General features: G+C 46.7%; 5 protein-coding genes and 1 long non-coding RNA gene across 14 annotated transcripts; 4 read left to right on the plus strand and 2 right to left on the minus strand.

The window, feature by feature from the left end:
• Nucleotides 1-2,229: 2,229 nt before the first annotated feature.
• On the plus strand, nt 2,230-10,535 carry htr5ab (5-hydroxytryptamine (serotonin) receptor 5A, genome duplicate b). The gene is made up of 3 exons (XM_003968032.3): nt 2,230-2,481; nt 4,904-5,682; nt 8,602-10,535. The coding sequence occupies exons 2-3, from the start codon at nt 4,975-4,977 to the stop codon at nt 8,929-8,931; spliced, it is 1,038 nt and encodes a 345-aa protein (XP_003968081.1). The 5' UTR covers nt 2,230-2,481; nt 4,904-4,974; the 3' UTR covers nt 8,932-10,535.
• Nucleotides 10,536-26,327: 15,792 nt separating this feature from the next.
• insig1 (insulin induced gene 1) lies at nt 26,328-31,744 on the plus strand. The gene is made up of 6 exons (XM_003968043.3): nt 26,328-26,647; nt 26,725-27,072; nt 28,003-28,127; nt 28,298-28,464; nt 29,007-29,106; nt 30,111-31,744. Exons 1-6 carry the CDS (start codon nt 26,599-26,601, stop codon nt 30,138-30,140), a joined length of 819 nt encoding a protein of 272 aa, XP_003968092.2. The 5' UTR covers nt 26,328-26,598; the 3' UTR covers nt 30,141-31,744.
• A 7,332-nt stretch (nt 31,745-39,076) lies between these two features.
• en2a (engrailed homeobox 2a) lies at nt 39,077-43,042 on the plus strand. The gene is made up of 2 exons (XM_003968033.2): nt 39,077-41,187; nt 42,688-43,042. Exons 1-2 carry the CDS (start codon nt 40,701-40,703, stop codon nt 43,005-43,007), a joined length of 807 nt encoding a protein of 268 aa, XP_003968082.1. The 5' UTR covers nt 39,077-40,700; the 3' UTR covers nt 43,008-43,042.
• Nucleotides 43,043-43,454: 412 nt separating this feature from the next.
• Nucleotides 43,455-59,924, minus strand: LOC105416999 (uncharacterized). Of its 8 annotated transcripts, XR_003889747.1 has the most exons (6): nt 59,485-59,916; nt 58,915-58,975; nt 57,260-57,324; nt 48,040-48,188; nt 46,476-46,583; nt 43,455-45,921 (listed from the first exon to the last, which is right to left on the minus strand). It is a non-coding gene; the product is annotated as an uncharacterized lncRNA (long non-coding RNA). The 8 variants fall into 8 exon arrangements; XR_003889748.1 differs by having other exon boundaries at nt 43,455-45,827; nt 46,476-48,188; nt 59,485-59,924; XR_003889743.1 differs by having other exon boundaries at nt 46,476-48,188; nt 59,485-59,924.
• A 1,462-nt stretch (nt 59,925-61,386) lies between these two features.
• On the plus strand, nt 61,387-80,011 carry rbm33a (RNA binding motif protein 33a). 2 transcript variants are annotated; one of them, XM_011607971.2, is made up of 19 exons: nt 61,387-61,564; nt 63,248-63,326; nt 64,119-64,167; nt 64,501-64,574; nt 64,673-64,949; nt 66,791-66,958; nt 67,113-67,278; nt 67,379-67,593; nt 67,695-68,010; nt 68,613-68,674; nt 70,786-70,915; nt 71,289-71,647; nt 72,085-72,339; nt 72,446-72,709; nt 72,968-73,666; nt 75,210-75,386; nt 75,867-76,052; nt 76,173-76,261; nt 76,351-80,011. In XM_011607971.2, exons 1-19 carry the CDS (start codon nt 61,546-61,548, stop codon nt 76,397-76,399), a joined length of 3,633 nt encoding a protein of 1,210 aa, XP_011606273.2. In that variant the 5' UTR covers nt 61,387-61,545; the 3' UTR covers nt 76,400-80,011. The 2 variants fall into 2 exon arrangements, with proteins under 2 accessions (XP_011606273.2, XP_011606274.2); XM_011607972.2 differs by having other exon boundaries at nt 71,289-71,635.
• A 1,518-nt stretch (nt 80,012-81,529) lies between these two features.
• shha (sonic hedgehog signaling molecule a) lies at nt 81,530-88,568 on the minus strand. Its single transcript, XM_003968034.3, has 3 exons — nt 87,980-88,568; nt 84,489-84,750; nt 81,530-83,112 (listed from the first exon to the last, which is right to left on the minus strand). The coding sequence occupies exons 1-3, from the start codon at nt 88,277-88,279 to the stop codon at nt 82,433-82,435; spliced, it is 1,242 nt and encodes a 413-aa protein (XP_003968083.1). The 5' UTR covers nt 88,280-88,568; the 3' UTR covers nt 81,530-82,432.
• Between the last annotated feature and the right edge of the window lie 25,631 nt (nt 88,569-114,199).

A 114,199-nucleotide genomic window follows, 5' to 3' on the forward strand; every position in this document is an offset into this window, starting at 1 on the left:
ATCCTCTGCCTGCAGGTCACTGTCAAATTCTGTCGACCTTGAAAGAATTTTTCGCCACCTTTTTTTTTTCCCTTATTATTCCGTTGTTCGAGAATTATTCATACGGGAACTTCAGCTTCCTGTCCAGCCAGCCGGCAGATCTGCAGAAGAGAGGACCTCCACACCTCCGCCAGCTATTTACTGGATGGCTTCCCCTCCTCCTTCATCTGCGGGCCCGCCCGGGCACGTCGGGGCTGTCGCCGCCGCCCCTCACACACGCCCGTGCTGTAAATATGTATGTGGGTGTCGGCGGATCATTGACTTTGTGAGACAGATGCCAGCGAACTCTGACAGTGTCGATGCTGGCTGCAGAAGAGAGGAAGGACCTGCCGTCCAAGCTTTGTGCCGTCAAATTTCCTCTTGCGCTTTAATCTTCTTGTAAAGGGAGAGAAAAGCGCGTAAAGAATGACTTTGAAAGAATTATATGGGCTTAAAAATGTTCACATGCATTTTTTTGGGCCATGTTCTTGTGTTTTTAAGGCCAAATGTGTCCTTTGGGGCAAGAGCAACAAAGGACAAAAGAAAAAAGGGGAAATTAGGCATAAAATGTTCGAAAGAATGCTGAATTCCTGCTGCAGTGTAGACTTTGAAATACTCAGGACAAACTCAAAACTCCAGGACCCCCATGGATTCTCCGTGGGTCGACCTATTTTTGTCACAGGCTTAATTACCTGATTAATCAGGAAAGCTATTGTCAGCTTCCACTGGAAACCAGAGCAGCCAAAGACTTCACATATTTAGTGTTGATGTTTTGACATGACGTCCTTCTGGGATCCATGAGGGACAAAAACGCTGGAAACGTCCCAATTTCCCAGTATCGAATTCCTCTGGAAACGGGAACAAATGAACGACTTTTTAATATTTACGGGCAGGACAAGGGCAGGGATGTGGTGTCTGGAGACGGAGGGAGATAAACGGGTCCTCTCTGCCTCGGAGGTGCGACACATCATTCCGGCAAAGGAGTTCAGCCTTAGTCTTGATGAGACTCTTCCCCACCCTACGTGACAGGAGCCGGTGGGGGGGCTGCTGCAGCGCGTTTCAATCAGCCCTCAAGTCGAAAGTAACCGTCGTCCCCGTGTAATCCGTTTCAGTGGACCGGCACCGGCGCCTCGCACCTCTATAAATAGCGCGGAGCTCTATTTTCACGTCGCAGGTTGCTGCGCATCGGCTGCGCAAGCGACCGTCAAGCCGATTTTATGTTGTTGCTGCGCATCGGCATCAGCTGCGCGGCGGGGATGGGGGCTGCTGAGAGGAGGGGGGACGGTGGCTTCGCTTGATGTGGTAAAAACCAGCACACTTGCAGCTGGTTCCAGAGGCCCCGTGGGAGAAGGGGTGGCCGAGGTGATCCTAAAACTCTCCCGGTCTTGCTGAATGGGAGCGGGTGGAAGGTGATGTTTACACGGCAGCCGCAGCTGTGGAGTGGGAGTTTCATTATGAGAGCTGCGGAGAAGAAAAGGGCTTTTTACTCGCCTTATTTTGGTGATATTGAATAATTGACACAGTCTGTTGCCTGAAGCCTGAAGACCTGAAGTGACTCACGATGCTGAGATGGTGATTAAATCATATTAAAATCATTTACAAGGACGGAGCCACCGATTTAGACTCTGTAATCCATAGCCTTAATCTCAACTGGGGAGTCCTTATTCAGCCTTAAACGGGCTCTGGGATCCACCAATAATGAACGAACCTTGCCTGGGTCAACGAGATGCCTCTTGTCTGCAGCTGGAGCTTTCTGACCCTGTCGAGATCTGACCTTTCTGACATCCAAAGAGAGATTCCAGGAGGTGGAAGAGCTTTCTTTTTAGAAGACGATGAACAAGAATAAAGTACGGTTTTAGTGCCGTGTGTTTCAAGTGACCACACAAGGAATGAGATTGGATAGCTATTTTTTTTTTGTCCCGTTCAGATTAATGACGTCTGCGGGAGACGTGGGGAAATATCCGGGGAGTGGAAAGGATGGTCGTCCGGAAGTATCATAAATCAGAAAGCAGCGGGGTCGGTGCTTTCTGGAGCACCAGGGGACCCTGACGGCCATGGATAATGAGAAGGAGGAAGCTCTCTCCTCCCTCTGAGCAGCAACAGTGCGACACAATCCTCATCCTCCACGCTGCATGCGCCTGAAAAGAAGGCGGCAGCGCGCGCAAACTGCGCGTAAAACACACACACACGTCCCCGTCATGTGCAGGAAACGCAGTGTTTGTTGTCTGAATTGCCCTCAGCCTCTCTCCACTCCACTTCGCTCCCCCCGCCTCCCCCCTTTCGCCCAGTGCGTGGTTCATTCCGCCGGCTCGGTCTCCTCGCTGCGCGGTGAGATTCTGCCGTCGCTCGAGCCAGAAGGCGCTTCGGCCGCCGTGCTGAGACCAGCAGAGCGCGTCTGGATGGGGAGACCTGAACCTAGACCCAGGCGTGCGGGACGGCTCAGCCTCCTGAAGTGTTGACGCGGTGAGTTGTTGTTGTTTTGTTTGGGGTTATTTTTGCGCATATTATCGACGCGGGGGCAGAAAACTGCAGTAAAACTAGTGCATAAGTCAAGTCAAGCGCGGGGAGAAAAACCTCGCCTTCTAAACGGATTCCTGCCCATTTTCAACCCCCAAAAGTTGCTTTTCGTTGAGTTTTATCAGCAACATTGAATAAGTGAAGACTCTCCGAACCCCGCGCTGAAACCAGTGTGTTAATTCTGCACAGGTGCGTCGCTGCACATGCTTAATAACGCATGTGTTATTACTGTCTCTGATATTGTGGAACAAACGCTTGGACGCCACTTGCTTGCATCTCAGCAGGTTGCTGCAACAAGACGTTCAGCGGATCCTTGGATCAGCCAGGATTCGTTTAAAGGTGTAAATTGCACAAACAGCAGCTGATTCGTTCGCACTTTCTCCCCAAAGTGTGCTCAGCTGGAAACGTCTCCCCTCAGCAGCTTTGTTAGTATGCCCCCCCCCCCCCCCCCCCAACCCACCCCCCCACAATCCACAATCCTTCAGCCCTGGTCAGGTGCTGCTTTTGCATTTCAAAGTAGAGCCGGCAGATAGATGACGGGGTTAATCACTGTTCCCTTCCTCGTGCTGGAGTCCAGGAGCAACCGTTTCCCCCTGGCCAACCTGAGCTGCCACCTAACCCTCACAGCCACCTGGAGACACTCATTTGTTGCCCTCTGACGACAGTGCTTTTGCACCGTCGTCGCTCTTCTCACTTATGCATATTTGCCATGTGTGACAGCTGCCGTGTGACGGAGGGAACCTGTCTGATAGGCGTTCTCAGCTCAATCTCATGGCCATTAGGTCGGTTAAAAGGAGGGGAGAACCGTGGCTGAGGGACGGTCTTTATTGGGCTCTTTGAAGCGGGCGGGCGTGGATTGTGACACTAACAGACAGCGTCACTTGTCACACTAACGCACCGGCTCAGAGCGACACGGCTGACGCGTATCAATCATCCCATCATTGATCGTTCCACGACCCAACGGGCTCAGAAGACAAATATGAACAGAAGATTCCCCCTTTCCGCGGGATTTGGCGTCCAAATTTTGATGGATTCGCAGATGTTCTGTGATGTCACGGGGGGGCAAACTGCCACGGGGAGGGTACACGATGGGCGAAGGCAGGGTTCAGCCCCAGGATGAGTCGCCAGTTCATCGCAGAGCCCTATACAGTGGGACCTCTACTTACGAACGCCTCTACTGTACATGCGAAATTTTTCAGGTTACGAAACGTCTCAACGGGAAAATATTTCCTCTTGTTACGAAAGAAATTTCAGGATTCGAAAGGCAAAAATACGCTACCGCTGCTACTCGCAGCTCGCAGAGTTTAGCAAACGTAAACATGCTTGTAGCTGCTCTGCCATTGGCTATCGCCTAGCATCTTCCTGTCATCCCATTGGCTAAGAGGGACATCAGTATGTACAAGTTTGTGTGTATCCCAGCGTCGTCTTCGTTTCACTTTTATTTATTGTGGGTGTTCGTATGTTTGTCCATTAGATGGCGGTGTTACCACAAGTGTTAACGTCCGTTGCTAGTAATGACGGCTAATGTAAGATTAGCCTGTAATAAAGTTAATTTTGTTCCTGGAGAAGCCTTGCACTGAATTCCTACATTTATTGTGCGGTAATCTAATTGTAACATGTATTTGTTACATGTTTTGATGCATTTTTATGATTTATTAAAAAAAATGTGTCCGAATTTTTGGGGGCTTGGAACGGATTAGGGCATTTACATGGAAAATGCGTCTCTACTTACGTAATTTTCAGGTCACGAAACAACTTCCAGAACCAGTTAATTTCGTAAGTAGAGGCCCCACTGTATGAGCATTTAATGGTTCAGTACCTTGCTCAATAGTACTGGGACCTACTACCAGAACATCTTCCATGTTTTGTTTGCATTGGGGCTCGAACCGAGAACCCTCTTCTTAGCCTAGTTTCCCCCACACACTAAGATACCACCACACCAGAAAGAGGAACATATTTAACATCTTTGAGAATCCTTCATGCTCTGCTGGACTGAGGCTCTTCTGAATGTATTTACACCGTTTTCTTCTGTGACTCTGAAGTAGAGACTCTGAAGTATAGATTCTCGCCAGGCAGCCACTTACAGTGGTCCGCAGGTGAGAAAGGGATGTCTCTACCGGTTACGAAACTCCTGGAAGGTCGTCACGGATCTGTGTGTCGCGAGGTGAATGGCAGGATGGCCGTGGAATGATAAAGCTGAGTATTCACGGGGGCCAAAGGCGGGCCGGATGGTTTTGAGCCTTTTTGGCAGCATATGTAATTACACTTACACCACGTTACTCGATGAAAGCGAGCCACTCGAGTGATTCAGCATCGGTTAAAACCACAGATTTTGTAAATGCCGCTCCTTTTCTACCTTCTGTTACAGAATCTCCAGCCCAGAGAAGCCGTCTCCTAGTCCTTGAGGCCCTTGCAGCTGCGGGGGAGAGAGCAGCGACCATGGCGTACCCCAACACCAGCGTCCTGACGGCCAACGTCAGCAGCACCACGGACGCCTTTGACTCCGGCGGAAACATTTACCGACCCTTTTCCGTCTTCAGCGTGCTAACTCTGACCTTGCTGGCCATGTTGGTGGTGGCCACCTTTGTGTGGAACCTGCTGGTGCTGGTGACCATCCTGAGGGTGAGGACGTTCCACCGGGTGCCCCACAACCTGGTAGCTTCCATGGCCATCTCCGACGTCATGGTGGCTGCCCTGGTCATGCCGCTGAGCCTGGTCCACGAGCTGAACGGGAGGCTGTGGAAGCTGGGCCGCGTCCTGTGCCAGGTCTGGATCTCCTTCGACGTGCTCTGCTGCACTGCCAGCATCTGGAACGTGACGGCCATCGCGCTGGACCGCTACTGGTCCATCACCAGGCACCTGCAGTACACGCTGAAGACGCGCAAGAAGATCTCCAACGTGATGATCGCCCTGACGTGGCTGCTGTCCTCCATCATCTCCCTGTCGCCTCTCTTCGGCTGGGGCAGGACGTACTCGGAGGGAATGAAGTGCCAGATGAGCCAGGAGCCGTCCTACACCATCTTCTCCACCTTCGGGGCGTTTTACCTGCCGCTGTGTGTGGTGCTGTTCGTCTACTGGAAGATCTACAAGGCAGCCAAGTTTCGGATCGGCTCCAGGAAAACCAACACGATAACACCCATGGCTGAGGTGATCGTTGCTTTTTTTCTTTCATAAATCCTTTCTCCTATAAATAGCTCTTTATTATTAGAATATCTTACAAACAGCTATGGGGGTCGGTTGGCAGCCAAGTGTGCCCTGAAATGCAAAGACTCGATGTGTGCAGAGGCCAGGGGGAAAAACTCATCTCAGCATATGGGAGACAGGCGTGTTGTTGTCATGAAAGCCCACAAACGGGAACCCGCGGTGAGCTGCCGTCACAACCAGAGGGTGTATCCGCAGCGGTGCCACCGATATACTCGTCCAGGATTTACTGCGCAGGAGGCGAGACTTGGGCGACCGTCAAAGCCAGGTGGAAGTCAGCCAAGTTAGCAATGCCAGAAAGAGAGGCAGGAAGCCGTGGATCGAACAGCACCTTCAGAGGAGGAGAGGGAAAAGGGCCTCCCAGGAGGAGTTTCAGCGAGATGTTCAGCATGATCGAACCGAGCAGAAGAACTTCCGAATGAGACCGTTCCAAGGACGCGCTCTTTCTGAGCGACTGCGGGAGAAATGCATTTGGATCTGCGCAGCCTTTAATCCCATTTAAGCTATTGTGACGCTGCCCAGGTGCACGCTACACCTCAGCTGTTCATAAGAAATGCAACAAAAGCGTGTTGAAGACAGCCAAACGTGCTCAGAGACGGGAAAAAAGGGGGGGTGGGGGGAGGAGAAAGTGTTCGGATTGTGCTGAAAATCCCCAAAATCTGTCGGACTATCTATCTATCTGTCCGTCTCTCTGTCTGTCCGTCCGTCCGTATATCTTGCTACCAAGCATCTGCTGGAGCGGATTAATTGAATCATCGCCCACTAACAAGTCTCCTGTGCGATGTGCTACAGAGACATGTAGTGATTCCAAGGAATGAATCATTTCAAATCCCTTCTGCTGATATTAATCATCTGGCTGAAAATGCAGGCACAGACATTAATAAGGTCTGGGTCAGTTTGTCAATGGACTGAGAGCAATTTAGTATCCGGCTAATGGGCTGAATGTGATGTGCTTCAGCCACCATTGAGGCAAAGGTTAACAGCACATATACATACGTATTATAACCATGAGCTTGGCTAGTGCTCTAGTCAGACACAATTCTCTATGATCAACTATTTTCCTTGACTTGCACCTGGATGATAATGGATATTTTAGTAATGGCGTCCTTGTACCCTGATAGCAACAGCATCTTTTGCTAAAGAAAATTTGTTCTTATTTTTCAACGCTCGACTGACCTGAGTCCCATTCGATTTTCCCACGAGTGGAAGTCAGCCAGGCACAGTCTTAAAGTCTTAGCTGGACGACCTCTTGTTCTCTTCACTCTCTTCCTGGGGTGATCCAGCTGTTAAGGCTGAGCCGTCAGATTGGACGCCAAATCCATCAATTCCACTGCAGAGCCAAACACCCTTGCAACATTATCAAGCGGTACTGCAGTACTTATTACCTCCAAATGATGACCCTGCTGTCCTCAAAGAAAATAAGAAAAAAAACTCGCATGTGCTTCCTCCCTATTGCCCCCCACCAATTAGCAAACGCAAAAATCTCCATTATGCATGCTAATGCTAATTCTTAATCCTTTTTCCTGCTAAGTGGCTGCACCCGCCTGCCCTTGCTTTGAGAAAGGCGACATCATCCCCGCAGCCAGAACACTTTGACGACAGTAAATACACCACTTCTGAAAAGACACCCCCTTTCTCCAGCCTAAATGGTTTAGTATGAAAATTGCCCCAAGTGGTGGACCGTTACCAGAAATTGGCTAACATCCTCCGAAATGTGAAAATCATCACTGAAAGGGTAACGCAAATGCACTTTCTTTTCTGTAATATATTTTCCAATTTGTGGCAAAAAAAAATAATCCGTGGGACGGTAGTCAGGCGCACGCGACCTGTGTTTGAGGAGGACCAATCATCACGCAAATTAGTCCGTCTTCTGTTGCTTTGGTAGACCGATTTAAATGTCAAGTTTCATCAAACAGACAATCACTCTTGCCGTTGGCTTAATTAAAGCGTGTGTGTTTTTCTCGATTTCCCTCCAGCAGACATTTACAGTGGCATATGGTTGTGCTACCTGTCGTTATGCTGCCTTTTCCCCATATTTCCCAGCATGCACTTAGTGGCTGCACATCGTACAACATGGCAAAGTCCCCGACAGCCTCAACGCCCACTCAAAGGCATTGAGACACATTAACTATCGGAGAAGGAGTGTATCATTTATTCACAAGTTTGATTAAATGAGAGATCAAAAAATGACTTGTCTGAAAAAAGTAGCACATTTTCTCCACTGCGCGACCTCCAAGCGCATTGTTCTTTCTAGCTTTTCCCCTTTTGAAGTGCAGCAACTTAAGTAGGTAATCCCCAGAGGAGTAGCACCAGGGAGGAAAAAAGTGCTTTTTCCTCATTTCGTTTTCAAAGTTAGCCTTGGGAAAAAAAAAAAACGGTTTGCAGTGTGCCGGGTCACTGTTGCGACAAGTTTACGCTGAGCCAAACAAACCACAGCAGTCGTTATTATGTGCTCATTTCATCTGCTGTGCTTTTAACCTCTGTCCCCGGCCGCGCCTGGATTTTCTCCATCCGTTTTATCATTTTGGAGAGACGCTGGCCCGCCTCGATTCAGCCAATTTCACTCTTGAAAGAGAAAGTTCGACATTAACGTGACGTCACTTGGTTAAAAGAAATCCGTCAACAGGGGTTTTTTTTGGGAGTGAAGGTTGGAATGCAGCGCTGGTTTTATCATCCCTGGGTTGGAAATAAAAAGGATGCGCTCAGGGTTGTTAATCCACCTGTTGACTCGCGCCGCTCAGCATTCTATAATCCATCTTTTGTCGCACGGCTTCAAATTATTCACTTCAGCAGCTGCTGAATGCTTAAACCCATTTCCTTTCTCATGCCAAATGGGGTCGCCAAATTAACTGGTTCTGCTTTCAGGTGAAGGAGGAAACGCGGCCCCAGATGGTGTTCACCGTACGACACGCCACCGTGACCTTTCAGACGGACGGGGACACGTGGCGCGAGCAGAAGGAGAAGAAGGCGGCGCTAATGGTGGGCATCCTGATCGGCGTGTTCGTGCTTTGCTGGATCCCCTTCTTCATCACCGAGCTCATCGTTCCGCTGTGCTCCTGCGACATCCCGCCCATCTGGAAGAGCATCTTCCTGTGGCTGGGGTACTCCAACTCCTTCTTCAACCCGCTCATCTACACCGCGTTCAATAAGAACTACAACAACGCTCTGAGGAACCTGTTCTCCCGGCAACGCTGAGCCAGACAAGGACTCGCCTCGACACCCACCGCTCCATTACCTTTCCAATGGACGAGGAACACGGACTACGTCTTAAAATAACCCCCGTTTATTTATCTGTTTACCTCTATCGTACAGTAACCTCACAGCTGGTCTGGGGTTGTAGCTACAAAGAGAGGAATAAATTGGACACGTACAGGCAGCAGCTGATGTAGTGATGTCGACAGGTCCGCCGTCTCGGCCTTATTAGGGAGAAATGCATCTTAGCGGTTAATCGTCAAATGCGGGGCTTATGGGAATACTCCGAAAACAAAGCTGGGGGAAATTTTCAAGAGGGAGCACTCGGATCCGAACGCAACAACCTCATAAACAAACAAACGCTGCTTTGTTTTTAACTAGCCTACATGGTTGGAGAGAACAGCCAGGCGAAGCTATTTTCTATTCAAGGTCGACGTAAGAACACCCTCGAAGCGTCGAGCAGAATCCCCCGCGCACGTGCAAACTTCCATAATCTGAGGTCTGCTGCAGGTCGGCGACACATGGTCAAACAAATCCAGTCCTGGAAGAGTTTTTGGAATACCAAGCAGCAGTGTCAGTGCTCGGAATGTGTACGTTTCAGCACCATGGAGAGCGCCATGGCAACCATGTCGCTCAGAATGGATTGATATCAGCGTTTGACCTCCACAAAAGGTGCTTTTTAAGTAAATTAACATCTTCATTTCAGCATCTGAAACAAAGGCAGCACATTTGGGAGCAAAAATCGGCCCGATTAATGTTTTTATTTACTTTCTTCCCGAGCTGTAACTTCACGTACGAGCTGATCGGCTTCTGTTCGTTGTTTTTTCTTAAGTCATTAAGTCATGGAAATAAAACCTCCGCAATAAATAGCTAGGTCACAAATCATCTGGAGAGCAGCTACTTTATGTCAACACTCTGAATTGGACTTTATAGTGAAAATCAAGGACGTGTCACTTGTAAATGCTGCGGAATAAAGCACTGATTCTCTTTCCACACAGGCGCCATCACTTCCTGTTTAAACTGGCAGTTGTGTGTTCAACACCACTGTAAATCAGTTGGATGGCTCAATTAGCATGCTAAGGTACTAACAGATGATGCTAAAATAGTCACGCAGGGATTATGTTTATGTTCCTAACTAGTCATTAATCACAAAAAAAAAAACATGTTAAAGGCAGCATGTACCATTTTGGGGCAAATAACGTTCCATGGAGGATTCAGGAGATCGTTTCAGCCATTTTAGCACCACGGGCGACTATCTCAGACTTTATGTTAAACACCAGACACTGATGCCGTGTGTCTACAAGCAATTTCCAGAATTCTGTGATCAGCCTTGAGATGTGCAGAACAGAAACAGATAAAGGAACCGCCGCCGTTTCCTCTCTTTTTAGCTCTTCTCTTGTGTGTTCAATCGCCAGCGTTGCGCTTCTAAGTGACTTAACGAGGCTCTTCAAAAGGCTTCAGGATTTTTGATTAGTCACTTCACCCGGGCCTTCCAGGCCAGCCTACAGCGTGTGTGGCTTTGCACCCCCTGCTTCCGTTGCTACTTTTAATTCCACAGCAAATGTCAGTCGTACTTCTGCAGAATAAACATCATTGACTGTTTAATGGTCCTGAAGATTGTGTCTGCGTTTTATTTTTGACCTATAGCCCAGTTTTAGACTAACAAAAACAACAAAAGAAAAAAAACAAAAAAAAACGTCTGACCTTTTCTGATGTTGATTAAATGCCACCGCTGTTATCCAATAATTCCATTTTCTGGATTGCTTTGTTAAACCATACAAGGTCAGATAACACAAGTATAGATGTGCCTTCTCAGAGTGCATCCATTTCTATGGAAACCTCCTGGAACGTACCATTGCAGGTGTCACCAAGTTCAGAATCAAAGAGAATTCTTCAGCAGCCCATAGTAACCAGCCTTCCGCGGAGCGCCGGTGCTTGCCTCTGGTGACAAATGTGGCACAACAGCTGGTCAGGTGACGCATTAAATGGCCGGCACCCACTCACTCCCATCTTAGGTAGAAGTAATCGGTTCGGTCTCTCTCCTCAGACTGTGCCACACTTGTTATTCCTCCGTAACAGAGCTCATCCCGATAGGAACGGCGCAGCAGGACCGTGCCGGGAGGCGCACGTATGTGATCTGACTGAGCGCGACGCCATCATCCTGGCCGCACTTTTAAATCAGGTTCTCGGGGTGAAGAGCAGTGATTTCAGGAGAAAGGAAAATTGGACATTTTAAAATACAGGAGATACAAGCTGATAAATCTTTCTTAGCCTTGGGACAGAGCTGGGATGGACGGCCGGATTTTTAATATTCCTTCTTTCATATTTTATTGCGCGATGAACCCCCATACGTGCTTGTCAATGCGCAAGAAAAGCTGGTTTTCCACTTTCTTTTTAAGCACCAGAACCTTTTTAAAGTTGTATATGCGGCATGATAATGAATCACATGATCCCCATCGGAAACTTCATGGTTTTCCGAATTTGATGAATGACAGATTACCTGAGAGGGAAACAGGAATTTCCTTTAAGTTTTGAGCATTTCCTGACTTTGGGGTGGGGGGGGTGGAGGGCGGAATCTAAAATTAAAAACCAGGCGAACTTTGCTAACATGCAGGTCTGGAGATGGTGGTTGGCATGACAGCGGGGCAGGTGAGGGCGTGGGGGCTGGGATGGAGGGGTCTGTTTTCACCTGACCAGCCCCACCTCGGTCCGCTGGTCGTATCCAGCTGCTTCTTACCTGCGCTCTTTTCTGACTCCCTCATCATCATGCGTCGTAATAATTCTCCCTCCCCAGGGCTATGAATCGTTGATACCATCGACGGGGCAGCGTCTTGATCAGATTCCACCGCCGTTGTGCCACGAACCATCTGATGAATTACAAGGAGCCTGAAACATTCCAAACGGAATAACTCCAGTGGTTAGAGTTAGGGTTAGGGTTAGCTTAATGCGCTGCAAGTAGGACTCACACCCTCTGACACGACGACGGTGCTCCTGCAGCGTCGTCAAAGCATAAATTATTCTTATTATTTGGAGGCACGAGAGTGGAACGAACAAAGGACCTGCCCTCCGTATTCAATTTAACACCTCAGTGAGGCTCATTCGATGAGGGAAGCCGCTGATTGATTGAGAGATGAGAGAAACCGTCGCGAGAAGATGTTGGAACGGCTTCATTACCCTAACAGGACCTTGTTTACGTGATGGTGCAAAACAGCCGCCTCCCGATGAGGTTAGGCACATGATTATGTCCTTTGGAGAGCACCGGAAATTACCCTAAAAGCTGATCCCGGAGACGGGTGATTGCAAATGGCGAGCGGCGGGAAGCATCGCGTTCATCAAGGAGACTGAGGTGCAGCTGAGACGGAAACAAAGTTGTTCTGAAGTCATCCCGGGTGAAGCCTGCGCTGCTCTGCTTTCCAGCAGTACTGTAACGATGGGGCAGTCCGGGCTGAGGGCGCTGTTGCTATGGCACTGGGCCAGCGAAGGAAAGCTCGTCTACAAAGCTCCTCAGTCACAGAGGGTCGTGCTCGCGCAGCCCCGAACCAAACGCCTCCATTCTTTATGCTCTTTTCCCCACCTTGGACTGACAGGGGACACGACCCCCAGATCCATAGCAGAGCCACCTGGGAAACATCTGGACATCAATACCAGCAATAGTACCTGTGTCCTTTTGTGGGAGAATTTGTGTCTTCTTTCATTCTTTCAGATGCAGAACGGCACCGTCCCAACCTCAGTCAGAGGCCTCATCAAGGTTTTTTTTTTTTTAAATTCTTTTCTTTCATTGTGAACCGCTGGCGCTAATCTCCGGATTCCCCTGAATAAACATTACAATATGAATGAGAGCTAATTCGCAGACGCGACAGTGCGGCTGATCGCCCGCACGTTGAAGCGATGCCTCTCTGACAAAGGTTTACAGTTTCCTTTCACTGCGCGTTGACCCAAGTTCTGCTGCCGGCGCCAGAGTCGGTGGTAGCAGGGACTCCCAGATGGGGGGGAAAGTGCATTGTTTTGCTCCCCATTGTTCCCCATTCATATTCAGGGGGTGCAGGAAGACCCCATTAATTAGTTTTCACGGCGAGAAGATGGCACTTTTTGTAATTTCTCTCTGAGATTTGGGCGGAAATGGACGAAATGTGGGAACAGAAGAGACGGAGCAGCACCCAACAGCCGGGGTTTCTTCGTCTGGTTTGTTTCCAAGGTGTCTTTTGACTTTTTCGGAGGGATTGGTGATAAATAGTTGAACTTGTCAGGTGCAACCGGCCCTAAACATCAACCGTCTTCATCAGGCGCACACGTTCCCACTCTGGAAGTCCACAAACTGCAGGTGCACAAACATCTATTTGTGATGGCGTTTTCATTACACGTGAAGGCAAATCCGGGGAGACGCCCGCAGTGGTAACCTTTACAGGCCGACTGATTGCCTGTTAGCTTTCCTCCTGTTTGTGAGAGAGTTACTGCAGCAGGAAGTGGAGACTAATCGCTTGAGTGCTGCCAGGGGAGGCGCACATACGTGCACAACCGCTTCGTTTTGAGCTCTTTTTTCTCTTCTTTACATGACAAACCTGATTGAGATGCACAAATATCATAAAGTAAAGGAAGGATGGGCTGTATTTTTGGCTGTAGCTGCACCAAACCGGCGTCTTTTCTTTTTAAAACAGCCTGTGAAGCATCAATAACACCTTAATAATTGTATCTATAGGCGCAGTACTTAAAAGTGGCCACGTGGTGATTAGCCCTTTCTCCCTTGATAGTTTCAGCAGCGGCGTGCGGGTCAAACCGATGTGACCTAATGTTTTAGCGGGCTCTGTACAGCACGCGGCGTTCATTCGATAACCCGTCCTCCAGTTAGGTGGCTTTAAAAATGCTGAGCTGGGAAATTGAAGCTGAGTGCTGCGTCCCCATCAGAAGTGTGTGTGGGCGAGGACGGCTCCAATCAGTGAAAAGCGGAGTGCCAAGCAGGGAAAAAAGTGCATCAGGCGGAGATAAAATCAATTCCACTAATGATATTAACATTCTGCCGGACCAACGGTTCGTTTTCAGCTCCAGCTGTGGCCGGCTGTGATGGAAACGAAACTATAAATATTATATAAACAGCAGATCTCTCATCTCATGCGGAGCATCAATCTCCGCTGAAGTGCCACTGAGGCGCTGTTCAATCAACACTTTTAAAGACAGACAGAAAACTATTTATATTAAAAGGAAAAAAGCTGCATTTTCGCTGCCCCTGCTGAGGCTGGTGCGTTTCTCTGCTGCCATCACCTCCGAACGCTCGCCTCGCTTTTCTAATTCACTTAGATGTCAGACCAGTCGGGACCGGATGTTCCTACTCTCAGCAGAGGTCTGGTGGTGTCCTAAAAGGAGGGTCAAAGCTGCGGATGTTGCCTAGACGATCCACAGCAAAACATGGGAAAGGATGAATGTTGCTGTGTTGTTGGGCGTAAATAAAAAGAACTAGCGCCTAAGAGGCTAACAACACGGTCATGTCCCAATGGAGCAGCTGAAGGACTCCATAGGTGCAGCAGGGAGTCATTTTAGGCATTTTCTATTATTATTTTCTGTATGTGTTGAACACAGGCTCAAAAACATCAACAGCCTCTTCAACAATACATTAGCGGGACGATAATGAAATGTGAAACACCCTCTAAGTGGCACCGACTCTATTATCTGGACGCAGCGCGGATCTGACACCATTTTTCACGACTTGAAGTCCATCCAATCAGCAGACTCCATCTTCCTCCTCGGTCAAGTGTCCAGTCCATCACCAGTGTCTCCTTCCTGTTATGTCCACCCCCAGATCTCAAAAGCACGAGGCCGGGTCTGCCGAAGCAGCTCGATAATGACCAAAAACGATGTCCTCGAGTCAAAGCAGTTCTGAGTTCCAGTTTAAAGCCTCATGATGACGATGGTGCATGTGGACTGTATCAACAGGTATTTGGGGGTTTGTCAGCCATAAACCTGCTCTCTGTGTAGAGAACCCCCCCCCCCAAAAAAGTAATAATGACAACTTTAAAGGACTGGTTATAAGGTGGACTTAAGGCAGGGTTAGGATGGGGGGGTGAGTTGGGATGGTTGGGTGAGGAGCTGGATAATGCATTATGCCTATGAAAGTCCCCACAAAGATAGAAGAAGAAAGGTGTGTGCGCATGTATATGAGAAACTAGTCATCATCAAGACAGGAAGGAGCCACCAGACGAGGTCACTCAACTTCCACCGCCACCCGCAGGAAACGTTACCGTTAAGATCTCCTCCAAACGGCGCCAGCTTTACCGCCAGAGAGTCGCGCAGGAGTTGAGGGCCGTAGATCTTCTGATGGGAATTATTACGATTGCTTCAGCCCTTATCGGCCTGGAGAGGAAGCGCTGGCGATATCGTTCTCACACGCTGAACTGCATGCAGACGCATGACGTTTATGATCAGCTCTTAAAAACGCTTGGAAGAACCCCTTTGGGGAAATTACACGCTCGGCGTTTATTAGCGAAACATTCCAGCCTGCATCCCAGGAAACGTCCCTTTTCATCCCTCCGCCACAAAGGGAGGCGTCTTCAAGGCCTAATTAAGATGCATGATGTCATCTATAGCTCCGTATGTGGAGTCCTGCGGCGCCATCAGTCAGAGTCGTCCGTATTCATCCGCAGGTCCGTTTCTGTGAGACGGGTGGATAATAGACGTATGGATTTCGCTGCTCCGGGGTGAAATATCGACCTCCTGGAATTGAACAGTGATGCAAGCTTGATAAAGGCCACCTTACAGTTGAGCCACGCGTGCCGGAGGAGGGCAGGGTGTCAGCGGGGTTGGGGGGGGGGGGGGAATTTCACGTCAAAATTTGCGGTTCCTCGCTAAGACTTCCACTTTTGGTATATTCTTTTGGATGCTAACCTGCCTAATTAAACCTCGCTGATGACAAATGCCCCAAATGTCCAGTGTCCCTCACACAGACGGGCAGCATGTCTCAAGAGAGAGAGAGGAATAAACAAGAGAGAGAGGAATAAACAAGAGAGAGGAATAAATATATAATAATGGCAGATGGGTTTTGGGGGTGGGGGTTGGGGGGTCTGGTGTACATTTTTAAGCCTTCTTCTCGCTCTTCTCGAAACCCAAACCCAGTTAAAAAGCAGCCATTTATTATACATGGGGGGGTAAAATCAAAAGATCAATTATTTACAACACCTTATTGGACGCAGCAGATTTATTCTGCTATTACTATTTTTTGGATGTTTCTGCGGATGGAAACAGAACGACCCATTGAAGAGGACAGTGCTCCAGCAGCGATGCTTCCACAGATGAGAAGAGGTTCCCTCAGAAGCAAAACACGATATCTGCCTCGGCCCTAATGAGCACGTTTGATGAGATGAACTGCAGGCAATGATTGACGGGGGAGGGGGGGTCCCAGATATAGGAAATAATAGGGACATGAGAGAGTCTACATGGTTATATCTTGTTTATTAGTTCTTCTTCTTCTTCAGTCTTTGTGAGCTGCGTTCGGATGTGATTTGAGGTTCAAAGAAACCAACAGAACATTTTATTTCTTGGCAACGAGGCGAATGCAGACGGATTCCGTCTCTCTCTGCCTTTTTGTCTTCCACCTGCTTTTTCAGCCTCAATGGCACCTTCAGCGCCCGTGTCAGGGACTCAACCCCCCCCCCCCCCCCCCCACGCCGTCCAAATGCTCACTTCTGATCTCATGCTGGTAACAATTTGGCTGGACCCTACCAATTACTGTCTAATTTCTGGTATGATTTCAGCTCCCTCGTTAGCACGGCTGACGCTAAGCTCCTCAGCGTCGCCAAGGGTAACCAGACAAGAAATTCGATCGCTTTTCTTCCAACACGAGGAGAAAAATGTTCTCAAGCTCCTAAACATCTATATGTTGGGATCGGTCTGCTGATCCCAATTGTCTCATCTTTGTCCCTGTCCTGTCCTCCCTCCTCCGCCTGTCTGGACCCTAATCACCCTCATGTGTCCCACCTCTGTCTAATTGTCTCCAGGCATATTTAAGCCCTCTGCGCCTTCCCCCCAGTGCTAGACTGTCCATCCTAAGCGCGTCGGTTTGGTTTATTCTTCGGTCTTCTGACCTGATTCTCAGTCTGCTGAAATGACTGAACTGGCGTCGGGGTTTGGGTATGAAGAAGTCCTAATTAAGCATCAAGATTCTGCTGGCTGACACTCCTGGGAGCTTTTCTGACTCGTTAGCATCTCACCTCGCCGCCTTTCTTAGAAATGAGGAGGAATAAATGCACGCGTCAATGCCGCCATGTTGCTTCAATAAGAACGCCGCGGCGGGCAGAGCGACTGTCGCCTTGAAGACCTGCTAAGAGACAGTGAAATACTGCTCACTCTGAGATCGCAAATAAAAGTCAGCCGCGCTCTCTGTCAGGCGTGTGAATGCAACGCAACATTTTCCGCCGTGAAAAGCGGCATTCACGCGGCACAAACCGGTGATTACCAGAAGTTCTCTCCAACATCGTCCCTGTGTTTCCCCAAATGAAGCGCCCCATCGACCCCAGGAGCCTCCATGAATGGCTCTTTTTTCTTCTTCTTCTATCCTGACATCTGAAAGCGCGCCGTGCTTAACGGCAGAGTACATTTCCTGTCTGCTCGCTGCCACGGTCATCTGGAATCACAGGGAAAATAACGCGGGGAGAGTTTCACCATCGACCGGCGAATGAATCAAAGGCCCCCGAGCTTGAAATAATCATAGCGGGGGCACTCGGCGGAGAGATCAAAAGTAGGACGTTTCTGCACCTGCTCGCGTTTGTTTAGCGCCGGGGATTGGCCACCTCACTGACGCCGGGGGGACAACACCTTCTGTCCTGCGGGGACCCCTCCACAAACAGCAGATGACGCACACTTCTGTGCACAAGACTGTTCCTGAGCGATGTGAGAGACAGACAGCGACAGATGGGAATTAAAAGGAAAACAACACGGCGGCGCCTTCCACACTGATCGCACACTTTGTGTGGACTGTAACCATGTGAACTCCGACCTTTTGACCCAGGTTGTTCCTATATGGGAAGTATTGACGCCTTCTTGTTCCCAGCTGCGTCCGTATTTAAAGCAAAATCGGATTTATGTTGGCAACATCAGAGTTTAGGTCACTCAAATATGAGCCCCGGGCCTTCGTCTGAGCTGTCTGATGGCGGAAAATTAGGGAAAAGGTAACAGTGTCCTGCACAAGTGCTCACCACCGCGTTGACAACATGCTAAAACTAATGTTAAGTTGTAAAATCTGCCGTTTCTGCTGCCAGCGGCGGGCGGTTGGAGCTCCTTCCGAATGGCGCCGAAAGTGGTCGGAGTGGTTAATCACACGTTACCTGTGACACGTTGGTCGTGAATAAAGCGCTAGCGGAGGTCACGATAAATGCAGACGCGTCGTCCGAGCAGCAACTGAATCCCGCTCCCTCCTGTCATCAGTGGGCGCGTGTGGCGTTCAGGGACTGTAAATTCCCCCATTTACGGGAAATACAACACACGGCGCTGCAGGATGGAGAGCAGGGCAATAACTTATTCTAAAATCGGAGGAGGTAATGGCCCACTCAAGACAAAAGGATTGCAAAATGCATATTAAAACGTGCAGCCAAAACTGGCGAAATGGCAGCATCGCCGCATGCTTGGCTCAAAGGCTGTTTTGAAATGATTAAAATATTGGGACGCAACCACTGAACCCGCTGATTAAAGGATTTATGAGACAATTCAAACCCCCTCACCTTTATGTGCAGCCATAAACCAGGAAAGTAGAAGAACTCAGTGTTTACTCAGAGGTTTATTATAGAAACACAACATGTGGGTGGACCCTTAGTGCAGGAGCGCGTGCAGCTTAAGGGCACCCAGAGCGTTTGTTTCTTCGCCGTTCTACGATTTTGTTGACGCCTGTTTTGTCTGCGCGTTTGTCAAGTACAGCAGGGAGAGTTTTACTCGTCTGCGTCGAGAATGCGACGGAGCAAGGCCATTGTGATGCAGCAGCAGCCCCGCGACCGACTGTTGCTAAACAACCGACTGAGCCTGATCCTGCACACGGGCTCAGTCAGCAGCCTTGACAGAGGACGGAGCAACGTAGTAAAATCATCAGTTCTTACACAGGAGTGAAAGAGCCCTGTGAGAGAGCCTGGGTCATCTGGTCCTGGACCCCCCCCCCTCTTTTCTTCTGTTAGCCGTTAGCTTCCCGACTGCTTACTGCATTAAATACCATATAATTCCATCATGTTCCGGGGGGTGAGGGACTACTCTGGAAGCTGTCGGACACGTTTCAACCTGCACTAACGTGTCAGCTGGGGACGGCAACGGAGGTACAAATGGCCTCCTCCTCTCCGTCCCGCCAGAGCTGACCCGTTTGGCGCCGATGCGTCAGATCAGGGCTCCGATTTTAAATTAGAAACGATAAAAATAATCGGTTCTGTTCGAGCAGGCAGACACGTGGAGCCCTGGTTCATCTCTGTCGAACCCAAACACATCTGGGCTTCTATTCGACTGGCTGAATCAACTCTCCACCTCCAGGCACTGAGAGAGATTCTTTTCAGCTCCCAGGCACTCAGGCGTTGATGAAAGCCACGCTCCTCTCAGAGCCGCCGCCGCTCGCTCGCCCGCTCACTCCCTCGCTCGCTCTGACTTATCAGGAGTAAGAAAGATGTGAAGGTCTCGGTCATGCAACGATTCTCACGGGGCATAAAATGCAAATAGATGTCAGGTGAGGATTTATTTTGAGCAGAAAATGCCTCAATCGGGGAACGTTCACCCCATCGGGGCTGCACGGGGTCACGGGCCGCTCTCGGCGCCACCTAATGACGTCAAGCAGGCTCACTCGAGCGGGTTTTTGATATGTATATTCGCTGGAATTATCATCCCTGTTTCATGATTTCATTATCCGCAATTACAGAAGAGGAGAATGTTGCCGGTAATTGCGGACAATTACCGGCTGGCTGCCGTCCATTAGCATTTCGCTTGTTTCACGATTTAAAAGTGCCCGCCGAGACATCCACTGCGATCCGGGTCGGAGAAGAATCTGCTGTGAAGGGATGTAATGGTGAGCTAAGTGGAAATGAATTTGGCCAAATAATGGGGATAAAATTACATAAAGTTGCGCAATGTGGGGAGAGGAGGTGCGGCTAATTTGGGAGGCAAACTGCAAAGATTAAATTGGAAGGACGTTTTAGAGGAGTGATGATTTTTCTTGGCGTCCTGACCCTTCAGCCATATAAAGGTCGGCGTTCGTCTGCGTCTGGGATGTCGTGGGTGTGTTGAAGCGCTCCAGATGCCACTAGAGATGGATGGATGGATGTTTTTGAGAAAGCTTCTGAGGTCACTGAAGGTCGGCTGCCTTTTTAAATCCTCAGCAGAGCGGCTCAGGCGCGGTCACGGAGAAGACGGAAGGGGTTTCCTGCTACGGCCTCTTTCTGCGCCCAGGGCGGCGGGAATCGGGTGAAGGAACGCGTGCACTCTGCGGCTGTCATGGGGTCCAGAGCAAAGAGCGCTTTGGTTTCTGTGTCAGGCCGTTTCTGGCCCATCCCACGCGGGAGTGCAAGACACCATTACACAAAACAGCCTTCATAAAATGGAGCAAAACGAGACGAGGCGCACGGCGTCACAAACAGTTGAAACATGTCCAATTCTAATGAGCTGCAGTGAGATAAAAATGCAAATATTCCTCCAGCGTTTTAGCATCACCCCTATTTTCTCGCTTTTAAAAATAACAACGCCGAAATGTGTCTTTCAGAGAGCAGACAAGGTGCATTTCAGTGGCAAATGGGAAATAAGATCATATAGCAACTATTTGCTGCATCAATTCCCTGAAGAATTCAATAGTAATCTGTTCCGTGTGCGCACATTTCCTTGATATTTCCTGACAAGGTGTGATGGATTTCATAAAAGAATGATATTGATCTTTCCAAAGATCCTCGAAAAAGCAGGACAGAGCACAGAATTGGGTTTTAATGACAGTGTAAGTGTGTTTTGTGAAGCACCAGTGTGACGTTTTCACAGGTAGGGATGAAGAGTCCCTTTTCTCTGACCCCTCCGGCTTTCAAAGATGAGCTGATGGAGACCCAAGCTAGAGAACGAAAATATATCTGCTTCCACCAGCTCTTGAACCGACACATTTGAGGCAACAAAAATTATGTTGGGTTTTTTTTGTTTGTTTTTTAATTACTTTGACTTCTCAGCTGCGGTAGCATGCATTCAAATTCTCGGGCTTCTGATTTCTGCAAATACCTCGCAGTCTGCAGCAGCAAAGCTGAGGGATGTGCGGCTTTTTTTTTCCCCTCTTGGTGCTATAGCAACAGCCGTTACCTTTGTTGTGGATGAAAAGCATCCGTTAATTCGCCTTACCTGATTCTTTGAGTGTAAAATTCAAAATAAGAAAAAAGGATATTTGTGTAACATGATGTATTGATATCGTGTCAAAACAAGTAAACGGATGATGTGTTTGAAAGAAAATGCAAAAGGTGAAAGAGGTCAGAAAACAGTTATTTCTTGTCGTGGTGGCGCCATCTGCTGGTGAGTCTATGTATTTAACAAACATGTTGTTCCTAATACTACCAGTAGGGGGCTACACCGCACCGCTGTCTGACAGGAGCCCTAAACGTTGTGAACAGAAACGAGTACAATAATATTGTCCTGAGTTTAAAGTCCTCCTGTAATGAAATCCAGCTTTTCTCTTTTCAGACAAAGTCACTCCAGCACTATCTGGTGATAATCGAGCCACAGAGGGCATTGACCTCTATGCAAATGACCTCAGGGTAACTTCTGTCATTCGTCCGATGACCCACAATAACAACAGGGGAACAAATACAGTCGAACTGAACACACTTGTTCTATCTATTAGTGTTTTCAGTTTATCCTGCAGTGACAATAGCGCTCAGTCAGCATCTGTTCGGAGCACGTTCACTGTATTTATTAACTGAAAGCCGCCGGACACCAAACACTCCACTCAAAAGTAAATATCCTCCCTAAAAAGAGTCTGATTCTATTAGAGAATATCTTTTCACGCTCCGGCGCCGTTATGATGCAAGGCTGAAGAAAAGACTAAACACAAAGGAAAATCACATGATTATGAGGCGTGGAGGCCTCATCTGTGACAGGTTGTGAAGGACGATGGTGCGAGTCAGGCATGAGGAGCACTCTTCACATTCTTCCAGTGTTCACAAGCATAGAAATAGCCCAAATTAGCACACAAGGAACCCAGAGCGAACAGCTAATCGTGCCTTTCTTTTCTCTGTTGACCCCGTTCTTTTTTATTGTTATATTTTAGGGTTTTTTGTTGCTGTGGAAAAGCCAGTTTCACCTGGAAACATTTCCTCTTTCCCATGTGAATCCTCCACAATGAGGCAACAGCGTTAAAACATACGGCCGACATCCGTTAGGAGGTGCCTCACGTGGTGCCATCACAACCCACCAAAGTTGACATGAGGACTTTGATTCAGATGAGTTATAATTTGTTATTTAACGATATTAGACCGTTAAAGATGTTTCAATCCTTGTATATTTAAACTGCCTGTCAGTTATCTTAGCACACATGAGCTAATCTAAGAGAGGAGTAACAGAATTACCAGTAAGGAAAGCTGAACTGTGGCCAATATTTAAAAATGAAACCACATAAATAAAATATAGAAGAAATCAACTTTTCAGATGTTATCCAAGGACATGTATTTATTTATTTATTATAAGGCTATAACTGAAGAATATAGCATTAGCATGAGCGGTATGGCTGAAATTTTACTTTCAGTTTATCTGACCACTCCTGTATTTGGCTAAGATAGTAGTGGACGTCATTTAAACTGAGGTTTGAACTGAACAAATATTTTTCTTCCTGCATCCAGCTCCTTTTTTGTCAAATGCTGGACTGACTGTACCACGTCGTGACATTTGTGAGAGACCCAGACCCCAGCAAAGTCACTGTTAGCTCAACCAGTTCGCTTATTAATCATCCTTTTTCCTTACGACACCATCAACCCCGCTGTCCTCGTTCAGTCATCTGTTCAAATTTACAAAACTGCCCACGCTGCACCAGTTACACATGTGACCGCTGTTGTTTTCCCTCGGGCCCCACGCACGCATGCACGGAGCCGCCAAGGGCCGTGTGATTGGCCCAGAATAACACCTGAGAGGACGGGGCGGCTGATTGGCTGAAAACCAGGCTGTTCAGAGAGTGCTACTGACTGCAAAAAAAGCTTTGTATGTGAAGTACAGGCTGACAGAACCAATAAAACCAATTCTGTGGCTGCTCAGTACTGGTGCAGTGCAAATCAAAAGCCTTCTAGAACAACCCGGCCTGTTTGTGGAGCCAGACGTGCTGTAGTCCAGCGATTAGTGGACAGAGAAAAACCTGAGTGCCACACAGCTCACTGTTCAGCTGGAGCTGGCATTAAATGTTAGCATTTCCAGCAGCTAACACAGCTGCAGCTGTGGGATGAAGCGTGCTCGGCCTGTTAGCATAGAGAACATACACCGTATATCTGGGGGAGGGGCGACACTGGAGCCTTCCTCATTACTTTGGTGGGTCTCGGGCCAAACTGACGACTCAAAACTGATGCTAATTGTTGCATTGTAAATCAGCTGTGCTGTTTGGACGGTTGATGAAGGAAGTCCAACAGGATGAGGCTGCTGTGGAGAGGTAAAGGTGAGCTGTGTGGCTGGGGACAAAGCGGGGCCACGCCCTTGGGCTGTTTCGGGAACTCTTTGTTAAGGCGCGTGACACTCTGCATCCCAGGGAGTACCCAGAATGCATCAGAACAGCAGTACAGAGGGGAAAAGGGAGGAGATAAGGTGGAGTAATGTGGCGCAGACGGGATTATTAACCACGTGATAAAAAAGGGCAGCCGCTGTAATGACCTGTGCATAAATTCTCTATTAATCTGCGCCGAAAACGCAGCGATTGTGACACCTGAACAAAGGAGAATAAACAGAATGAAGCTGCCACCATCGGCCAATCAGAGGAGGCGGATTAGGACGGGTCCCTTCATAATTCCGCCTCGGATTCAGGAGTGAAATTGTCAAGCTCGGGTTTGATGGATCAATTTGCCGCCTGTTTCCAGCAGGCTCTAATTCAATCCCTCCCAGTCTAACAGCCTAATCTACGACACGCTTGATGTGCTATTCATTTAGAGAGTGGCAGAATCCTACTTTATCTTCCTCAGCGGCTGAGACCTCCTCAATGTGCCAGCTTTACCGGTTGCTAGGAGCTATATGCTATATGTAATTGTCACGGTTATTACGGCCTCGCATTAGCCTGACAGCACCAAACCTGCAGGATCTCTTTATTTACCAGGCAGATTAGTGTTTCCTCGTTCGTTACTGCGCGATATTTCAGCGACGCCGCTGCGGGAGTTTTCCTCTTCCGCCACATCAGCTGCAACAAACCACGTTAAAACCAGAAGATTTGGCAACCATTTCCACAGCAAGACCAGCTTTTATATGCATTTAGTCCTGAGGTGAGGGGGACTATTACTGGGAGAATTCTGGAGGTGAGGGTGAAGACTGTGAGCTTCAGGTCCACCGTCTGACCCCCCTCCCACCCCACCCTCGCCTTCTGGGTTTGAAAGTACGACGCTCTGGGTTTTATCTGTGCTAGCCACATGGCCGGCTGAGATTACGCAAGAGTAAATAAGACTGATGTCATTATCCACGGAGCGCGCTGAACATGAGTCCGGGGCTGTGACAACACGTTTGTAAAGAGGTCACCGATGAGGCCACACACAAGAAAACAGCCCAGTTCAGGCGGCTCCGAAGTGGAATTTCCTCTGCTCCTCATCCAATAAGACATGCTGTCTTTGTAAAATCCCCCTCTGAATGCTCGGAAACACGGAGCGGCACCAATGCCAAGCTTCAACCCCCCGACATGTTTTCACGCTCTTGTTTGTTAATAATAATTTATTTTTTTAAAAATGCACCTCCGGTAGAGTCACCGCTTGGCTGCCACTGCCGGGTTAGAGTCGGTGTGACTGGAAATAATTCACAATCAGATGTTTTATTATGTGCACGCTGGAAGCTGCGGGAGAAATAGGGCCACGTTTGCGTCCGTGTGCGATGTCAACATTCAAAACTGCGCCACTCGCGTGGGACTCGATGAGCTCCTCTACGCCGCCACTGGCACGTCGACCTGGTTTGCAGCAATTTTTTCTTCAACTTAAACTTGAGAAGAGGCGAAGAACAAAATACCTTCATCTCCACCACTGTTTCCTGCGGCTGTCGCCGTGGCAACCATATGACTCTTTAGGCTGAACTGGAACGTGATGGTTCCCCTCCCCCACGTGTGCTCAAATCTTCCTTTTTTGGTGGAAAAGAACTTGCTCCGAGTAGCATCACGCTTTAGGTTCACGGATATCGGCCAGCAGCTCATGATTAATGCTAATATAGCGAAAAAGAACCTCGTATTTTTGTACAAACGTGTGGAAATTCAGTCCAAACTTTAGCCAGCATGAAGGGTTTCGCCACAATCCAAAAACAGGAGTGACAAAATGACTCTCCGGCTCCTGCGGACGCCCTGCCGGCAGCTTCTGGAGCGCTCACCATATTTCCATATTGATTTCCATGAATGTAGTAACTGACTATTGTTTTCATTATGATTATTTTACAAGTAATTTGGAGCATTTGTTTTCCCTCCAACCTCAAATCAGCCATAAAGAAGAATAATTGAGCAGCTGGTTTTCGGCTTTGGAGCCGAACATTGCAGCTTCATTTGGCGCAAAACTAATTTAATGGTTTTTGCTATTTTGCAGCCAGATAATTAAAAAATAAATGAGCACAATAGCCCGAAACGCCGGCGCCCACATATGATTATGCCAAAGCTCTGGCTATCTGATTTGCTTTCTGTTCTTGTCACCAAATTTCCTGTTGGCATCAATTTTCATTTGGGGTTTGCATGAAGCGAGTCGATCACGGTCCCACTTCAAACAGCCAATTACTGTAGTTCTTTAAATCTGAGGAGGTTATTGCTCATGAACATGTGTAACATCCCATTATTTGCTGGATGATCATTTTTCCTCACATTTTAGGGTTAGGCTAACCCTAACCCTAGGGTTAGGTGTGCTTGTTCTCATGCTCAGTGCTGCACGTATGCAGCCAAAAAAACCACATGCTTATCATCAGACTGTCCTACATACACCTGGTGGGGGCACACGGCATCTTGCACAACATGTTTCCATGTTTTCGTCGGTCTCTGAAAGTGTGTGGTGACCCTTATCCGTTTGCATTATCTGTGACAGATATAGGGGGCCTGCACACTCCCCTGTCTAGGTCCCACCTCCTCTGACCTGAAATGGAGGTCAAGAAACCTTGTAAAAACCCACCCAGACAGAGGAGAAAAGCGCTACTTTTCTCCTGACATAAGCTCTCGACGGTAAAGTTATTCTTTTAATCCTCCCGATGACTTGCGACCACTTAAAGTAGTCCTCTATTTCCACTTCCGCCTCCCGGTTTAGCGCGACTGTTCCGGATGAGGGGGCGGAGTTTGGGCGCGACGTCATATCATCCGCCGCGCTGTGATTGGTGGAGGCGTCTCACCCGACACAGCTGTGAATGTTTTGTGCGGAGGAAGCTCCGCTCCGGTAGAGAGCTCTGCGCCGAAGAATGGAGCCGCACTGTTAGCTGTGTTGCTACTGCGTATGATATGAATAAAACTTGCTGAGCGTAGTTATCGTTGTTAGGAACAGGTTAAAGCAAGGTTGGCCCGGGTCGTCTTGGCGAATGACGAGGCGGGAAGGTGTCATTTCGGAGCAGACATCAGGGGATCAAGGTAAGGGTCTTTTCCCTCGACGTGTTAAGCCCACCCCGCTACTCCGAATTAACGCATGCTATTTTAACACCACGCAGTCCCAAAGTGCCAAATGTCCAGCCTGGAGGATCGCTGCTGGAGCTGCTCCTGTGCGTCAAAGGTCGAAGCGAAGCATTCCTCCAGAGCCAACTGGTTAGCATCCAAAGCCGGAGAGATGATGTCCATCATATCCTCGGTGCTCAGATCCGCGTACGGCTCCTTGCACAGCGTCCGGGCGGCCAACCTCCTCCGCCGGGGTCTCGTCCTCTTCACGGTCGGGGTGTTCCTTGCTCTGGTGCTCAACCTGCTGCAGATACAAAGGAAAGTCACCCTGTTCCCCGAGGAGGTGATGGCAACTTTGTTCTCGTCCACCTGGTGGATCCCACCGTGCTGCGGCACAGGGGCAGGTGAGGAGATGCGGGTCCAGTCGCCTATTAGCGAGTTATCAATAGTTGCAAAGAGTTTGACTATAGTTTCCATTTATTTGTTGCTCGGGATTTAGAAAAGGAACGTAAACATCTGGGACACTTGGCTTAAAGTATTGGGATATATTGTTCACATTTAGCCGCTCGTGAATTGTTGGTCTGAGATTGACGTACATCACACACACACGTCTCAATAAGCTGTAAAACATAGAAACTATTAGTAAATTCTAACCGTTCTTGGTACCGTTTGGATAGTTACGTATTACTCATTGTTGCGCTTTGTTTGTGTAATATTTTATATAACCCTTGTTTTAAAACCGCACACACTCATTGGGTTTTTTGGCATCGAGTTATGTTTAACATAAAAAGGCTTGTAGGACTCGTAGGCTCTGCCGAGCTCTGATTGGCTGCAACAGCCGGACACGAGGTGATCTGTGCGCTGATTGGTCCGTGTAATAACGGGTGAGCTGAGAGGGCGGTCCTTATGGGCAAGGAACCAGGAAATACGAAGGAGTTTCTTTTTTGTTTTTTTTAAAAAGCCCCTTTCCTCTCTGACTCCTCCTTTATTGCCCTGCTGGAGGGCAGAAACGTAACTGAAAGTGTGGCGACGGGTCCTGCTGTTTAAACACGCGTCTCCTTGGGCGTTTATTGTTTGAACAAGGCACCTTTACCTGTCAGTTCTTGATTGTCATGAACTCATTTAGCCTTTTATTACTTCCTGCTGCTCATGAATGCTAAGTTTCTTTCACAGAAACTACCTTCAAATATCTCACAGTGTCATGAAAGCCCCCTGCACAGATAGCACCTTGTTCATCCAGTTTATGCACTTTTCAAGCCCGTACTCCTGTTTCGGAACTGATGCGGGAATATCTCTGGCTAACTTGAACGTTTTGGCGTCTGTTTGCTCCACAGCTGTCGTCGGTCTGCTGTACCCCTGCCTGGACAGTCATTTGGGGGAGCCGCATAAATTCAAGAGGGAGTGGGCCAGCGTGATGAGGTGCATCGCTGTGTTCGTTGGCATTAACCACGCAAGTGTCGTATCCTTTCGTGAAAGACTCGCCGTCGTAGTCAAAAACGTGGTAAACGTACTGTTGAGCCTCATTCAACAGGATGTTCAAGGATAGATTAATCACAGACAAATATTTAATCACGTAATTTATTGCCAGTGGTGTGCCGTTCAGGTTTTGCCTTAACTCTGATGTAACAGAAACTAAACATTGACAACAACGTGCAGCTCTCGCTAACACTCGCAGCTTTGTCCCTGGGCCTGTGGTGGACGTTCGATCGGTCCAGGAGCGGCTTGGGTTTGGGCATCACCACCGCCTTCCTCGCTACCGTCTTCACACAGCTGCTGGTCTACAACGGAGTCTACCAGTGAGTTAACCTTCAGCGAACCTTCTGTGCGACAACAGTGTTTTCGAGTGCAGGTGCAGGAACTTTTGTCATAGTTTTCATAGTTTGGGAAATTGCTGCCACCTCGCGCAACAACAGGTTCCTGGTTTCTTGTGCCAACGACAACAAAACTATGTAGTTTTGCTATTCATTATGTACCTAGCACTGGCATAAATTAACTATGTCGCCAAATTCCCCGCCTTTTATATTTCTGTTAAAAAAAATAGACACAACAATGATCCCCTTGTGTCTCAGAGCCCAATTAAGTCGCTCCCCCGCTGACTTCAGTGGGACGTCATCAGATCAGCAGCCCTCTGCTGAGCACAGGTTCAAAAGGCAGCTGCATTCTGTGATGACTTTAGGGTGAAAGTAGCGAGGAATGTGAAGAATGAGGAAAGATAATGTAGGTTCGAAGGGTTTGAAGTTCTGTTTTCTTCTAATTTTGTCCTCGTTAGAGGTGCCTTTTCTACTTTTCTACGGTTTTCTAGGTCGGCGTGTGTTTAAAAGGGATTTCTGTTTTCCAGGCATACGTCTCCAGACTTCCTGTATGTACGCTCCTGGCTCCCGTGCATATTCTTCTCCGGTGGTGTGACTGTGGGCAACATTGGACGACAACTTGCGATGGTAATTTTTATTTACCTTAATTAAATGAATCACAGTGGTGAGTCTAGAATTGAAATTGGTGATACAACCCCAACTGCCAGTTGAGTATTTTCAACAATTGTAGGCTGTATTTATGCTAATTGTCTCCCACATTTAAATCTTTACGCTCATGAGTCTGTGTAACACTTGACAATAAAACTTCGCATTTAGCTTTTGGGTTAGCTGTTTAATTAGCTGCTAAACTCCATCCCTTTTTGTCGTACGATTTGCTAAGATTAAAATTTAGCTCTAAGCGGCTGCAATCCTTTGAATGTTTTAGCTAATTCATGTTGACGTGCCACATCGCTACACTCTTAACTGTACCTACATAACAGAAAACATGTCTTTATTTGCAATAACTCCATTGAGCAGCAGTTGCAGATACTGTCAAATGGTTAAAACGGTACTGGAAGCCCCCCCACTCCTGTTCTCCCTTATAATTATCCCATCAAGTCAGCTTTGATGTCTCCATTAAGCCTTTTACCCTGAAGCCTCACCTCATTCTGTCTGTAAAGTAAGACTCCCGTCACTCCCTCAGTTTGACTCAGTGAAAGCGTGAAAGCAGATTAAGGCCTGTTGTTTTTCTCAGTCGCGGGCACAAACAGAGCCAGTCGGGACTCGGCTGGCCAGAGGGTCATTTGCTACTTGTCGTTTTTGTGTTTGTGGCAAGGCGCGAGGAATGTTGGCACAAGTCCGCACCCGCAATTGTGCTTTTTTACACCCATTTGCGTCAGTAAACGATTGATTTACGCACAGGACCGGCGCTAACGTCAAGCTCTTCTTGAAAATCACAGCTGAATCCGGCGAAACAATCTGTTTCCCTTAAATCAAACTATAGAGGAACAATTTACTAACTCTTTTGGGGGAGGGGGTATTTGAGCAAACCTATCAAACGGGAGACGAGTCAGCCTCCACTTTTGTCTCCGTGGTGATTTTGGAATCTGCAGGTTCCTGTTTTATCTGACTGGATTCTGTTTCCTCCTCAGGGCGGCGTTGAGAAATCTCACGTGGACTGAAGCTGCAGAAAGTAAAACCGGATGCAGAAATGAACTCGGAGAACATAAAGGACAGGAAACGAACTGCTCATTGTTCCGACATGATCCCGAATGCCCCTCATCCGTCGTGCCACGTCCTCTGCACCTCCTCACGGCCAAACAACCGTTGTCGTATTCAAGATCCTGATTTCATTCACGCCAGGCAGAAGGACGGCGTTTGCTGTTGCGTTTAAGTGCTGACTAGTTTTATTTCCACACAAGAAGAAATGTCTGTCATGGAACCTGAAGACGGAAGGCGTGACCGTAACTGGGCTCCAGCAGGGACGATGTGAGGGTGGTTTCAATGTCTTGTTCTTTTCTGTAACACCATTATGAAAGGGAAACCTGAGTGGGTAAAAAATGTCTCGACCCTCCTATAGAAACTGTAGAATCACCCCGGAAGATGTCCCCACCTGAACCAAATTAAGTTTTCATTGTCCCCAAGACCAAATGTGATGCTCGATGCATCCCAGCTTCGAGAGAAACAGTCCCACACTCCCGCCCTGCGTACGTGGTCTAACGTCGGTCCGCTCGGAGTGGAGACGGAAAGGTTTCATTTCAGTCGACTGGTTTTAACGCCAACCTGAGACGCTGACGGTGAGCGACTGTGGTCATCTTAGCGGCGTCCAGGTGCCAACCGGTGAACCTTCACCTTGAATCGCCATTAGGGCACATTATAGGCGTATTTCAGTCCCTCCTGGGGGAGGGGGGACAACCGTTTTCCCTGTAAAACCGGCTCAGATGTTTCCAAGTATGAGGCGAAAGGCATCGGATTTGAGAGAATGTACCGGGAGAGCGCCGCCACAACTCCTGCCGGCGTTTTCACGTTAGGTCAAACCAGAGTGGACCTGGTCACGGGCAGGTATTAAGCATCGCGTAGGAAAGGCATCTTGCTGTGTGATTCCGCGTGAATATATTTTAAATCTAGTCTTTGGAGGAGTCGGACATTATGAAGAGTTGCAATCTGTGATTGCCTGTGTATTATAGAAAGTGGTGTTGATGACACTATAACTTTTTTTTATAACAGTCGCTCATACGTATAACGGCTCTCCTACGTAATCACACAGGTATTATTTCCGTATTAGACCCCCGGCGTGATTGAGTCTGGGGTCTAGAGGATAAGTGCAATCAGAGTATACATCAGCAGATTATACTTCCTTATTTATTATTATTTTCAGACTCATTGGTATATGCAGTGTGGAGACTTCATCAGAAAAGCAATAATATCCTTCTTTGTGATTCTTATTTCTGTCAGAGATTACTTGCCTTTCCAATACCTCTCATCAGACAAAGAGACATAAGAAGCTCTATTGTGTTAAACTGTTGTGAAAAGACAAAAAAGAAAATCATTTCGTAGCATTTTTTTTTTTTTTTTTGTTTTTTTGGTGGCAGATGATTTTGGGTTGATCTGCTCATATTCAGGTGTGATAACTGAATTGGAAGCTTTATTTTTTTTTTGTTTTTGAGGTGCCGAAGCACCTTTTTTTTGTGTCTCATATATACGCTGTGTATCAATTTTGCTACTTTGGATTTAAGTCATAATAAAAACACCTTACTGGGACGTCTGCCTGGTTTAAGTCCACACATCTGAAGGGTCTAATTACTATAACTGTTGGGTTTTTCAGGGGGTGGGGGGGTTAAGGGGCGTCGGAAGCATCCGTGTTGGACCAGACCGACCTTTCTGGGGTGTTGATGGTGGCGTTTCGTTGTGTCTGCTGTCGGAGCCCAGCTGAATAGACGAAGACGCTCTTTTGTCCGAGGTTTCTGTCAGTCTCCAGAGCCATTATGTCTCCGGCTGCATCTTCCTTCTATCTCCAAGACCCCCTCCTCTTCCTATACCCCCTTCACCCCCCCTCGTGCGTCGGCGAGGAACTGCCCCCTCCTCTTCAGTCTACCCCCTCTATCCGAACACGCCTTTCTGCAGGGCAGCCTTCTATTTATACCTAGCGGGGGACTGACAGTTAACCTTTTGCACTGGGGGAAATTTCTGGGAACGGGGCCAGTGTCAGTGGGTATCCTGCATCAGCCCCTCGTTCTGGGACCCCCTCTATACATTTATGTATCTCTCCTCTTATCTGTTTATCCCAACAACCATCCAGCGCCACACGCCACCTCTCCTCTCAGCCTTCTCTTCCAGTCTGCTCCTCTTCTCAGGGATGAATAATTGGCCAGGCTTCAACTTCCTTTCATTTCCTGCTACAGCAAACTGAAAGACTCCATTAAAGTGCCGTGGTATTGCCAAAAAAGACCACCCCCTCTCTCTCCCTCTCTCTCTGTGCCCTTCTTTCAAGGCGAAAAGGCAGTCACGGGTCCATCTGACAGGCTGGCTTCAACCATCTGTAGACTGGACTGTTTAGTGTCAGCATCTCTGGGTGCTGTCTGCTCACACAATAATTGGCAGGTAATAATATGTGTAGTGGGAAGTTGTTTTTCAGTGCCACAAAGTCACATTTTTGGAAAAAGATGCGGATTTAAGTTGACTTTCACCATCTTTCCTCCAGGGCGGTGAATGCATTTATGCCTTTATAGGCAAATAAGTCCTCTTTCAGATGTAGATCACAGTTCGTTTCAAGAATAATCTTGGAGTGATAATAGCTTACATTTTCAGGACAGGGCTCATGATAAACTTTACAGGAAAACATTAAAGTACAGCTTAGAGACACTTGTTCTGCTCAGGAAACAGGCCTGCGCTGCTTAATAGTGATTGCTATTGTCACCACCAGATGACACTGTTTATCCTCTCAGGTTGTCTCAATGTTATTACCGTGACGACTCAGCGCCTCTAGCGGGAGGATGAGGTACAACAACGAAGGCTCTGGTATTCCCAAGAAAAGCTTGATATTTGTAGTTACTTTTAATAAAGTTTATCCCTCTGATACTGTAAGAAAACAAATACAGTAATCTATTGATCCCACACACATTATAAATGCATTTGGATGCACGCTGAACATAGTATTTAAGCATAGATTTCGCCCCCTCAAAGCCCTCCACAAACAATGATGCACACAGAAATTCAGATTCAGAGAGATCATTTATTAAATAGTTCCAGGGATATTATTCCAGGAATATTTATTTCACACTGCAGTGAGCTGCAGAGTCACATGCATGATAGAAAAGGTCAATGAAATGGATTGAGTGTGGAGGAAAACCATCGCACGCACTTATTTCTCTGCCAAAAGGTCTTCAGTGGCATTAATGTCCTGCTCTCCATGATATATAATGAAACGATGTGTGTGTGTGTGTGTGTGGGTCGTTTAGGTCTGCTGAGCCTTCATTACACCAGAGCTGGGTCCACTCCTGTCCTCTGCCCTCGATCATTGCCTCTCCCAGCCCTGACCTGGAATAATGAATTACAGCGGATGCCATGGGGGTTGAGTGGGCTTAGCTCAGGAGTGGACTCCATTTTAGCTCAAATTACCTCTCAGATCGCATTCAAATGGCAGTTTCTCTGGCTGTTTCTTGCCTGAACTGAAATGATCTGCTCTTTTTTAATGTATTCAGTCCCGCTCTGGCATTTTTCTGTGGTCACATCTACATCTGCTTAAAAACATCAGCATCGTTGTTAAGAGCAGGGTTGCTCGGCACCGCCTCGTGCGCCCTTCCTGGTGATTCCTCCTCTTCCTCGGTGGTACAGATGACAGGCCAAACCTCGGGTGATGCCACATTATGCACGCCATCCAAACAAATCTGCCCCAGTGTAAATTAGAGAGTGCATCATGGCCCGGATCAGAATGTAAAATCAAGGTGGGTATTAGGAATAACTGAATAAAAGCTAATGGAATAAATCAGGGCGAGGTTTTTCCTTTGCATGATTCATCCAGAGAGGCAAAAAATGCAGTTAGTGGAGACTCAGAGGCGGAGAGGTGAGCACATATTCAAGGAAATACGTCAAAAGATCTTCATGCCTGCTTTGGAGATAGAATGAAACATTATCAAGGTTAGAATAATGTGAATCCGGGACATTCTAAAGGTTCATGTTTGTCATGTTTTAATTAGTCTTCATTAGTAGGCTAAGAGGCATTTCTGGGGAGCAACAGGCATGCGGCCTATTCATCTCACTGCTGAGAGATGCACAAAGTTGGCAGGCTAAATCCATCTGGGAAAGTTTTTATGCGCCTGAAATGGCCCCTGACAGCACGCCCCTCACGAGATAGTGACAAATTCACAACATGTCCGCGGCTGGGAGGGGGTAAAAACAACTCAGGTGCACACGGGGGTGAAAGGGAGGCCGGCGCACATGGCGCTTTCAGGGGAGTCCAGCTCTATTTTGGCGAGGTGAGCCGCGCAGGGTTCGATGCCACACAGGGAGAGAGGTCGAGTGGCCGCTTATGAGTGACCCCCTCCCACTAGGAGACATGGCAAAAATGTCTGCTCACGTTTGGAATGAAACAGAAATACCCCCGGGGAAATGGGGTGTGTTTTTACTTTTAAAGGCAGGTTCTGCGGGACTTTAGGTACATTTTTATGCGCGCTGGAGATGTGATATGTATCAGGGGTCTTTAAACTTTTAACTGGGGATTTAATTCTGTTCCGAAGAACCAACACGAGCTTCTTCTGCAGCAAGTGTTTTCCACCTGTCTCCCCCCCACTTGTTCCTCCTCGGCACAGGTGGATGAGGACTCCCAAACACGTGACCCGTCTTGGGGGTTCCGCGTAAACTTTGGGAGAGCGCGAATGCGCCGCGTCAGGTACTGCGGAGGACCTTGGGAACAACTTTCCTGTGGCCCGTTTTCATTTAACACCCCCCCTCCCTCCTCCTACTTCCCCCCAGACGTGTTGGACAGCCTGTTTGTTTTGTGTGACTGACAACGTCGACCCATTAACCTGACAGGAATAGTAACCACGTCTGGTTTCAGCTTTGCAGACAGATTAACACGTCCTGAAGCTCCAGTGAAGCTCTGGGAACGGAGGACAACGTGAGCCTAACACGGAAATGTCTAGGGGAGCAACTCCTGGGGGGTTCATGCTATTTATGAGAAAAATGTAGCAGGTTCTTTTCTCCTGATCTTAAAACGCAGCCAGGAAATAGTACATTTGAATGAAGGCAGCCATTTAATTCAATGGCTGCGCTTTATTAATAACATTTCCGTCTTTATACCTTTAAGTTTGAGGTTTTAGAAACAAAACTGACTCGAGTCCTAAACGACGACAGTGATGTTCCATTTAAAACAAATCATCTTTAGAGGAACTCAAAAAACACCTCTTAAAGCTATACTTTAAAAGATAACCATTTTATTTAACTTGTGCTGTATTTCACTGACGAGAATATTCTTTAATTTGACTGCAACATTGTTTTCAAGATTATTCACACAATCAACTGTTTCCTGAAGCAAACCAGATTTTTCGTATCCTTTTTTTTTGGATTTTCATAACTTTTTTTTTTAAGAGACATAAAAGCAGCCAGTGGGTCGTCTCGTTTTCAAACTTGTCCTTTTAAATCACGGAAAAACGCCGCCTTTCCACTTCAGTGTTCTTCCAAAAGCGTTTTAGTGATGGCCGATGGGATCTTATGCATGGATTCAATTAGCTTCCATCTAATTTAGCCGGGGCCATAATTGCGCACAGGGTGGTGCGGCTGCCTGCGCTTTGTTTGGGACTTCTGTGGAGGAATACGAGGCGCTCCTTTAGAACAATTCCAATTCAAATGAGACTTATCTACGCCAGAGCGATCAGAAGGATTAAGAGTTATTAAAACCAATAAAAGGCTAAAACCACAAAGACTCGGGAGCCCGAAAAGTCTCGCTGTATGGCGACTCCTGTGGATTCCTCCAAACACTTTAACTCCACGGGAGAAAAAAAACATATAGACATCAGAAAGGTGCATGGTGGGGCACAGTTGAAAACACCCACATCTTTCTGTTGAATTCAAAGTTTTAAAGCTAATTGGGTTCAGCCTACTTTAGCTCTTGTGCGCTTAAATCGTGTTTGGTGTCTTTTCAGCACGGTTTTATGCAAAAAGTGGCCAAAATACACTAATGTGATCAATTACATTTGCTTTGAACTCGCCTTTCCCTAAGAATACCCTCATTGTTTCACCATTTGCCTCATATTTAACAGACAGTATCGGGAATCAACGCGGCCAACAGACAGACACAAATCCAAAACTATATTTTCCAGACTATATTTCTGAAATTGTTGACTTTTGCGGGGAAAGACTGTGAGCACAATTAGTTCCGTTTCTAATCTTGTCTAATTCGGCGGCCGTGCTCTCGGCTGACCCGGGCTGAAAAACAGGGGGCAGCGAGCTTCCAGGCTCACAAAAGCGCGCACACAAAAAAAATCATACAGGATCATCAAATAGGAGAGACGTGCTTTCAGGTCGTGAAAGGCACAGGAAGCTGGAGGATTTGGTGCGACCCCTGCATGGTGACAGAACTGATATCTTGAGACCCCCATTCATCTGGAGGGAGAGGCATGGTGACCGGGGGAGGGAGAGGTGGTGCCGGGATATGTGGGGTGAAGCGAAGGAGGGGGCGCCCGGGGGTGCATCTGCAGAGGTCCCCACCGCCCTCTGATCTGTGAGCTGGCACACATCACGGCGTCCATTCACAAATCCTCTTTCTGCGCGTCACCTTTTGTAGTACTCCGCGGCGCTGAGCGCCGCTGACGTGGAAGACAATCCTACCAAGCAAAATACAGGCGGAAAAATGGGTTATAGGAACTCTGGGACAGGGCACATGCGCACAATGCATACGATTTGATCACAAGAGTAATAGTAGTAGGAGGGGTGCGTATACGTGTGCGGGAGGAGAAGGAGGAGGTGGGGTCCGGAGAAATGAGTGAATATAAAATAGACCCAAGCTGAAGTCTGCTTGGAAACAAAATAACTGCACTGGTGTCACCCAAAACCCGGTGGTGTGGGTGTAAAAACACACCTTCTGGATCAAACAACCATAAACTAAAACAAAGATGAACTTATATGAACCAATAATCGGTGAACTAGAGAGGCATTGGCTGAATTATTTGAAAATAATATAAATAAATAGAATATTGAAAGAAGAAGGAGTCACAGAGCGGACAAAGGGCTGCTGGAGGCTGTACCTGAACTTTACGTTATATGCTGCAAATATAGGCGTCATCTATGCGTAACGAAGGTATCTGAGCTTTTATTTTAAACGCAGTTCTTTCTTTCTTTTTTTAAACAAAAGCACACAAAGTTAACCAGAACCAACCAAGTCGTGTTTAGATGCTGGTGTCTGGATTTTCTTATTATTCATTTGCATCTGTCTCCTGCCACTTGTCAACATTCTCCTGCAAGAATCAGGATTTTCATCAACAACAAACATACTATTGTCTGGTTTCAATTGGACACAATTTCAATCAACCTCGCCAATGAAGAGAAAAGAAACAAAATCGTTAAATTAGAAGACGGGCTAATTTACAGATTAATTTATAGCTGAATGAGCCAATTAATGGCTCATTTTACGTGGAAATAAGAACAAATCAGGACACTATCATAATATTTAAATGAGGCAAATGCTAGAGCCCAATTAACCCTTAATCAACCAGGGGATATACGTTCATCCAAAGTCTTTGGATGCAGCAAGGGTAAAAAAGAAATCCTGAGTTAGAAACGAAGAGATGGAAAAGAAATAGTTTCTGTTACACCCTGACTCCGTTTGTCTTTAACCAGAAGCCGAAACCTGCCAATCAAGACGCAACGGTGGATTTTTATGTTTGTATTTTTCAGGCAACACTGCAAAAACAGCTTGTTTTCCAACTTAACTATGACTTCTGCGTACTGGTGTTGGAACAGGGAGTAAACCTCCCTGTCCCTGCAACCTCGGTCGCTCAACTAATATTTCTACGCTTGCAAATACATGGTTTGGACGCATGGCAACAAATGTCCTGCGTCAGTGCTAATGATAAACAAGACGTTAGTCCCGAACGCCAGTCTGTTGTGGCGTGGCCCATTAAAATGTGCGCACTTTGCAGCGCACACAGACCCTTATTATGATTCAGAAACGGTGTCATTTCCTCCAGACATCCCCCGTTTTGCTGTGAGGTTAGAGGCCAAGCCCAGGCGGTAGCGGCCTGTCTGTGCCTCCATTGTCTGCTGCTTATTTAGCGCTCAACTTTAATCTGCGCTTCCCCTCACAAGTGAGAAACAATCGCAGCATGAGAGTGGCCTGTCTAATTACATCTTTCACTCCCAACTTTGACTTTTACAGCCCGACGTGAGAGCTATGATGAGCCCTTTGTGCTGCAGACGTGTGAGAAAATGAGCAGTGGGCTTTGTTCAGGAAGATCTTTTAAAAAAATTGATTTTAAAAATCAGAGATGCAGCAAAGCTAAAAATTTAAAAAAAATAAAAATGCACATGTGCACAGGAGCAGCATCAACACGTAGCCCATCTTAAATGATATAATTTAGTTAATGGTTCTTGATGAAGTCTCATTCTGTAGTAAAAATCAAAGTTAGGGTGTTTTACGCATGGCAACGCCTCGAAACTTGGCTTTAAAATACAGATCCGAAAGCACGAGCACATATAGTGTTTGTTAATCTATTAGGGATTGGTTGCTAATTTAATTTGTGTTATTGATAATGTCTTCACGGTTAAAACAAAAGTGAAAACATTTTCACATCGCAACTGTTAGCCCTGCGGTGCAATAATCACAGCAAAGTAGCAAAGCTGCGCGTCATGTCAAATTTTGGATATTAGCCAAGTTACTCCTATCTGGAAAAAAACAAAAGAACAGACAATGCATGCTTGTTACAGCCTAATGAAAAGACAGCAGCTGACTGACTTTGTAGCCGGGTGGCTCAGAGCTCCTCACGCAGCCTCCGTCTTGCTCCTTCACTGGTTCCTGCGGGATGACCTCGTTATTTTACGCGCAGCTCCGGTTCAGACGCCGGCGGAGAAGCGGCTGTGTCGACCCCTGCACACCCCCGTGGCGGTCTGGGAGGAGGGATCCAAACTTAATGCCGGTCCGTAAAGTTACACAAAGTTTTGTCTTTGGCGCGGCTCGGTACCCTGCGCCGTGCACCAAACTGTTTGCATCAGTGATTTCCTTTAAAGGGATACGGACCCAGTTCTCGGTCAACCGCAGCGTCGCAACAGGCGAACTGTGGGACATATGGAGCCTGGTTACAACCCGTACGAGTCTGGAATCAGACACTCAGACTTTGGGGTTTTAATGCGTTTTATTGCTCATTAATGAGACGGTTGAAACGTGTCAACATGTCGTGTTAGACCCACCCTAAATCCAGAGTGGCTGCAGGGCTGATGCCAGAAATATTTTGCTGTAGTTTGAGTTTTATTTAAAAAAAAATGAAGTGAAATATTTTAGATTCAATCCACCCTTTAATTACTTACCCAGTCCTCGGAGTGTGATGCAGACGCACGCTGCAGTCACGTTTGGCGCGTTTAACCTTGTCCAGGACAAACTTGACTGTAAAATACTTTCAGCCTATAGCAGTCTAACAAACTTTAACCCATAAAACGCGACACATTTAATCAGATATCTATTTTTTGTCTTATTTAAAATCCTATTTTCTGTCAGCCAATAGAAGTTACAAATTTGACAAACATTTGAATGCCACAAAATGTAGAAACAAGTTATTTCGGTTATTTTTTCAGCAAATGTCTCCATATTTTCCTTAAATTAATCCACTATAATCTGATTATCTGAATGTATTGAACGGTGCCTAGAGTCGTAGTTGCCTTCCTCTTTGTTTTAAGGAAAATTATAAATATATGATACTCCTAATTTATGTCCACCTAGCATGCTTTTATAAACAATACTTCTTCCTAAAAAAAATTTTTTTTTCTTCAAGACACTAATCTTAACATACAACAACAATAATAATACTAATGATAATAATGATACAAATAATAATAGCAACAACAATGATATTAGTAATATTAATAACAGACATTGAAGGTGATAAAAATATAATTCTAGGGAATATCTGGAAACATGAACTGGATTTAAATGAGGTTTTTCCTCCGACAGACCAGGACTCTTTCCCTTTACGCAGCCGAGGATGGGCGTTGTGGACTGCGCTTGAGTCTGTACCACGTGGTCTGGTTTCTGCCATCCGATTGGTGCAAGGCACGTGTCTGGGAGGACGGTGGGAAAACGTCACTCGGGGGGCTCGTATTGAAAATAAGAACAAAACTCCAGAGTGAGAGTATTAGAGCATCAGTTTAGGAGCCTCTTTATTTACCCTTAGTTTAGTTTAGGCGTAGGCACGACTGGGCAACCTGACGCGGATAACATTAAACTGGACGGTGCGCAAATGGCACAGGTTTCAGCGCCCCGATATCAACTGTAACCCGATATTGGGGGGGTTTATTATGAAAACTATGCTTTTCTCCGAGGACGCTACCGCAAGGCTTTGCATGGTGTCCAAACCACCAAGTAAAATCTAAGTTTTTTATTTATTTATTTTACGCGTGCGGGGTTTTTTTTATTTTACATATTTTTTTTTAAATTTTATTTTGCGAGCGCAATCCCCGAAGTTCTTTACGATTTTTTGATCGACGCGGAGAGAGCGACAAAGGGGTTAAAGAGAGTAAAGCGGGTAAAGTAAATCAGTATGGAAGAAAATGATCACGGCAACAGAGACGTGGTGGAGCGGCAGGAGTCGGCGGACGAATCCAACAGAGCCATCCTCCCGCTTCTCCAGGCTCCGGGGAACCTGCAAATCCCTCACCGGGTCACCAATTTCTTCATCGACAACATCCTGCGGCCGGACTTCGGACGGAAAAAGGATGGGGGCACAAACCGCGACGAGAGTAGCCTGGCGTCGCGGGAGAGCCACAACAGTCCCGCAGCCCCGCAGACCGAGTCGGAGGGGAGCACAGTACCGGCGGAGGGGACCTCCACTCCGCACACGGTCACCGGGACTAAGAAGCCAGCTATAGCCGCCGAGGAGTCCCTGAAGCCCCGCAGGGAGAACGGAGACCAGTGCCTAAGCTCAGACTCAGACAGTTCCCAAGCCAGCTCGAACCCTTCCATGTCTAAGCCAATGCTGTGGCCAGCCTGGGTCTACTGCACCAGATACTCGGACAGGCCTTCTTCAGGTTGGTGGCACCGTGCATGCAAATCACTATACACCCATCGTACCTCGGTAACCTGAAATACCCCGTAACACTGACCCAGGATGCCTTGACCGACTTCTGCCGAGCTCAGAGCAGAGCGGAGACCAACGGCGCAGCGCCGATAGAAAACTTAACCAAATATAAACACAATAATATTAGAATAATGTTCATGGCAGGAAAAAACACGATTACACGAACGCGCGTCTTGTTAGGATAGAGTGAATGGTAGATTACTAACACGCAAACACGCCATAGCGTTCCGAGGCCTCATCGATTGTATACTTATTAAATGCGCGTAATTTCTTCCAGTTTTCAGATTTTTGCACGCACTTTCTTGCACGCAGACCTTTGATAGGCGCCTCTTTCTGGGGCCATTACGCACAGTTTGATGGCTGTTATAAAATCTGCCCATATGGAGGCTTCTTGCACATTTCCTCGGGGTCGCGATCTGACAATCGTGGGGGTCCTGTCGCCTAAAAGATCTCAGAGGGCATCGTCGCGCCGTGTGTTTAAACCTGCACCAGCCACATATTTTGGTTTAATTTTAGGGAAAACACGTGCATCAACCTCTCTGCCCAGCCTGATTTTTTTCCATGGTGTCCATCAAAAGTGCAGTACGGGTTGTTCTCATGCATTATGTAACGCCGTGGAGTGGGGTAGAGAACTACTACGAGTTGTAGAAGCGGTTGGAATATACACACGCGCGCACGGGCTGCTTCATCAGTGTAAAAACGGTTTCATTATTTATCTTTGGCACTCCGTTGGGAGGGAGGGGTGGAGGTAGCGAACAACTCTGCAACAAACAGGCCTCCATCCTGATGGAAAATTAATGGCAGTGCGATGCGCGCTGCCCGGATTCTGCTCACGTTTGCCCACCGAGGAGCTTCTCTGGTGTCCCCACATGAGAGAAAATAAAGGGAAGCCAAGCGGCGGTTAGAAATTCAGGTGGTGTTTTGGATCGACTGCAAAACGGTGGCTTAAAAACGTAGGAGTAGTGCTTCCTATAGATAGATCTCTGTCACAGCAGCCCCTCTCTCTCTCGCTCTGTGTGTGTGTGTGTGTGTGTGTGTGTGTGTGTGTGTGTGTGTGTGTGTGTGTTAGCAAAGAGAGGGAGGGCACGGTTAGTTTTAAGTTTGTTTGTTAAAATGATCAGCTCTACTCTTTTTCATTTATTATGCACAATTTGCCAAAGGGGAATTTGGGGTTTAATCCTTTTTTTTTTTTTTTAATCACTAAATAGCTGTTTTTTATTGGCAAAGTATGTTCCAATGTCTCCAGTTATTGTATGTGTTATTTTACTGTTAATCTGGGTTTACGCACGCGTAAAGTAGCGGATTGCAGTCGCTACGAACAGAACGGGAGTTTTAAAGAGGAACACATTTCTTTTTGAGTATTTTTCACTTGCAACAATATTCCCGACCGCGTTTTGACAATGTGTGTCCGTGACCAATGTCCCCCTCCCTCCTATCACCCGCACTCCAGGGCCAAGATCCCGCAAACCAAAGAAGAAATCGACCAGCAAAGAGGACAAGCGACCACGGACGGCCTTCACAGCGGAGCAGCTGCAAAGACTCAAATCGGAGTTCCAGACAAATCGCTATCTGACCGAGCAGAGGCGGCAGAACCTGGCGCAGGAACTGGGCCTGAACGAGTCCCAGATCAAGATCTGGTTTCAGAACAAGCGGGCCAAAATCAAAAAGGCCACCGGCAACAAGAACAGTCTGGCCTTACACCTGATGGCGCAGGGACTGTACAATCACAGCACCGTCACGTCGAAAGACGAAAAATCAGACAGCGACTGATCTCCAGCGAAGAACGCCTCCTGACGAAAAAGAGCCTATAGTAATCCTATCCTAGAGTTTTCCTTTTTTCCCCACAGATATCACCGCAAAACCCCGCCTATGGGAATATTTAATGACACCACAGCAGAGAAATGTAGGTCTACCACAAAGTTCTATCAGTACACCGGGGCCCAGAACACGACTACAAATATTAAAATAACATAATTCAGTTGCAGTATAGGTCTATTTAACGGCATTATAGGTTCTTGTAGGAATATTATAGTGATTTTTCGTTATTTGGGAGGTTTTCCTGAGCCTATAATGCAATAATTTCAAATAAAAGGGCCAGAGTGGAGTATACCAGCATAAATTGTTTAAAAAATAGAAATATTTCTGCAATATCACGTCTATAAATGATGTTGTATAAAGGTATGTTTTCACTGTTTGTCGCCCCCCGAGAGCTACGAATGCCTCCACCCTTCCATTTTCTAACACAAACCTATGATTGTCATCCTTTTCCACTGGTATCTGGCACTTGATATCTGCCGGCGATATGAACAAACTGAAGTCCAAAGATGAAATCTATTTTTTGTTTTCTGCTGCAGCCAGGCTACTGTGAATTTAAATAAACGACAACACCATTTTTATTATTATTATTTCCGCGCTTTGTTGATTTCCTATTTTGATGTTGCAAAAATGGACGGAGGAAGAGGCGGTGTGCGTTATTGTCGAATCCAGCTGGACAGGTTCTGCATTTTGGATTATAAAAAGAAAGAAAAACACAAGACCAGTTTGTTGTAAGGACCGAGAGAGGCGGTGACTTTTCCCCCTCTAACCCACCAATTAAAAAAATAATAAAAAATGCTAAGCTAGGCCTTGCTCACCCATGATTGTTTCATAGCCTTTATATTACGCGCTTATTACCTTCTTTACAGTACATCAGTGCAGCTATTATAGGTTTTAAATAGCAATATGAATCATTTTTGTAGCTGAATGCATTAAAGGCTATAATGCTGCCTGTAAAGTCACAGAAACAACTCTGTAGCATAAGGACAATGATGACAACCATTTTTACGCACTATAGTATCGAAGCAGGATACTGATGTTATTGTTAAATCCTTCTCTATATACAATTTTATTACATATCCATATATCATAAAAAGGCAAATCCGTCAGTGACTGTATTAAATCTTATTGTTGTTGAAAGGACTTCATATGTGTATTTATATAGATTATATTGATTAAAAAACTATCCAATGACCAGTGTTGCTTTAGAGTAGATATCTGAGGTGTTTACACTGCTTGTTTTTTCTTGCAATAACTTCATTTTTTCCCCTGTTTTTGTGAATGGAAAATAGGTTTTCGGGGCCTTTTGCATGAAAGCTGCAATTTGTTTCCTTGGGCAAATAACTGTGTCTATAAACTTTGGTCCTTATCGAAGTATGATCGAGCTCTGTTTTTCGACTGTATCCATGCCAAATTGTGGGATTTTCTGCCTTTTTCAAAGTGTTTTTTCTTTGTTGTGTATCTGCAAAAAGTGTGTGTGAATTAAAATCCACCAAACAGAAACACACTTTGCCTTAAAGTTCACGTTAAGAACTTTCTATGAAACAGAACTGTGCCGAATCAGACGAGCAGTATGACTTCAAATGCAGACTATTCAAGTTTAATGCCTTTATGAAAACTGCTGGTACGACATTATGAATTTACTCATCAGCGTATATCTATCTATATATGAACATGTTTAAATGAGATGACAACACAGAGTTGTAGAATACGATGCTATTTTTTATTTTGAGTTGAAGTATTCTTTGGTATAAATGTACATAATTTGTATCATGTATTAATTGTGTAATTAACTTCCTCCTGAAACCTGCAAAAGAGTAAATAAACCCTGAAGATTATACATAAAAAGAAGGTTGCGGGCTCTTTATTTACAGCAGAATGTTCATTTATTTCCTCAACCACTGCAGAAGAAGCACCAAATATGACCTCTGTGCTTCTTCTGCAGACACAAATTCGCCCAAAAACATGTTATTAGAGAAAATTTTCCAGTGCTGTCCAGTTGTTTATCACAATTTTTTAAATAAATGAAGCCCAGATGTCAAATATTAACATGGAAACAATGTGCATTGCATGAAAATCCTCCCCATGTGAACACCCACTCCTGCAGGAGCACATTCACGGAGGATCAAATTCATGGGTTTTGAGATTAAACCATTTTTCAAAAAGCACCCCAAACATTATGCGAGGGAAAGCCTTGAACAATTCCCAGGCATGTTTCCTTAACAATGCCTTATCTGCATTTCCATACTTGCACCGCTAGTCTTTGAACGCCACGTCTAACGGCCGGTGACCAGCATTGACGTGGATAAGGCTGCTCTCTGCTCTGTCCTCGCGATGGTCGGACCTCTTCGCCGCTTCGGGAAGCAGCCTGCGCCTCTATCATGGGGCAGGGATTGGAGTTGAAAGAGGAGGGCGGGAGGGAAGGAGGGAGGGGGAGGGAGTCAGGGAGAGATGCTGGTGAGAGAGAGAGAGAGAGAGGGAGGGAGAGCGAGAGCAATGAAGGTCAAAGCTCGCCATGGCTGCAGGTGGCTGGTTCCCCCCTCCCACCCCTCAGTAACCCATTCTCCACACACAGCTCTTCTCACTCATCTCCCCCATGCATGCACATACACACACACCTTACTTTCTGTTTTTTACTTCCCCCCACACACACGCGCGCAGACACACACCCTCCTGTTTTGTAGCTGTGAACCTTCATCAGGAACCTTCATCTAACCAGCCGCTGCCTCAAGTTCACACAGGGACACCAGTACGTGAAGCGAGCTGCAAACACCTCTGGAACAAAGAGGACAGTCGCTCGTGAGGAGAGGGGTGAGGTTCAGGTGGCCGAGCGACCGGGAGTGGCCTCGGCTCTGACATCAGGAGTCATCTGAGGAGACCGAAGTGGATAAGAAATAAATGAAATGAAAAAAAAAAAAAATGGCTGGAATATCGCATCAGGTTGGTGACAAAAAGTGGAAACGAGCCCAAGATCCATCAGGAAAGTATCCTCTTAACACAAAAGAGCCTCATCCCGCGTTGACCTCTCCCTACAACCCTCCCCCTCCCCTACTGAGTCATTTACCCACAGTTTCTAAATGCTTCCTATGGCCAGAGTGGAATCTGCTCAGAGGTGCCCGGGCTTTGTGGCGGAAACATAATTAAAGTGGTGAAAGATGTAAAAGGTGAAGAATGGGGATGACATCAGGCCAATTTCACACTTGGCACTCGAATGGCTCGGTCCAAGCCAGGACTCTTGCCTCGCAACACAGATCAAAGGCCACTGTCATCGCACCAGCGCAGGAAAAAAAGAGGCAAAAGGACACCTAACTATGCTAATCCCCAGGACGAATATATTTTAATCTTGTTAGAATACAAGTTAATGCCGTGGCTCAGTGGCTGAACTTTTGGGCAAGAAAGAGAGGTGGACAGAATTACTTTTACCTTTTCTGCATGAGGTGACTCTGGATAAACAGCCGCAGTCGGAACAAACTTTCTTTGCGGACAAACTTATTATGGAGCTGAATACTGTCGGATGGTGCTCACAGGCCCCTGGAAAAGGCAACAGATTCCATTAAGAACAAATGGGGGGTGGCCTGTGTCACTGACCCCATCTGAAACCCCACTAGGGCACCTAACACGCAAAGGAAATGAGTATTTTGTGGACCGGGTTGTCCCGTCTCACATTGAGCCCTTCTTTCTCCAGAGCACCTTGGTAACCCTTGATCTCTCATGTATGGAGTCAGGGTGCTGGGGCCTGCAGAAGTTGACTGGGAGACAATAGCCAGCGGATGCTTTCTGGAGAAGTCACACCCAGGCAACTCTCATTTCACACACCGTGTTTGAGCGGCACTTTTCAATAAAGATTCTTTTTGTTCACTTGACCAAATTCAGGGGGAAAAGAAGGAAATCTCCAAGAACCGTTCTCCCACGATACTGCTACCGTTCCAGAAAGAACCTTTTCCCGCTGTGATGCGAATAAAACTGTTCATTTGCCTTGTATTTCTTCTTAAAAAGCTGTTTTAAACACGGTTTAAGTATCAATACTTGTGATCAGCAACTAAAACCAAACTAAAGCATCAGTTCTTCACTTTTGTTTCAGATTTATCCTCCTTTAATTGCATATTTTTCTAATATTGGAATACCCATTAGACTTAGTAAGATTAATGTTGAGTGTTTTGTATTTCCAGCGAGTATTTTTGTCATTTAACTGATCTTATTTTTGTTACACTGCAATGTTGAAAGGTTTGTTTTAAAAAGTGCTTAAAAAATACAGGTTATAATTATTAATATGGCACATGAAGTGTTGAAACCATTAAATGCTTTCAGCTTGGACTTATTTATAACTTGTTTGTTCTTGTTCCCAACCTTTTAGGCATTTCATGAGTTTATAAAAATGAGCCAGACACATGGACAGAAAATGATAAAAGTACTCTGTAAATATTGTTTAGTGCTCAAACCCAAAAGCAGGAACTTCTTAAAGGCTGTTAAAGTTTGTGCTTTGCATGCAAAATTAAAAATCTCTCTAAATACTCACACGGTAAAGGCTGATTCATAAAGGCAGTTTAAACAACCAACCTCAGAGCAGCTAGTACACAAAGAAATGTGCCCGTATGGAGTCGAGAGTAAAGACACACTCAGATCTGCAGCAGTAACTCTGAATGCACTGAAACTTCCTATGTGAGCTAAAACAGGCGGGAAAAAGAAGCTTCCAGCAGATGAAGAACTGTGAACGTGGGTGTGACTCTGTAAACCACGTCGAGCCTTCACAACAATCAGCTCCGTGCTCATTTGGAGACAGAAATGTGAGAACATGGTGGAAATGCACACAGATCCTGGACCTGCACAGGAGCCCCATCAGTTAGACAAATCAAGCTTCCAGCTTGTCTTCTTCCTTTGTTTTCTATACGCTGAATTAAGATGTACGGTGAACGGTCACGCCGTTTCAGGGTTTGGTTACCAAGCTGGTCTTGCTGGTCAGACAGGGTCAAGGATGCGTCTGACTCACCTCAGACCTCTGGCTCTCCCTCCGAGGAGCAGCCTGTCACTCACGCTGTGGTTACGCATCATAGCTGACAGAGGCGGAGAGTGAGAGCTCGACACTGCGGCGGCAACATCATCACTAAAACCATCCTGGGCTGACATCTTCCTCCTCCGCTGTGAAGGAAAATGGGAGAAAACAAACATTCACAACCAGAGAAACAATAAACTGTCACTCGGTGCGTGCGGGAAAGGGAATATCCAGATTTTTACCTTAAGATTCTTCACACTGCAGATGAATGAGGTGTTGTAGAGGTCTAAAACAGCTTCATTTTAAATGCTGCCTCCACATATTTAGCCTCTCAACATCACTGGAGCAGCAACAAATGGATTTAGTAAACACCGACCGCAGCCTTTTGTTTGTCTGAATTATGAATAGCCACAGAAACGTTTCATTTCAGAATATTACATCCAAATTCAACCTAATGCAAAACATAGCATTTCCATCAGGGCTTTGGGACAGATGATTCCCTGCCAGGCTGAAAACGATATTTCTGGCATGTAAAATGGCAGCTCGCCAAGACCTGGGTCAAGAGTTTTAAAAATATTCCATTAAACTGTATCAAGAGGCCATATTAGCTACTACAAAAATGTATTTAGCGTGAATGCTATCAGTTTAGCTGCAGGGAAACATATATGGTTTGATCCTTCCTGAATTTCTGTGCAGAATACGCCAAAAGCTGTGGCAAACTGCTTATTTCCGGGGAACCGGCGAAGAAAAAGGGGCGACCGCTGACCGATTTCAGCATCTACCTGTCCAGACGTCCTTACATTGGACACCATTCTCATTCTCTTGAACACACCAAAAATAATCTTTTTTTTTGGAGCCGGCAGCCCAGCTCCCGCTAGGTCGACCGTGCCTCGGCTCGCTGAGGTGGGCGTCCCTCCCTCCCTTCTTCGCTCATTTTGCTGCACGCTGCCATTTTAACTGTGCTTGAGTGGCAGGCGAGAGGGTGGGGTGGGCGGCGACGGCAGCCATGATGGTGGAATCGCTACACCTAGTCAGCCTCAACGCCAAGGTCAAACACTGGCCCCCGTTGCAGGCCAGCCCAGAACCTCGATTACCAGTGAAGAGCGCGTAAAGATGGCACAGGTTAATGAGAAATGAATCCCAGAATGTATGGTAGTGGCATCAGACCGCCTAAAACAGGACAGAACAACGGATAACAAGATTACTTACTGAGCACAGGAAAATTCAACGTCCCAAAAGCCTATCAGACCCTCGAGCAACAAAAACCCCGAGTAGTTAACTCTGTAGTCCATGGCGACCTTCCTCTTCCCACCATTATCTAAATAAACGTATAGATCTGCCAGTGAGTTCATATATGTGGCTCCTGAAAACCGGACTGGCCACTGTGGTCATAACCACGACCCCACCTCTGTACAGCCCCCACACACACCAAAACAGAAAAAAAAACCTCTTCCTTGTCGGACCAGAGTGGCTCCTAACCAACTACGTTTGAGGTCGAAGTTCATGGCGTCCCCTTGGCAACACCGGGGTAACACGCAACAGTGTCTAGACAGGTCATGGTATCTCCCCAATGCCCAAAACAGCCCACCGCCCCCTGGCTCTTTCCGGAAGGAGGTGTCAGCGGCAGCCAAGTGCATGGTAAAAAGAGCAGGGTGGGGGTGGCCTTTGGCCCCCGCAAGGTCGGATCAGCACCTCCACCCTCCGATGATCAAAGACGAGGATCCTCCATGCCAGGGCCTTGGTCAAAGGGGGCAGGCTCGGGAGATGAACTCTGAGTGTTCTATAATCTAGATGTGTCCAGACCCAATTGTCTTCTTTCACAACCCAAAATGGACCCTTCCGGTGCCGCTGATTACATTAGGGAGGACAGCCTCTTTTCACAGAGGCGCCCGGACAAAAGAGGCGCTTCCGTGCCCCTCGCCATCTGGTCCCAAAATAACAGAAAAGGTCCCAGGAAAGGAAAAAAAAGAAGAACCCAGCCCAGCCAGCACAGAGCCATGAAAGAAAGGAGCAGTGTTTGAATAGATGGGATGGCTGAACAGATAAGCAAACATACAGTAAAGCCCCGCACGTTCACGCTGATTGGAAGCCAATCTAAATCAGCAAACAGGGCGGCGTGATGTGACGAGCAGGTCCGCAAACTGTTGATGGATTTAAGCGGATTGGAAATTCTGTCCCGCACCACTCGAGACGTGTGGCGCACGGCTTATTTTTTTATTTTATTCCTGTCGCGTGAGCGTGCAAAGGGTTTTTGAAACATTCTAAAAACCGATATTAAAGAATCGCTCATGCCTAAATATGCAAACATCGGGGAGGATCCGTCTCTGCTGCCCGCGTCACATCTCTTTTCTGTTACACTCCACTGTCATTTTTGATATGATCGATGCAGCTACAGCAGGGGGACGATTCATTTGTATTATTTCGTCTGCTGCTGCTTCCAAGAACCCTAAAGCGGACACATCGCTGCCCTCCTAAAATGAGATTCCGGACATTAGCATTTGCAATATTGCAGCATTGTGACGAGTTTATGAGTTTGGGCTCAATTTAAATCAGTCATACGCAAGAATGTAGCATGAAGCTAGCCAACATTATTACAAAGATAGCATACGTATAAAGTTTTGCAGAAGGAGCATGACTTTGCTCAGGTCACAGCGTCGTGGACCTTTAGGAGCGTCGATTAAATGCACGGCTATGCATGGTTTGTTTCTGTCGAGCGGTCCGCGAGGAAATTTGTCAAATAAACAACCTCATTAGTAGCAGAGGTGATCCTGCCCTTCATCCTAAATGGTTTTGTCAAGAGAAAGGTGAACGTGCAGAAGTGTGGATGAAGTGACGGCAGCCTGCACAGGACAATCAGCTTTGTCAAGCTAATGAATGGAAGCAATCCTGAATTCAGCTTCCTCGAGCTAAAGAAACAATTCAAGGAAGGGTTGTGGTTAAAAATATATTCATATGAATATTAAGAAGGAAATTAAAATCGGCCGCTCTGGCCACCGATTCTGAGAGGGAGGCTTGAACGAGCTGAGAGTATTTCTATTCAAACCTGTTCAGATTTAAAGAAAAGGTAAAGGTATAAACAAAAAAGAGCTTCCTGCATTAACTGCAGACTTCTTATGGAATTCTAGATATTTATACAGGAGTGACAGGAAAAGGTGCAAAAGATAAAAAATGGTCTTTAAGTTCAACTTTCCCCCCTTTTGCTGTTTGTTTCTTCAATAAATCATCACACTGTGGATGAAATTACAGTTTTCTGTTTCAATTACTATTTAAATGCACTGAAATAAAGATGAAGCGTGTCAGGCTGAAAGATTTGCATCGAGGATGATAGAACAGCGCAGATAAATATCCTGAAAGCGTCTGACACCGCTGCTATGGTTCCTGACAGCTATATATGAGGAGAAATTACCACAGCCTGCGTTAAAAAAAAAAAGTTCTTCAAACATGACAACGAGCTCTTTTTATCCCTGCTGTGATTCAGCGAGGAGTTAGCATCTGATGTTTTCATCTGTCGTCTCTACAAGAAGTTGTAATTTGAAGAAAAAATGTAGGGAGAAGAAACAGCCGCGGATGTGCTGGTAAAACAGAAACAAACAGAAACACCAGTTTGACACTTAAATAGTGTTGACTTGCAGATGTGTGTTGACTTTGCTGGTGAAGGTGGGGCCAGATATGAGGGCCGTGCAGCAAATCCATAAAATTAGCCTGGGAAGCCAAATCTCAAAGCATCACCTGCAGATAAGACACATCCAAGGCCAAAGTTGGGTTGAAAGATCATTTACAGACAATATTCATCACAGAACTGTTCTTGCAAGCGTTCATGCACAGTAACAAAATGAAATAAAGCAGTTTTTATAGAATCCATGACTGGCGATGTAGCAATTAATGCTGCCTCAAAATCTAATTTTGCCATTAAAACCTCCAGTAACTAATGAATAAAAACAATCACACACTGGAAATTCTAGTTTAACACTAACATAGGTGTTATAAACATTAATGTTATATAATATAACATCAACGTCTAAACCACAACACTTTTTATATCGCCCAGCTCCACTCAATATGTCACTTTTTGTATGAAAAATGTCTAAAAATCCCATGCAATCTGGCATAAACCTCAAAGAATGGCAGCTACCTGGCCAGCTAGCCTGCTTAAAGTTGTTTAAAACTTATTTCACGGGTTGTTTTTCTTTGCGATTATTGAATTCCACCAGATTTTTGGGGTGTTGTTGGAGAAAACTACATTGCAGATACCGGATGCGCTCACTTGCTCGCTTCCTAGCATCCCGACATGCTAAACTTTAGAAACGCTCACTTTCAAACAGAAGCTTCAGAAAACAGGAAACTGTTTTATATTCATGTATGACTCCCCCCCCCCCTTCCGTTTTGAAGCAGGTAGTGTGGAGGGAAAAACACTGGCAGAGCAGCGATGATCACAGCCAGGACTGAAGCTAACTCCTCATACATCCATGCATTATGATGTCCCTGCACTGCTAAATATCTGCTCCCGCAAATATTTTATTCACAACATATATTTTTAAAATGCAACAAAACAAAGCTTCCGACAGAAGGTCAGCCCAGAATCCGGGACTTATTGATGAACGACACCGTTTCCAGACCGTTCCAAACTTTCACAATAAAATTAGCCATTTGGAAGCGAGCTCTCAGTCCTCCACATCATTAGCTTCAAGAGCGTCTTCAATGTAAATAGAATCAGTCTAAGAGCAGCAGCGGCAGCTTATGATCCATTGTTGGTGCATCTGCTGGGGTTTCCGTGGAAGTGGCAGACACCAGATCCGCGTTGCCGCTGTGGAATGAGTGAAGTGAACGTGACAAACTGCACAGAGGGCAGGTGGTGCCACTCAAGTGAAGTACACAAGAGGAGGCCCAATCTGTATTTTGCGGCTCTGTAATTAGCTCTTTTCCTATAGCGCTCTCTAAATTATGACATCAGGCCTTACGCGTTCCTCATTATTCACTGCAGAAAACAGGCTGGAAATAGCTCCCAATCCTACTGAGACCTGGGAGCTGTGTTCAAGGGAGGGACGAGTCGCTGTGTGGAACCAACGAGAACCAACGCGACACCTGGTATTTTCCCAGTAAACTGGGCTGTTGCACACTGCTGAGCACGACGGCGAGGTCTTTAATTGTGGATGCGGTTTGTCCACGTGAAGTTGACGCGCCTGTGAAATACAAGTGGAGCTTTAGGAGTGGTTCTATGTGTTGATTTACTCGGCGTTCTCGTTTCTTTCTGTAAGATAGCCTCAAATGGCAGAAATGTGAGGAACAACTGATGCAACACTTTTATGAATTAACTTAACACAACTTAAAAGGCTCGTGTTTGTGCAAATCCCCGAGCTCACTCTCTGACTCTTCATCTTCTTCTTATGTCACGTTATTCCATCACTCATTCCCCGGAAAAAAGGTGGAACGGGTGTGTCGATAAAGCCAATAGGAATGGAAACAACTGATTTTAAAGTCTTCCCAGTGGGGAGAACATCACAACAGCTGTCATATTATTTGCTTACGGGGACTTTGGCCCCTGACTTAAAGTCAGTGCAAACTCTTTCAAGAGGGTAATTAGTTGGAGGCGGTAATCAGTGAGCGATGGAGATAAAAGGACTCAAAGGAAAACAGGCAGAAATGAGGTGGGACCGTTCACGCTGCCGTCGGATTCCAAAGGTCAGGTGCTAAGTCCTGTTAAGAGCCTCAAAGGGCACATTCTGGAGGCCGAGCGCTCGAGTGGCTGTTTGGGAACGCCGGGCAGATTTTAAGCACACAAACATGAAAAATATCAATTTCACATTCGGTTTAACGCTTTCACACTCGGCGTCACTTACACCCGGAGAGGAGGGCCGCGGAAGACAAAACACAGCTCCTGGATAAGGATCATGTTAATGCCTATCAATTAGGATCAAAAAGGGATTAACTGGCATGGGTGCGGCGGTGGGACGGGGGTCTGCGCAAAGTCACTGAATACCCGGGGTCGCACCCCCGACTTCATTAGGCCTGACCTTTCCCCGCCATTGTGTGATGGGGAAGAGACCCGGCGGTCTGCATTTCCCCCTTTTACCCACCTCAAAAGGCTTATGGGAAGTCAAATATGAGAAGCTGCCAGAGATCAGTAAAATATGAAATATTCAATCTCAAAGTCCGGGGAGACTTATTAGGTTACCCCAACTTGGTACAGGTGGGTATTTACTCCCCCCCCCCCTTCTCGCCCCAAATGAACTCATTCTTTTTCTGCCTTTGAGAGAAAAGTCGGGGTAACTAATTAGTCGTGTCGCAGCCTCCCCACACTTGACGAGCTCAAACTTTGGCTGACTTAATTCGCCAAAGGTCAAGTGGTGGAGCTGGAGCAGGTATTCCAGGTGAGTTAGAATGAGCCCCAATTAAGGAAAAATGCAAACACACCCTTGAGTCTCGCAGATCCGACTTGGAAGGAAACTTTCGGGAAAGCTTGTGAAAATGAGGAATTTTAATGCCACGTTGTTTTCACCTGGCAACGCTATTTCATTTGACTTTTCCTGCTACAGGTTGGGACTTTGCTGCGCTAATTTGCAACTCTTGACTCACCTAAGAGTGACTATTTGACAAAAAATGGGGGGAAAGAGACAAAAGGAAACTCTGGAGGGAGTCTTTGGACAACACAGCATTAAGATTTGGTGATTTTAGTGTAGATGCAGGCCCCACTCCGGTCTCCCTGAAATGTGCAGAGTGGTAAAATGCTAACTTTCAACCATTTTGGCTGCAGGGTTGAGAGGTGATACTTTAGAGAGCACGGTGTCAGACCTCTGTGGAAGTCAGAGCATCGCCTCGTCCTCCCAGAAAGTTATTTGTTTGAGGCGTGCAGCCTCAAACAGGGTTAATCTGCACCAGGCAGGGCTGCAGCCCTCTCTGGACTGTTTAAAAAGCCAGACCAGTGAGCTGGAATACAAGAGGACTGCTGGAAGATGTTGGAGTTGCACAGCTGAGCAACGTGCACGTGCAAAAAAACAAACATATTCTTTGACATTAACAGCTGTTTACTTACCTGCACAACGGGCATGTAATCAAAGTTTCACCATCAATATTATCACCAAAGTCAGAGGAAAGATCAATTTCATAGCTCAGGAATAGTTCCAATATCATTTGCACATTCTGATTACCATATTATGCTAATACCAGGTGAACAAAAGCACAGTCAAATAGAAATTACCAACAGAACCACTGAGTCTAAACAACAAGAACCAAAATTGTTTGTGATGAACTGATGTGAAAAGCTACTCATTACAATCAGAAAACGTTTTTATCATGACTGGAAACAACTAGTGGAATTCACTTAGCATCTACGAACGCCACTAAATATGTGCAAAGAAGAAAAACAATGCGTTTTAATTCCTTCCTCTAGCGGCTAATGAACCAACAACAAAGCACGACAACAGAAACAGGAAAATGCATCTCTTGCTGCCAGTCTGAGGGCAAAAGAACTGAGGAGCAGCTAAATTTGTCAGTGAGTGTTGTGGCTTTGGAACTCAGACTCAGTGGATAAAAACAAATAATGAAGAGGTCAGAGGTCACCTACAGCCTCCAATCATATGGATTCCAAAAACCCAACCTGAATTCTTTAAAACGATAATCTACAAATAACAAATCGAAGGCTAAAAAAATATTTAATGCAGCGTCGTTTGTGCTCCGTGTCATTTAAATGATCCGCAAAATACACAAAAATCAAGAGAGAAATATCTCGGTAATATATTTACATTTAAGGACCTAAATAAATATAAACAACGTTGGCCCCAAAGCAACTTTGGCGTTCACAACGCAAATGCAACTCCAAATAATAATAGCTGCAAAGATATTTGGTGTCATAAATTGCTGAATATAAACTGGTAAATAATGCTGGTTAAACTGGCTTCACTTTTTTTGTGAAATTTAAAAAGTGACGCGGCGGTTAAAAAATTTCAAATGCAATCAAATCAGAAGACATCGCAAAATAAAATTGATAATTGCTTTATTGGAGCACAGGGCGTGCTAATTTAATGCTTGTGTTTAACCTGCTCATATTGTTTTAGCAATTAAAAATAATTTTTTTTTAAAAACAGAAACAATGTCGCTCACGTCGATTTCATAAAATAATATTCTAAAAAAATCCAAGCACGCAATTAAATATAATCGAGCAATAAACCTTAATGATACAACCACAAATTCAAATAATCATCTAGCATTTAACAGTACGGTAAATAATTATATTTGTCACAATAGTGGAAATGTTAAAAACGTTGACAAAAGTTTAAAGAATCATACGGAAATAAAATGCGTATAAATTCTGCTAAATTCTGCGAAAATAAAAACCAAACACGCGCAAATCTTTTTCAAATTTGAAATCGGCGGTGAGTGTTTTCCCAAAAAAAAAAAAAGAAAAGCTGCAACACAGTTGCTGGTGCACCATCAGATTTCATTTTGTGGAAGCTTCTGTGGAAATTCTCTCATGTGCCACTGCCTAAACCTAAAATGGACGCTGCTGGCCTGGAGTTATCGATAGCTAGGACAAGCTAAGGATCACAGCTGTGCAGCGGTGCTCTGAGAGGGGAACTGGGAAACGGATCCATGTCTGGAAAGTTGCCAGGAGGCGTCTGAACAAACCAGTGAAAGGCTTGATTTAAAATAAGCCACACCAGTGTCAAAGGAAACTGCGTCATTACAGGCTGGGAGGGGGGGCAGCCCAGTGCTGTGGGAGACAATGGCAGGTGCTGCTGTTCTACACAACAAATGACGATGCTCTCCGTGTGCACAAAAATAACTGGAAAAAACATCTTTCCTGCACGGCTGGGGCAGAGTTACAAGCGCAAACGAAAGCCTGTTTGGTCCTGACATCGTGGTGATGTTGGACCTCGTGACCGTGGTGAGGGTGGAGACAGGCAGCCAATGGGGGAGCAGCATTCTGAGCCTCTCCTTGCATCAGCATTTCCAAGATAAAACCCACAAGATCCATATCAGTGGTGAGTTTGTCACGAATGTGGGCTCATAAAGGCAGATTTTCCACAGACGACTGAATGATTTGATTAGTCCTTCCATAACGTCATCAGGAACCAAAGCTGAACCAGTAAACACTGGCCCGCAGCCCCCTCGGGCCGGCCCATCCAGTCCCAGCAGCACCTTAAAGCATTCCTGGGATATCTGGCCTCCACTTTCAACTTGCCTCCGTGTGTTTTAATGAACAGGTCAACACAGATCTTACCATTTGGGTGGACACGCTCCAGTGTCAGACACGACGGCGTGACAGGCGGCGAAGAAGCAGATCTGCTGTGACAGAGCAGAGGAAATAATAAACAAGGGTTCCAAAGGGTTAAAACAGACGCAATTCCCCTGATAATTTTAAAGACATTTCTAGGATCACTTTAAATGTTTTAAATAAATAAAAAATCAAAGCAGCATTTGCTCAAAATTAGCATTATCCATTCAGTTTGTTTTTTAATGATCCTCATAAATAGCATTTAAATTGAATTTAACTGCAAATTGTACACTGAACGCCCCACGCTTGATGGGACTCATGTCATGTTGTTGCCTTTTAGGAGCTGCAAATGCAACAAACAGGCCTGCAGAACAAATGCTGCAACACGTTTCGCAGCATTTCCAAATAAGAAACATCACCAGCAGCTGCCTGGAAGCAGACAAGTATGCAGTAATGAAGAGATCTGTCCAGGCTGGTCACTGATATGGCCCACAGATAAACATCACACACTCGCTCAGTGAAGGCAACACGCAGCGCCAGACTGGTGCTCACAGCACTTTAAACTGCACGAGTTTATCCTCCCGGACTGGCAACATCGACACATGCGCTCCTACGCTTTTTATGGCTTCTTAAAGCACTAAAATAAGTAGTTAAATCCACTAAACGGCGTGCTGAAATATCAGGTTTATCTATCGCTGCATGATTGAAATACAGTAATTTATTCCTGCGGCCATAAAAGCAACAGATAAATGATATAAAGTCACCTTTATTCACCTGATAGTCACCTAATATTTAAAAAAAACTGTGAAACATTTTTATTTTGGCTTGCAGGACGCTGCAGTTGCCTCATCTGGCACACACAAAACAGACAAAACGGTTCCTCCGGGCCTCCCAAAAACAGGCAGATCGTTCCAGAAACAGCCAGACACGTAGGTTTTCACGACAACACAACACCAACGGGTAACAACGGAGCAACGCCACAGAGGTGAAGGCATTAGTGTAACATTCATCCCTCCGTGACACACAACATATACGGTGCTGTGTCCGGGTCACTGTGGATGCATCACCATGCTTCCAATGTGTCTCCTGCCTCCTCACATTGATTCATATGCACCATGGGTACCAACAACAACGCTACAGCCGCCATCTTGCCCCAAAAACGGCTGGGAGGAGGGAGGAGGGACGCGCCCCCCCCCCCCCCCCCCCCCCCCCCCTTCTGCAGTCATATGACTGAACCGTCTGCAGACAACTGCAGTGACCGAGCAAAAGCGTCTAGACGAGTCTGAGCCAGCAGCAGTGGTGTGAATGCACGCGCACGAGCCCGCCACATTGATTTTGGGCGGATCGATTTGGGTTCAGACTCTTTTCATTTAGGCACAAATGAGATGGCGAAGCTCATCGATCTGGGTAGGAAATTGTACTTTAATTAACATCTTCGAAAGAAGAGGCATGGAGGCTTGTTTCAGCTGGGAAATGATGAAACATTTCAAAATATACATCTAAAGGCAGAATTCAATGGGATTAATGTGGAATTAAGCCTTAAATGTCTGTCCGAAAGGTTTCTTATGAAGAGAAACTAATAAAACAGTTTCACTGCTGTTGTTTCATGCAAGAAATGAAACTATTCAACTGTCTGGGTGAGTTCTGTGCACAAAACCAACCTTTCTGGTGCACTTCTGGATGGTGCATTCCTCTTTATCTTCAGGGCGGCTGGATAAAAACCTGCAGAAAGAATAGCAGCACAATAAACAGGAGAAAAACAATATGAAACATTACATATTACCTCCTTTCTGGGTCACACAGGTGAGTTTGGAATGCAGTAATTACGGTTTTGCAGCTTGTAATTACACCGTAATTGAAAGAAATAGGTCATACTGTGAAGGGAAATGACCACGTGACGCCAGCGTTAGCTGCTACGTAACAGGTAGCTTGCGCGCACGTGGGGTTAATCAACAACGTCACGTCAGCAAAGGTGCGTCACCTGCGCATTCTTCTGAAGTCGCGTTAAGGAGGTCAAACCTTCAAAACAATGCGGTTCACTTCGCGACACGAAACACGTTTTCACGTCGCACGCAGCTGGATGCAGCGTAATCTGAATTATGCGCGAGGACATCAAATTAAAAAATATATTTTAAAAAAAGCCGCGCGGCGTTCGGAAACACGCATTTTATTCGGGTAATATGCATGACTGCAAAAAACAGACGCAACTTAAACTCCAGCGTTTGTCTTACCTGCCTGCGCATTCAGAGCTGTTAGACTGCAGAAGGGAAAACTTTCACGGCGTTTATCTCAAAGATATTTGTTTTGGCTGGACGTAGGAAGCGGCGGACGTAGGCGTTGGACGCAGGCGGCATTTTCTTTTCTGTTTTTTTAAGTCCCAATCTTCGTCCGTGCAGCTAAATGCCGCGAAGAGGTGTAAAAACTCCATCTCCTATTTTATCAATTTCAGACAGACTCCAGACAGTGGGTGACGTGCCTGCCTGCCCCGCGCGTGCACGTCGAATGGCGCGGGAAGCGGCGGCAACACCTCCTGAGTGACGGGGCCGCCAGCCAATAGCGACTATGACTTGAGTCCGACAGCCAATCAGAGGAAGCGATGAGCATGTAGACCCGCCCCCTCCTCACCCTCTGTTGACAGTGCACTGAATTAAAGAAGAGTCTGAGATAAGCAGTTTATTTCTCTGAAATGTGGGTCACTGACTGGAGCCTGTTCAGTCTGATATTCCTTTTAATCAGAATATGAACAATTATTATTTCCCAAACACTAATTATCATTATTAACACAGGTCTGTAGGCTTATTGTTTCAGACTGTAGATAGATAGATAGATAGATAGATAGATAGATAGATAGATAGATAGATAGATAGATAGATAGATAGATAGATAGATAGATAGATAGAGAGCACATACTCTCATACAAAACAACTTCCATGTTCGTTTTGTATTTTTGACAAAAGAAAAAAACACAAGGCCTGCAGACGAGGTTGTCGTAAAGAACCTCTGTCTGGGAAAGAAAATAACAGGTCTTGTCTCCTTCGCCTTTACACCCTTTTAATTTGCATTGTTATGGAAAACCGCTGGATTTGGATAGGGCACTGAATCCTTGAGTTCACTATAATGGAGTGTGACAGCTCCCCTTTTCACATCTATTTGGAAGTAAAATCAAAAATTCCTGGGAAAGTGAATCCAGGCAGCATAGAAATATCTTTCACAACTTTGGAAACAGTTGTTAAGTGTGAATATTTAATCAGATGGGACATGCACAGATCTGAATTGCACCTGCAGGGAGAATAATTGGAGAAGGGATACATTTTTTGAGGGCCATATTTTAGAAAAATCTACAACCCAATCAAGACAGCTGTTGTGGTTTCCATTTTTACCAACCACACCAAATAAAAGGAAGTTGGTATGACTGCAGTTCATATTGGAGATGTGGAAACCATTTGCAGTCTCAACATCACCATCATTCTCTCTCTCTTTCTATCGGAAAGCTCCTTTACTCTTTGTCAAATTAAAAATCCAAGCACTGATCCCCTCCATTGCTCTGGCTTTGAGACATTGACCTTGTGATGGTACAAAATGGCTTGTTCCTCACTGCAGGACCCCATAATGAGCCAACACAATGAAGCTCCACTTCACTGCTCACCTCTCTTTGGTGTCCCTTCAGATCTTTGTCCGTAATTGTCAGCCCAGGAGGACGCTGGCTGCTAGAATTCTGCCATCAGGCAGCGATGACTCCCAGAGTTTAAAGTGTGGATCGGAATTCAACATTAGCCTTCACACTGCAGACTGAACGACAATATTCTATTTAGTCAAAAGGACTTTAAGAATACCACATTATCCATACATTTGCCTTCCTCATGGTCTAATACAACAAACACTAGTTCTCCGAACAACAGCAACAACAATACTACTACTACTACTACTAATAATAATTATAATATACTACTACTACTACTAATAATAATTATTATAATATACTACTACTACTACTACTAATAATAATAATTATTATTATAATATACTACTACTACTACTACTACTACTACTACTACTACTAATAATAATAATAATAATTTCTCTTATTTTGTGCCGCAGCAGACCGATCGGGGGAGCTGATGCTTTTCTCCCACAATGCATCAGGGCTGGCATATTTGTGGCTCGCGGTAATAGCCACCGCCGCATAGAAGGCGTCTCTGTACCACCTTAAACGTATATATCGTTTAAAATGCTTGGGTTTTAAGGAGTAAATGTTCAGTGCCGTTTTTTGGTGAGACGTCAAGTCTTGCATCATGTCCGCCAACTCCCATGGTAAGTAAAATAATTAGTTTCTGTCGATGAATTCGTGTTAGCCATGTAGCTTTGCAGCTAAGGGGGCTATCATACGGCTACATTGACAAGGCCGCATACGACGTCAGATATAAGTAATCAAAGTGGGTAGTGGATATGTGCATGCTTATTTTTAAAATTAATTTGTGAGATTCGAGCGGCAGCCATTTTTCCCGTCTTAAAATGAGATTTTATTTTTTTTTTGCGCAAAAGAAAGATGAAATTAATATGGGCTAGCTAGCTAATTAGCCGAATTGTTCAGTAATGACCATCTTATTATTAAATGATTCACAGTAACGGTCACGCCTATTTCATATATTATGCATGTGAGTGGCGTTAACACTTTTTTATTTCCATTTGCAGTGTTTATTAGCATCATCCAACTTATGTAAATGTTCAAACGCCGTGTTTCTGTTGAAAACCTAACCGTGGGGTTGTTTATGTTAGCTAACCCTGTTGCTGCAGTCGGCGAGAAAGACCTCGCCTTATTTTCACACTTACCTCGGTGCAGAGCTACAGATTATTAGCTTTATTGCATTCCTACCCACATTTGACATCACCATGTCTGGTTTAAGATGTGTATGGATGAAGCTGTTGGTAAAAGACAAATTGGTTCTACATTATACAGTATACCATTTTGAGTCTGCATGCCCCAATATTGAGCAATCGATTATCAGAATCATTTAACGTTTCCAGAGGCTGAAAAAATTTAAAAAAAACAAAAGATTGACAGGCATTTTTATGGCCAGGAGGATCATTGTCCCTCAGTTATTTAATCTTTAATCTAACAGGAAACATTTGGACCTGGGGATTGTTAAGGTTGGTCTATGACTGAAACAGGCAGAAGTATCTGCTTAAATTGTGAGTGATTTAATGCCTCGGAGTGTCTCATGCACATAAATCATGCACAGTTTATCCCTTTCCTAGTCCTATGTTTTATACGGGTTGTCTCAATCCAGTCGTCTGAGGCCTCCATCCAGCCAGGTTTTCTGGGATGGGATCTGTCGAGAAAGACTTTGTTCCAAAGCACTTTTTATTTTAAAGTGGAAAACCCCCCACAAAACACTGATTGGGAAGACAGGTGTACATCAGAGAAGTGCTTCAATGGAGGGAAAGTTTGGACAGAATATATACCACATGGAGCCCTTCTGCAACGGTGAAATTCCCAGCCTGACTGGGGAACTATTTCCTGTCAAGTTGCCAAGCCTGCAGCATCTTCAAGCATCTTCAGATGCCTTAACGGGCTCCAGACTCTTACTGACCATTGCATCTATCCCACCAACTGAGCCTGGTGACTTCAAGCATCTTTCCAAAATAGCCAGGCACCTGTTGTTGTCCATATGATAAACTCAAAATTCTGAAATTCTGAATTAGAACAGAAAAGCTGACTGGATTGAGGGAACCCAATAAAATTGTGTCCAGGATGCTTCTGCAGAAATATCTTCCACAGAGTAACTGATTGCTAATAGAGGTCTGCAGCCAAATCAACTTAGTTGGTACTCTACCTATTTATCCTGACTAATTTCTAATTGTCTACATCTTATACTACATTTTATGTTGCTTTTTTAAAATTTGTGCCAAGCACGTTGATGTAACTAGCAGTTTAACATCATTGATTGCTCTGCTGGGACTGCATTTGCAAAGAAATCTGCCTCTCTGTTGCAGATTATGAGTTTGATGAGTTTGACAAGCCCGGAGCTGAGAGGTCACGCCGAAGGAGAGGCGAAGATGACGATCTGGACAGGTACCTCCTCGTGCAGTCATCTCACGACAAAAAGACCGCTGACCGCTGTGTAATTTTCAAACAGCTCTGATAGTTTATTTTCATCCTTTTGTTTGATAGTTTTAGATTTAAAAGTCCAAAAATATTGACAGAAATTATATTTTAATTTTCCAAGCCCAATTGCACTCAGAAAATTGACTCATATTTCAACGACTCAATCATTTCAGTAAATATCCAGACTTTGGCAGCTTGCCACAACCTAGATGAATAAAAACTTTGGTTTGGGCTAGTTTAATTGGACTTCTGTCCTTGTTAATATGGCAGAATGGTGCTTTATTTATCATTTCACCTGCCAGTAGAATTATTTTCTGATCTCACTTTGTGTTGCATGCCTGAAACGACACCATTGTTATGCTTTGTTACAGATGCTGATTCATTTTTTAACCTAATACATTTCACGGTGGTTCCTGCATAGTTAATGCCGTGACAGCTACCTTCAGGCTTTAACACATAATTAAACAGATTTTGACAATCATTGACAGGAAATCAGTTTTGCTTCAAAGAAATTTGGGAACGGAACTCGAGGCTTAATGCAGAAATAAAGTGAAAACACTTTCATTCCGTGTTCACATAGGATGTGAGAGTCTCTAAGAAGACGTTACAGTTGAGACGTAGCCTTAAAGAGACACTGTATGTCCTTTTACAATATTCAAGGGGACATTCCCTTGAGCTGTCGAGTTGTGACAGTTGTGTCTAGGAAATGGATATTAGCACCCTAGTCTGACAGAGAGCATGCTGTCTTTTCTCTTTAAGCGACCTGGAGGAAGATTTGTTGGAGGAGGATTGGCCAACAGGAAAAAAGGTGAGATAGAAGAAGCTCGGCTTCACCTTTGTGTCTCAATTGCTCTCCCCCCAGCCCCCCTACCAACAAGGTTTTCTGCTTACAAGGAGAATGCGGAAGGATAATAACTCAGTTATTCAATATAGGAATAAGGAAAGCAAGTGAGCTGTTGACTTGTAGCAGGTGGCTCCTCCACAGGGGCAAGTAGGAGGAAGTAAAAGAGCAGGGCTGACCTGCCCAGATTGCCTTCACCACATGGGTTTCAAGCATCCTTTGGTGTTACAGGGGGCACTTGCCCCTCCCCCTTGTAGGCACAATAAAAATGTTTTAAGTTAAATGTTTTTTTTGTTCCAGAATGCCTCAGAAGTGTCGGATGAAGAGCTGAATGATGACCTCCTTCAAAGCGATGAGGAAGATATAGACATGAGGTTTGTCGTTTAGCTTTTTTTAATCCAGTAAACTTGATAAATTGAAGCGCTGTTTCCGTCACTTCCTTTAACCTCTCGAGTGCTTTCTTTGTTCTCAGTGGTCAGGATGTGAGCCTCAACGCCACGTACAACTTGGACACATCCTATGACCAGCAGGACAACTCGCAGGAAGCTGAATACACGGATGATGTCATGAACTCGGCTGCACAAGGCTTGGAGGAAGGGTACCAGCACGAGGGGGAAGAGGAGTACGCTGAGGAGTACGGCCAGGACAACGTAGAAATGTGTGAAGATCAAATAGACGATGGTGGCGACGGCTACCCAGATGAAGTGCTAGACATCCATATCAATGAGCCTCTCGATGGTGAATTTCAAGTGAGTTCTCAAGTTCGCTTACTCACATAAAAATCACCCCCTTCCAAGCATGCGCGCGCACACACACACACACACACACACACACACACACACACACACACAGGTCTTGGCCATTCTTCCTCGCTCTTTTGTATTTCAGAGATAGTGTCAGTTTGCCCTGCTGAGAGGACAGGCTGAATCGAAATCTATTGAGGGGACAGAAATGTCAGTCGGCATTTTGGGGCAGGGGGAGGATTAGATTCATTATCACTTCCTGCCACTTAATTTCTTCATCGTGCTGACCAGGTTTGTGTTGACAGCTTGTTTGGCAAGGGGCAATGCGCTGCTGTCGTCTCTAAACCGCCTTGCCTTTGTGACCTTGGGCTTGTATCTTTGGGAGAGTAAGGGGCTCCTTTGTGTCAGGAAGATGTGCTGCCAATTGGCAGAGGCTAATGCGGGAGGCTTTTATTTTGGGATTTCGACTGAATCTGATAAAGTCTGATGCAGGTGAAAAGATTATTGACCTTCCCCAGGACACCCCATCCAGTTTTCTAATGATTGATGCGAGTTTGCCTTTTATTCACTCCCCTACCCTCTTAGTGGGGCCTAAGAGGATCAGAGATAAGAACAGATCCATGTGCAAATGTCTGTTATGGTCCATTTACCAAGGTGTGATGGTGTTTGGCACCTGACAGAGATGCATTACCCTTCCACCTTTCTCCAGACAAAGATAAGACGTCAGCCCTGTTATCAAGGCCGCACTGTGCACGTGGAAGCCTTTCCTTTATTTTAGGGCTAAGAATGCAGGTATTGTTGAAATAATTTAAGAAGTCATCATGTGCTGATGTGTACTTACAACAAGGTCAATACGCCACCTACCCTTGACATTTGGCTCACCGTGGTGTCCATTGAGTACTGTGTGGAACCGTTTAAAGGATTAAGCTGTCCTGGTCCCCTGGGGCAGCCTGTCCATCCATTTGGTTTGATGAGTGGTTTTTTTCCCAGCCTTTTCTGCATGAATATATGCTGTTGTTTGGCAGGTTAATGGAGCACAACAGCAAACACCCTGTTGTGACCTACAGTCTGACCTTATTTTTGCTGGTGGCTGCTATACTGATTGAATATTTGGTTGGGTATTTGCAATTCTCCCTCTAAATTGGTGGCTGTGGACATACGATACTGTGTGTCTCATTTCAAATGATTCCATCACAAGGTGATTTTCTTCCTCTATAGAATTGCTACAACTGACTCGTCATGGTGCCGAATGTTTACATGTGCAATTTTTTTTGGCAGCGAATCACGTACAGCACGAGCGATAACGGAGTGATTTGCGAGGAGTCAGTCAATGATATTTTCACCATCAGTGAACTGGGGAGGAGTGTTTTTATCTCTGCCTGCATTTCTGTATGTCATGTCAAACATTTACATCTCATTGAATTTCAAATGCTGTCAGGAATAGTAATGAAGCCTAGCCCCCACTGTTATGGTAATTCAAGTGGGCGGGTGGTGGTGGTGGGGTAATATGGTGTCTCCCCGAAATCCCCTCCATGACATTTTAATGTTTCCCTTCCTGCTCCGAGTGATTTTTGTCTCTTTCTATTACAGCATGATTTTTCTATCTCAAATGCGAATATTCAAGTGTTGCATAATTGGACCAAAGTTCATTTATTCCAACTACTCAGATAAAAGAAGGATTTCTTTGTGTCATAAAAATTGACCTAAATGTCCTTTTCTGTTGCTGTAGTTACATGAATACTTCTCTGCTGAGCAAACATGTTTTTAGCTGCGACACCAACCAGGAAACGACTCTATTGCTGTTCCTTCAACTATGATGATGTAACCATTATTATGTGATCTTTAAGGATGATGAATATCAAACCTATGATGATCAGCCTTTGGATGAACTTGGAGAGCAGCAGGAGGCCCCGGAGGAGGAGGTGGAGGAGGTGCCGGTAGTTGGGGGAGACGAGCAGCAGGAAGAGGACAATGACACCACAGCTCAGGACTCGCAGGAATTTGAGACAGAAATGGTATTTTGCTTCTTGGTGTGCCAGTGTTTGTCTTTGCATTAGGTTTCATTTAAGCCTTATTAAGTTTTAGGTTTCTCGTCAAAGAATGACAGATGAACGCGGGGGCTCCACAATTTGTCCAAAGTTTGATCTTCAACTGTTAAAATGTCCTCAGGTTGAAAGTGAAACCCTGCCCAAAGAAGAAACAAAGGAGGAAACGGATGATGAGGATGAGGAAGACGAAGAGTCTGGCCGTATGAGATTCAGATCAGAAAGAAAAGAAGGTGTTGTTGTTCGATTGGCTGATGCAAGCAAAAGGAGAAATATCCCCGAAACTTTAGGTACAGTTTGTTCCTGCCCAGGATAATATCTTCTCAGAGGCAGGAGTTGATCATCCACTCAACATTATTTGGGATTCTAAGGTGTTTTTGTCTGTTATAGAATTGTCTGAGAAGGCTAAAAAAGATCTGATGGCGTTTGAGGAACAAGAACGGCAAAAACGGCTGCACCGACACAGTGGGCGAGGCAGAGGAGACGGGAGGGGAGGCCGGGGCAGAGGGGGCTGTCTATCATTTGGACTGATGGGCTTCAGAGGAGGAAACAGAGGAAGAATGAATGATCAGAGGCCCCCACTAATGGGAACAATGGGGAAGCTGGTAGGCTACTGTGCACTCATCCACCTGAACGGTTTTAGCTACATGGAGTAAAGACTTGCTCACCTTTGCTGTGTTTTTGATTTTGTTCCGTCTCTATCCAGCCATCCCGAATGCCTCCATCTCATCAGCTTCATCATCAGCACGTGCAGTCCCAGCAGCACCACCCTCCCCACCCCAGAGGACCTCCTCCATTCCAAGAGCACGGGCGCCCTCTTACCCAGCAGCCCCTGCAGCCCCTCATCCCCCCACACATGACGCACCGTTCCCCGCCGCTGCGGCCACAGATGGAGCCTTCGCCGCGGATTATGAGCTCCCCACCACCCAACTTCCCACAACACCACCAAGAGCACCCTCCACAGCCCAAAAACATCCATATTAACCCCCATTTCAGAGGGCACCCTACATCATCTGTACGAGGTAGGCCTGTTCAATTCCGTTTAATTTACACAGTAGAATTCTTTGTTTGAATATTCCATGTCAGAAACGACACCTTCCTGTTTAAGAAGCTTCTCCTTGGAGTTGTTAGAGGCAGTATGTCTGGCAGTTATTCTAATCCAGACACCTTTTTGGGCACTGTCAGGGTGTCATTTTGTTGTTTGGATGAGTGGCAGGTGAAGGGCCCTCTCTGCCAGTAATGGGTTTATCCAGCCTTTTTCCCCCCCTGGCAGCGCCGCCATCCCATTCCCCGTGATCGGTTTATCAGGCCTGTGTCTGGGCCAAGATTGAATTCTTTAATGTAAAGCATGTGTCCGCTGTTTTTTTTGTTTGTTTTTTTTCTAGCCAGCACCGATTAACTCATCTCAGAAATGTTATATTGAATGCTCATAAGTAGGATAATTTAACATCTTGTATCTTATTAACATTTGTATGTTATGTTTTGGTCAATATGGGAAATCTCACATGTCTCAGGGCCTTCGCTCTTCAACATCACTAACCTCTGTCTACTGGCCCTCGATTTCCTTGTCCTCCCCTTCCACGCCCCCCCGCCCCCCCCCCCCCCCCTATCTATCTCATTGCAGTGCCCTTGATGCCTCCTGCTCAGAGCCAGCCCAGACATGCTGTGAGTCCTCAGAGGTTCCCTGTGAGTAGCAGCTGCTCCTCTCTCCCTTTCACCTCACTTTCTCTTCCTCTCCAACACGGTTTGCCTGCCCTTTTTTTTTTTTTTTTTGCAAAGGCAATATCATTACAGCAATTAGACCACTGGCCCTGTCCAAATACCGTTAAAGCATATCTGTAAACACTGATGCGAGTCGGCTGCACAACTGGAAATGTATGATAGGGCTTCGAGGCGGTGCAATTTTGGAGGGTGGTGCTGTGAGCAGCGGGACTTGGGTAGCCACTCTTCATGGTTTGGTTTAGGCTTTGAATGGCTATCTTTGTGCATAATGGACTTGTAAAACCAGGATAAACTGCCAGTTAAAATTCACTTTTCACAAGTTTGGGTCCCAAAGGCACAGTTTTTATAACGTATTTAAGTGATTGGAACACTGTGCTGTGCTGGTATGATGTGACTGGGTTTAGCCTCTCGAACTATATATTTCTAATGCCCAATTTCACATCAGAGAAAGAGTCTGAAGTTTTCTTTTTTCGAAACGGTGCTTTTTCTAAACATATTTATTTGTTTAACAAAGGCACAGTCTCAGAGTTGTCTGCAATATGTTTACAGTAATAGACATATTCTGGGATATTTTTCAAGGTTACTCTGGCTTCAAGATATCATTTTATATGGATTAATGCAAATGAATCCACATAGATAGGGTTTTTCAAGTACACCACGATTGGAGCCAGGTAACACAGAGGCTGTTTTAAATTTAAAAAAATCAGTATCTCAGTAATGGATCCCTGAGATCATAAGGGATATTGATCACGGCAGCACTAATATCTCAGTTGTGTGTGTGTGTGGGGTTGGAAGGGTTGCCAGACAGCTGATGAACAGCCCAGTGTTGGATTCCCCAGCTGTCAATCGTATTTAAGTGTCAGTTGCCAAGGACACAATTTGAGATGCAGGTGACACGCGGACGAGCAACACTCCATTTAGGAGCACACACCTGATTACTCATTATCACCAATCATCGACCCATCAAATGTAATCACCCGAGTTCCTGTCAAAGGGAAGGTGTCATTTGGAAATTACAGTAATGTTTCAGTTTGAATCAATATCGATATTTTTGTGGTGCACAAGTCTCCTTTTCTGCATCATCCGTGATAACAAATGCTGATGTGAAGCCCAGACACACAACTATTTCTATGCTCTAATTCCCCTTTTTTATAGTATGTGACATTTGGCCTTGTTCCTTTATAAATATATTTGCTATTCCGTCACTGCTTACACTGTGTTTGCATCTTTTACACATGGAGCAGCTTGCAGCCTGCTTTATCAAGGATTAAAAGTGAGAGGATGAGCTGTCATTGGAGTGGTATTATGCAGACACCAGAGTCCTCATTGTGCAAACCTACCTGTTTGACCTTTTAAAACAGTCTGATTGTAATGCCCATGTCTCCATAAGCCTCTTTGATTAACTTTCTGTTCAGCAAGTTTTGGGGTCCCTGGCCTTCTAGATTTCTTACACTACTCCCTTCTAAATACCTCTACGCAGCAGTGGAATAAAGATGGATTAAAAACCCTGATAGCATCTTAAGTAATTTATAATGGGCTTGGAGGAGGCCAATTGTTGGAGTGCCATGCATTGAAGGGCTGGTTAATTTTTCAACAGAGGTTGATGTTTCAAGGAATAAAAGAGACACCTATGAGGTGGATTCAAATTCTGAGGAGGGATTAAAGGGTTATTATCTAGTTTTCCTTGTAATATGGCTTGGGAGTAATGTCAGTAGTGTCTTAAAGTCTGAACACACAAAGTGGTTTAAACAAAGGTGAGGACACTTATCCTCTCCTGAGTTACCCTTAGCTTATTGCAGGGAGGATTTTGGATGCTTTATTCACAGAGCCCCAAGTAGCATTAATGCAGGTTTACTCAAACATTCAGGCTGAAGGGTTTCTTTAATATTGGCATCCATATTGATGCTGACAACTAAAAATTCTGCATCTTTTTAATGACCCCAGTGCTTCAATTACATGCCCTCTCTGCCCACCTAAATGACTCCAACATGTTCCCATTTTCATTAGTTTAATTTGTTTGTGATGATTAAGTTCCCAGTATGGCCTATAAATCTCAAGTTTTGTGTTTTTCGCAGGGACCGGGAGACTTCCAGCAGCACATGCCTGGTAATTTCGGTCTGCCCCAGCGCTCCCCTCATCACATCGAGCCCTTCAGGAACCAACCACCTCAAGGCCCACCAGACAGAGAGCCTCTCTTTATGGGAGGTGAGTCCTACACCCAGTCCTTATGAGGGTTACAAAGCTCTCTTAGCATATTTAATCCTATTTGGCATCACCTCTGGCAGTATACCTGCAGGGTATGCTGCTTGATTCTGGTGCTGCTCTATTAGTAGTTCTCATGTTATATGCATGTGTATATATACATCTGAATGAGTCTTACAGGCTGCATCAAACATCTATATTTCACATGTTTCTTTCACGGGATTAATGCAGGTCTGACACTACAGTTGTTTACTGCTTTACCTTGATAGAGTTATCTGCTCTTGCTGTAAAGCTATACATCTAGAGAGTAATAAAAAACAACCCCAAAACAATCTGACTTCTTTGCTGCTGTTTGCTTTGCCTTGTGTGGACCCAGAGCGCACAGAGTCAACACGGTTTCCAGGGCAGCACATGTTTGATCACCAAAGCTCCAACCCAATGAACAACCACAACCTTCACCACCAGCAACAGCTGCCTAACCAAGGCCACATGGGGTTTGGCCCACCAGGACCACCTTTCAATCAGATGGGCCAGGGTCCTACAGGACTTTTTCCTAGAGAACCTCCCAGACCCAACCTCCCTCCTCATCAGGGCCATCAGGGGATGATGAACCTCAACCAAGGAGGTTCACAGAACCAGCCTCGACCGTTCATGGGCCCGCGTCAGCATTTTGGCCAACAGGGAAACCCTTTTCCCCCTCCACAAGTCCAATTTGGGATGCAGGTACGACTTAGAGTAAGTGATTTTTCTAAATTAATAAATGTCTGTATCTGTGTGTAGTCTGTGTTCTGCTCCTTTCCTGTTCAATATAATAATTCACTCTTAGGCTTGTGATTATATCATAGTAACATCCTGGCGTAGAGCAGTAGTCAACATCCCATAATATGTCTACCACAAATGTGTGAGATTTTATTCATGTTGCTGCCAGTTCTATCCCTCCGGTCACACATGGTTGATCAGCCTCTATAGATAAATGCTGCTGACATGTTTGCCTTCACTGGGGACACAGACAAGAGCTCCCCCTAGTGATACAATAGTTCTTGGTGAACTATTATACGGATACTCAAATGTAGGCTGAATAAATCACTGGCATCACGTGATGCAAATTCACTTGGAAGCTAGTGCTTGAATGAAATGTTTAATTTTTTTTTCCATCTTCTTTTGTATAAAAGGGCTTAATGCACGGGCCCCCTGGTCCCCAGCTCCCACACCGCGATCCACTCCCACCCCATCAGCCCATGCATCAACACCAGCATCATCACAGACAGGACCTGCTCCATCGTGAGCAGCAAAATGTCGGTGAACCCCGCCCCATGATGCTCCACGGCCAGAATCCGTTCCAGCAGCAGCAGCAGCAGCACGGCAGACAGATAAATTCCCGCCCTCAGAACCTTCCACAGAGAACAATACCCAGCAGGCAGAGAATGGTGAGACATTTTTCAGCTTTACTCCTCTTTTGTTTTTTGTTTTTTTTACAAAAAAAGAGACAATTGTCACATTTAAAGAGATAATAAAAGTTTATTTTCTCTGTAGAACGCACCTCAACACATCTCTAAGCCGATGCAGGCGCGCAACAGCAACCTACGGGAGCTCCCCGTCGCACCTGGCAACACAAACATGAACAGTTCCCGCCCTGCCGCCAACATGAGGCCTGTTGCCAAGGCAACACAGGGTGTGCGTCCTGAGCAGAGCTCTCAGGCGGTGCCTGCTGGTGGCAGAGGAAGAGGCCAAGATTTTGCCAAAGCTGAAATGCAGCCTGGGGGAGAAAGCAGTGGCTTCAGTCGCAGGGAGACACAGGTCAGCTTGGTAGCCCCACTATTTTACATTTGTACCCACCACGGTTTTCATGTTAAAAATAAATGGAGCCTTTTAATGTGCTCAAGGTTCGCATTTATTAAAATCCCAACCATGTACTAAATGAATCTGTCTCATTCCATTGGATAAGGAAATCAATACCGTTGCATTTTTCACTTGAGTGTTGACGGCGATTACATCTGAGATCAGTCACTTGCTCTCAGCAAAGCAGCCCGTCATGTTTTCATTTCTTTGACTCAGAACCCAGACGAAGACGAGGAGACGCGGCAGTACCGCCTAAAGATCGAAGAGCAAAAGCGCCTGAGAGAGGAGATCCTAAAGAAGAAGGAGATGCGGAGGCAGATGCAGGCTGGCGTCAGAAAGAAGGAGCTGCTGGACAGGCTGAGCTCCCAAACCCCAGGCAAGAGCCCTGCTCCATCACAGGCAACGCCACAACCTGCACCACACCAGGAACCACTGCCTCCGCAGCAGCAGGAGCAGCTACAACAACTTCAGCAACAAAGGCAGTCCACTCCGAGAGCGCCGCAGCCCTTAAATCAACCATTAACAGGTCCAAACCCAGGCGCCCTCGCTCCTCCTAACGGCGGCGCTCAGACTCCTGCACCGGGTCCTAATGTCAAGACTCGACTCCACATGTCTAAAGGTCCCACCCAGCAGCAACAGGCCCCCAGGCCTGGTCCCACCCAGCAGTGGAAACAGCCCCAACACAACCATCAACCGCCACTACAGCAGCGGCGGAACGCTGCCGTGCAGATCAAGCTCGGAGTCGAGGCGAACGAGCCGACTCAGAGGAACATACCACTCATTTCAACTGTGGCTTCTGCTCAGACTGGACCTAAACCCGGGGCCAAAAGAACAGTGATGCAGAGGACCAACATTTCTCTGACTGACGGGCAACAACTGCCACAAAAAGTCCGCGTCATCAAACTCTGCGGAGCGGTGAGCATGCCGTTTAATTTTATTTTTAGCATCCTTCACCGGTTTAATTGAAAAGATAAGTGACACTTTTCAACACAAGTGCCGCCAGTCCACTGTGTGATCTAAAAGATATCTAACCTATAGATATGACAGGATAATGCGCGTGTCATTCTGGCAAAATTGATCTGTTAAAAGTTCCCCTCGTAAAGGTGCGAGCTGGTATTTAAGGCGAGTGTCTCAACATACATTATACCTTTAGGACACATTAAAGTGAGCAGTGTGACATTTATCTGTGGATTCAGACACCTCATCACTTCTCTTATAAAGGTTGATCCCCTCTTGTGAGGCCAGGGGAGGATTCTGGGAAAGGGTAAAATAACAGTTCCAGAATTAGCACCGGTGGCTAGTTTATAGTCACTTGTCAGCGTGTCGTTGGCCTTAATTGTGTATTAATCTTAATTGAAAAGACACAAAGGCGTGCGTGTTAAACATCCGCACGCGCCGCTGAAGAGGCATGTCGGCGGGGTGGGATCGTATTTGAAGTAAGCCGCTTTCCGGCTTCATCCCGGAGGATAACGCCGCGGAGCCGGTATCTGAGACTGTCTGCAGATGAAGATAAGCGAGTGTCAGCGCTGTAATGGAAACCTGAGCAGAGCTATCTGATGTGCTGCATCACGAGGAAGAGGAGAGGAGTGTGATCAGAGGTGGAGGAGGAAAACAAGCGAGCCCTGATGCCACGCTGGGGAAAAAAGATGTCTGGATGCTCTGTCTTCTGCTGTCATCTTCGGGGGCTTGACAATGTTATCTCTCTACTCCTGTTTTTCTCACACTTTCCCCCTTTCGTTCTGGTTTCTATCGAACCATCTCTCAGGTGCGCGGTGACAAAAGAATAGCAATCCAGGTCTGCTGTAATTAATCTTTCTTGGTTGAATGAGGGTGCAGGGAAGGCAAAATAATACCTGTGTAAGAAAGTTGCCACTTTTGAGGATTTGGATTTGGATGGCTTAGGCACACAGATAAGAGGCAAATTATATTTTCATCAGGGATAATACAAAGCAGCATAAGACACAAAGGCTGGGGGTAGGACGGGAGACAGGGATACACATTGAGCCGCTGTCGTTTCAGTGTAATGCAGCTTAGCTTTTGATGGGCGCAATCAGGAGCCGTGATTTCTATAGGAGGGATTAATCCATTTACTCTCCACTGGGGACAGGTCAGAGATATCGCTCCTTTTCTTCCCCCTTTATTGATCTGTCACATCTCTCTGCAGAGTCGGGGGAAGAGACGACCTTCAATTCCTTCCCGCACGTCAGCAGTCGGGCTGTGACTTTATTCGATAATGAGTCCATCACCTTATTGAGTTGATTCTTATTCCCCACAGATGCCTGATAGCAGCTGGGCTCATTTGCTGGCACATTTCCCATTTACTCACCAAGTTGGGGCTTTGCAAACTTTCCTGTTTTTCCCGGCCAACGTCTTGACGTACAATATTTCCCGACGGTGGCAGACGGAAAATAAGAGCTCGGGTTTTAACGCCTTGAATTTATTTTGTCGTCACCGCCAGGGTGTGAAGGGGCCGGCAGCCAATGACGGCTCAGAGCAGCAACAAGGCGCCATGTCTGTAGCGCCGATGAACCAGAGCATCCAGTGGAAGGTCACTGTGACGGGAGGGCAACAACAGGCAGCAGGCAGAGCCCTGCAGGCTAACCGAGGGGCAACGGGCCACCAGCAGCACAACAGGGTACGTCACAAATGAGGACTCTGAGCCGAAGACACCAGCGCTGCTGATATAGATATAGTAGTAAAACAAAGCTGAAACATCTGTGGAGCTGTCCCGCGCCGCTGGTGACAGCCACTTGGTCGTCGTGGTAATAAGACAGGACAGTGTGCCAGGCGCAGGAGTATTGACAAGCTGGAAGCGGTGTAGCACAGGGAGGCTACACCAGGTCCCCTGGCCTCCCTGCACGCCTGTCACCGCCATGCTGCCTTCATGGTTACCATAGTCACTGATGCTGACAGGCTAAAGCAGGCACCAGAACGCTCCCCCCTCCAACACACGCACACACACACACACCCTCTTTCTCTGCTGCTGAAGAGCTCTCGTTTGCCTGGAAATTGGACACTTCCTGTCTTAAATAATTAGAATTGGATAAATGAATGTCTACATATGTATAAACGTGCGCGTATTGGCGGTCTCTCTCACTCCTGCCTTTGCTTGTAGGTGGTGGTGTCGGGCCGGGGTCGAGGTCGCGGAGGCGGGCCGATGGGTCGAGGCCGTCCGCCGTCCGGCAGACAGAACCAGAGGGCTGCAGGGAGCGAACGCCGCACCGTCTCCATAGAAGGCCTCTCCTCCTCCACGACAGACATGCAGCTGAGGAACCTGCTCAGGTCCATCGGTCCCATAGAGGTAGGGAGCTTATGCCAGTGCACCCGCAGCTCAACGTGAACATTGCTTTGAGCTCAATGCGGTCCTATAGCGCCCTCTGCCGGCGCATTAACCCTCAGCCCGTTATTTTCTCCGCCACAGATGTTCTGCATGTTCCCCCAGCAGAGGAAAGCCGTCGCCAAATTCTCCAGTCCCGAGCACGCTGCAAACTTCCAGATGAGCTTCCACAGGTAATCAATGCTTTTAAAAACCTCGGGATGGAATGGAATCTGGTTGTTACGCCGACGGCGTCAGTGAAACCTTTACAATTACTACACAGGCACATGATTGATTTGTCCCACATTGATGTGGCGCTGATTGACGGATGAGGATCACGGTAGGAGCCAGGAAGTCTCTGCCGCTCCACCCGGTCATGGCGGAACATTTCCTCAGCTCCTCCATCATCTCCACCAAGAAGTTTTGGCTCGCTTATCAACCATGAACTCAGACACCTCAGCTGCCCCTTTTTGACTGTTAAACTGGCACCGGGGAGCCCACGGGCCCTCAATCTGACCCCAATGTACATTTTAATGAATGTTTTGAGCAGCTTACAAATAACTTATAGTGAGATAATGGTTGTTCCCCTCCTCGACCAGCCAATCTTTAATCTGTAAAACTGGTACATCACCTAATTAATATCATTTTTTTTCTTTTTTTAAAGAGAAATCTAATTTGTGGCTAGCTGTTTGGTTTGAAGGCAGTTTGTGAGGGGGTTGCAATACCTCCCCCCGTCGGTAGGTGTCAGTATTTAATCAGTAATGGTGCTACATGGTATCCTTCAGGTAATGGTAGAATCTTCCAGCAGTTTTTGGTTAAATGGCGCCCCCCAGTGGCAACAGGTGGCTGTTTTTATTGAGAAAGTGATAGAAAGTTCCCCGATTCGTCATTTAGGGGCTCGCTTGTAATTTTCCTAGCACTTTTTCAGGATAATTCTAATTTTGTAAGATCGATCAACCTAGTGGTAGTTTAGTTTGGTTGTTTGGTTCAGCCTTTTAACTGATGACATGGAATGCGTGTTTGGGTCGTCCGTCATTGCCTTTTGAATGTATGTTTAGTTGCTTATTGTTGCATAAATGTGCTTGGAAGTAGACTTCCTCTGTTTTGAGATTTGTTTTAATCGGCGATTTAAAGTAAACTAAAACTGTGGAGAGTCAGAGAGAATCGCAACCTTTCATGGGCTGATAGCTAATTGATTTGCAATATTCATCTGATAGAGTGAAGCTGTATTTTCCAGCTTTATGGTAGCATACCTGGAGGTTTGCACTCAGCTGATGGCGTCGTCGTTGGTGTGTTTCACTATTATGAAGCTCCAGAAGTTTATTTCCCTTCACTACGATAAAGGTTTTTTCCTAAATCCGCCTGTAAATACTAGTTCTAATGTGTAAATTTGTTGTTTAAAGGGAGGCACCGCATCACTGCAAACCTGGGAATCGCTCAGCTTCTCTTTCCGGCCCTTTGGTTTAATCAGAGGGCGGCGTTAATGTAAATATCTACAGGAACTTTGGGCCTTTTCCGTTGTAGCCAGGTGCGTCTTTTGCTCCGCGGCGTGCAGTGCGTTTTAAAGAAAGTCGATAGTTCAGGAGAGGATTGAAATGATCTGCAGGAGGGAGGGGGCAGCCATTATCTGTAGAGGCCGTGTACATATGTAGACCAGACTTTCTGCCAGTGTTCTTCCTGTGTCTGACTTCCTCCTGCATTGTAATCCTTTCCCATGTATGGATCTGCTCACCTGTCCTCACATCAATCCTTTTATTGCCGTTTTTTTTCATTCAAGCCAAACAGAAGAGCGACAGGATGGCGTTTCTGTTTATAAGACTTTTGACAAGAAGAGAGGATCACAAAAAAAAAGGTTTAAATCAAACAAAAGGAAATAAAAACGTGGCTGATATACCGTGAGCATGCTGGTATGTGAAGCCAGGTCAACTTTAGCCCACAGACGTGTGATTGTGTGTGATGTTCGTATGTCTGGTGCCTTTTTTTGGACGGGTTTTCTTATTTGTGTTGCATTTCTCTCCGTTTCCGACTGCCCTATTCTGTAAGTCTGGTCGATAAACCGGTTTAGACCGTGTCCAGAGAAAACTAAAAGCTGCCAATCACCTTTTATCGCCCCCAAATTTTGTAAAGTAGATGATTTTAACAGATGATGGGAACCATCGTCCCGCTAAAACCAGGGCTTTGACCCAGTGTCCAGCGTCGCGCTCACCAAAGATGCACTCCACTGTTTTATGTTTGGCCTGAACGTGGAGAGATTAACGTTTAGATCATCTCTGGTTTTAGATCTCTTATATCTGGAGGACGACAGATGACTGGCGCCCTGGTCTGTTTTTTGGCCTGCAGGTCACAGTAAACGTCCTCGTGGTCTCACGCACTTTTGTATGTTCCCAGTGGTTCTAAACTGATTTCTTTGATTCCTTTTTGTTTTCTCAGACTTTTGTAGAGGTTTTTGTTCTGTTTGATGTCTTTGATGTTGTGCGTTAACACTTGACGTCAAGTGCTGTGATCAATCCTGTGGATTTGACCCGTACGGGCAATGTCCGATGCTAATGTGTGGATATAAGACAGCTGCTCTTATAGAGGAAAACAGATTCATATTGAATCTATTTGTACTTAAATTTTAAGCTTTAGAATATTTATTGAGGGAAGGCTCATGTGAGAGCCTTCGGCGGGTCTTTGTTCCTGCTGCCGCTACCGGAAACTTTGTGTCAGGTCCACCCGCCTCTTCCTGGTTCTGTTTAACGCTAACGGTTTTATTTCCCCACAGGTTTGTTTTGGTCCTCTGATGCTGTCCAGACTGGCTGAAATAATCACTTCCTTCTTTCCTTTTCTGCAGGTCACAGAACAGCGTCTCAACAGAACCCCCCCCCCCCCTAAAAAAACCAAAAAAAACCCCACCAGGTACCATTCCCAGGGCTCTGCCTGTTTTAGCCGAACAGCGCTAACTGATTGGCTAATATTGTCTTTTATTACGTCAAGTTGTTTTAGGCTAAATTTTGCTGATTGGAAGAAAGAGACTTATCAAAAGTGCAGGTCATTAGAAATGACTTCCTGCCCTTCTCCGGACGACCAGAGCTGTCCCGTTGGCGTGGAAACTGTTTAGCGATGCTAACGATGCTACCTGAGGCTTCTCTCTGGTCGTCTTTGTCCTTCAGGTGGAATTAGTTTCTACCACAAGCGGGACGTCGTCTAATGACATGCATTTTTACCTCACCTGTTTAAAGTGCGTTAAGCCGGTGGAATGGTCACATCTGGGCAACGCGGCGCCACCCCCCGACCACCAATCAGAGCCGGGGGGGGGTCACATCATCAACCACATGCTAAATTGACCTTTTCAGGTGAATTTTTCAGCAGCCGACCGTCCAGAGGAGCGCGCTCCCGCCTTTAACCTTTGGCCTTTTGAGATTCTTCCACAGCTGTCAAGCGTCTCGCCGGAGTGAGGATTTTGACCTTTGCCCCCCCTCTCTCTCACTGTATAGAGGCCGCTGCTTTCACACTCCTGGGTGGGGGCACCAAATGTTGCTTCCGTTGCTTTTCCAGCCAGCGCTGTTCATCCAGCCTAAATTCTTTTGAACGTTGACCGTCTCCTGTAAGGCGCAGGGGGCCGACGGAGGTTTCCAGACCATTTCACAGACAGACCTGTAGCTTTAAAAGCCTCCTGAGGGGACACCTGCGGGGTCTCCGCCCTGGGAGAGTGACTGAAAGTCCCACCAAATCCCGAGTTTTCTTAATTGGGGATGAAACTTGACCATCCCGCCTGGTCCGGTGTGTGTTTACACTTTACCATGTTTGACCCAAAGTGATGGTGTTCTGTAAAAACTCTGCAATCACTGTGAGAACGTGTTCTGACGCTGTAACTGCTTCTCCGAGGAGAACAATGTCGCACCAAAGATGGAAGTTTGTTGTTCGCTCAAAAGAAGAAAAATAAAGTCCTTTTTTTAAACAAATATCAGATTTTCGAGCGTGGTTATTGAGGATGGAGATTCAAAGGAGAGTTTGGTTGCTGTTTCTGTTGCTCAGATTGAGCGTTTTGGGAAGAAGCTTCTCTGGTTTGGGGACATTAAACGCTCTGCATCGCCCATAATCTGGTCAGACGCGTCTCCTGGCAACCAACAGTCGTGGACGAACCGCCCATGATGATGATTTACATCATTTAAGAGCTTCAATCCTCATAAAGTCCCGTTTGTCGGGCGTCTGACGGGCCTCCGTTGGACGACCGCCGTGTGGGTACGTGAGCGAAGAGCAAACGTAACCTTCCTCCTGCATAACTCCCGGTTTTGTTTTCCACAACGCCAGACTGTTCCGTGTTTGCAGATGTCAACATTTGTAAAAGCCGTTGTCGAGCCCGAGCAGACCGAGGGCCCCCGGAGGGATTAGAGGAGGCTCTGTTTACCTGCCCTGAGGAATGCCGTCCCGCGCGGACGCTTTTGTATCTGCCGGGGACCCGGGGTCACAGCGCCGGGAGAGATGGGCCGCTTTGTCCCTCTCCAAAGTTTCCACCTCGCAGTATCAACAAGGGCGCACAATGTGGGCGACCTGAGAGGAGGAAGTGGAATTCCTGCTCGTGTTGCTACGACGTTCACAAACACTCTCGGTGCCCTCTTGTACCTCTGATAGCCTGAAGACTGTTGAGCTGAAAACACAGCAAAACCATGTGGTTTATTTGGGGGGGGGGGAGGTGATTACGGTCCCAGTGCTGAATCACGGAGGAGGAGGGGGGGGGTTCTCTGATTATTTAAAATATTTTCAACTCTCTATCAGCCCAGATTTTCGCGTGCAGCCGTTTTTCTCCGTCTTTACCCCCCCTCTCTGCCACCCCAGCTGCAGTACCCGCGTTCGACCGCATCGCGTCGCGCTCGGACAAAAGAATTAATCCCAAAGAGCGCACTCCGCGGACACGGTGGGGGCGGGGGGAGGGAATGGGAGGGGATTACAACCATTTGTTTAAGGCTGACAAATGTTCTACTATGCGCAGTTATTTGGACATTGGCTTTATTATTATTTTTCCCGAAGGTGCGAGCTGTCAGTCAAAGCTTGACGCATCCAGGGCCAACAAACACACTTTGTGTCGATATTTCCTGCAGGTTTGGGGAGTTATTTGCAGAGCGCAGCCCTCCTTTAATCTGACACGGGGTCTCAACATTCCGCAAGCACGCAAGATGCGCTTGAAGGCGCCGCATTATTGTTTTCCTCTTTTTTTCCCCCCCTCCTCCCTGCAAACAAGCTAAAAGTTCTAGATTCTCATTCAGAAAAACACGTAACCACTGCAGGTTTTAACATTTTCTTTATCTCATTTTGTAATAAACATATAAATAATAAACTCTAGACATTTCTGACGCATCGCCCTGTTATGAAAGTTAACTGATATGGTCTGGCTATATAGACTATCCAAACTTTGCATCTGCCGCAGGTTTCTATAAAACTATTTCCCTATTACAAAATATGAAAAGAAAAATACATTTTAGTACATTTACAGGAGTTACTTATTAATTTATTCAACGAAAGTGTTTCAGTACTACTTTAACTGTTACTGAATTGTCAGAATCTGCATCTGATCTTTTTTTTTTCTTATAAGAAAAGCCATAAAACAAACAAACAAACAAAAAAAAGATCCAAACACGACAGAACCAAAGCAGAGAATGCAGACGTGAGGCAGAATATCTGTCCCTCTCCGACAACCTGGAACCAACAGTCTCCAGAAAGAATTCGATTCTGAATCAAACCAAAGCAGTACAAGATGGATTTTTTTTTTTCCAATACTTTCCCAGCTACTGTATTTAAATTAAAATATATTCTCATATCTTACACTATTTCAAATAACGAAATGTGATTCGGTAGCGATCTGTCAAAATCTAATTTACAATTCTGTGTATAAAAATATAATTTATGGAACCCCATGTTCGTTCTCCCCCGAAATATAACAGTCAGTTGCACATGTATGCACATATGAACATTACAGCCTGTCAGGTAGCTCCTCTCTACATCTCCTCCTCTCTCAGCGGTGTGTTTTTCATGTTTTTTTAGGATTTTGTCTTTTTTTTCCCCCTCCGTCTCTTTTCTCTGTGTCTGTGAGATACAAAAATAGATTATGCACAGTTTGCTGCTCGCGCCGTTTCAGAGTCCATTTGCGCGGCAGCAGCGAGTTCACATGAGAATAAATTATTCAGAGAGAAACTTTTTTTTTAAGGCTCCATTCATTCTTTGAAAGGGGACACATGGAGGAGTCACTGAAATAAATATCCCAACTCGGCTGGGGCCTTTGTCTTGTTCGTTTTTTAATCATTATTATTATTTTATTTACTTTTAATCTACTTAATAGTTCGTGCGTCCTACATTTTTTTCAAAGTCTCGGGCTGGGGGTGGAGGTTTCAACTCGGGGATACTGACATCCCGAGTGGATGGATGGCGTGGCCGTCCAAGAGCCACGTTCCTACTTGATAGAGCAGCCGGGAGTACCAGTGCACCCCGTCCTTCTGTCCGCCTCCTCCAGGCTGGGAGCGGGAGAGCAGCGAGGACACCCAGTGGGCGAGCCTGACGGGCGCCAGGGCCCAGTGCGCCAGGTCGTGGTCTTCGATCACCGCATAACAGGACGCGAGGATCTCGTCCACCACCACGTTCCCCTGCACGGTGACCGGCGCGTAGGAGCCCACGTGCTCCTGCGTGTAAATCCGTTCCACGGTGACGGGTTCGAGGCGGCTCCTCTCCGGGTCGGACACGATCACCTTCTGCCCGCGGCGGACCTGGCTGGCGAACACCGCCGACATCCCGTCGCCTTCCGTGCCGTTGCGGGCGACATACAGGAGGTGCGCGGCGGTGAGGGTGATCTTCTGGCCCGAGTCGGTCTCGATGACGTGGTAGAGCCTCCTGGTGGTCGAGTCCCGGTCGACGAACATGATGAAGTCGGTGTAGGTCGGGTTCCCGTCGTCGTCCGCCGCCAGGACCCTGTCGCCGCTTCGGAGGTGTTTGACCAACTTCTTGGTGCCGTCCTGGAGGGTGACAGTGGAGGATCCTGGGAAACAGCCTCCCGACTTTGCTGCCACTGAGTTTTCTGCAGAAACACGAGCTCGTGTTAAAAAATCACTCCGAGAACAGTAAAGCTTTGCGCCTTTTACGCGCCGTTTCCCAAGAGGAAGAAAGGGGACTTTAAAAAAAACCACCTTTTTTCTGCTATCGTTATCTTTAAACAGAAAGACACACATGGTGGTGGGCCATATGCATTCTGCATAATGATGCCTGTCTGCTGCTCCGTGCCAAATGCGTATTGGCTCCGTCAACGTTGTCTGAGGCGCGAAAACCGAAAGCCCCGGCTTATCTATCCTTAATTAAAAAACCCAATAAAGGGCGGCCATTGTCATTCTAAAGCAGCCTGTGGATGGAGCTGCTCTCGGTAAAGAACACTTACGCCTTTCCCAGCGACTCTTCCCATATTTACTCAGGTGCAGGAACCTCTATGTGACAATTCACACAAATAGGCGACTCACAACTACTATTTACCCAGCGGAGCCACTTTTCCAAGCCTCTCGAGTTGTAGATTTGAATTTAAATGAGGAGGGGGGCTCTTAGATGCGTTCTGTTGTGCGGCATCAATGTGCCCTCTCTTCTGCCACCTCTCCCCGCTTTGTTGTCAGCCCCGATCACAATAACTTTGGCCCTGGTGGAGCTCCTCAGTCTCCACATACCAGTTTCCAGGATCACACTGTCCCCAAAAGGCGAGGTTTCCTACACTGATTTTTTTTTTAATCTTCTTTTCAACATTCCTGACAACTGAAAAACAGATTTAGCCCATCCAACTCCACATTGTCGGGCCAAATCCCTTTGGTAAAGTCGCATGACCCCTGGTGCCTCGTCAGCCTGGCCCTCGCTCTGATCTCAAAACGTGTGCGCCGAATGACAAGTGGGGGATTTATCGATGATGTCTGGGCTGAGGAGGAAAGGTGCGGCGGTTCATCAGTCAGCCAGCGTGAAGAAACGCTCCCCGGGCGCCGCAGGAGTCGACTTGAGCGCACGTTTGGGGTATTTCACCCAGAAAATGAGCCGAGAACGTGAACCGCAACGCAGAATAATGTGCAAAATTGGAGCTTTTGTGTGAGAGATTCTTCAAGAGGGAATCACAAAAATGTGTGAGCAAAGGTTCCTAAAGGCCGTGTTTCCCACCTGGAGACAGTGTGGGGCGATATAAGCTCAAGAAATAAAACTGAAGGTGTCCACCTTCATTCATTCATTCATTCATTCATTCATTCATTCATTCATTCATTCATTCATTCATGTCACATTAATCACTTTACCCAAACATATGCTGTCTCTTTGGGTTGTGGGTCAGCAGGCAATCAGACATTGATTTAATCCGTAAAGATTTTTGGGAATGCGGGTTTTTATGGAAAATGTGCAAACACCAGCCCTTCTGAGCCCTTTGGGCCACCGTACCTGCTTTCACGGAGCAGTGGATGTGAGCTTTGGACTCATAATAGACCCAGTCGAAGCCGGCCTCCACCGCCAGCCTGGACAGGGTGCCGTATTTGCTCTTATCCCGGTCCGAGGTGGTGATGTCCACGGCCCGGCCCTCGTAGTGCAGCGACTCCTCGAAGTGGTGGCCGTCCTCGTCCCAGCCCTCCGTGACCCGCAGCTTCACCCCGGGCCACTGATTCATCACGGAGATGGCCAGAGAGTTCAGCTTGTCTTTACATCTCTGTGTGGGGGAGAAATGTGGGGGCGGTCAGTGACCTGTGGTGTGACTTTGGCGCAGGAATAAATGGGGGAAATTTGCATTTTTCAACCCAGATACTTTGATTCTGTGTTTAATTTTCTCATCACTGTTTATCTGCTTGATCTTGGGAAGAAGGTAAAGACGCATTGATCGTTCCAGAACCCGTTAGGCCACGCCCACACCTCTCCATCCCCACCTGACGCGCCAGAAAGAGGCGCAAACCAAGCTTAGAAAGAGCACATCTCGGATAAGAAAGCTGCTGATGAAATATTAATGAGGCACCGAGTTCGCTTCACTGGTCTATAACATGAAGGTTCTCTGGTGTGGGAAAGGTAGGGAAAAAAAAGGAATCCAACATGGAAACAATTCAAGTGTGTCAATAAATCTTGTCTTTAAAGTCATAATCGGATGATATGAAGAATCCGATTGTTTATTCCATGAGTAAACCATCCCAACCTCTCTGCGCCCTCGGTGGGGATGCTTGGCCTTCTCCAAGACAACTATTCTGGACGCTCGACCAATATGTCAAATAAAACATCACAAAGAGGCTTTTCAGTGCAACGACGGAGGGAAACTTTCATTATGCGTCTGCCCGCAAAGTCTTCTGGGACGTGACGTGCCTCCTTAAGTTGGGCTGCTCCCGGGACGGACTGGTGAGACACCCAGGGTGTATGTGGCAGGTCCGGGAGGGAGCTCTGCGCGCGTCGGCGCCAGGAGATCCCCCAAAGACCCCCCCCCCCCCCCCTCCCAAAGGTGCAAATAAGGGGATCCATGCTTCATGCGCGGGATATCACACTTGTAGAATGCGTTGAATTAAAAAAAAAAAAAAAGCCAAAGACAGCTTCCCCTCTCTGAAAAAACGCATTCTGAGAGGGATTTTCAGAGTCAAGAGCCGTAAAGCTTAACCTGTTTATTAATTCATTAGGTCGTGTGCCGCGAATCAAGCCAAATTCTGCTCAGTCACCGTGAAGCCCAGCGGGGCGCCCCAGACCAGCACTTTGTGCTCGGGGTAAAGTTGTTCAACAGCCTCTCTCTTAATCTTTTCACAAATTACTTAGTTAGAGGAAACACTTATCAGCTACCTGTCAGTGCAAACAGGCCGCCAGCTCTTTTTCCCCTCGTTTTTGCGGTGTGTCGGGACCCCGCGACGAAAAAAAAACGCGTTATATATGAATTGGATGAAATGACTTGGCAGGACAAAGCGTGTGTTTTCCTTAGGTTTTATCATCTCCTCGACACCACTGTCGTAAAAATCTATCGGTCTGTTGCAATGACGAGAAAAGGAGGAGAAAAATGACTGGACTGGAACAAATAATATTCTACGATCGAACGTGAAACTAAAGTAAATGTGAGGATGAGGCTGGTGTTAAGTCACTCCGGGAAGAGCAGTCGAGAAATTAAATAGCTGTAAAAACTCTTCTGCTGGCATCTTTCCCAGAAGTGAGCTGCGGCTGAAGAGTTTAAGATTGTTTTTAGAGCGCTAATTTAGGAATTATTATCTTGGTTAGACCTCAATGATTGATTGATTGACTTAATTATATCACAAACCCAAATTGGCTGTCTAATACGCTGGCGGGGTGAATATAAAATAAAGGAAAATCTTTTATGTGACGTGAGAGGATAAGCAAAATCTGCTACGTTCGTGCGTAAAAGTCTGTGCGTAAAAAGCCGCAGAATATCAGGCTGATGGCACCAGGTGAGCCCCAGGGTGAGAACGCTTACGCAACTGGCAAAGTGCCCCACAGAATAGCTCCGTTCCTCCGTTGTTGAGACGTTTATGTCACCCGGGATTATTTTTACCTGCTCTAACATCTGGTCCCCTGCCTGCCAGAGGTCAGAAGTTCAGAACGCGCTTCAGATCCTGAGGCAGGGGATGTGAAAACGTGCTGATGTGCGCTAGAAATCGGAGGAAAGGACAAAGTTGCTCAGGATACGTTTAGATTCAGGACGCATTCGGACTTGCGAATGAGGTGCTCTCACTTAATTTTACGCGCAACTTTAAACGCAGCTGTGTGTAAAGTCAGACATTTGTAGCTCAACCGATTCAAACATCCAGCCTCTATCTTTTCTACCTCGGGATCTTCCTCGCGCAGATCAAGGAAGATCCCGAATCCCAACATTTGTCTCACGTCCTCCTGCGTTACTCCATCACACGCGCGGTTGAAAGCCTATACCACAGAGTCGGCGTGGGGAGGGCGGAGGGGGACGTCGAGACCGCACGCACGGTGAATATTTCATCGCGCTCATGCATGGCGGGTGCGAGGCACGGGTTCAGGGGACACTGGCGCGCGCCCGGCTTCATCACCGCCCGCATCGCCACCATTACCACCGGCATTTTATTATCACCGAGCCGATATCACCCAAGCGCCTTTAATAATTCACCAACATCTGAGTGCTAAAAGTCATGCTGAAGAGACGCTGTATCCCGCAGCCTGGATAGAAATCAAACCCGCACCTCATGATCCTGCACAGAACGATATCTAAGAGTGAAGTAAAACATCAGGTTTTTTTTTTTTTTAAGATGTCATCACCCGTGCACTTAAGAAGCCGTCATCCCCGTGCGCCTTGATCCGAGCCGACCGAGTCCCACCCATCTGTGAAGTCTTGATAGTGTTCAAAACATTCCCAAAGAGCCGCCACTTTTTCCACGCGTCGCTGCACGCCGCGCGAAAGGCGAAAAATGTCTGATTGAGCCACGCCATGCTTGAACGAGCCCGGCTGTCGAAGCGGTGCGCATCGCCGGCGCTCCGTGTGCACGACTGGAATCAAGAAAATGCGCTTTAAAAATCAGCAAAATAAAAAATCACAAGCCGCGCCGACAGCGGATGCTGCACACGACTGAGGGAAATGTAGGCATCGCGGATAAAACAAATAGACCCCCAGAAAGATACAAATATAGACACCAGGACAGGGGCGCATAAATATTTCAAATACACTGTCACAATCATGAAGGCCGAGTGTCCTGACTGTCCGCCTGCGCATCACTTCTCCATCTGCATTTCTACATCCCCCTCCAGCCCGCAGCCTCTCTAAAACTCACGTGCTGCTGCTTTTACAGTTAAGTTAAAAGGCTAAGTGCGAAGAGTTCAGCAGCGGGTAAAACAGACTTCACTTAAGGGGCGCAATCAGTCTGACAAGGAGGCTGTGGCAGTGCGCAGTGATGGTGCGTTCGGAGACGGCCAGCGCAGGGAGGGCTGCTCTGGCTCCTTACCTGAGTCATTAGCCGGTCGGCACCGGTGTTCTCTTCATCCTTGAATATGATGTCAGTGTTATAATTGGGAGTCAGCTCTTTAAATCGCTCGGAGTTTCTTGTGATCTTGCCTTCGTATCTGCCGCTCGCCCCCAGGGTCTTTTCCGCCACGTTGGGGATGAACTGTTTGTACGCAAGAGGTGTCAGCTTCTTCGGGTGTCTTCTCCTGCCGTAGCCCCTGCCCGGCCCGCATCCCATCCCAGAGGACACAAGGGACAAGCAGAGGAGACCGACCAATACGATTCTGGTCCAAAGCAGCATTTTTTTTTGTCCGTTAAGATCTCAAACGAGCAGCCGCCGCTGTCGCTACCGTCTGCCTTTCCCGGCTCTCGTAATGTCCTTGTCTCCTCCTCTACTTCGCCTTTGCCTGGTCTCTACTGTGACAGGTGCGGAAATGAACGCCTCAGACAAACGGCACTAACGGGGCGCATCGAAGGGGGGCTTTTTCAAAAAAAAAAAAAAAAAAAGTAGTCAGGGAATTAAAAGCCACGGGATCTCGAGTCGAGCTGCAGCCGCTTGTGCGAGGCGACCGCTTTTACTGCTTTGTATTATAGCAGCGATCTATAGCAGGGGAGGGATTTGATTGGCTAGCCCAGACAAACCCTCCTGTTATCCCTCAAAAAAATCTTAAAAGATTTCTTCCACCTGAGGGTTAGTCCTGTGTTGCGGGGAGGAGGGGCCATCCCATGGGAAAACATCAATTATAAAGCGTCTTTTCCCCCCCGTTCACCCTCCCATTTTCAAGATTTCACAGGAAAGGCAGGAGAGACGGGAGCACTCGCGGAGTGCCCGGGCTCAGATCAGAAGCACGGCACTTATGGGAAGTTATTTCAGCCCGTGTGCGGTATTTGAAACACGTCTGGGACAAATAAAAGCAAATACCGCCGCGCGCTTCCCTGGAGAATCAAACTGCACCGCTGGGCAACGTCACGGCGACGCTAAAGGATTCGAGAAGAGCTTGAATTTACCAACTAAACTTTGGTTAAACGCGAAAAGAAACGTTCTGTATCTGCGCACTGCGCGCACCCCGGTTCCGCCCTAGATTTACGCGTCAGCGCGTTTGTTCTTGAATCACACTATCCCCTTTTTAAACCTGTGCCAACGTACTGATTCCCATAAATGAAGGTGTAGGATGGAATACATTAGTCGAGGCTCTGCACAGTGTTTACTGGCCCGTCCCAGCGCTCTCCAGCACCAAAATTACTTCTTTTTGTACAAAACCGCTCAATTTGTGCGTAAAAGTGCACCTCAGACTGTCACAGTCCGCTTCAAGATCAGAGAAAATGCACTTAAAGCCAATGAAAGACCAGGAGGAGGCTTGTTCCGTTGATGATTTTTATATTTTTAAATGTCTGTTTCTGCCCTGATTTAACACTAACACTAACTTGTTGTTTTATATTTTCCAGCTCACAGCCAATTAAAGCAGTGTTGCTGGTATATATATATTTTTTTTTTCCAAAACTTCTTTAGCAGTCAGACACAAAACACCACTGTATCCACATTCAAAGTGACTCGGGCACCAACAGATATCCAAATTGTTTCAGGAAGTCAGGTTCTTGTATGGAAACAAAGCCAGTCTTAGGGTAATTACAGGAAGAGCGCCTGTTTTGGGGGCAACTCCAGCTCTCAGCGGTCTGACAGTGTGGCACAGGTGCTCCGAAGTGAAGAGAGATATTCCAGCCTTTGGTGTGGCTTCATTAGACTTGGCTCTGGCTGACCTCCAGTCTGGCTCAGGCCGTGCCAGCCCGAGTAGGTGAGACTACCTGCCGCTCAGACCGCGAACATCAGGCCTCGGCCAAATGATGGCTGGCACCAACCAGCCCAGCCAGCGACGCTCCGCGCGGGCCTCAGCCGCCACATGCAAAGCCCAAGCTATTCAAGGATTATATCAACCCTGATCAATGTTATTCCGGCTTCAGATACTTGGAAGGCTTCTGTGTAAATGAAGCATGTGATAAAATGCGATGCAATGTGACATAAATAATGGAGGGGTCACCATGAATAATGCAGCCTAAGAGCAAGGTGTACTGATGTGAGAGACTGGATTTGAACTCCAGTCTCTCCCGCAGAGGAAAAGCCTCCATCTTGCAGCCCAAACCCGTGTTCGTAACCGCGGCGTTGCTCCGTTCTGCAGACGGTTTCGACATCAGGTGGTTGGCGGCCTGCTGTTCCCGTCCACGGGGGTTTCCTGGGTGAAGGTGCGCGTGAAAACCACCTCTGCGCAGCGCTCGCCGCCTAATTCTATTGTTCTTTTTTTAGTTTTGCATCTGAGGGCGACGCAGTGAAACAAAGGGGGACTTTTCTGGAGCGGTCCTGGGGTGGGGGTGGGGGGGGTGGGGGGGGGTTTAACCCGTTACACAATTCATACAGCCTTAAGAAGCCTGTTGCATGTGATGGCTAATCCAGTGTGAGCTATGAAAGCGTCCACTGGGTCATCAGTTTTTGACTCTGCACCCCCCCCCTTCCCAACCAAAGAATGGTTCTTCTTCTTGTATCTAAACAAAAAAAACCTTCTTCTTCAGTCACATTCAGGGGAATTAAGAGCTGAAATCAAACACACCCATGTTTGATTTCTGATGCCGGAGTCTCGACCCAGCACCAGTGAGACACAACTAGAGGTGATTGGAGAGGAGCGTTACCAGGTGAAGTCGCCCCCCCCCAGGGAAAAAAATGACCGCTTTAAAGCTTCCTGCTGTCTGAATGTTTCGCAACATTGTTTGACGGATTAAAATTACAGAACAATCACGCACAAACACACAAGTCGGGCTTTTGAGGGGCTGAACGCAGGTTTCCTCCCGAAGGTGGGGACTATATTCACCCATTCATCCTGTGGCGAACGTCTGAAAAAGGGTCTGTAGCACGAACACGCCGCCTCCTATGCGGCCTCCTTTGTGAGCGCATTCAGGTTTGAATAATCTTCCTTTAAATGGTTTATCTAAGCCGCGCAAATCAGGCATTATGAGGCGGCAAAGAGCAAAAATTCAGCCGAGCAGATTCAGCCGCCCCGAGGGCTCTCTGTCAAGTACAATGGGAATTTCACAATACAGTACGTGGAATCACAGCCCTCAGCGTGCCCCGGAGTCTGTAAAGGCATTTTATTTGCACTCTCCAGCCGCTCCCAATACTTAAACATTAAACGCCAAGGCTAGACAGGCAAAACCACTTTGAACTGTGGCGCAGGGTGAACTCCATGGGAGGAGAAGGAGGTGAGCGAGGAAGGTGTGTGTGTGTGTGTGCGTGTGTGTGAGAGTGTGTGAGATACTCCACCATGTGAGTCAGAGCTGACTGCCGTGCATCGCAGCTCTTGGGCAACAGGGATGGAGAAGGGAAGAGCTCGGCGGCTCACGCCACGTGTCTGTTCACCTCTGGGTCGCACCTGAGGCTCCCGTGAAGGAGAGACTCCTCGAGTGGACCCGCCGTTTGGTGTCAGGCGTGCAAAGGCGTGTCAGCGTTCGGTGTTCCCACTTAAACGCACTCCATATCACATCTTTGAAGTGATAGCGTGAGTATCGCTGCAATACCACAGACGACCACAGGGGGCGCTTTTCGCAACCAGGTGCCAAAAGGGCATTTTTGCTGCAGCTTCAGAAGATAATTTGGTGCAAATGAGAGATACATTCACGCACTATTGTTTATGCTACACATTCACATTAAGTTCTCCCTCCTTGATGGCGTCACCATTGGGATTAGCCTGCGATTGTAGCATCAGCGCGCTGCAGGACACCGGGGGCCGATCTCAGCTGCAGCTGCTTCATCAGTTCGCACGTCTGGTTTTCAGCTGTTAACCACACAGAAGAATGCACCGATCAACAACGGCAGCAGCTTCAAACCAAAACACCATCGGCGATTCAAAGCCGCGCGGTTGTGAAACGGCCTGACAGGCAGACTACCGCCGTCGGTGCGAGTACCTGCAGCGCGAAGAGATGAGCAATCTGCTCCAACACGATCCGCTCGGCATTCTGATTTCATTAAAAGAAGAACACCGATTATATCTCTCTAATGAGTTTAAGTGCTTTGAGCGAGTGCCATTTCGCCCCGGGCCGCAAAAACGAAGATTTTAATTCCCTCCGGAATCAAATGAGGTGTAGGAACACAACAAACAACAAGGATAACTTAATCACACCCCCTTTAGGGGGCTCTAACCCCCACCACCACTGCCGACTGTGCTAACCACCTGTGTATGCTAACATGTTGCTAAGGCATTTTATTTAAAAATGTATCCTAAAACTACATGTGAGTCGATTCTCGCTGACGTCCATTTGAATCCGCGAATGCAGGTTGCTTCGCCGCCACCACCCGTTTTGCTGCGGACGCCCCCAACGGGACGCGATGCAAGGCCCATTCGTTCTTGTGCCATCTAGGAAGTCGCTAGCGCGAGGAAGCTAAAGTAGGCGGCGATTTTCAGTAGATCAACGACCACGTCCAGGAGAGTCGAGCAAGTCAATTAGCTTCAATGATTTGGCTAATTGTTGCTAACAGCTTTCCGTGCATTCATTTAGGCACCAAATATTTCAACATCCAGCCCGCAAAAATAACCCAAATATTTTCATGAAGGTCAAAAAGAAACAAAGCCCAAGAAGAGCCCGACTGTGGCAAAACTCCACACGTTTGTGGTGTTCTGAACTTGTAGCAGACGGTACAGCCTCGAGCGTGCAGCTAATAACTATTGATCCTTATCTGGAGATGAAAAGTGACTCGGCACTGTAAAAATAGATGCATCAGGATCAAAAAGGCGAAGACTGGACGAGCAAGGGTGCGTGGATGTGGGGGTGGTGGGGGGGCTAATGAGGTGGGTGACTGACAGGACGTCCTGCGTGTGTCAACAGAGAAGGTCTGGATAAACGTCTGGCTATAGATAGATAGATAGATAGATAGATAGATAGATAGATAGATAGATAGATAGATAGATAGATAGATAGATAGATAGATAGATAGATAGATAGATAGATAGATAGATAGATAGATAGATAGATAGATAGATAGATAGATAGATAGATAGATAGATAGATAGATAGATAGATAGATAGATAGATAGATAGATAGATAGATAGATAGATAGATAGATAGATGGATGGGTGACGATCTCAATCTGGCTGTTCTATTCTTTTTTACAGTTTTTTCTGCTACTTGACTTGGGCCTCATTTTATAGTTAAATGTTCATATTTGTTGCTATTCTTGTAAGGACATTGTTAACTAAAAGCGGCTAGCTGGATTAGCCGCTAGTTTTCCCAGTGTTCTGGGCAGGTGGGCGTGAAAATGGTGGAATAATTCTAACTGTGTTGGTTTCTCGGCCATGTTCCTAGCCTTCGTGTATGCTAATCAAAGCGGGCTACATTCTTTCCAGCTCTTTCAGGGTTCACACAGTCTGAGGAGCTGACAGCTTCTCTTTCTCAACGCGCCTTGTGTACGGCTGGGTAAGCCGGGGCTAATCCCGTCCTGCCACCGCAAATAAAAGCCCCGCGAACTAAACACATTTCCCTAATACAAACAAGAAGGTGGAAAAGCGCTGTAGGTGGAAAATATGGAAAAGAGCAGGACTCGGCGGGCGTGTCAGGACAGGCCCCTGATGCTATATTTCTCCATGTTATCAGAATTTTATTGTCAGCCCAACACTCTTCCTGGATGGATTTCATAACAGATGATCAAACCCGTGTCACATCTGTCAGGTAACATCTGTCCGCTTCCTGCAGACAGGTGGGAAACTCCTCATCCTTTATCTTCAGGAGGGAGGAGTTTTCACCCCCCCCCTTCTTTTTTTTGCGTCTGCAGGGTGGAAAGGTTTATAAAAGGTTTAGATCACAGGTGAGGGGATCAGAGAGGAGGCCGCGCAGGTGTTTGAGGAGAACACTGAAGGCTACGCTAGCTGCGCGGCTATGAAGTTAGCATCGTGCGCCATGTTGTCGGAGACACGTCCCGAGCGCAGGTCAAAATCCCCCGGAAGCGGACTCGCTCGGAGCGGGGCCGCCGATTTCCACCTCGCAGCCAATCTCACAGGGATTAGCCAACTCCAGGCTCCTATTATTTAATAGCAGCACAGATTGATGATTGTTTAGCGCTGCTCAAATTGATGTTTATGCTCCGCCCTGGCACAAAGGGTGTTTTCCCACCTCGGGTCCTCTCTTCTGTTGCCCAATAACATCTCCTCGCGTCATTTCTCATCAGAAAATCCAACATCATGTTCGCATTTTTCCTCCGCTACATGGATTTTTCTGTTTTTTTTTTTAAAGATGAATCCAGGGTGTTTCTTCCTGGATAATCTCACCAAACAGGAAAACCAGAGCCGGGGCCCATGTGAGACGGTGCCACATCCTCTGCTAGGTTGCGTGGATCCCTGAAAAGTGACAGGGCGGTGCGTAAAAGCTCACCTACTCGCCACATTGTGGCGCCGGCCGTCAGAAAGGCTGCAGCTCTGCTCAAAAATGTGTTGAATTTACTGCCTTTGCTGCTTTTTCAGCCTCCCAACACAAACAACAGACGCGGAGAGACGTCTTCGGAGCTCAGACCTTGAAAATGTCCGGAAATCCCGACTCCGTACTGATCAAACAGTTAAGGGCCTTGTTTTGCGGAACTTTGAAGCCACTATTGGATTGAAAAGCAAAGATCTAAGGACTTTTGATAGGAAATCAATTATTTTTCCCTGTGCATTCGCCGTCTCCCCCTGCGAATTCTGCCTTTTTCCCGCGAACGTGGAGGATCAGCGTGTGTGAGAGGATCAACAGATGATTTGGGGGCCAACAGGGGGCACTGGGGGCCTAATCCACGAGCAGCCGCTTTAACTAGCGCACGCATGCTTTTCCTGTTACCTCCCCGCCGTCACACGGTGAACCTGGTAAACCCAAGAAGACGCGAGCTTAATGACTCGTGTCGATTTTCAGGGAGTAATCTGGGCCGAGGCGGCTCCTGTGCAATCACTCCGGAGCGGACACGGCTGAACCGTCATCAGTGAATCACAGAGGCCTAATCAGGGCCTGATTGGCACCCTGGGAGCAAACAGCCTGTAAACCAATCAGCTGTGTTTTGCTCCTTCAAGAGCTCAGTCAGATCTATAAGTATAAGCATCATATCTTCATATTTAGGCTTTCTTTCCCTGCAAGGTGCAGAGCCGTCGCCCTGCCCTCCCTTCGGAGATTCATCAGCCGTTTCCAATGGAAACGGCACAAGCCCGACATTTCCCCTCTCCCCTTTGTGCAGTGTTGCACTTTGAAAGAAAAAAAAAGAAAAAAGAAAAATAGAGAACAAAGCGCAGAAGGAAACCGGGAGAGGATGTGCAGAAACTTTTTAAGACTGGCGGACTTTCCCAGTCGGGGCCGTGACAAAGATAAATTAGCCACAGAAAGAGCAGGAGACGCTTCAACAGCGCCCGACCCTCAGACACCAATTAGCAGATTGATTACGCGCCTGATAGAAGCGGACGCTTGTCAATCAGCGCCAAACAAGGGGGAGCGACAGGAAGGAGCTGGCGTGGATGTACCTGGAATGTTAAAGGAACAAGAGGCTGTTCCAGGGAAGCTTTACAGAGGCACTGATCCATAGGAGCGCCTGACGCTCAGCGCCGACACACCGCGCCAGCAAAAGGTGCAAATACCACTATGCCACAGGGGAAGCCTGAATACCTTCAGAGGCTCAAATACCTGTATGGCTGGAGGCGCGCAGGCCTGTTGTGCCGGCTGCTTCCTGTGGACTCTGTGATCTGACTGGATTACTGCAAATATTATGCGCTAAAAATGATTTCCACACCTGTGCCTACTTGTCCCGGTAATGTGGACGCGCATGCCGTGGCGTGCACCTCCCCCCCCCTCCTCCCGAGGGGCTGGGCGACCGCTGTCCCCTGAGCCTGGCTACGCTCGGCAAGGACATGAAGCAAACACAAGGCGGCGGCTAAGTTAGCGGCGGCTAACTTCAGGGCTAGCCGGCTGAAGGCCTCGACGAGGAGGTCCAAGTCAGATCTTCCAATTGGACGTGTGGACTGTCGAGAGTCAACAGTTTAGAGCGGGGCCAGCTCGCTGCAGTTAAACTTGGAGAAGATAAGGGCACAATTAGATTTGGCGGCGGGAGGAAAGACCATTAGGTCCTGCTGCTCCACCTACCCCTCAGGATATATGGGCCACCGTCACTCTTAAAAGGATGAGATGATGACATCACCTCCATACTCGGAATACCTGCGGCATGAAAGAATGAAAAAAAGAAAGTAGGAGTGGAAACAGAAACCAATTTGTTAGATTAAACATTTCCCATGCGGCCGCGTGATTTAGAAGGTCTGCTGACCGCAGTGGCGAGGGGTCCTTTTTCTCTTTCACCTCCTGAGACGCAGCGTTCTGCCAACCCGGCCGTGGCACGCCGAGTCTCTCGTTACAGGCCGCAGACGCGAGGAGGTCAAAAGATAATTAAAAGTCAGGATTGAAATCCTCAGCGCACGTTATCAACGCCCTCTCCCGACTATCAATTATTGCCAGTGAGCAGTGCACGTGTGAGTGTGTGTTAGACAATAGCGGGGTAAATTATGATATGGATTAACCTCCAAGAGCTTTTGGACCTATTTTCTCTCACGGGAATGGAAAAAAACAAATGAAACCCAGCATTTTTTTTCTTCACTTGAACAGATAAATGAAGCTAAAGGTGCTTTTCACAGAAGAAGAGGTGTTTGTATGCTAGCTGAGGGGGAAACCGCGCAAAGACCCGCGTTTGGAGGCTGAAAACCAAACCCCGGAGTAGCATGTTGTTGACGTCCCCTCGGTGTCAAGCGGGGTCAAGACCATAAACAGAGACTCCGCTCTTCCCATCTTTCACGGACGCCCCTAAAAGATGTGCGGACAGACGCCTCAGTGGAGCAGCTAAGCTGTTGCTAGCAGACACGCTCTGTTATGAACCAAGGCCGTTTCAGTCAACAGGATCGATCAAGGTGGGGGGGGCTCTTCTTCTCCTTCTTTCTCTTTTTTCCCTCTTCGGAGAGCTCGCAGCCACGTCTAATCGCCTCGCCGCTCCCGCCTGGACCCAGGTTCACCTTCCATTACGGCGCTATAGATCCTGAATCCCAACCGGAGGGGAGGGATTGATTAGAGGATAACGACGCGACACTTGTTTAATCAACTCACTCCAAGCCGACAAATAAGCCGGCACGTGCGCGCAGCCGTTCTGGCGCGCGGGTAATGAAAGCTGCAAGGTGAAAAGCACTTTCTGAAATGAATGGCTGAAGCGCCACAGACCATAGTTATTATGGGCTGGAGGCTGCTGCGAAGACCTTGATGCAGCTGAGAGGAATCTCTAACTGGATTTAATTGCTAGGTGGAAGGGGGGGGGGGGGTGGGGGGATTTCATGAAAGCGTAGGTGATGCCTCGCCTCGGCGCCCGTCCTCACATGTGGTTTCACCCATCTCGGGTCATCTCATGAAGGCTGGGGGAATCAAGTATTAACTATGGTTAAAGGGCGTCTGGGGACGACAACATTTCAGGCTCTGGCGCAGGACCGGGCACGTTTGCAGGCCGCCGCCGGGCGTCGGGGGGCTAAAGGAACCATGACAGTGACCCGTGACCCCCCGCCGCCGCCTGCCGTGGGTGAAGAACGCGGGACTAACCCCGACCCCTTTGCTTCAAAAGCTCGAGAGGGAAATTCTGGGCACCCGTCTGTCGTTTTGTCTTCCCCCCAACAAACGTTGTCATCTCCGGATCGCCTCGTTTCTACTTTTAATTTTAATCTCCTTTTGATGTGCGAGCCGGCTTAATGCACAGGTATCAGCGGGAATTACAGGAGGGCTGCGGGGCCACATGAAGGGCCGCTGTGAAGTCCCGCGCAGACGATCACGCCTGACTTTTTTATGTCCTCCCCTGCTTCAACCTTTGAACACAGGATGTGTTGCCAAGTCGAGTAATTAAGCGGAGGCAGGGCCATTTTCATCACGCCACTCCGTCAAAGGTCTTCCTCGGGAAGGGGGAGAATAATGAAAACGGGGGGGGGGGGGGGGGGGGGGGATCGATACTTTGCAATATTACGTCCCCGGCCGCATTATTCTGAATTTGTGCGCGACCGGGATGCAGTGATTACTTAAATTGCGTAATGAAGTCATCGAAGCAAACTTGATTCTGGCCAAGTTCTGAATCTGTTTTCCGCCCGGCTCATAATTTAGAAATGAGCCAATGAACCCGTTGCTCTGCCATCTCCACAGAGGAAAGTATATTACGCTTTATAAATTGCAGAAATAAAAAAATGACAAAGCACTTTTTTTTAAAGATGAGGTCACTCTGATTCTGAGACAGTGTGTGTGTGTGTGCGTGCGTGTGTGTGTGTGGCAGGGATAAAGGCAGCGTTAGCAAAAAATGATCCAGGAAGACGATGCTAACCCATCTGTAGCTAAATGATCGACGGGTGCGGCTGATCAGGTGACTTTGGCTGCCGATATTTACAGCGATCCGTGACGTTCCGCGTGCTCACGGTTCCAGAGTTGGTGATGAGTCTTGAGTAAACTGACATCATTTTTCACATTAAAAGCTCCATTTCAAAGTGTTAAAAGAGCCAGGCGGGAATTAGGAGGACGTGATGGTCATTTATGAGCCCGCCACAGGTGAAATGATTCCAAACACCTCTTTTTTCACCTAATTTTTGCCAACTTTACTTAGAAAGAATCAGCATTTTCGTGAGTAACCATTGAGGCTAGCGCTAGCGCGGATGGTTTTCTTCGCTCCGCTAAAAAAGTCACTAAATCCTTGCCGACAGCATCGGCAGCCATTAAAGATGATGTTTGGTTTTCATTTGAAACGCCAACCTCTCGGACGCTGAAGGTCGTGCTTTTAAACTGCTCGTCTAAGTTTAAGCTTTGTGTGCGCGGAAACGGCAGGAGGCGTAGCAGCAAAAACAAAGAAGAGAGTGAAATAGATCACATTACGTCGGACATAACGTTAATAGGAAGCGCTGGGAGGATGAAGGTGGTTTGCAGAAAGGTCGAAGCAATTCGGTCCTGGAGGAGATTTATCATCTGAATGGGCGAGAATCCGCTGAGTCATCCTGTGATGAAGGCAGGCTCTAGCTAACCCTGCGCCTCATCTTTGAAGGAACTGTTAGCCTATCAGACTTTTACGTCAATTTCAGACCTCCGATTTAAACATGGATGGACAAAGAAGGACGGGAAGCGAGGGCCCGCAGTATTTCTGTGGCTAGCTAGGTGTGAATTAGCTGTTTAACATCAGACACCAGGACTGTTTGGCCCTTAAAAACCTGCCATGGGTGCAGATGCTGCGCGCTGTCGCCGCCCCACGCCATCGGTGAAACGTCTACTGGCGAGTCCCTCAAAGCATCCCACCGAATGTGGTCGCAGCCGCACGTTGGCGTCGCACAGCGATGGAACGGAGAGCTTCTGGGCTCCGGCGCCACTCCAGCGTCCCCGCCTCGCTGGCAGCCGGAGGCATCGGTGATGTAATGCTCAGACAAATGCAGATATATGATATTACATCATTGGCGCGAAACCTGCGTGGAAGGCACACGCGCACGTACTGTACAAAAACTCTCTCTCTCTCTCACACACACACACACACACACACACACACACACACACACACACACGTTTGGATAATTAAGCTTTTGCTGCTCAGCCTCTATTGTTGACGCTCAGCAGCCTTTTCAGAACTTTTGAATGCGGCGCTAATTTGGCAGCGACGGCGGCTTTTATCGTTTAGCAGATGCTTTTCAATCACGCGTGATGCTGTCGAGTGTTGGTGGTGTGTGTTTGTGTGTATGTGTGTGTGTGTGTCTGGGGGGGGGGGGGGGGGGGCTGCGTGTTACAGGAGAGTCTCGAAGAGTTTGGCGAGTTGTTTCTTTAAAGGAAGAGGCAATTACGCGTCCCGGGGAGGTTCATAGATCGACGTCTCTCTCTAGCCGCCATGTCGGCGTGTCTGGCGGGAAAAGAGCGCGGTTAGCTCCCCCGGAGCCGCTTCAATAAAAGCTCTGATGTTCTGGATCACTGAGGCCGGGCCATTGTCTTCACACCGGTCTGGTGTCGTTATTCTCATAACAGGCTCACGGGTATTAAATGCTCTTGACCTGTTCGTACACGCTCAAAACCAGGCGCTGACAAACACAACTGCTACTTATGATGTGTGTACATCATTTTAAACGCATTCACCGCTCAGATCTCGGCTTCCTTTGAATAATTACACATAAAAAGGGCTGTAATTTAGCCATTTTCTCAATATTGCTGTTACTGTTTGAGCAGTGAAGGTTCCACCGCCGCTTGTCTCCGCGTCTCGGCCAGCTGGACCTGCGATGAGGACGGTTTTCCTGTTACGGATGCAAATATTTCGCTCTTCCTGCTAACGAGCCTGCCAAAGCACAATTACGCGTCACATCTTGCAACGATACATCGTGAGTCACCATCTGAGTATCACTGAGGCTGAATTAAGCCAAGAAGATGGGATTAAAATCGATATCGAACTTTGCTTTTTTTTATTTTTTTATTTTTCCGCCTCACATGCAGATTTTTCCAATTAAAGGCTCACTTTGTTGTTTAGGCATCCAAATCGACCCGATTTAAGTGCTTCGTGACACAAAAGGAACTCTGGGGTTCATTTGAAGTGGGCTAATCTGTCAGGCGCTATCTGCGAGGCGCCCCCGGGTCACGCGCTGCTCGCCAAGCGCAGCTTTTCCTGCACTTAAATGTCTGTCGCAGGTAAAATATTTTAGGCCCATAAATCACAATAGACTTCAGAAGATGAGTAGAAATGCCTACAGTGTAACCTGAGATGTTATTAATTAGTACTTTAGGATTCGGAATTGATTCCCACATTCCTGCCTGATTTGTTATGGCCTGTAACGTAGACGGGCCTCATTCCGGATCAGGAGTCATCGGAGGTCGGTTTAGAAAACCCGCCTCTGTCCTCATCGAGTCATCAATAGCTTTATTGTTGGTTAAATCACCCAAAACAATGTGGAATTACTTGAAAGACTTCTTTTCCGCCTCTTGATGTCTCGTGCGCGTCACTTCAGAACAGTTTAGCTGAATTTTCAGTCCTCACGAAGATCAAAAAGTGTCTTTAGCATCGAAATCGCGCACGCGGCTTCTATTTTTGCCCTCGGAAGAATTATAAGAGCACTTTTATGCAGCGTCCACGCTATAAATACCCATCAAATGATGTTTACAGAGAATATTCACCATTATTGTGGCAGACTGCGTGTGCCAGTAGGTGGAATAATAACGCGCTAAATGGATTTAGCCGTGTAATTTAGCGAGCGGCTCCGGTTCGGGAGCGACTCCTTGGCCTCGGCAGTGGCACCGTTTAATTCTTCATTTCCAGGAAGTGCTTTTAAAGAGAATACCATTTGTGCTCAGTTCATAACTGCTGCTAATATAAAGTGCTTGTGCACGCCAGCAGTCATTCCTTACATTTAGTTAACCCCCCCCCCCAACAATTCAAAATCATGTTTCTGAGCGTGCAACACACTCGCAGTATTTCATCCATCAAATGAGGAGCAATGAGAGACCAAAGAACACCCCAACAGTCTTGGTGGGTCCCGTCACACCCTCAAAATATCACCTTTGAATACATTTTCCAGAATTTTGAGGTGCAGTGGAAATGCGACCATCACTTCCTGGAAATGTGTGCTGGAGAAGCTGCACAAGCTAAAACCGGACTACAGAAAATTGTAATTCAGACCAAAACTAATTCAGCTTCTCCATCTAAACTAGACCTGCACATGGTTCTCCAAGGAACTTTTGGAAATTTGAGGAAAATAAAAGAAAACCATCAAGTTCCTCGGAGAGAAACAAAAATGGTGACACGCTGAAGTAGCTAATTACTCCATTTTAGCTCCGAATGGCAGCGAAAGGCGTCATTTCATGGGCTGAAACCCATCTTAAGGGTTTAATCAATGGCCAGCGCTCCGTATTTCCACCTTATAACAAGTTTACCGCCTGCAGCCACAAAACTGGCCTCACCACTCGTTAGCATTAGCACATCTTAGCCGGTCGGATGACTGTCAGCAGGATCTGTGTGCACAAACGCCTCAATGAAAAAGGAAGAGCCGGCTCGCTCGTACTTTCCCACAGCCTCAATTTAAGTGGAGAGAAGCAAAAACTTCCTCCCATAAACACACGTGAGGGCACCGCAGCTTCTGCAGGCAGTGAGAGTTCTCGTCTCTCATGATTATGTGTGAATGTCATCACTCTTTAGCTGAATACCCTGTAATATTATTTCTTCTCACTGTGAATTAGGGACTATGAAAATTACAGGCTGGGGGCCTGCCTCGCGCTTTTATGAACTTTAAGTGCTGATATTGATGGAAGGGTAATGGTAGTGCTCGGCCCTGAGTGTAAATAGCATCTAAGGTGATTACTCTTTTATCACACAGAGGGGGGAAAGCTGCTTTAAAGGAAATGATAAAACGTGGCTGAAAACACCAGTTTATGACCATCATATAGGAGCCTCGGCATATATTTGAGCTGAGGCTTTTCCGCTCCTTTTAAATGGAAAATAAAGAATCATGCAATAGCTTTTTTAAAAATATAATGACACGAGGTTTTGCGCGTTGTGAAAATATGATGAGGAAATGGATCATATAAAAGCTTAAATATGAGCCAAGCCATCCAGCAGTTATTAAAGTAGCTAATATAGGTCTGAAATCGAACAAAAAACACAGCTAATTTCGTAGATAATGAGGCTTTTTATTGTATTTCAAGAGGATGATGTTGATTGCAGCTATACTGGCGACGCCATTTTGCTGCGTGTTGAACACAGAGTGACATCACAAACAGTCGGTGGCTGCAAAGAGCACGACAAACAACAAAGTTTCCTTTATTCGGGGCTAATAATTGTGTCAGAAAAGCAGAGATGAAAAGCAGGCATGATAAGTCTTCTAAAGATTACATTTTTTTTAAAAATTATCTCAAGTGTCAGTCAAAAAAAAAAGTGTGTCGCAGATTTTAGTCCGTGGCTACGCGTTAGCTTCTAACCTGCCGGGCAAGATACACTCAGCACGTCTGATGTCAGGAGCTGGCGTACGTCCATGCCGCGTCCAGCTTGGCTCCCAGGGCCGCCGAACTCTCCATCACACACAAACCCAACGTGATCTGAAAGTTCCTTTGCTCCACCTCGACTACAACCTCCGCGGCTAATCGGCCGTGCGTTCCTATCTGCAGGCCGCTGCCGTGCAGGGTTCCCCGTCAGAGCTCTCCTGACACACGTGTCAAAGATTTTCTGATCCTCATCGGCGAGTCAGTCCCGACCCTCCTCCTCCTCCTCCTCCTCCTCCTCCTCCAGCCCACCCCCTCTCGCCTTTGGCCTCCTCTGGGAAGCCCAACGTATAGCTGATATCTCTCAATCAAGAGCGCTGCCGTCCCTGCAATCACAGCGTCATTGTTCACCTCATGTTGTGGAAAGCTCTTTTGACAGAGCGCCGTGATGAATCACCTGGCTCAGGCTTTTGGAATAGAAGCCTTCAGATCCCATCGCCCTCTTTTTCATAGAGTTGGGGAAGAAAAACAACATTCAATTCATTTCTCCTAGTCTTTCATGTCTCCTGCCACCCCCCCCCCCCCCCCCCCCCCCCCTTGCATCGTACACACCGTTTTTTAAAAGTTATTCTCTGCAAACCTTCTTTTCTTCTCACTGGGCTGAGCAAAGCAAATATCTGGCGGGTTTAGCTCATAAAGGAAGCGCTTTTACTTGCTTAAGGTGCTGACGGCAGGGCACACTCTGTTATGTTCAAGGCTTAGAAAAACAAAACTTCGCAGGGTAAGTCTCAGCCGCCAAATTAAGTGGCGGGGGCTTCCAATTCTTCGCTGCTCATCCTGTGGAAAAACGAACCCCCCCCCCCCCATCCACACCCCCCACCTTTGCCCTTTTGTCCCCTAAGCTGCAGCAATGTGGAGGGACCTGCGTCCTTTTAGGAGCTCGTCATGAAATTCTGCCATCTTGTATCGACTCCCAAAAGTGAAAAGAGGGACAAATATAAACTTGCAGGAGCAGCATGTGCGCACACGATCCAGTCCGGGGTGAGTGTTTTTCAAAAGGCTGAGCACATCATAGAAAACTGTGGGAGTAATGCAAATGGCACTCCCTCGAATCAGGCAAAGAGAGTGATTTAGAGCACCTGCGATCGTGACACAACAGTGGTTTCCAGGCCTTTCCCAATGAATTAACGCCTTTAAACACGTACGGCATATTTTTATATTTAAATCGCCAACCAGCCGGGGATTCACGTTTTCCTCCGGTTGCAAAGTTTCTGAGGTTGTTGCCTGTGTCAGCTCCACCTGAGGGGTTTGGGTGGAGCCGAGGGATTTGCATGGCAGCCAGAGGAAATTTATAGATCCAGACGCGTCGTAGCTGCCAGCTGTGCAGCGCCCGAATCCTCCAAATGCAGACATAACAAGCTTCCTGAGTGATGGGATACAAAGTGTAGGACTGGCCTCCGAAGGCTTAACCAAACAGGTCCGCCGTGCACAGACGCAGCCGCACAAACCCGGTTCTATTTATTCACCCAGAAACTCCCGGCTGCACCAAAACCTGGGTGACCTGCCAAACGCCCCGGGGCGCCGATTTATATACGCTACTGAGCAATTAAAACGGCTCATTGATGTGATCTAAAGCAACAAAAGAGAAAGATTGAGTTGTTTTGTGACTGTTTGGAGAGCGGCGCTTAAAGTATTGCAAGCCAACAATAGAATATTAGTCAAACGCCAGGGAGAAAAAGGTCGGAAGCGATCTTAAGAGCACATTAAAAAAAAAAAAGGCTGGAAAGTGTTTTCAGAGCCTCTTCCTATTCCGCGCGGACCGTCTTGAATGCAGGGCATGTCTCAACACTCCAGCAAGGGGCTTATTTATTTTGTCACAATTATTTTTTAGCTCTTTCACGGCCGACCTGTACGATTAAGGTGCAGGGAGTCTTCAGCAATGCGAGGTTCGCAGACCTGGACAAACCCCGTGCTTGTCTGCCGCGGGAGGCCTGACACCTGGGCAAACACTGCAGCCCGGTGATCTGTCATCAGCTATGGAAACCAGCACCAACCCGGTCGCCTTTGTCAGCGCACAAAAGAAAATGCCTCAAATTAATTTAGCGCTCTGCATTCATCTTCTGTTGGGGCTTAAGACCTCATCTAAAGCTTGCGAAACAGCAAGGGGCTCACGGGGCTTCATGTAAGAATTTTGGCTCGCGGTCGGAGCCAAACGCTGTTAAGACGTGACATGTTGACTGTTCAGTGAAGTATGTGTATCCTGTTAATTCAGACAGTCGCTAATACCTGGGATCTGCGGAGCCCTCAGATGTACTTGTGTGTGTACCCACCTCCTCTGATCTCTTTCACTCAGCCTCTCCCAGACGACGACGGTCCTCTCGAGGACAAACGCGATAATTGTCCCTCCATTCGACGCCGTCCGCGTCGAGCGGGGCCGCGCCGATCGGAGATTACGGTGAGTAAGACCCTGATGATTTCTCAGGCCTTCCGTGGCGATGCGTCGAGTATTGTGCTGGTCGCCCTGGCGACGCAAAGCTCCGGCCTTGGGTAAATCTTCGCCTGTCTTCGAGGCGCTGAGGTGTGTTTCATATATTCTAATTTTAATATCGAAGCGCATGACAGTCACAACTGGTGCATTATTAGTTCTACACCAGTTCACAAAAACCTTGAGCAGAAGTGAGCGTCGTCCGTCATATTGGCGTTTCTTTAAAAGAGCCAGAAGAAGCCTAAAGGATATCTTTAACATCTTTATATCGTTATTTAGTAACCTGCCAGCTCATCTTTGTCGATGCGGGAGGAACTCCAACTGGAACTCCAAACCTAACATCCACCTGAGCCAAAATGGCCAAAAAAAATGTAATGAAGAATTGATATAAAAGACATTTAATGGGGAATCAAGGAGCTTCAAATTAAATGCAATAAAACGTTTGTGGTGTAATATGTTCCCGATTCATATCCATTCTGATGGTGTATCAGTTATATAGTTATGGGCTATATTGTGGGAACAGAACAAGCCTTTGTTGCACGTACGACTCCTTCGGAGTTTTGAAAATCACCGTGCAAAAAGAGCAACCTGAGTGCCATTTCCATGGTAACGCCGCGCGGCTTTGGCTGCAATCAGCGCGGCGTAGCTGCGGCTGTCACACAAAGCCATTCAGGCAGTCAAATGACGAGAGACCCCGAGAGCAAGAGGGAAGGAGAGCCGGTGTGAGGGGGGGGGGCTTTAAGGCACACTGCTCAGATGCGATCACACACCCGAGGAACTCGTCTTAAGCTCTTTAAACTAGCCGGTAATCCACCAATATGTGCAATGTGACATGAATCTTTTGGCTGGGAAGGAGGGCATGCTACCGCTTCACATTCAGGTCACCTAATTCCTTGTCAGTGTTATCCATCCCACATCCATGTTATTATTCCCAACAACGGTTGCTTTCAGATAAAGCACTTAAAAGGGAGTTAGCATATCTTATCTTTACTTGAATGACAGAAGTCTTTGGCAGCCGCATCAACATGCAATGCCAGTTATAAGTCCAAAAATATTTCCAACGTGACAAATTTCCCTCAATTATGGCGCTCATTGCCTAATATACTGCTGCGTGCGGAACTTCCAGATTAAATGTTAGGTGTCAGACGGTGATCCATGGCCACTTAATACGTGTTGGGCTGCTATAATGTGATGAACACCCTCATGAGCTGATATAGAGCTGCTTCTGATTCATAGCTAAGTGTAGATTCAGGGCAGATTAGGCGTTTTATTCAAAAAATATCTTAACTGTTGACTTTACTGAGCACAGACGAGGAGGTTACAGATAGGAAAACCCCTGGATTCTGGTTGGATTTTCATCGGAGTGCAACTGTTTTTTCCCTCTCATAAGCATTAATTTGATAAAATGCTTCATATCCATGTGCTGAATTTGACCTCCTGACATGCTTCCGTGAGGTTTAGTCCAAAAACACGCACAACAAGCACAATTAACAGAACATTGAGGGACCTCCCTCGACGCCATTGCGCCCGAATCCCTTGATAAAACCTGGGGGAAGGAGCGAAGCGGTGAATCCAAATCATATTTTCGTATCAGGTTTTTGTATCAGTTGTCCCCCCAACAGCATCCAGCCCCATCCGACGTTTCCAGTGTCAACTGTCACATCTTAAAGCCTCTGATTAAAAGCAGCTCAAAAACCTATTAAGGTATTTATCACAACTTAATTGAGTATTTTATTATTCACTGCGAAGCCTTGGATGTGGGCGGAGGATGAACAATGCACTTTGTCAGGCCCCCGGTCTCATGGCTGGCTTCCCTGCAGGTTTCTTTTCAGCGACAGGTTAGCCACCGGGGCAGATTAAGCTTTCTCCCCTCCCCAATCATCCATTAATACCATCAGGCTGTATAAAGCCCATGTTGGGTTTTGCCTGTTGAATGGTGGCTTATGGCAGCTAAAGACCTCTGGAGGGGGAATCCTGAGGAGATTACGCTCACGTTCTCCATGAAGTGGGAAATCAAAACAGTCTTGAGCATCTGGCATTGATCTCAAACATGTACACACACACACACACACACAAACACACACATACACACACACACGGCACATTTGTAAGCATCCAATTACACAGTCTCCTACACACACGTAAACGTTATAGGCATATTGGACACTCCCATTCTTCTTACCCATTGACACCCCGGGTTTTTTGATACGCAAGTATAGACATCTAACAAGGGCCAACTCCTCTGTGAGAGGATTAGTGTAAGTCGGACTGATAATGAAATCATGGGCTGAGTAGCTCTTTGGAGGATTTTATACAAAAGAAGTCCGAATTACTTTGTCTTTTCTTTCTCAAATTCTTCATTCTGTGCGGTGAGAACATTAAGAACAGTATGAATTCTGCACCGAGCATCACCCCGCGGTCCCCCTGGGGTCCCCCGTCCCCGCCGCCTCAGGAGCCCCAACGTTTCCACCATCCATAAAGAAGCTGCTTAGGCTGCTCTCATCAGCAGCGGAACACATCGCCATGGCATTAATCTGCTGTTAGGCCTCTTTCAACGTGTGAATTTTGACTGGGATTACACAGGCGATCAGCGTCCGCTCGCATCAATAGATTATTTCTCCAAAGTGGCTGAAAAAAAAAGAGGGGCTGGTCAAATGTCATGGCGATTTTAAAAAAATATCAAATGACATAATAATCTGGTCTTCCAGTGCTGGGCGTGTGGGTGAATGGATCACCTTATTGTTTAAATTACATATCAGAAATAGTGAAAACACTTTTTCACACAGTTAAATATTGTATATATATGCATATAAATAATATTTATTTTTTCCCCTCTTTCTGCACTTTTCTACGTCCATATTTTACCATTTTCTGGTGATTTGTATGATCCATAACAAACTAAATGGGAAGCTAATTTTCAATTTCATGTTGTTTTATGTTGTATGTTGTGTGATCTTCTGTTGTGTTGTTGTTACTCTGGCATCTTCTCATATCACTTCATTGTGTCGCGCTGGGATGGGTGATGTGATGCCATGTTATGGCGACGTCATCCTCATGCTGTGCCGTCGCCTCGTCATGTTAAAGATGTGATGTTCCTGCAGCTGTAACAACATGGCGTCACGCCGGGGATTAGCATGAAACAGACACGGTTCCACGGAACCCACGCATGAACTTGTCTACGCACACGTCTCGTCCTCAGATCTTTGAATGTCGACACTTCTGATGAGTCAAACCTCCTCTCGGTTCATTTTTAGGCAACGCTTCCATAAACGGCTGCTCCCTGTCAGGTAACTCTGCTTGGCAAACACGGTGATGCACCCCTCAGTGATGTGTGGTCTCCTTCAGTCCAATCACAGAGTAAGAATTTCCTTCAGGACTTGAGTCACACTCCCAATGAAACTGACCTGTCGCTCGTGCACAGAAAAGCTTAGAGAAAAATGTAGGTCAAAAGCTAATTATGTGGTCTGGCACGTAGAGCTTATATCAAGATATTTCACAAAGACTACCACAGATCTGCCTGCACATGCTCGCTCAAGAAATGCACCATGTGACTGCTTAGGCTGTTGTTTGTTTGGGTACGGCCGCAGTCACTCCTTCACCTCGTGAACTTAATGGTCTTCTTAAACCCAAAGTCCAAGTGTCAGCGCAGCCGGTCAGGGCGCTTTTGTCGACCCCGACCAAAGTCAACAGGACGGTCGCATTTGTCCACCTCATCCTAGGGTCTCGCAGCATAGCAACAATTTAGGGATCTAAATAGGGACCGTTTGAAAGAGGGGGGTAAAAAGGTATCGTCCTTCCCTCCCAGCATGCCTCTGTGCAGAGCGACAGGTTCCAAACTAAACGCTGCCTTCCATAATTTGCTCCTGCGAGCTAAAAGTGTTTGAGATTAATATTTAACGCCACTCTGGTCGAAACGCTAAACCGGGCCGGTGGTGTGTGTGACTGTGTTTTCTTAAGAGCGGCGCTGCCGTCGTTATCAGCCCTTCGCTCATGACAAAGTATTTATGGGCTGTGAGAAGTGATTGATGCGGAGGTGGGAGGGGCCCCAGTTTGCTGTCTGAAAGGCTGTATTATCGTCATATTTACACCGGATAATTGATGTCAATCAATCACAATCGGCTGAACATAATAATTATGAGGTTAAGATAATAAACGATTAAAACAATTAAGATAAGGGATAGAGGTTAAATCTTGTAAAATCGGTAAAATATGTCATAAATTCCTCATTTCACCCAAAGAAATGTGAAGGTTATTTAGAAGCCGCAGAATTTCACTCCTTCGTGATCTGAAAGTCTTCCAGACACCATTTTTTTGTCATTTCTGTTTGTTCACATGCCTCCTAAACGGCGCTTTACCTAATCAGAAACGACCTCGGTGGCCCTTAACAGCTCCGCATATCGCTATAGCAACAGGCCCGCCGTTGAGATATGAACAATGTGACCGGGCGCAGGAAGCGAGCTGAGAATGGAGGGGCAACAACGACGCAGATCTTTACCGGCAACGATGGAAGACGCGTCTTGTTTAGCTCTTTAGCAGCTCCTTCAGGAGTTTGGTGTGAAATCAGGATGTTTATTTCAATCTCCTTCAAAACACGGTTCTAATTTAAAATAGCCGGGTTGCTGAGGCTACCCTAGCCTACTCATGCGTGGCCATGCGGTCATCCCGCCCCCACTCTGACGTTGGCACCTGTTGGAAGCGGACTCCCCTACGTTACGGTGCACTCTATGCTGCGGTGCCACCGCTGCTCTATGGCAAGCTGTAACAGCTACGGACACACGTGTTCGAACCCCTCGTGATTCCACAGACATGCGGAACCTTCATCCGTCTCACTCCAACAGGGACCTGGATGTGACTCTGTGGGAGACAAACGACAGTCCAACTTTTCTGTCAAATAATACTTTCTTCACTTAAGACTAACGATAACACCTATATAATTGCCAGATTTAACTTTTTTTTAAAAATGGGAGTACAAAATCAAATCCTGAAGCTAAGGAATGTGGAGAGAAAGAACAGAAAACCTGTTGGTCAAACATAACTCCCTCGGAGCAATCATCCCACTGATTGGGTGACAAAGATGAAAAAGGCCTTTTCAATAACTCAGACTAATGTTGTGCCTTTGCTCAGAGCGGCTGTTGCCCCGGGTGCGTGTGAAATGCTTGGCGTGGACAAAGTAAACCACGGCCGGTGCCCATGCTCCATTGTCCCCAAAGCCCCCTAAAGAGGTCTCTTCACAGGTCCAGCAAACACACTCTCCAGACTCTTGGCATATCTCTGAAGATCCTCCTTTTGTGTGAGGAAACACATTACTCTCTCAAGGAGAGGAACAGGGGAAACAAGGCAGCACTAGTGAAAAGGCTTAAGTATCGCACCCCCCACCCCAGACCGCCTCTTCTCCTTGCCAGATGATAATTGGGACTGAAACACTTTTTTTCTGCTCCGAGCCTAATTCAGTGAGTAAATTGCAACATGGGAAAAACATGAATGGGGGCCCAAACTGTGTGGTGACTCAGCCACAGAAACACTAAGAGTCGCTTTTTGTGGCCGTCCACAAAGGGGAAATGTTCTGTTAATCAGCATTGTTGCAGAGGCAAGCGTGCGTTCCTTCAAAAACTGCGCCATTGAACGCTGCCTCCGAGGAGGCGAATGAAAAGTATGGACGGCCGGGGGTTGAGCCCGAGCGCTCACATTTTAACTCTGCAGAAATGGTCAAAGGCGTGAAGCGGCACTGCGACTCCGTCGGTTCCTCTGAATTCTTTGCGGTTGGCGTGGAAAGCGAGCGGCCGTGCTTACCCCACCGGCTTATTCTGAATGGCGTCCCTGCGCTTGCACTCAGAGAAAAGGGGGGGAAAAAGCAAAGCAGATTAAAATTCAAGCGGGAATGTAAAAAATGTCTCTCGGAACGGATCAGTCGGAACGGGATCGCCTAAACCACGCTACACGCGGTGGAGGAATCTAAACCAGTTGTTAATTAACACGCGTTTGCGTCCGCAGCACAGGTTTGACGTTGAAAATTCCCATCAGGTGAAGTCATCACCAGATCTTGATGAGAGTGAGGCCTTAAAAACTCTTATGGTCAAATTCCAGACAACGCTTATATATATCTTACACACGCGCAGTGAGCCATGCTAGCTATTAGCCACATAAAAGTCACACAATGGATATAAGGAGTAAAACATTCATCAGTACCTGGTAACTCTTTGGGCTGCGAATGCTGAGGAGCAGGTTGATGATGAGCACACCAACACGCAAAAGTGTAGCTCCGAGCGATCCAAAGTGATAATTTTGCAAATTGCTAGTCTCCTCTTTCTGCCGTCTCGCTGTACACACTCAGAATCCCTCCCTCAGACAGACGTCTCCCTCATTACCTGTGCTTTCCATACGTGCCAGGCGAGCAGATTAGCAGTAGCAGTGATAACCGGCGTGGTTCTAGCTCAGATGTGACCGGCGTGGAGGGGATATTTTCAGATTAGAATCACACCAGGAGAGCTTTATTATACGTTAGCTTTGCCATGTTTGCGTTTTTCTGACTCTTGTGTAACCGGTTCTCAATGCTGGTTTGCAAGGGATCCTGGGAACGCGCTTCCTGGTTCTGTATGTTCGGCGCTGGCGGTGGTTAGCCAAACCGAGGGGCATAAAGGATGATAATCTCCTTGGAATTCCACCGCATTTTCTTATAGAGACGCGGGGAGTGATGGACAGTGGGGTTGAAAGGTCAACGGGACCGGTTTGCTGAGGCCCATCTGTCGGCTCCTGCTCTGTTTACGCACCAAATCAGGAGTGAAAGGCGAGAGTCTCAAGAGCTATCCTGTTCTCGTAACGCCACAGCGCCTCATATTGGCGGAGGAGACGCAGAGGTGAGCTTCGGTGGTTCTACCCCCCACCTCCTATTCATCACGCGCTCTTCGACAAGACCTGAAGACAAAACCTTAATAAGTGGCGAGAAAGGACTTTGACTAGAGAGGGCCTTCAGTTTGGAAATTCAACGCTTTTGGCTTGCGGCAGATTTAAAGACAGTTTGAGGAGATGAAAGCTTGAAAGGCTCCTTTTTAACCCCTCCCGTCAAAACAGAGGTATTAATAGTCAAAGAAACGACGACACACCCTTAGAATCAAAGAGATAAAAATAGAATATGGCTCAGGTATACAAAGCCTGCACGTCTCTGCTTTTGGTCATAAAACAATCACAAATCTCGTCATGAAACTCCAAATTCTTCTCGTCCTTTGGTAGAGATTTCGTGCCTTTAAAATGACACAGTCTCACCCGCAGGCCTGCCAGGTATAAACTGCTGTGAGAAGGTGCTTCATACATGGCATTTGACTTGAGAGTGAGTCGTTTCATTCATAAAATCTATGATTTTATGCTTTAATAACAACTTGCCAGTGGATGAGAGAAAAAAAAATGCTGACAGAATTTCAAATGGTGACATAGACCAATTGAGACGGTTATCCCAGCCTTCTGAAAGGATGATACTGTATTTAGAGAGCATTTTGCCTTAACTTGTAAAAATTACAGCCCTGGCTATGTATTTAAGAGGAGCAGAGTACAGTCGGAAGGCGATATATGAACAGCTCGTGACCACATTAAACACTTTAATATTTGGCTTCAAAGCTTAGGAGCAGCGGGGAGGAAAATGCCAAGAGCAAAAACAATAATTTTCATACATCATTATAAATATTAGTTAAAATTCAAATCTGCTCTTCAAGGGGGCTTTTTAAAATCATGTTTACCTCCTGTAATGACACGTTTGGGTGATGGATGTGTGAGAAACAAGATTCTGTTCACACAGGAGATTGAAAGAAAGCATCTGCATTGAATTTATAATATAAAAAGGGCACCATCTTAGTTCTTTAGGTAAAGTAATCCTCCTTGAGAGTGCCAGACAGAAATAGTCCTATTAACGTGAGGTTGTCAGATGAAAACGGCCGCGATTATGTCACCTTACTGTAGTTTTCTGCACAGCAATGATGTCACAAACTGGTACATCAATGTCCCTGCGAAACATATACCTGTTTTGTGTTGACAGTGGGTGAACACGTCCGGACAAGCCTTTATGAACATTTAATAAATCTTCTCATTGAAGGAGGAAAACCTTTAAAACAGACTGATTAACTGCTGACAGCTTTATGACAAAATTACTATTGTTGCGCTCGGAGAACTCATCATTAGCTAAATCGATGATCGTTTATTCCTGCGTCTCAGTCAGCCCTTTCATTTGGACCGAGTCTTTCACCAGTCTGCAGCATTACAAGACACGGGTTCCCCTAATAGACCGGAGTTATGACAGTAGCTGTCATGTGACACCTGTGGTATTTTTGCAGTGTGTAATCACGTCACCCAGCCAATCACTGCTTTTGATGCACAGAAAGGAAGATGATTATGTCAATAATAAGACAGGGCCCCGTGTCACAATAAAATTAACAAGGAACGGCTTGGTAGCCATTAAAGACGTGTCAGCTAAATGACTTATGTCCTTATTAATGCTCATATAATGCTTCAAATGGGTGGCAACCATTAACACAAAGCTTTTTCCCAGGACTGCGCACATATCAGGGGGATTATGCTAGCTGCTTACTTGCTCAGAAGGTTCCCAGATGGTTTCTTACAGTTTCTCCACTAAAAATGTCGGTTTATTCCTGATGAGCTGGACACCGGTGCTACTTGACATATTGGCAATTGAAGTAATTTTTGGCCATTTAGATGAAACTTTGGTAGGTGCATCTGGGTAGAAGCTTTAGTCCCCGATGCACAGGAATGAAAAAACA

Source organism: Takifugu rubripes, chromosome 10 (genome assembly GCF_901000725.2).
Source record: "Takifugu rubripes chromosome 10, fTakRub1.2, whole genome shotgun sequence".
NCBI classification, from domain to species: Eukaryota; Metazoa; Chordata; class Actinopteri; order Tetraodontiformes; family Tetraodontidae; genus Takifugu; species Takifugu rubripes.

What these genes read in the sequence shown, in the direction of transcription:
- htr5ab (XM_003968032.3), top strand. Translation starts at nt 4,975, where the DNA reads ATGGCGTACCCCAACACCAGCGTCCTGACGGCCAACGTCAGCAGCACC. An exon ending in CGATAACACCCATGGCTGAG is followed by an intron (nt 5,683 to 8,601) that starts GTGATCGTTGCT and finishes TTCTGCTTTCAG; the next exon opens with GTGAAGGAGGAAACGCGGCC.
- insig1 (XM_003968043.3), top strand. Translation starts at nt 26,599, where the DNA reads ATGACGAGGCGGGAAGGTGTCATTTCGGAGCAGACATCAGGGGATCAA. An exon ending in GCATTAACCACGCAAGTGTC is followed by an intron (nt 28,128 to 28,297) that starts GTATCCTTTCGT and finishes CTGATGTAACAG; the next exon opens with AAACTAAACATTGACAACAA. An exon ending in TTGGACGACAACTTGCGATG is followed by an intron (nt 29,107 to 30,110) that starts GTAATTTTTATT and finishes TTTCCTCCTCAG; the next exon opens with GGCGGCGTTGAGAAATCTCA.
- en2a (XM_003968033.2), top strand. Translation starts at nt 40,701, where the DNA reads ATGGAAGAAAATGATCACGGCAACAGAGACGTGGTGGAGCGGCAGGAG. An exon ending in CTCGGACAGGCCTTCTTCAG is followed by an intron (nt 41,188 to 42,687) that starts GTTGGTGGCACC and finishes CCCGCACTCCAG; the next exon opens with GGCCAAGATCCCGCAAACCA.
- rbm33a (XM_011607971.2), top strand. An exon ending in GAAGATGACGATCTGGACAG is followed by an intron (nt 63,327 to 64,118) that starts GTACCTCCTCGT and finishes TTTCTCTTTAAG; the next exon opens with CGACCTGGAGGAAGATTTGT. An exon ending in GAGGAAGATATAGACATGAG is followed by an intron (nt 64,575 to 64,672) that starts GTTTGTCGTTTA and finishes CTTTGTTCTCAG; the next exon opens with TGGTCAGGATGTGAGCCTCA.
- shha (XM_003968034.3), bottom strand. Translation starts at nt 88,279, where the DNA reads ATGCTGCTTTGGACCAGAATCGTATTGGTCGGTCTCCTCTGCTTGTCC. An exon ending in CCGACCGGCTAATGACTCAG is followed by an intron (nt 84,751 to 87,979) that starts GTAAGGAGCCAG and finishes TCCCCCACACAG; the next exon opens with AGATGTAAAGACAAGCTGAA. An exon ending in CCACTGCTCCGTGAAAGCAG is followed by an intron (nt 83,113 to 84,488) that starts GTACGGTGGCCC and finishes GTGTTTCTGCAG; the next exon opens with AAAACTCAGTGGCAGCAAAG.